Here is a 105854-nt window from a genome sequence, read left to right on the forward strand (position 1 = left end):
GTATTCACCTGTAGTGCTTCTGTGAAAGCACTACAGGTGGGCGGGGGGTGGATCCGGCGACTCAAAACGGGGGTTGGAGGTAACGGAACAAAAAAAAAATTACACTGCCTACGTAGCTTCTCTGCACGGGCGGCGCCAGAGAATTTTTAACGCATGTGCTGAGGGGGTGCTAGATCATTGACAGGGGGACCTGCGCAAAACTTTGCCACTAAATATTTAATATTCAATTATTTTAATGATCACAATTAAAGTTTTATTAAATTGAACAAGCGCAACATTCAGCATTCAGCACAATCAAATATTCTAAAAGATGTAGGCTATTATTAATAATAATGTTATATCAACATAATATCTCTTTATTTCGACATAATATGTGTGCGTGCAACAAGCAAGATGTGCATTTGTAAATCCGGTGACGCGTGCATCGATTTTTATTAATAAACTAGTGTTTTCTGACTGTCTGCTGCAAAGACAGTCAGAAACTATCGTACTACTATCGCCACCTCCGTAGTAAAGGCGCCTAGAGAGAAATGCACATAATGGATTACATAATCAGAGGGTAGCCTTTTTCTTTTTTTTTTGAATTTTGAATTATTTCGTTTAAAGACATTTCAAGCTTTGTGTATTTGATGTATTTCTCATGTCTGTGTGAGGCATAGACTGAGTTTCGTTAAGTTAGGATGAGATGCGCTCCAGTTAACGTGCAATGCAAGTGACCGCGCCGGCGCCTCCATGATTATATTGTCCGTTATATTTGCTTCTTATTCATTAAATCCAGGCAATTGGTTGATGAAAAATTTATTAAAATTAAGATACAATTTATACAAAACGAATTTCACTTTAAAGAAAGGCTTTCTACAAAACAAAATTTAATGAAGTGGTCAAAATCATGTCTGAACCACTCCATGTCTCATATTGCGCATCCTATCTTACTCGTGCTGTTCACTTTTCATAAATCAACATAAATGGAAAAAAATAACATTATAATATTTTAACAAATATTAAACTAAATGCGCTTATTTAATGGTTACAACAGTATAGTAGGCTTACAGACTCTCTATTTGTACAAATTTCTGCACATTCATTGCCTCTTGGCTTGCCATAATGGAAAGCCAAGTGGTTCAGAATTACGCTATAGATTAATCGCGTTTACAGCCAAACGCCGTCAAATACGGCGTTTTAAACCGCATTTGACGGCGCAAAATACGCCGTTGTAATTACAAACGGCAGGCTGGGCCTCCCCGTCTACATTTATAAGGTTTTATAACCTAGAGGTTCCCCCTCTGCAAGCTAAGCTGCTTTCAGTCTAAAAATCGGTATTGTCTGCCCCGAATGTGTCCGGCCCAGAATACCGAAATGGCTTGAGCAACGCTCGTTTATAGATCGCGCAGCTCTATGGGCAGTGTGTAAGACCCACTATATTCATCAGTCCAGGCCGGGGTCGCCCTGACTGAATAAAATACCATCACTATAACTGTTTCTTATAGGATGCTACATTATAGGAATGATGCTATTCTAGCCACTCTTCCGCTGGATCTTAGCATGCACGGCGTTTTACACTGTTTCCCCTAGCGTAAGACTTACGCAGCACGAGAGTACCTCTCGTAAGAGAACGTACTCGGTTACTAACATAACCTCGGTTCTCTCTAGAGAGGAAACGAGTACTGCGTATCTTGCCGTGCCTGCGCGCGCTCCGGTTCGCTCCGGCGATGAAAAACCGGTAAGCTAGCCTTTCGATGCTATATTTATAGCCCCAGGCCACGCCCGTTTCGGCGGGACGTGACGTATTGGGCGCGAAGCGCCCCCATTGGTACTGACGTCACGATAGGGCCTTATCGATAGGCTGCTGCAGTTGCCGCAGGGCAGCCAATAGGCGCGCAAGCTGTCTCGCCTATGTCTGCATGCTGCCGCAACGCGTTTTACATTATTTCAAAATTAAGGATAATTTTTGGGCTTCAGTATCTCGCGGAAAAGAGATTTTCCCCTAGCGTAAGACTTACGCAGTACTCGTTTCCTCTCTAGAGAGAACCGAGGTTACGTTAGTAACCGAGTACGTTTTAAACCGTATTGGACGCCGTAAAATACGCCGTTGTAATTACAAACGCCGTAAAAGACGCGCGAAATACGTCAAAGACGCCGTATTTGACGGCGTTTTAGTGTGCATGGAAAGCGCCGCTTTTTACGCCGATCATCTCGCCATATGACGCCGTAAAAAACGCCGTTTTGGTTGCACAGAGCGCGCGCTATTTTATGGCGTTTTGCTTATAGTAGGCTATAATGAGACACGCCCACTGATTTCCACAGCCAGTAAGTTTGAACTGTTCTCTCCCAATCAATGATGAACTGAGTCAGACCAGACGAATTCAGGACGATCATTTGTGGTAATCCAATTCTTATGCTCAGGAGTTATTAAACAAGGAAAAGAATCCAGGTCGTATTGGCTTAACTCGGCACATTTCCATCTAAGTGCTGAATAACACAAAATATTGATATAACCCATAGAATGCCCTAGGAATTTGTGTGTTTTAAATAGGCCTATTTGAAAAAAAATAAGACGAATGTAGCCTATTTTTTTGCTATTTCTAAAAAATGTGGCAGGTTTGTTGGTACAGTATGTCTATAAGCTTCTCCTTCCAGAATTAAATAGTGTTCCGATTTTTGTAGGCTAATTAAATTCGTGTTTTATTCATATTACATTGATTATATAGCCTATTCATTAAATAACATTATTACATTTCGTTATATCCAATATATTTTTGTAAAATGAAGATTCAAATATTTTGCCCTTTCGATCGTCCAGTTCATAGTGAAATAAACGACTTGAAAAAAAGTCAACCGTTTGTGGGTATAGAAGTTCAGTGAGTACAAAGCCGTTTTTAAAATACGAATTTTGAAATAATTTCCGTCATTTGAAAAGATAAAACATAAGGTGCAAGGGGAGCAAACTCAGCAAATGACAATAAATAAATAAATAAATAAATAAAAATAACATAGCCTAGTTATTTCTTTCCCACATTTGAGTCATTATTCTTAAAAAGAAATGTAAATTATGCTTGCAACACTAGCTGTAGGATAATTGGCCTGGATGAGTGTGATTGGCCTAATATATTGTCCCAGACCGGCATTAAATAATTCGTGAATATTTGTACAAATTCGTGGCTTGACAGAGTTGGAAAATTGACAGTTCTGTCGATGTTTTACCCAGGCAGGGTTAGTTAAGTAAAACTAAAACTATTAAAAAGTTTACTACTATTAGTTGAAAAACTTAAACTAAACGGAAATGAGAAATGTTTTTTTTTTTTTTTTATCAACAAACTGGATTCATTTAGTTTTTTTTTTTGCCACCTTCAACCGACGCGATCTTCCATTCATTAACCGACAAGATTATGTTAAATTAAATTAGAATGAACAAGTGACTGTGACCCATTAAAAATACCCCCAAATTTTTTTCCCAGGGGTTTGTTTTAGCCTGCATGTAAAATAGCAGCAACAGAATAGGGGGATTCATCATCGTATTCACCTGTAGTGCTTCTGTGAAAGCACTACAGGTGGGCGGGGGGTGGATCCGGCGACTCAAAACGGGGGTTGGAGGTAACGGAACAAAAAAAAATTACACTGCCTACGTAGCTTCTCTGCACGGGCGGCGCCAGAGAATTTTTAACGCATGTGCTGAGGGGGTGCTAGATCATTGACAGGGGGACCTGCGCAAAACTTTGCCACTAAATATTTAATATTCAATTATTTTAATGATCACAATTAAAGTTTTATTAAATTGAACAAGCGCAACATTCAGCATTCAGCACAATCAAATATTCTAAAAGATGTAGGCTATTATTAATAATAATGTTATATCAACATAATATCTCTTTATTTCGACATAATATGTGTGCGTGCAACAAGCAAGATGTGCATTTGTAAATCCGGTGACGCGTGCATTGATTTTTATTAATAAACTAGTGTTTTCTGACTGTCTGCTGCAAAGACAGTCAGAAACTATCGTACTACTATCGCCATCTCCGTAGTAAAGGCGCCTAGAGAGAAATGCACATAATGGATTACATAATCAGAGAGTAGCCTTTTTCTTTTTTTTTTGAATTTTGAATTATTTCGTTTAAAGACATTTCAAGCTTTGTGTATTTGATGTATTTCTCATGTCTGTGTGAGGCATACACTGAGTTTCGTTAAGTTAGGATGAGATGCGCTCCAGTTAACGTGCAATGCAAGTGACCGCGCCGGCGCCTCCATGATTATATTGTCCGTTATATTTGCTTCTTATTCATTAAATCCAGGCAATTGGTTGATGAAAAATTTATTAAAATTAAGATACAATTTATACAAAACGAATTTCACTTTAAAGAAAGGCTTTCTACAAAACAAAATTTAATGAAGTGGTCAAAATCATGTCTGAACCACTCCATGTCTCATATTGCGCATCCTATCTTACTCGTGCTGTTCACTTTTCATAAATCAACATAAATGGAAAAAAATAACATTATAATATTTTAACAAATATTAAACTAAATGCGCTTATTTAATGGTTACAACAGTATAGTAGGCTTACAGACTCTCTATTTGTACAAATTTCTGCACATTCATTGCCTCTTGGCTTGCCATAATGGAAAGCCAAGTGGTTCAGAATTACGCTATAGATTAATCGCGTTTACAGCCAAACGCCGTCAAATACGGCGTTTTAAACCGCATTTGACGGCGCAAAATACGCCGTTGTAATTACAAACGCCGTAAAAAACGAGGGAAATACGTCAATGACGCCGTATTCGAGGCGTTTTAGTGTGCATGGAAAGCGACGCTTTTTACGCCTCGCCATATGACGCCGTAAAAAACGCTGTTTTGGTTGCACAGAGCGCTTTACGGCGTTTTGCTTATAGTATAATGAGACACGCCCACTGATTTCCACAGCCAGTAAGTTTGAACTGTTCTCTCCCAATCAATGATGAACTGAGTCAGACCAGACGAATTCAGCACAGATCATTTGTGGTAATCCAATTCGTATGCTCCAAAGGAATTATTAATTTTATGGATTAAAATAATCCAAGCTAAATAATAAACTGAAATTAAAGAAAATATTAATGAACATTCAAATCAATAAAGCAAAATTTTGTTTATGCCAAGAGCAAAGAGAAAGAAATCGAAGAGAAGAGTACTTAGGCATGCGCGAACGCACGGGACACAGTCTAAGCACAAACACGTAAACGAAGAGGAGAGATTCGCGATTGCACTGAACACGTTTTAAGTGCAGGCATATTCTCTGAGCGAGCCCAGAGAAAATTCTTACAAGAGCAGCGTGTATCTGAGAGCGCGCGCCCAGTGCGCGCGAGCAGAGAGATTCGCACTCGGCACATTATATTCCGCGCGCGAGCAGAGAGATTCGCGCTCGCGCATTATATTAATGAACTTTCGCGCTACAATAATGCGCTCTCGACATTTGACAGGAAAATAAACGCCATACTGGTCAGCCATGGTGCCCGTTGTAGGCTACACTCCCCAGTCCCTTGACTCCACCCCCATGTCAATACAATGCCATAAAGTGAAACGCAAAAGGAAAACGGTATAGTGAGATCAAACTTGACTGAAATGCATTTTAAGAGGAGCATAGCAAATTAATTTATAGGTGGGCCCATGGAAAAGATCACTGTTGCTAAAAATCCGTTGCAGAGATAAAAAAAAAAAAAGGAAGAACGTACTCGGTTACTAACGTAACCTCGGTTCTCTCTAGAAGAGGGAACGAGTACTGCGTAAGATATCTTACGCTAGGGGAAAATCCTTTTTCCGCGAGATATTGAAGCCAAAAATTATCCTTAATTTTGTAATAATGCAAAACGCGTTGCGGCAGCATGCAGACATAGGCGAGGCAGCTCGCGCGCCTATTGGCTGCTCTGCGGCAACTGCAGCAGCCTATCGAGCGAGGCCTGGCGTGACGCCAGACCCAATCAGGGCACTTCGCGCCCGCTGCGTCACGTCCCGCCGAAATGGGCGTGGTCTAGGCCTATAAATACCGCTCGCAGGCAGCTATTATCTGGTTTTTCATCATCGAAGCAACCAGAGCGTGTGCATGCACGGCAAGATACGCAGTACTCGTTCCCTCTTCTAGAGAGAACCGAGGTTACGTTAGTAACCGAGTACGTTCTCTTACGAGAGGTCTCTCGTACTGCGTAAGATATCTTACGCTAGGGGACCCAATGCAAAACGCCGTGCATGCTGAGATCTGACACCAAAGACCCAAGGGCGAAAGCCCGGGGTACATATAGTGCACAATCACTCAGGGAACTCACAGGGAGTCCGGGAAGAGGGAGGGGCGAAGCCGCACTCTTCCACATATGGCAGCGTCGCTGAGACGCGAATTTCATACAGACAGGGTACGGCCTGAACTGATGGGGGAATGTGGGTCTTACACAGTCTGCCCAGGCACATCTCGTGCTGCTACTTTTTACTGTCGAACATTGAGCTGTGCTCAGTAGACGCAGCATTCTGAGCTGATAGCATCAGGTCAGATAATACTGGTAAACTTAGACCGACAGCAGCCTGGCCTGCAGGGCGGGAACCTCTAGGTTATAAAACCTTATAAATGTAGACGGGGAGGCCCAGCCTGCCGCCATACAAATATCTTGCAAGGCAATCCCACTTGACCAGGCCCACGAAGAGGCCATGCCTCTCGTGGAGTGCGCTCTGACACCCAACGGGCACTGCATGCCCTTGGAGGCGTATGCCAGCGCTATAGCATCAACTATCCATCTGGATAGGCTCTGTTTCTACGCGGCTAGTCCCTTAGAACGCCCGCTAAATGAAACAAAGAGCTGCTCCGTCTGTCTGAAAACAGACGAGCGAGACACATAAGCTCGTAATGCCCTGACTGGGCAAAGGAGGCTTGCGTCTCTTTCCTCATCAGGGACCGGTAGGGCTGACAGGGAGATAACCTGCGCCCTAAACGGTGTGTTGAGGGATTTTGGAACATAACCGTGCTTAGGTTTGAGTATAACTTTTGAGTCATTAGGCCCAAACTCCATGCACGCCGCACTCACAGAGAGCGCGTGTAGATCCCCTATGCGCTTCACTGAAGCGAGAGCCAGCAAAAACACCGTCTTGAAAGACAGGTGTTTCAAATCAATTGACTGTAAAGGCTCAAATGGCGCACCTTTCATGGCTTCCAGAACCGTAGAAAGGTCCCATACGGGGACTGAGGGAGGTCTGGGAGGATTCAGTCTCTTAGCCCCTCTAAGGAAGCGGATGACTAAATCGTTCCTTCCTATTGACTGACCAAGCGTTGTTCCTGAGAACGCTGCTATAGCCGCCACATAAACTTTGAGCGTGGAGGGGGCCCTGCCCTCATCCAACAGCTCTTGTAGGAAGGAAAACACCTCCGTCACACCACAGTCTGTGGGTGACACACCACGGGCTGTGCACCAGCCCGAAAACACTGACCATTTCGAGGAGTAGAGCCGTCTCGTAGACGGAGCTCTAGCCTGCGTGATCGTGTTTAATACTCCTTTAGGGAGTCCAACATGTACCCGTTGATGGCCCAGACATGAAGGGACCATAGTTCCGGGTGAGGATGCCAGATCGAGCCGTGGGCCTGTGAGAGGAGGTCTCTCCTCACTGGTACTGGCCACGGGGCAGTACTTGCTAACTACATCACGACTGGGAACCAAGGTTGGTTTTTCCAGAACGGTGCCACCAGCAATACTGAGCATCCTTCTTCCCTGATCCGTTCTATCACCTGAGGCAGGAGAGAGACGGGGGGAAAAGCATAGAGCGGGCGGCGGGGCCACACATGGGCCAGCGCGTTCCTGCTCTTGGAGAAAAATTCCGGACAGTGAGCGTTTTCTTGAGACGCAAACAGGTCTACTTCCGCTCTGCCGAATTTCTTCCACAGCAGTTGGACTGTCTGTGGGTCATTTCGAGGCAGTTTATGTGCAGGAGCTTTTCCCGTTCCGACCACTGGCCGAAGAACGGTCTGCCCTCGAGCAGCGCTCCCCATCCCGAGGTGGACGCGTCCGTGGACACCACTCTCACCCTCGAGGAAGTCCCCAGGCTTACACCTGATTGGTACCAGTCGTTCGCTCTCCAAGGTTTCAGAGTTCTGATTGACCCTGAGGCAAAGCGAACCGGATGCCCACGCTCTGCGTGGGACTCGCGCTTTCAGCCAAAACTGCAGTGGGCGCATGCGGAGCAGGCCCAGCTGGAGCACTGATGATGCTGAGGCCATGAGACCTAGCATCTTCTGAAATTTCTTGAGCGGGACAGACGCGCCGCAGCGAAACGAGTTCGCTGTGCGTTGAATGTCTACCGCGCGCTGTGGTGATAGTCGCGCTATCATGGACAGCGAGTCCAATTCTGTGCCCAGGAAAGATATCTTCTGACTGGGTGACAGAGAGCTCTTCGCCCAATTGACACTGAGACCCAAATCCTCGAGGTGATCGAGTAAAATGGTCGTGTGTTCTATGAGCACTGCGCGAGATTGCGCTAGAATCAGCCAATCGTCCAAATAGTTCAGTACTCGCATGCCTCTCATTCTGAGGGGTGCGAGCGTCGCATCCATGCACTTCGTAAATGTACGGGGTGCCAGGGACAAACCGAACGGCAGGACTGTGTACTGATATGCCTGGCCCCCGAAGGCGAATCTCAAATATCGCCTGTGACGTGACGCTATTTGTATTTGAAAAATACGCGTCTTTCAGATCTATTGACACAAACCAATCTCCTTGGCGAATCTGCACAAGGATTTGTCTGGTCGTGAGCATCCTGAACTGTCGCTTCACAAGCACTTTGTTCAGTTGCCTTAGATCTAGTATGGGTCTGAGACCCCTGTCTTTTTTCGGTACCAGGAAGTATCTGCTGTATAGCCCTCCTTCGCTCTGAACTTGAGAGAGAGGCTCTATGGCCCCTTTGCTCAATAGTTTCGCCACTTCGGCTCGAAGTAAATGTGCTACTTCTGTTTTTACCGTGGTCTCGACGCGCGCCACATAGCGGCGAGGGCGTCGGCGAAACTGTAGCGAATAGCCTCTTTTTATAATGTTCAGCACCCACTTCGAAACCCCGGGCAGCTTTGCCCATGCGTCCGCATGAATAGCTAGGGGTTGAATACGAAGCGCGCTCCGCTCGCTCAGCGATGGGGAGGCTTCGGAGTGCTGTAACACAAGCGTCGCGCTCGTGACATTTGAGGCATGGGGCGCGCTGATAACAGCGGGCAGATTGCCCACGCTCGACTCCTCTGCGGTGGTCAACCGCGAGGGGGAGGGCTGGGCGGTTCCCGTAGGAACTGTCATGTCTATGTGTGGATGTGGGCGCGGGACAGCGGGCACATTTACCACACTGAAAGCATCGTTCGCTTGAGTGAAGCGAATGCACGTTGGTTTCGTTTTTACAGAAACCGTGAGACATGCATAACGTGGTGTTAGTGGGCACATTCACCATGTTTGAAGCGCAATCGATCTGAGTCGATTCATGTGCGCGAGCCCTGTGTGACGGGCTGTGCTTGTGTGTAGAGATGGGCACTGGGCAGTGGGCATTCTTTCTACACATAAAGCACCATCGGCCGTGGCCGGGACACCAGAAAAATTCACACTTATGGGATTTATCTGGGTAGCCGTAAAAACGGCGTTTGTGTGCAGGCAAGCGGGTGACAGAACCGACTTGTTTACTGCAGGATACACTGGAACAGTCACATTTACTGGAACTGAACGAGCGAGAAGTTGCCATAGAAACAGAGAGCGTCAACATGCTGGCGTTTATTGCAGGCCTGCGTGCATTACAACAGGCTTGTTCACTGCAATATTGACATTTCCAGTCGCCTGAATTCCAGAGGGGAATGGGAAATGTATAGGAAAAAGGAGGTTGGTCCGTCCGCAGCGGGACCAGAAAAACTCCCTTTTTTTTCCTTACGCCAGTGACGCACGGAACACCATAGAAACGGTGTTTGGGTGCAGGCGAGCGGGTTGTACAACGCGCTCGTTGGCTGCAAAATACACATCTGCAGTCGCCTTTTCAGGGAACTGACAGAACGAGCATTGACGGCATAATTTTATCTGCCGGTAGACCCGGGGATCGAACGCGGGTCTCTCGCGTGCAAAAACCTGAGAGTCTGCCACTGGGCCACAGGGGGAGACACATTGTAACTCAGTTAGCGCGAGTATTATAAGAGAGCGTCAACGTGCTGGCGTTTGTTTGCAGGCATGCGTGTATTACAACAGGCTTGCTCACTGCAATACTGACATTTCCAGTCGCCCGAACTTCAGAGGGGAATGAGAAATGTACGAGAAAGAGGAGGTCGGTCCGTCCGCGGGGGGACCAGAAACGCTCTTTTCTCCCTTCGCCAGTGACGCACGGAAACCATAGAAACGGTGTTTGGGTGCAGGCGAGCGGGTTGTGCAACGCGCTCGTTGGCTGCAAAATGCACATCTGCAGTCGCTTTTCAGGGAACTGACAGAGCGAAGCATTGGCGGCATAATTTTAACTGCCGCTAGACCGGGATTCGAACTCCGGTCTCTCGTGAGGAAAACCAATGATTCCGCCACTGAGCCACAGGGGGGAACACAAAGGTTTTCGGATGCACGAGCATATAAGAGCGTCACATGCTTTCTTCGGCGTATGCTTGCAGGCGCGCTTGTATTAAAACAGGCTCGCCTGCTGCAATATTGATATTTCCAGTCGCATGATCAGGGAACTGGGAAATGTATGAGAAATTGAAGGTCAGTCCATCCTCGGAGGGACTAAAAACACACCTTTCTCCTTTCGCCGGTGAGTGACGCATGAATGGGGCGCAGAAGGCAGGGTAGCTTTCTTATAACGTAAAGAAAAACTAACCCCGACCATCCGCTTCCAGCCTCCCTTGTGAGCGGCGCAGTTTGCGCGGCTTGAACAGAGGGAGAGAGAAAGCTAGCCCCGTGACCGCCCGCTCCTGACATCCTCTGTGAGCGGCGCGGTGTGCGCGGCTCGAACAGAGGGAGAACAGGTGTCGTCCCCCAAGCAGGCAAGCAAGGCAAGCGGGCGAACCGGCAAGCTTTGCGGGTTGGGGGGGGGATAATAGCTGCCTGCGAGCGGTATTTATAGGCCTAGACCACGCCCATTTCGGCGGGACGTGACGCAGCGGGCGCGAAGTGCCCTGATTGGGTCTGGCGTCACGCCAGGCCTCGCTCGATAGGCTGCTGCAGTTGCCGCAGAACAGCCAATAGGCGCGCGAGCTGCCTCGCCTATGTCTGCATGCTGCCGCAACGCGTTTTGCATTATTACAAAATTAAGGATAATTTTTGGCTTCAATATCTCGCGGAAAAAGGATTTTCCCCTAGCGTAAGATATCTTACGCAGTACGAGAGACCTCTCGTAAGAGAACCAAAGTTCTTTACAGCAGTCATTGATTTTTTTTATTAATTAGCCTATATCTTTATTGTTGCGCTATTTTATTTATATTTTGTGTTTCTTTATTCTTGTTTTCAAAACTTTTTTTCTCTCAATACTTAATTTTTCTTTTGCGAAATTTTCTTTTTGCAAAAAACATTTTAACTCAATAATTTATTTTTCTCTTGCAAAACTATTTTCTTTTGCAATACTTTAATGTTTTAAACATACATGTGGAATGGAATTGACTCCATCCTGCTGCACATAAATCCTCCATTTGTCTTTTGCGGAAACCAAACTCGTGACAAACCAAATTGCATATTTTTGCTTAGTTTGGGTCTCTGAATACAATTCAGAGTGTTTTTTCCTCCTCGAGTTTTGAGCACCATATTCTCCTATATCATATTAAATGAGACATAAAAGCATCATGTATCCAAATATGATACTCAAACAAATTCAAACTTTTTAAATATTTATTTTTTATATTTTATGCAAAGGTATAATGAACTGTTTTATTTTTATCAAATTTTTTTTTTATTACATATTTCATATGCCTGGCCTTTACAGGGTGTAATAAAAAAAACATACCTTGTCAAGTTTTGACTCAAGTTCTCCATAGTCTCCCTCCACTTCCTCTATTGTGGCCCTGCAAAACATCATACCAAAAATGACTTGATAGTCAAAGTAAACATCTAACAATTTACATGCAAATTTTTAAATAATTTGAAGGAAAAATGTCAGTGAATTTATGCAGCACAAATTTAAAGCCTCCAATTGTTTGCCTTGCCCTTTTCCATCCATTTGAGCAGTGGTTTTCAGTCCCAGTCCTGGGGACTCTCAGTTCAGTTCATGGAGCTCTCTGATGATCCAAATCTGGGGCCATATTCACAAAAAATTTGATCTTACCACTTCTCCTAAATAGCAGTAAAAGTTCTTAGGTAAGAGTTTCCTCTTAAACCCTATTCACAAAGCTACTGAGATCAACTTTTACTAAGGAATGGAGAAAAGTCTTAAGCTAAGAGAAAGGGCGGGGTTTACCTCATTGCTATGGATGATGTCAATGCGCTTACTAACAATGCACACAGTGATTGGCTGATGGGACAGTGATTTAATCATAGAAATATTGTAGAACGAGGTAGCATGTTGCCATATTCAAATAAAGATTTTAAAATAAAAATGTTGCTACATAAAAACTTTAAAATGTACTCTAAGCCTCAATTATCGCCCCTCAAGAACAATTGCAGTGATTTACAACTATAGGACAGGAAGATCTAAATAAACGTATCATTGCATCTAAACCAACATGTATATTAGATCCAATACCCAATGAACTACTGAAAGAATTGTTATCTGTAACAGAAGAACCTCTTCTCAATATTATTAAAGGGGTGGTATAATGCCCTTTTCACAAGATGTAAAATAAGTCTTTGGTGACCCCAGATGTGTATGTGAAGTTTTAGCTCAAAATACCCCAAAGATATTTTTATATAGCATGTTCAAATTGTCACTTTTTGAGGGTGAGCAAAAACGCACCGTTTTGTGTCTGTTCCTTTAAATGCAAATGAGCTGCTGCTCGGCGGAGCTTGCAGCTCACACAGACATGCACTGAAAATGTCAAAAACGTTTAGCCTTTTATGTTCAAACCGGATTCAGACAATGATGGAGAGACTCAAGAAGTGACAACATGATTAGCAAATTCTGTCTTGATAATCTATAAATCGTGTTCAGGGGGCGGGGTTTATGTAAATTCTAGGGTTAGTGATGTCACTAACCCGGGAGGAAGCTTGTGTAGTCCCTACCAGCTAGGGTTGCCAACTAATTCGGGACGTCCCGATTATTGGGCCTAATTTATTTGTCCCGTTCGGGACCTACCTTGTCCCGTTTATTGAGTGCTACGCTGATATGACTGATACAACAGCAACACAACAATTGAGAATGATCACGACATTCTGATCACTACATTCATCATCCAATCACGTGCATCAGACCATACAAATAAACTATAAAATAAGAATTAATTATTCTTTTGGGACAAATAATTTGATTTGCGAACAGAATCCTCAGCTGTCTGATCGCTCCCGGTTCGATCCGGTCTCGCGCTAACGGCAAATCCCTTTCACTGTCCGGCCAGGTTTCTATTTCGGCAAATCAGTTTTGGTGAATTTAAACAACGTGATTATTGTTCATAAGTCCAACATCCAGCCACGCAAGAAAACATGTAATCTACCTGCGGGAATAATATGCTGATGTGATTTGCTGCTCAAGAAACACTGATTATTATTAATGTTTTAAAAAAAGAAGTAGTCAAGATTATTTGATGAATAGAAGGTTCAAAGGAGATTTATCCGAAATAAAAAAGCTTTTGTAACATTATAAATGTCTTTACTGTCACTTTTGATTAATTTAATGCATATTTGCTGAATTAGAGTAGAGTAGGCTATACTTTCTTTAATTTCTTTAAAGTGTATAATGTTACAAAAGCTTTCTATTTCAGATAAATGCTATTATTTTGAACTATGTTTTGTGTATAATGTGACTTTTTTGCGTGACCTTAAAATTCGTTTTAGAATTAAATTGTACATAACCAGGTTAAGCAAAACAAATATGTTTATGTCTGAGAAACTTTTAAACACATACGAGCCTGAAATGACATATACTTTGTGATACAGTACAAATATTTTGAGTGTCCCTTATTTTCCTGTAAAGGAACCACGATTGTCCCACATTTTTATTTTCGGAAGTTGGCAACTTTACTACCAGCCGTTTGTTGTAGTCCTTAAAAAGCAATTTCTTTAAAAGCAAATATCTCCCTTTGCTTTGAACTTTGAGCATTGTAACTTTGCAGATGTTGTTTATGCTCAAACAGCAACATTACACACTGACTAAAGTTTAAAAAGTGAAATCATAATCAACCACCCCTTTAACTTGTCTTTATCTCTAGGTCGTGTTCCAAGACCGTTCAAGTAGGCAGTTATTAAGCCTCTCATTAAGAAACCACAATTAGATCAAAATGAATTAGCAATTACAGACCAATTTCAAATCTTCCATTTATGTCTAAAATACTAGAAAAAGTTGTCCGCTCAATTGTGCTCTTTCTTTGCAAGAAAATTGTATAGCTTCTAACCAAGGCTGTATCTCAATACTAGTTTTACTTGATCTTAAAGGAGAACTCCGGTCAATTTTAACATTGAGCAAATTTTTTTGTAAATTTGGAGTGCTGTCAGTACAGAGAACAACGACAAAAATCGGTGTTGCCTACACCGTGTTATCCTCTTTTTAAAATTTGCACCCTGTTGACTTCAATGGGTCACGTTTTAAATCTGCTTTTAGCCTCTTAACATCCTTGATGTGTCATTACAAGTGCCCAGCCATTGTGAGTGATTCCTTCAGAGTGAACGCGGTGAATCTGACTGCAGTAGATGTGAGAGATAGGAAAAAAATACTATGGAAGTCAATGGGGTCCATCAACTGTTTGGTTACAGACATTTTTCAAAATATCTTCTTTTGTGTTCAGCAGAAAAAAGAAATTCATACAGGTTTGAAACAACTTGAGGGTAAGTAAATGATTACAGAATTTTCATTTTTGGGTGAACTATCCCTTTAATGCTGAGTTCGATACAATAGATCGTCTCGGTTACGTATGTAACCCTCGTTCCCTGAGTAGGGAACGGAGACGTTACATCGGATGACGACGAATGGGGTTTCGCTTAGAAAGCCTATCATCTTCGAGTATAGAAAACGAGCCAATGGCAATGAAATGCCATGGGTCTGCGGAATTTGCATAGCGTATCTCCGCCCCACCCTGGGGGTACATTAGGAAGTACGCTGGCAACATGCAGATATGTCTTCGCTGAGGAGCCGAGACACTGAACTCAGGCGTTCCAGCGGTACAGCGGAAGTGGCAGGGAGACGTAACGACTCCGTTCCCTACTCAGGGAACGAGGGTTACATACGTAACCGAGACGTTCCCTTTCGTAGTCACTCCGAGTTACGTCGGATTGCGACGAATGGGGTTCCCAGTGTAATCATGCCACCTCTCGACTGTCTTCCAGTGCCCTGCCTAAGTCTGAGCTCCCTGTCGTGAGACTGGCACGGACGAAGGACTCCTACTTAACACAGGAATACCAAGGTACACTGGGAAGCATATCTCAGAGGAGGGGGGGGGGGGGGGGGGGGGTCATACACATATGACCCCGGGGGGCTGCATATGGAGAATCACTGGGGTGTCCAGCCGCAGGTGGAATATTTCAACCCCAGGGGTGGCAAGGTGGCTTTCTGAGGGAAAGACACATGCTCAAGGAGGCTTACAGTGGAAATACACATGTGGGGGTCGCCCAGGGGGGGAACCATGCACATGGAGGCACCTAGCCAAGCGCGAAAACTGCTGGTGGCATAACTCTGGCATTGACGTCGTCAGTGCTGGAGGAGACTCAGGGCTCATTAGGCTCACCTGAGGAATATCGCACGTATCCCGTCCGAGGAGAGGAATGGGGAGCAAGCGAAGACACCTGAGCAGAATCTAGTACCGGCTAGTTGAAGCGAGTACATGAGAAGAAACTGGCTCCACTCGGAGATTGTAGAATCTCACGAATGTGTTAGGTGTCGCCCAGCCTGCAGCTCTGCAGATGTCTGTTAGAGAGGGGCGCCATGCGCTAGAGCCCAAGAGGATGCCACACTCCGGGTGGAGTGGGCCGTCACACCAAGGGGGCATGGTCGACCTTGCTGCTGGTAAGCCAAAGCAATGGCGTCCACTATCCAGTGAGACAACCTTTGCTTGGAGAGAGCCTTTCCCTTCAGCTTCCCACCATGACAGACAAAGAGCTGGTCTGAGCACTCTGCAGGGCAGTTAAAACCACTGAGAGGTTCCAAGAGGGAACGAGAGGAGGGCGAGGAGGATTCAGTCTCCTCGCTCCTCTCAGGAACCTGATGATCAGGTCGTGCTTTCCAACGGACTTACCTTCAACTGCGTCATGATGTGCGGCAATGGCGGCAACATACACTTTCAGGGTGGAGGGAGACAGCCTTCGCTCCAACCCTTCGTGCAGGAAGAAAAGCATGACACTGATCGGGCATTTCGTGGGTTCTTGCTGTTTTGAAGAACACCAGTTGATGAAGAGGTTCCACTTCAACGCATAGGCATGTCTCGTGGACGATGCTCTAGCGGAAGTGATGGTAGCCACCACCGCTGGTGGTAGGGTACTCAAACCTGCCTCGTCCCGTCCAGGAGCCACACGTGGAGGTTCTAAAGATCGGGACGAGGGTGCCATAGGGTGCCCCATCCCTGAGAAAGCAGGTCCTTCCTCAGAGGGATAGGCCAGGGAGGTGCTGTCGCGAGGAGTACTAGTTCTGGGAACCAGGTGCGGTTGTGCCAATACGGGGCAACCAACACGACCTGCTCCTCGTCCTCCCTGATCTTGCGCAAGGTCTGCGCAAGAAGGCTCACTGGGGGAAACGCATACTTGCGGAGGCCCCGCGGCCAGCTGTGCGCCAGTGCATCCGTGCCGAGCGTGCCCTCGGTCAAGGAATAAAACAGGTCGCAGTGGGACGAGTCGTGGGAGGCAAACAGATCTACCTGTGCGTCCCCGAACTGATCCCAAATCAGCTGAACCGACTGGGGATGGAGTCTCCATTCTTCAGGGAGAGGCCGAAGCCGAGACAGCTCGTCGGCCGCACGGTTTAGGTCTCCCGGGATATAAATGGCTCGAAGCGACCTCAGATGCTTCTGACTCCATATGAGGAGGTGGCGGGTGAGTTGTGACATACGGCGGGAGCGTAGACCACCTTGTCGGTTGATGTACGCTACTGTCGCGGTATTGTCTGATCGGACTAGTACGTGCTGGCCCCTGAGCAACGCACAGAAGCGGTGCAGGGCTAGACGTACAGCCAGCAACTCGAGGCAATTGACATGCCAAAGGCGCTGGGGTCCTGTCCAGGAGCCCGCGGCAGCATGTCCATTGCACATGGCGCCCCAGCTTGTGGTGGAGGCATCTGTTGATACAACAACATGCCTGGAAACTCGTTCTAAAGGCACTCCGGCCCGAAGAAAACTGAGGTTCGACCACGGGGTGAAGGTCTGACGGCAGGTCGGAGTCACTGGGACTCGGAGCGTGCCGTGTTGCCATGCCCACCTCGGGACTCGATCGCAAAGCCAGAGCTGAAGCGGTCTCATATGAAGCAATCCGAGCGGCGTAACTGCGGCTGCGGATGCCATATGCCCCAGGAGCCTCTGAAAAAGTTTCAGTGGAACCGCACTCTTCCCCTCGAATTGACGAAGGCAAGTCAGCAGTGACTGCGCGCTCGCTCCTGAGCTGCGCGCACATGGCGACCGAGTCGATTTCCATACCGAGAAAAGAGATCCTCTGCACGGGGCAGAGTTTGCTCTTCTCCCAGTTGACCCGCGACCCAGCGGGACAGTCTGGGAAGCTCTAACCAGGCTCCCAAAGACTGTACCAGCAGGGTCATGCGGACCACAGGCGTACCCTCGGTGGTGCAGCGAGGCGGAATGACCGGCCCAGGCGTGGGTGGCATAGCAGCCCGGTGCGGGGGCACGGTCATTAGCCGCGTCCTGCCAGAGGAGGCCAGGGGAGGACCAGCGTCCCACGGGGGCGTGCTCTGGCAGGGGTCTGGCGACAGAGGGGGACGAGAGTGGCGAGGCTCGTGAGCGGCGCGCACTGTCATCCGAGAACTCTGTGTGCTCAGAGATGGGTGAGTTAGTTCTGTCTTTAACCACATTAGGGTGCTGCCCGTCGAGGGACGAGCAGCGGGAATGGGAAAACCAAGGATTCTCCCCCGGCCCTCCACCGGGGGAAGGAGCGGCCCTGCTACCGTCTCCTGAACAGAACTGGAAGCCATCTCTGAGCAGCCCGTCTCAGGAGCGCCGCTTGGCCTGGCGTTTAGCGGGGCGCGGGGCTGGAGGGGGCTGTGACGCCTTCCTGCGGTTTCCTCCACGACGCGGCCTGGGTGAAGGCTGCTGCTGGGGCCGTGCAGGAGGGGGGGGAACCACAGGAGGGCGTCCTCGGCGGTTGGGTGGAGGCAGCAGCGGTCCGTCGGGGCAGGACATGTTTGAGAGCCTCAGTCTGCTTCTGGGCAGTCGAGAACTGCTGGGCGAAATCCTCGACTGCCCCGCCGAAGAGGCCAGCCTGGGATATGGGGGTGTCGAGGAACCGGGTTCGCTCGGCCTCCCGCATATCGGCCAGGTTAAGCCACAGGTGTCTCTCCTGGACCATGCAAGTGGACATCACCTGACCCAGGGAGCGTGTGGTCACCTTCGTCGCTTGGAGAGCAAGGTCAGTGGCGGCACGCAGCTCATCGAAGAGCCCTCCCCTCGTGCATATCACGCAACATCTGGGCCTGGTAGACCTGGAGTGTCGCCATGGCATGCAGTGAGGAGGCTGCCTTCCCCGCAGCTCTATAGGCCTTCGCCACAAGGGTGGAGGAGAACCTACAGGCCTTGGAGGGGTGCTTAGGGTCGCCGCGGGAAGAAGCACTCTGGGGACACAATTGCATGGCCACAGAGCGTTCAACCTGGGGAACCCCAGTGTACCCTTTGGCAGCCGCCTGATCGAGAGGAGGCAAGGCGGAGGAGGTCGCCGAGCGATCGCGGGAAGACAAGGGTGCCTTCCAGGACCTCGTGACCTCCTCATGCACATCTGGGAAGAAAGGCATTGGGGTCGGACGCTAACGGGGATCAGCAGCCGCACCCAAAAACCAATCGTCCAACCGCGAGCACACTGGACCGGGTGGTGGAGACCACTCGAGGCCAATGGCCGCGGCTGCCCGGGAAAGCATGGCCGTCAGCTCGGGATCAGACTCGGGCAATGCTGGGACACCCGAAGGTGGCAGCACGGCCGAATCGTCACTTCCCAAGGACTCACACCCACCTTGTGATGCAGCGATTGACATCGAATCTTCCTCTGGAGCGCCGAATGAGACCCGCGGCAAGTCAGAGGCCTGGCTCATTTGGAACACTCGCGGGTTGCGCGGTGCAAGAGGGAGGTGTGGAGCGTGGAATAGTCGGCACTTTGTTCCACACCGTAACCCTCAGGTCACCCTGGCCGCCAGCCGAAGTACCAGCTCTCGTGGAGCTCGTAGATCGGGGTGCGGGTGAGGGGACTCTCACTCGAGAGAGATCATTGAGTCTCGACCGCAACCGTGCGATGGGCATGTTCCCGCAATGGGAACAATACTCATCCACAAACGCTGCCTTAGCGTGATCAACGCCCAGACACACAAGACAGCGATTGTGCCCATCAGAGTCAGAAACGAGTCTACAGCAACCAGAAGTGCACGGGCGAGGCATCTTTAAAAAGACGTGCCACGTGCAAGCTCTTTTATGAAAGGAGAATTCTCTACAAAGTGTTGAAGCGACCAGGGAGATGAACACACAAACTCTGGCAAATCACTGCACAGATAAGCAGGGAATGTGCACTCGCTGGAACTCGCTGTCACACCAACACCTGGAGAGAGGCTCGTCTCGAAGAGAAATAGAGATGATACTCAGGAATTGGCTGTGGAGTGAAGTGATGAACTTGGCTCCGAAGCGAAAACATATCTGCATGTTGCCAGCGTACTTCCTTATATACCCTCAGGGTGGGGCGGAGATACGCTATGCAAATTCCACAGACCCATGGCATTTCATTGCCATTGGCTCGTTTTCTATACTCGAAGATGATAGGCTTTCTAAGCGAAACCCCATTCGTCGTCATCCGACGTAACTCGGAGTGACTACGAAAGGGAACATAAAATACTCTTAGATCGACTACAAAATTACACTGGTATTCTGGTTTAGACCGTACCTTTGAGACGGTTACAATTTTGTCTATTTAAAAGGGGAAAAATCAAATAAAAAGATAACGTCAGTAAATTATGGAATGCCGCAAGGATCTGTGTTAGGCCCTCTGCTATTTTCAGTATATATGCTGCCACTTGGTAATATTATTAAAAAAAAAACATGGAATTGGTTTCCTCTGTTATACTAATGAAACTCAGTTATATATTTCATCACAACCAGATGAAATCTCTAAATTATCCAAGTTGACAGATATAAAATATTGGATGACCTGTAATTTTCTTCTATTAAATTCAGATCAGATGGAGGTATTACTTATTGGACCAAAAACCTGTTCACAAAATCTCTTAGAATACAATTTGCATCTAGAAGGATGTACTGTTACTTCATACTCTACAGTTAAAGACCTGGGAGTTATTTTAGACAGCAACGTGTCTTCATATGTTACAAAAACAGCCTTCTTCCACCTCAGAAACATCGCTAAGCTATGGAACATGCAATCTGTTTCTGATGCAGAAAAGTTAGTTCATGCATTCATGACTTCTAGACTAGATAACTGTAAAATATTACTAGCTGGTTGTCCTGCATCCTCGATAAACAAGCTACAATTAGTCCAAAACTCAAACTCATGTCACTTGAGCGGCCCACAAGGGCAGATGATGGGACATTATTTTCAACTTGACCGCAATGTTTTGTAATTCTCCATCATTCAATACATTTTGCCTGTATATAAACGAAACTTTATGTTATGTCATTGCAGATTAAAATCTATAAATCAAAAATATTTAGGCCTATTGCATTTATGAAGAAAAGGCTCAGCACTCAAAGCTCTATCATCTATTGCCTCAATGGTGTACAGTGTCTTTGATTGCTGAGGCGGATTGCCAGCAACAGCATTTTAGGATTGTTTGTGATTTGATCTTAGTGACTTACAAGTCCTCTAACTTTTCACTGATTTAGGAGCTGGTTTTAGTGCTAAAAGGTTTTGTGAAATACTCTTAGAGCAAAAATGTAGGAGTCCTAAAATTAGGACTGACACGGCCATTATTTTTAAGAGTTTCTCCTAAATCTGCAAGTTAGGAGCTACTTTTAGCCTTAAGATGTTTCGTGAATACGGCCCCAGGTGTGTTAAGTAAGGAAGACATACAAAATGTGCAGAGCAGTGGGTCCCCAAGACCAGGATTGAAAACCACTCCATTTGAGCCGTTTATTGCAGTGTAAAATACAGTGTGTGCATTTATGCAATACTAAAATGAATAGTTTGCAATTATTATGATTCTTATTAATAAATAATTGTTTTAAATTCACAGAATACATTTCACAGATTTTTTTTTTGTATACAGGTAGGTGTCTTTGTTATGCTGCGTTCACACCGGACGCGAATAGCGCGTCAAATTCGCGCCTGCCGCGTCTAGTTTGACGCTTGACCACTTTGTGTTAATTCGCGCGTCAAGAGCGAAATTGACGCGCGTAAAAACAAAAGATTGAAGCAAAATTTACGCACGTCAGAGGCGAAAGTTTCGAAACCCGTTGGCGGCCATCTTTTTTAGATGTTTATCGAGCATTAGCATTAGCATTAATCGAGAGAGTCACCGCTCGTATATGCTCTGGAGAGCAGAAACAGCTGCGTAGGGGACATTGTCGCTGTACTCGGGTCCACCAGACCCTCCAGAGGGTTTCAGGAGTTTCATAATTTGCTCCAGGAGCTAGGTTTGGTGGACCTAACGGTGAGGACGCTGACGAGGACAGCGTAGGCCGTAAGGCCTCGGCCTCGAGTGGTCGCTGCCTGACGAGCCCGCGCTCTACAGCCCGGCCCGAGGTTCACCCTCGCCCGCACCCACCTAATCTGTCATTTATTTTTGTTTTGATAATAAATGGAGCCAGCCTCCAAAAGTGAAACCTGTCCTGTGATTTTTGTTTTTATACACTAAATTGTGTTTGTTGTCTTTACATTAGAATAATAATGTTTCATATAATCTAGAATAGATATGGAATAAATAGCATTCAATACAAAATGAGTATCATATATTGAAATCGAGTTTTTATGTGAAAGATTTGCTTTGTTGTGCATTTTAGTCATATTACTGTAACGACAATGACTATGACATGCGGTCACATGCTGTTCAAATTAGTAAATCCTGATCTCCAAACACATCCTTTGTTGTCTCCTTAGACAACGAGTTTGTTCATGGCGCCTCCAAGTCTGCTTGAACGGTCAAAATTGCATCTTTGTGGCTCCCCCGAGGGACATTTGAGTCACATAAGGAAACCCTGTTTTGGAGAATCCCCTCTAAAACCCCCATTTCAGCATGGACCCCCCCGTGACTTTTATAGACTCGTGACATTCCAGATACACATACACACACACACACACACACACACACACAAACATCCTTTGTGTAACTTAACATCCTTTAATGTATGTAACTCAGAGTTGTATGTGAACTTCCTGTATGCATGTGTGATTAATGTTGTTTTGATCATATAGTTCGAGTGTTTGGCTCGGAAATGTATTTCTGAAGAATGTTCTCCCAGTAGAATCGCATCCCGTAATCCGATCTCATTGGCAGGTCATAAAAGTTGACCACCAACCCACACACAAACACACTCTGGACTTTGAAACAGAAACCCCCTACAGAAAAGGACTTTTACCCATAAAGTCACTCTTAAATGTACTAAATATATACATTTGTGTGTTAAGAGGTGTGTGTAAACCATAGGAAAGCATACATGTCCTATTTGTAACATTAATAGAACTGCAAATGCCTATACAAATGCATAATAATGTATCTTTGCATTGCTACAACCCCTATATTCTATTTTTGATATCTCTGTAATCCTCTCCAGCTAACGGAGTTGAATTCCGATAGCAGAATTCAGTGATGCGCATTGTTTTATAAGTTCATATGTCTGGAGAAAATCCTCTCAAGTTAAAGTCAATCATGACTCATTCGAGTGGGCGTGTCTAACCGGACAAAGGAATCTTCCCGCTCGAAAAATCTCGACAGCTGATTCGTCCTACACGAAGGAGGGGACGGCACATGGGACACTGATAAAAGTCCAAACCTTCAGTTTCCTCTCTCTCTCAACTCTCAACTCATCCTCTCTTCGGACCTTCTTCTCCCCGGCGCAGCGCTTCTCCAAAGGAACATCTGGAGGAGGCTCTGGTCTTCTCTATCGAGCGAGCACATGTTCGAGTCGTAGCTGCGTCCCTTGCAACAAAGACTTTAAACCTCTCCCTGCCCGGGAGATGAATCTGAACTTTCTCGGTAACGTTAAATTCAAGTGAGCCTTTACATCGTCTTGCGAAACGACCCAAAAGACGAAGCTAGACGCAAACCAGCCGGACACGCGCACGCGCGCCCCCCTCTTCAGCACCACACTGAAAGAACACAGAATCTGGCAAGTAACGTAACGCTCTCTAAACGCTGATTTCAGGTGTCCAGTTCTTAGGTCTGTGAATTAAGTTACCCTCTATCTCTTCTCTCTATATCTTTCTTTCTTTCATTTCATTTCATTCTGATCACGCTATGTTTTATGTTTTGTTTCGGTTAAATGTTTGTCTGTTTGTTTGCATTTTTACGTACGTTTATATTTGTAGTTTATATAATCTCTAGTGTGTGCCATTGTATTAATAAACCCATTTATACTTTTAATTGTCTCTGTGTTTGAAAACCCACCTTATAAAGTCAATGAAACTTAAAGATCTAAGCTACAAGCTCGATATAAACTACATTTAGTGGTTCTTAATTCATAAACTCAGAAAGTTTGATATTCATGGCCAGAAGATAAAACTTTCTCGGAGTTTGTAAAGGGATACCCCCTTCTTAACTGTAATGATCTTACATTTATTCGCTGGACGAATTAAATGTTGGTCAGGCCAGTTACCGAACAAGGTAATCTCGATAATTGATAAAATAAATGTACATGCGACTTATGAATTATGACCATGAGTCATAATTATTAATATTCCCAAGATTCCCCATATTCTTGAGCTAATTCACATTTACCCCGAGTCGTTATTGTTACATTACAAAATAATTGATTGAGGCCAAACATAAAATAACATTATAAACTGTCACTTCACCACGTGACAGCAGCAAGCAGGCTCCTGATTGGTTAACGCGGCGCGAATTGACGCAGAAGTTCAGATTTTTCAACTCGGGCGGCAGACGCGAATTCGCGTCAAACGCGTGAATGCACAAATAGCACTAATAAAATCATTCGCGCGTAACGCGCTTAACGCGCCAGACGCTATTCGCGCGAACTTGACGCGCGAATGAGGCGTATTCGCGTCTACCGCGCCGCGCTCTACGCCTCATTCGCGCCGCAGGATTTTTTTACGCGCGTAACGCGTCTTTGCATTGACTTAACATTGAAATCACTCGCGCCTGACGCGCTATTCGCGTCCGGTGTGAACGCACCATTAGACTACTATATTGCTGATGTAACATCAGAAGAAGTCTATGAGATTGTAAATATGTTCAATAAGTAAAATATGGACAACTTTCTGGCTGTTGTTACATCAGAAAGAGTCTATGATCACGTATAGAAAGTTCAAGATCGATGTCTCTTTGGACAGAAATATGTTTGTCAATGGGTCAAATTTGGACTACAGTACGGCTGATGTAACATCAGAAGGAGTTTATGAGAATGTATAGAAAAAAGTTCAAGGACTCTTTGGCCAAAAATATGTTCATTGGGTCAAATTTGGACTAATATACGGTTGATTACACATCAAAAGAAGTCTATGAGAATGCATAGTAAGCAGCTAATGATAATTAATCAAGAACACATTTTAGAATATTTCAGTAAAAATACAATATCTATTTAATCATAAACTGATTAACACAGTTTATTCAACATTATCAGTGATTTGAAAATATGTATTGATAGTCCAGTAATGAACTGAATGTCTCCATTTCCACACTGTAATGGATGTATGCGATTTTGGCATGTCCAACACGCTGCTCAGCTAAATTTAGTGAGTGTAAAAAGTGGTTAAATGACATAAAATTAAAATAGGCCTACTTTTTTAATGTACTTATTGTCCTCAACACGTTATTGAATAAAACAAGTAATTTTGATTATTCATATTTTATTTTCATAATAATAGTAAGCATTTTGCAAGTGTCCCCGAAATTGCTGTCCACCCTGTCATTGTGGGGTAAACGCCCCTTTAAGAAACCAACTGATGTACTCAGTGACATCCCCTCCCCCATTTGGTCTTTCTTCAGTGGAGGTTAAAACATCTTCTGCACACACAGTAAGTATCTACACTTATATTTCCTAATTTTCATCATATTGTGTTTGTAGCTGCGTGTTGTCAAGCTTAACATGTCCACCCTGTCATTATGAAATATTAATTAATATAAAAGTGCCAGTGACACTTAACAGGTTAACCAAAAATGTCCACCCTGTCATTGTCCACCCTGTCATCAAGCCTTCCATGACAGGGTGGACATGGATCATGACAGGGAGGACATGTGCAGTTTTTGCCACATTTAGATTTTTTTTCTTCACATATTAGAACAGTTATAACACATATATATTATAACAGTAGATTCTATACATGAGTGGACGTGAACTTTTTTGGCAATATCTCTATCAGCAGGTGTTTTGATGATGATGATAATTTGATTGAAAAATACAGCCCTAACAATGTAAATGAATAAGGCAAGCCTAGTTTAGCTGGACCAATTAAAGGGAAATTTGTAAGAGAACGTTTTGAATTGTTTTGAAATATTATAATTTTTTTCCAGGAATGAGTCTAAGTGGAGGTGAGATAGCAAGGATATATATATCATGATGCTGACCCAGAGAGAAGAAGAAAGTACCTTAAGAAAGAGAGGGGAAAATGGAAAAAATGGAAAAAAGACAGTCAAAGCACATCAGTGTCACAGTATCTTCAGTGTGTTTAGTTTTCATAGACTTTCAGTTGGTTTTCATTTGTCATGTGTCTTTGTTCAGATTCCCACCACTCGATTGTCTCCTTGGTTACCGTTATCATTAGTTCATATGTGTCAGCTGTGTGTGATCAATTATCCTCGTTCGAGTTCCTTCTTAAGTTGCTCCCTCACCTGCACTCCTGGTCGGTTATTGTTTGTGCATAGCACACTGTCTCGTGTGTTGGCTGTTTGTTCTTAATATTATTTAAAATCTTGTGTTATCTCATCCTTGTCTAACATTACAGAATAACCGGCCCTAAATTGAATTATGGCTCAGAAAAGCTTTTTATTCTTGCCTGCACCTGCCCCTTCGACGACGAGACCCTGAAGTTGTTGTTCTGGATCGGGGCGAACTTTCACCATCCAGTTGACCTCCCAGACACCACCGGTCTGAACTGGAAGGAAGCCATCATCCAGTGTCTGGAGAGCGTCCGTCCCCGATCCAGGACCCAGCCAGACCCAGAGCCGAAGTTACAATCTTTGACCGCAGAGAATGCGCGAGAGCCCCCCACAGACGTTGAGGGACCACCCGCCGTGACGAGTGAGCCAGAGCCCGAGGACCAAGGAACAGAGTTCACCATCGTGCCGGAAGTAGAGCCCCCGAGCGAGTCTAACCAGGGGTGTGAGCCTGCGACATCAACGGACGAGGGAACGCGAACCGAGGACTGGCTGATAAACGTCAGTGAGGAATTGTTGACTCCCAGCCTAACCCACCCAAGCTCAGCCAGTCCTCCAGCTCCGCCGCTACTGGATATTTGCTGTCCTACTACGTCCCTGGAGATGCCTTGCAAACCCGTCAAGCCGCAGGTCGAGCAACCATCAGCAGCGCCGGTAGTTGAGGATCCTGAGGCTCTGCCTCGGACACCCTCATCTCAGCGCATCGACCTGTTGGCTCCGCCCTGGCTCCTCCCACTTTCGGTTCCTCCAGGAACCCTCGTCCATGTGACTCCACTGGGTTCCCTTGTCCCACCAGCTCCCCCTTGGTCGGTCGTCGCTTTGCCTACGTTACGGACATCCTATGTTACGGACATCCTCTGCTGCTCCCCTACGGCTGCAGCGGGCTCCTCCCTCCCTTCAGCATTGCCTCTGTACTTGGTCTCACCAGCGTCGCCCCTATCCTCGGATTCTCTGGCTCCACCTGCGATGCTCGTCACTGAGACGTCACCTGGGTCTCCTTCACCAGCGATGTCTCTCGGCTCCTGCAGTTCTCCGTTTGCGCCTGGGGATCCATCAGCCTCGTCTCCTGTGGTCGTCCCCCAGCTGTCGTCAGCCACTACACCACCTGGCTCACTGGGGAGCTCTGGGTCTGTGCCATCAGACTGCTTCCACCTTCACCACCAAGAGATCGTCGTCCACTCACCACCATGCCATCACCACCGTCTGCAACACCCTGGACTCTTCAGTTCTGTCTCCTCCCGGTCAGCCGCCTTCTGCCTGAACCTCCTCCAGCTTCCTCTGCCATCATGCCTACCCTTTGCAATCCCTTCACCATCCCTTCGCCATCTCCTGGCTCCCTGCCTGCGGCATCGCCTCTGCCACTCCCATAGCCCCCTCCATCCTTCCCTCACTTATTCTGTTACGGCGCGAGGTCACGTCTACCGGGAGGGGGCGTTCTGTCACAGTATGTTCAGTGTGTTTAGTTTTCATGGATTTTCAGTTTGTTTTCATTTGTTCATGTGTCTTTCTTGTTGTTCCTGTTGTTTCTCTAATGTTCCTGTTCTCTTCTAGTTCACCCATTTAAGCATTTGTCCACCCTGTCATGCCAAGTTCCACCCTGTCATCTTGTTGTCCACCCTGTCATCTTCAACTTTTATGAAAATAAAAAATTATTTCAACAAGTTAACAAAACCTTGTGTGTGATTTCTTAATAAACAAATGAGGGCCAGTTAGTATTGTTTTAAAGTTTGACTAACTATCTTTGTTGTTAGATTTTATTTAGAAAAGAATGTGCAACTATAGCATATTTTATTGGGCAATACATATTTAGGCAGTAACTTCATTATTATCGAAACACTATCTTTCTGCAGATCTACATTTTAGAATCACTATGCAATGAAAATGTATTTATTCTACTTTGAATTTGTCCATGACAGGGTGGACATATTTTATGGTTTGCTCGTATATTGTCAGCTTGCAGTTAATTTATAAAAAGTGCTGAAGCTTGACCAATATGCATTTCTAACATCCTAAGGTCTCCTTAATACAACACCTATGAAGTTAAATGGAAAATCTCAGATTTTTATTTTGGAAATTGTGAAGTCTCAAAGGCACTTTATGGTACACTTGGGATAACTTTGGCAAAATATGCTGTTGATCTGGCAAATTGTACATTCGTAAGGTTGCACTTTATTTTGCAGTACGTGTACTTAAAGTGTACTTACCTAAGAAAGTACTGGTAGGTAACTACATGGGATAAGGGTAGGTTCAGGGTTAGTACCTATATTTATTGTAATAACTGTAAGTACATATAATGTACATGGGCAACAGGACTGTAAAATTAAGTACTACATTAAATATGAATCGAATGCACATTTACTGCATTTTCAAACAGTAGCCTATTTATCTGTAGGGAAGAGAACTGAGCTTTGTAGGCTACTGATCTTGTTGCTGGTAAAATATCCACTTTTGGAAATGCACAGAAATAACATCCCAACCACTATATTCAGATTCAGAAACGTGTTATTAATGTCACGACTACTTTTAGAATTGTAAACCGACGTGTAGCCTATATCATAGCATTCCTTATCACACACGCAAGGTTAAACACGCCAGAATGTCATTTACAAATGGCAGAATGTAATACAATTACATAAAGCACCGAGAGAGCCGCTACAATTAGCCTAGTTTGTTTTTTTAACCTAATGAAACAGAAAAACATTTCCCCTCATTTGTTTCTCCTTTCTAAAGCATATTTTTCATTGATAATGCGGCAGGTGAGGTGAGACTCTACAGCTGTCTCGAAAGCTGGTGAGCTGACTACCTAGTCAGCATGGGCACATGCTCATAATCATATGATGACCAGCAGAACTGTCTAGGTAGGCAGCTCACTAGCTTTTGAGACGCAGCTCGTTGCATCCATAAGGAGAGAGTGATACAGAGCTTTTGTGCATCATTTACGTGGATTGATATCAGCATCAGACTCACCGGAAACGTGGCGAATCTTTCAGGCATTCCTCAAAATCCACCGTCACTTTCATTTTGATGAAATAATGATAAGCTATTAATCGCACTGATGTCTGGAGGTGATCCCAAGAGCGCACGGACAATACAAAACACAAAATGATTTACAATACTTTTGCGTTTAACGCACGAAATGCAACTCATTTACAGTGCACACGGTGGCATTTATTGCTGATATGGTCATGGTATTTATTTCTGTATGTATCCTATGATAAAGCATCCGACATACAGTTGCGGTGCGCCCCATCCGACTAGCGGAGATATCAGTCTTACTACAGTGAATGCTCCCCTCTCCCCAATACAATCTCATAGGCTACATGTTAATTAGGCAACGTGACGTTAGCCTATGGCAAGCCGTTTTAGCATTAAATGCCCCTGACTCTGTCAAATAAGAAAATTCGCTCAATTCTTAACAGAGCTCAGATTTCTTTACCTGCTTGTGTAAGTTTTGGAATAACAAATTTGATGATATAGTATGGGAAGATTTCTGGCTTCTTCAGCAAAAAAAATAAAAAATAAAAAAAATAAAAAAATAAAAAAATAATATATATATATATATATATATATATATATATATATATATATATATATATATATATATATATATAATAAAGTGGTTGAAGTCTCTATTAAAATTATTCACAATTGCTACCCAGTTATTTATAAATGTGCAAAATTTAATAAAAGTATTTCCCCCTTGTGCTCATTTTGTCATCAGTTTGATGAGACAATTATTCATTTGTTTTGGGAATGTGTGTATTGCAAAAATGTTTGGGTTGACTTTTCAAACTTTGTTAAAAGTTGTCTATCTTTAAACTTCTGTATAAGCCCAAAAACATTTTTTTTTTTTTGGTAACTCTCTGAAATTAGACCCTTATCATTTCAAATTTGTTCTTAACTGGCTACTTTTTCTTGCCAAATTTTATATTCACAAGTGTATTTTTATTTTATGTTTAAGAAAGATTTTAATATATATCTAAGTTCTTTGAGGAACTCTAAAAACTCTACTGCGTAAGACTCTGCAATGGTGTCAATCATTTAAGATAGTTTAATATTTTTTATGTTTATGTAATGTAACCCTCGGTATTGTTTATTATCGTCTTGTTTTTGTATTTGTTATTATTGCATAATAAAAGAAAAAGAAAAAAAATTAAATGCCCCTGACTCTACTAGTCATAATTTAGTTTGATTAGTCAAAATTCCAATTCCAGATATCTATTCTTCATTTTAAATCGTTGTAATTGGATTTAAGATTGGATTTTTTTTTTTTATAACTGTTGGTCCATTAAGCCTCATTAAGAATTTTCTTGGTTTTCTATTGGAGGAAAATGCTTAACGTGTTCATATTCAATTCAATTCACATATATTTGTATAGCGCGTTTCACAATAGACATCATTTCAAAACAGCTTTACAGAAAATGCATGTCTACATCACAATTTAGAGTGATCTGTTACCAGAGGAGACTGTGTCAAGTTATGTATTTCAGAAATGTACATATACAAATCACAGTTAAATGTATTAATTTAAACAATGTAATAATTTAAGGCAGAAACAATGAGCTCATTGAAGTAATGAATACTTGTTTGTTAACAAATATGACGTAGAAAATTGTAGCATTTGGTGCTTGTTGATTCAGAGTCAGCTTCATCTGAAGTCTTTGCAGGAGTCGGCACTGTCTCTTAACAGGTATTGGGCATTTAAAGTCTTGGTTTCAAACTGGAGCTGACATACTTTCTAGTTACCTCAAGATGGGCATCCCGAGATAAAACAGAGAAGCAAATGCTGTTCATAACATTAATCAAGGATACTATTGTGCATTTGATCTGATAACTCTATAAGGTTTTGAGATGCATTGTATGAATGCTAGTCTAAAGAGATGTGTCTTTAAACTGGGAGAGTGAGTCTGAGCCCCGGACATTATCAGGAAGACTATTTTGGAGTTTAGGAGCCAAATGTGAAAACGTTCTCCCTCTTTTAGTGGACTTAGATATTCTAGGTACTATCAGAAGCCCAGAGTTGTGTGACCTTAAAGAACGTGATGGATTGTAATGCGATAGAAGATCAGTTAAATACACAGGAGCTAAACCATTTAGGGCCTTATAGGTCAATACTTTGTAATTGATACAGAACTTAATAGGTAACCTGTTCCATTGGAAAATATTTTCTGATATCTAGTATTGACTAATTGTTATTATTAAAGATAATGTAATTACAGTATTAAAGATATAATTGATTTTGTACTAGGCATAATTCTAACTAGAGATATCTCAAATTACAATTTTACTAATAATAATTAAATTAGAGATATCTCTAATTGAATTACCACTAGTAACAATTATAATTCAAGATATCTCTAACTGGTGTTCGACAAGTCATAATTCAAATTTAAGATATCTTTAATTCATCTTAAAAGATATCTGAAATACATTTTTAGATATCTGAAAGTAATGTAGCCTACTTCTAGTAAAATTACAACTGTCGATATCTTGAAAATAATTTTTTACTAGGCAAAACTTAATTAGAGATATCTTGAATTGGAATTCTTCCTAGTCAAATCTCATTTAAAGATATCTGCAATTTAATTATGGATATCTCAATCTGATTTTTGACGAGGAAGATCTTTCTTTGGGGATATCTGCATTAAGCTTTGTGACTGGGAAATGGGAATAATTTAAATGTATATATCTGGAATTAACATTCGTAATAGTCAAAATTACTTTATAAATATCTAAAACATGCATGCAAATACACCTTTGCTAAGCCCCTACCTTGGAAACTGTTGTCATCATACATTTTGTATTGGGAATTATATAATGAAGGTCCTGCACCTTTGGTTATTTTTTAACTGCTTTAAACAGAAGTAATTCAAAAGTATATGAATATAAAAATGTAGACTCAAGAAGGGTTTTGTTCTATTCTAAATCCTAAAGTAGGATAATGTTGAGATGTGCATGCTGTGGATTAAATTGTGTTTGCCTTCATTCCCAAGCGAACACATATAAAGTCAGTAAGGATTTGTACTTATATCTGGTGCAACATCTGTCATATTTTTTAAAGAACTATTGACTGCAGGTGATCCACACTGAAAACAGCAGATTATCACCATCACGGATCTCTTGCTATAATACAACACTCCTAACTTGTGAGTTATTACCTTCATGACATGAGTAAACCTGCATTTATTGCAAGCCGGAATAGCTTAAAATGTTCTCAGCGTTACACGTCATAATTATGAAAACAATTATGATTAGAGAGCTCTCTAATTGAGTTCAAGGGATTTATGTGGTGAATATGTTTCCATCGTAGTTTATGCATGTCTTCTTTTCGGATAAAACATTATCCGCCTAAATACGTTTTTTTTGTGCACATTTTTTGAATTTATGCACATCTTGGCATTTCCATCTAGCTTGTGATTTCTCAAAATTCACATAAAATACTGTAGGTGGATGGCAGAATAGCTAGTTTAGAATACAATACAATTTTTTTTTGTCACTTTAAATTGTTCACTTTATTCAAAACTGATTATTAGTTGGTCATCAATAAAGTTTTTGCATAAATTAGATATGGATCTTATTTCAGCAAATTACCTCTCATTGTTAAATCTATCCCCAGCTAGTGTTACAACTCACCGCAGTGGATGGTAGGTATTTGACATTAACTCACATAACCTGTGATTGTGTACACATTCAAGTGAGTTTGATTTGTATTAGACAAATGTGGCTGCAGTGTATCTAAGTTTAAGAGATCTAGCAAAAACAACCACTGAGTTAATGATGCTTAAACAAAAAGTGTTACTTCCATCCCCGGTCTCCCCTACGAGGAAATGTCACGCGTCTTAAAGGACAAGTTCGGTATTTTACACTTAAAGCCCTGTTTACAGATCGTATCTGATGAAATAGAATGGTTAAGATTAAAATTTGGACACATGCTGCTGTCCTGAGAATTTTAGGTTTATTTCGCTCCCCCCCCCCCACCCCCACAATGGTTGTCTATATGCACTGGAAGATTCCGTCCTAAAAACACATTAAACTTTCGTTTACAAAGACGTGAAACTCACCGAGTGGTCAGGGGTGTTCACTGATATGTTCCATCAAAAATCGCTGAAAAAGATGCATTCCAACAGGTTTTATCGTTTTTGTCCAACTCCATTGACTTAATAGGACGTGCTGTGAGACCGCAGCACCTTTACGGTATTACTCCGCCGCTTCTTCTTCTGCTTCTTCTGTGTATTCAATGAAATGCCCGTGGTTTGCTTGCAATTGGCAAAGGTGCATTATCGCCACCAACTGGGCTGGAGTGTCTATTATTCAAGCTCTCAACGGAAGAATCACGGGTGTGACGCGTTTGGCAAAATAGGTCCACAAAAGCAAAATAAACCTAAAATTCTCGGGACAGGAGCATGTGTCCAAATTTTAATCTTAACCGTTCTATTTCATCAGATACGATCTGTAAACAGGGCTTTAAGTGTAAAATACCAAACTTGTCCTTTAAGGGGGTCTTGCAGTATTGATTTGGAGAAGGAGGGGGCCTTGGAGTAAATAAAAGGTTGAGAACTACTGATTTACAGGGTTTCTTTTAACAGCACAAATCGAAGCAGAAACAAACGACATTAGTTTGGAATGTTTTAGATGACATGGGGTGAGTGATGTAGATTCCTAAAAAAGTTCCACTGCTCTATACTTTTCCATTGTTTTTCAATGCAAACGCGCTAGATGGACGTCTTTAAATGTTGCGCTCGGGTCTCGCGTCTTTTGCAGCATCTCGTGCATGACACAGCGTTCTAAAAACGTGGTGCTCAAGTTAAAAGAAGTTCAACTTTAACTTCTTTATGTCACATTTCTTGAAACCATCACTCACTTTCTCAAAACCTTTAACACAAAACCAAATTTTCAAACCACATTCAGAGAACCCCTGACTCTTCTGGCAAAATCAAACAGTTGCCTCAAAACCATTATATCTGTGCTCAAAATCAAACAATGCTTTCAGATCATACACTAGACCTTGCGTTTATTTTTCATTCCATTGACCAGTGTCTCGTGTTTTTAACAGCAAAAACGTGTTCTGTGTGAACCGGCCCTAAGGATACATATTAAAAGCATCCAGTAGGTGAACTAAATAAACTTGTACATACTTATTAAAACCACAGTCCGTACGGCTTTTCTTTTTTTTTTTTTAAAGAAGAATTTACAAGTATATTGTAACAAAGTAAACATTTTGCAATTACGTAAAAAAAGTATAGTAATAACAGTAGTAAGGTGGTGAATAAATTGTATACTGTATGCACTGCAAGTATAGTATTGTACTGAATATTGAATGTCTGTATATTCAGCACTTGCATACTGTGAAAAAATAGTGGCCCAACTACAAAAGCCAAAAAGTTTGAAAAACTCTAAATGAAAAGCATGTTACAATACAATACTTTGCAACTGCAAAATCAAGGCCATTGATTAATTTTGCTTCATCATCACGTCTTCATGTTGGGTTCAGACTGAGGACTTTGTCCACATCACAGACAGTGTTATCTTGCAAAAAAAATAAAATAAAAATAAAGCCAGATCCAGCCATGACAACATTCACACCTTGCTGTTTCTCGTCCTCATCCTCTTCCTCCTTGTTCACCCCCTCTTTTACACACTCTTCCTCCTCTCCCTCTTATATTGTTTCCATCCATTGTTGGTATCAACATTCAGTGCAACATTTTGAGTCCGTTTTGGCACTCTGAACTGACTTGTATTATGTAGCCTACAGTTGGTTTGGTCACATCATTAGAAATAAGTGTGAACAATTTTGAGTCGTCGTGTGTAAACGATGACAACTGTGTTTTACTTTTGTGCGAAATGTGTTTTAGTGAGTGAGAAACTGAGAATGTGTTTAGAGTTTTGCAAAAAGAGTGTATTAGATTTGCAAATAGTGTTATAACTACCTGAGCTTGTTTAATGTTTTACAGAAAAAGGGATTTATTCGACAAATTGGTTTAGACTATTGAGAATTTGGTTCAGGGTTTAGTGTTTTTGCAATTCAGAAAAACTTCTCAAGACTTCTCCCGAACTTTGTTAATAAAACATAATTTAAAGACATGCGTTAAGTCACTTTGTGCATGCACGTTAATACATGCATGGCGTAAAAATGCATGACATTACCGCACGAGGAGTAGCCGTACTTGGAGAAGCTCTTAACACGGGTCTGACATGTATAATACACCAACCAATTGTGATTTGACGAATTGACTAATTTTATTGAGCAATGTAAAGTGGAGTGGTAACTTCCCGGTCTTTTGGAGCTCTACTGTCTGTTTTCAGTTTAGAAAAGAATAGTATTATTCTTTACAGGCTGAATGGACAGGAAGACCCATCTCTTTAACCTAGCATATAACACATGATCACATTTCTATAATTCAAATCCAGGATTGTTACACTGCATAAATTAGGTCAACTGGACCCAGGAACACTTCCTAGAACATCCAAATCCAGACCAATTGGCAGACCTGCACCTAGAGATGACCACAACGCAGCCCTGAATGTCATCGGACCCCATGACGACTAGACGAGTCCTAGAGACAGATACGAAGACCTCGTCGACCAGACAAGTCCTCTGCACAGACCCCTATGGCCAGCTTCACCTCCTCCCCTCATGCCGGCATGATGTATCCTGATCTTCAAGCAGGAGTTGGGTGAAAAATGTTGAGTGATATCAATCCACAATCAAACTTGTGATGCAGTCTGGAATCATAATCACATCATGTTCGTTGGTTTGACCAGAGGAGAACTGGACCCTGACTGATTGGATGAGTGCTGAACAATGACACTGCTGCCTTTTTAGAGCTGCTTTGCAACATTGACCATTATTTTCCCGTTTCACTGTAAAGCTGCTTTGAAACAATCTGTATTGTATAAAGCGCTATATAAATAAAGGTGATGATAAATAAATGGAGGTGGTGGAGACTTTGTGGAAGTGGTGTTTATTTTTATTTTTTTGCAGTCAGTATCACACTTAACCATATTCATTTGCCAAACACCACAGGTTTTTTCCCTATTACTCACATTGCATATATATTTTAGGACTACATTTTTAGACCAATGTTACAACAAATGTGCACTTACATCAAATTGAATCCCTACCGGAGTACATACAACACAAGTGTCCAATTAAATACCATATGCAGATTTTACAAACATTTTACACATGGATACTGGCACGTTCCAACCTTACAATGGGCAAAATGACTGCTATCTTGCTAACTGTAGAGATTCTTCAACTGAACTTAATGGTTTAAATGAAGTTGAGCCCAGATGCCTTTTTCTAGTCTTTCCGACGTGTTATATAGTCATTGTCAGTTTTAGAGTTTTATACTGGTCTCAAGGGTGGCATATCACACTATACAGTAGAGAAGACATTATTTGCAAGATCAATAGTTTGTAAATAGTAAATAGTTGATATATCTGAAACAATCACTGAAATTCCATGTGCAAAAATAAGCATATGAAAACATTAAATGAAATGCATAAGATGAGACAAATTACACTTTAAAACATTTCTTAAAGACATCAAATAGACGTTCAGTGTATGTAAAACAGTATTCAAGTGTATGGGGTACTTGGGGCAGTACCTTTACATACATAAGCAGCAAGCAGTGGAGTGATTGTAAAGTAAAATTCTCTGCCAGATGTTTTCTTCAAATGGTGGGTCCCAAAAGTTTTGATGCTTTACAACTAATTCTTGAAAATAATTAAAAAGCATCTATCAATAGTCAACAAAATATTAAAGCAAAGGTCCTATTTAAAAATCCAGTATTTGCAACAAAACAAAGCAATCACTCAGCCAAGCTAATATATAGTCCAAAAATCACTTAATAAAATGGTATGTTTGTTAAGGGCTCAATGCTTCCCATTGGGAAAACAAAATAATCATTAACATATCTGCAACTTCTAAAGTTGACAAATGCCATTCCAGAAGTGATTATCTCTCATTCAAAGGCTGCATATACTAAAAGATTTAAGGCCAAAAAAAAAGTTTTTACAAATGTTACAAAGCGCACAATGGTCGAAGTGTTAAAACACTGGCATCAAAAAGGTAACTAAAATTCACTTAGGAAACTATTCTCTGAATGAGGGTGAATTCCATGTTGTTTCAAAATAGAGATAATTAAACTTATGGCACAATCCCTGAAAACAAAACCTTCACTTAACACTTCCTGAGGCTAAAGCAAAATATGTCCAATATTTCAACTTGAACACTTAACATTCCCAAATTAAAAGAAATGTGCATTTGGCAGATTTCAGAACAAAATCCTATAAAAGTCAAATAAAATCACATAAAACTTAGTTCATGGTTTACTGGTGCAGAGGAGAAGCCTTTATCACCATTGATACTTCTGTTTGGTTAAGAATAAACCTGCGGAAATAAAAATTGAGTTGGGATAATTCATAAAAGTGCTGAGGGTCTCTTGAGCACAGCACTGTATTTCATAGGAGCTCTATCTGCCTTCAGCTGAACATTCAACAGGGTGAAGATGGAGATCTCCTGCAGAAGAAGACAACACACCATTATCCACTGCAAGAAATAACCATGGTGTTTGTTTGCTAGGATGTTCCGAGATGTAGCTAAGGTGTTGATCTGCAGTTTCTATGATATTTTGAGTGGTTTTGGCTCAGGGTCAACCCAGACTTTGTTGGTGCCCTGGGAGAGATTTTAGATTGGCATCACTGAAACACTGGCAACACTAAAATGGATTCAAATTACTTAAATTTATACAAATAACAAATTTGACAAACAACCTTTTCCAAATTACTTTTAAAATTATTATTATTTTTTTTTAAATGTACACAAGAGTTACATGAACCATTCAGTACTCAGAGATTTAAGTGGAAAATATTAGGGGACGTAAATATTATGTCTGGTGGTGGCGCAATGGATACGACACATGCCTTTGGTGTGAGAGACCCGGGTTCGAATCCACTGTGAGACACCAATGTGTCCCTGAGCAAGACACTTAACCCCTAGTTGCTCCAGAGGCGTGCGACCTCTGACATAATTAGCAATTGTAAGTCGCTTTGGATAAAAGCGTCAGCTAAATGAATAAATGTAAATGTAAATGTCTGGATATTGTTGACTACCTCACAATACAATATGTATCATGTTAGAAAGTGAAACTGTGTGACAAAGTCACCTTTCAAGTCACCTTTGTTTATACAGCACTTTATTCAATACATATTGTTTGAATGTGCTGCTTTGAACCAAAATGCTTTCATAGTGTAGACGCTCATGTAGGGCTGTGCGATTGATCACATTTCGATTCCGATTTTCCAATGATTATAAAAACAAGATAATCAAGCTAAAATAATTATTGTGCCGCTGCCGCATTCCGTCCAAGCGCACTTTTCTTTCCTTCACAGCGGTGTGCTTTCATTCACAAGTGAGTGTTGTAAAATGTAGTCTACTGTTGTTTAAACTGCGGGACATGCTTGATATTAAACAGTGTTATTAAAAGTGCATTAAGTTGCGAAAGAGATGCTGTTCCCTAGCCGGCCTCCTGTGCGGCGCGCACCGAGATGGGGAACGGGCATAAGCAAACTTTACTGTGGGCTTCAGATACGCACCTAAACGGTCAAATAGCCTACACACAAATATGTCGAAATGCCGTTTTGGTAAGTATCCTCAAACACAGTCGGTTATATCTTAAGTGAATGTAAACATTTTGAGAAAGCGTGTTTGAAATGCGTTGGATCTGTGCAGCTCTTGAAGTCATTAATGTTAATCAAACAACAAAAGACAAAGATAAAAAAATAAATAAAAAAATCACACATTGCTCTTGAATGAATAACTTTTGTAGTTACAAATGAATAACTTTTGTAGTTTTAAATAAGGATTAGTCTATATTTCATGTATACAGCAGTGTTATTTTACATTTGATTATTAAATTTCGGTTGTAGGCTATTACTCATCTGAATACTACTGTTAGTACATCTTCCTGAAAAACCTAAATCACTTCATTTAATTTGTATTTTTGTTCTGTTGTATTTTTTGTCGGTTTTGTTTGTAATTTGTTTTTTTGTTCTTATTGTATTGCTGACTGTTTACTTGTCTTCTGTAACTGTTTTGAGGACTTTTTACTTACATTAATTGACCTAGTATAAGTTTTAGCGGAAGTATCGATAGTTGTGAAATGTAATTTTTTTTATTTTAAATTACTCGTATCATGAAATAAAACTTTGATCATATCACCCAGTAATAATAGTGCTAAATAATTGTGATTTCAATATTGACCCAAATAACCGTGATTATGATTTTTGCCATAATCGAGCAGCCCTACGCTCATGTGGGCGAATGCGTTCGAACAGACCACAAAAGACCGCCTACTCTCCTAAAGAGTAAACATTATGGGAAGCACACTAGCCAGACGGGATTTAAACTGGAGACCCAAGTTTGGTTTGAAAACGAAAAACGTACCAAGCACAATGTTCTCTCACCATTCCTGATTTCTAAAACGCACGGCATGGTCGGCATGGTCTTGCGGCTGTCGGAGCAGAAATGAAAGCTGCTGCTCACCATATGTTTTTTCCGTCGTCTCTGCCATTATCTTTTTGCACCCCAGAGTACCCGTGTTGCCAATGCCACGGTCCGGCCTGGTTTTAGTTACCCATGTTAACTGGGTTTTCTGAGAACACTGCTATTTGGTTACTAGGGTGTTCTAAGCAGCTGCCAGGGCGTTGCTGGGTTCTGAATGGTTTTAAGAATGTTAATACACTATATGGAGAAAAGTATTGGGACACAACTCTTAAATTATTGAATTCAGGTGTTTGAATCAGACCCATTGCCAAAGGTGTACAAAATCAGACAAGAGTTCAGTGAATTGAACAAGTGTGGTACTGTGATAGAATGCCACCTTTGCAATAAGTCAGTTCGTGAAATTTCATCCCTGCTAGATATATCATGGTCAACTGTGAGTGGTATTATTGGAAAGTGGAAGCATTTAGGAATGGCAGCAACTCATCCACGAACCGGAAGACCTCACAGAGCGGGATCACCAAGTGCTGAGGACCATGGTACATAAACGTCACTAAAGCTCTTCTGGTTCCATAGCCGAAGAGTTCCAAACTTCCACTGCCAAGACATTCTACTGGATGAATGGGCAGAAATTCCCACAGAAACGCTCATTTTAATGTCTATTTATTTAGAATGCAATGACACTACAGTCACTGTTGGTGTAATGGTCAGGTGTCCCAATACTTTTGTCCATATAGTGTATATGCAGTTGGTGCGGTGTCCAGACAGTTTCTTGGGTGTTGCTAAGCGGTTGTTAGGACGTTCTGAGTGTTTTTATGTATTGCTATGTGGTTGCTCGATTCTAAATGTGGTTTAGAACATTGTTAAGTGGATTGCTGCATCTGTTATAAACGTAAAAGCATATCTTCATGATTAAACAGTTTTTTTAAAACATTTTGAAATTGTAAACATTGTGTTTGCAACTGCACTCATTATAAACCCACCAATACAACCGATATTGAGAAAATTAGGCTTTTAGCAAACAGAAGAAAGCTGCATCATTAGTAGCACACCTGTTGTATGGACTCCTTGCTTGGGTCACCTGTTTCCCAAAAAAGCGTCATCTCTGGTCTTTTTCCCACTTTACGGAAGTTGACCGCCTTTAGTCCCTCTAATGACTTCAAGAGAAACAAAGCATGTTATTTATTATTAATTATTTCATGCATTATTAAAAAGCAATGAATGTTTTTTTCTGTTGTGGCCATTTATAGTGTGCTGGTTTATAGCTCAGCTGGATACCACATAACATTCAATGGATTTAAAGGTGTTTTCACAGCTGGCAAAATGGGCTTTTAATTAAACTTGGCTGCCTATGTGGTAGAAAGTTGAATCATCTGAATCATCAAAATCAACAAAATCATGGGGTTGGTGGTTCATTGTTTGTTCATCGTTGATTACTCAATATATCATGGGAGTATTACATTAAGAATAACTGTCTAGCCAGTATATCTTCAGACTTTCTCAAACAACGACCTTGCTAAAAAATACTGCTGATACATTATTATTTTCAAATGTTAAATGTTAGGCCTGTAAAGAGAAATCAAAGGTTAAATATTTTGGCCTGTAAAGAAAATGTTAGTTCATGATTCATTTTTTTAAATTCCCACAACAACTTGCACAACGTTCTTGAATGAATAATTTATTAGATTCACACCGGTCTGTTATTGTAGGGACATTTTCACTTTTCATTTTCACATCCCTAAACATATCCTTTCCACCCTTTTGTTTTAATTTATACTGGACATGAAAATGTTTGTTTATTTAAAAAATATATATTTTAATTAATTAATTTAAATTCTTCCTAAATCTGTTAGACACTGTTCATTTGTTCGCTTCATTTTACTGCGGATTTGTTTTTAAACAATACACAGTTCGACGCACTTTTCAGAGAGACTGAACATAAAAGATGCAGTTCCGACTATATTGGATCCAACAGTAATGTTGCAACACAAGAGTGTACATGTACTTACTTTACTTTCACTTTACAGAAAATTATGAATATAAAAACGACAGTGCGACAAACGACGGTACATTAATTCATAATTTGTTTACACATGCGTTTCATTTAAACACTAATATAATGTAATAACTACCTCACAAATACATAAGGAATAAATATAAGTAAAAATAATTAAGCAGATTGGAGTATCTTTGATAAATGAGGTGTATGGCTGAATTTCACTGGTTTACTAGTTTACTATTTAGAAGGAAAAGCTGTGAAAACAAATAGTTGAATAAGTAATACGTACATTACAGTAGATTCGTTTCTGCACTCCATAGCGAAGCACCAGCACATCAAAGGACTGGTCCAGGACCCCCATGACCATAGCTTCTGAATCCAGAGGACCACACTCCTACCAGCAACATCACACTCATTAATAAATGGTTTGTTTACCAACAACATTTCTGCCTTTGTAGATCAATAACAACTATGCTAACATTATATCAAGAGCAAAATGTATTTGCTCAAATTTGTTCAAAGTTTTTTTTATTACTATTTACATACAGAAGACTTTTACTCTATGTGCAAACTGTGCAAATGATAAATAAAACCTGACCTCTAGAGCATCTTTGCTATGATACATACCTTCACAAAGACAGCAAAGAAAAGTTCAGAGCTCAGCTCTTGAACTCTCTTTGAAGCAGTCTTCCTGTCATTGCAGTGGGATGACTGTTTGTGTACTTCTTCTCCTGAGAGACTCAAACGTGGCCCACAGTCTGTAATGACACAGACAGAATAAATATGAGGCTCCAGATAAAACAGCACTTAACTTAAAGTCTGCATGAACCAGAGGTTTTGCATTTCGGAATGAAATGCAATATAGAAAGATTAAAAAAAAAATAGAGGGCAGGGCTCACCATACCAAAGGGGAAGCACATTTTGAGATTTTGACTAAAGATTACGAAGATAATTTTTTTTCATTCGGTGGATTAACTTGCACTGGCATTCGGTGGATTAAACGTACACTATGGAATTTTTTCTCCACTAGGGGCCGCTAACATATTTACAATAACAAAGGCGTAGTTTGATGACGCAACATTTGCTAAGAATTATGGATCTTGTCGTCAACGTCAAGCCGACCGATCTAATAATGTTTATGGATGACTGAATACATCGACGCTTTTATCATGACTGTGATATGAAGCAGTTCGGGGTTGCTAAGAGACAGCTATCAGCTCCACACGCGACCTCTAATAATGTTTATGGATGACTGAATACATCGACGCTTTTATCATGACTGTGATATGAAGCAGTTCGGGGTTGCTAAGAGACAGCTATCAGCTCCACACGCGACGCGACTCCCGCGGATATAAAAGGAATATGGACATTTCATTCTACCGAACTACACGAGTGCAGAATTACAACTCACAGGTCAGTTTATTAGACAAATTAAACTTGTGAGGTAACGCAGCGCTGTTTCACTTGGTCTACCATTACACTATCACACTAAACTGCTTTTGAATGTGTTGAAATGTATGTGTTAGTTTGTCTGTATGAGACTAGCAGTAAGCTAGATCAACATTAGAATAACATACAGATCATATTCTGACATTTTATCATTGTTGAACTATATAACATTGATTAGTTTTATGTAAATATGCTCACCTGTTTAATAAAGTACATGTAGAAGCGGTCGAAGTCTCGGACGTGGATACTGTCTATGGGAGCTCTAGGCATCTCGAAAACACCGCGCTGATATTGATTCTCAGTTTAGTTCTCCTTTTTTATCCAAAGTCTGCTTGCCATGGTCCATAATGTTTGAACGAAATAACAACAGCGTGCAGATAGACATTGCGAACTACAGTGGTCCACGTCTGTCGTCTTGGTTACTATCAGAGGGCTCTGGTTCATAGCTCTGGTTACCATGGCAGTACAAGCGGAAACCAGGGACAACGCGGATATGACGCCATTGACTGCGACAAAACGGAAATAAAGAAACGTGCCGTGTCTTCGAATTAAATAAAAATTTCTCCTGGTTTGAAAGTTGTTGGAAACAGTCGGGATAATGTAAGTACACAACTAAAAAATATATATAACATAGATATAGTGATTTTTGCTATTTTTAAAGCAAAAAAATTACATATTGTGCCTTTAAGGATAATTTTACACTTTCAAATGTGTTCTAGTAAATGTTGACTAGAACTTGGCATGTTCATGTAACTCATGTAACCTAATTTGTGACTCAATTACAGTGGGATTTATTAGCATCTTCTTGGTCGACTTTACAAAGGATGTGTTTGGATATCTTACCAATCGGTTACCAATCGGGAGAAGGATATACAAAAGTATTTTGAAAACATTAGATGTGCCATGGAATACTGTGAAGGCCATCATCAACAAGGGGAGACAACAGGGCACCATAGTGACATTCCAAATGAAAGGGCACCTGTCCAAAATTGATGGATGCTAGGACTTACAGTAGCATTAATTGAGCTGGAGGGATATCTGGCAAGTATTGGTCACATGCTGCATGTGACAACAACATCCTGTATTCTTCATATGTCTGGGCTATTGTGTAGGGTGGTCATATGGAAGCAATTACTCACAAAAATAAAAAAGAAGAAAAAACATGTGGTCCAAAATGCAGCACCTAGAGTTCTTCCTAGAACCAGAAGTATTAGCCCAGTTCTGTCAACACTGCATTTGCTCCCTATTAAACATTGTATACATTTTAAAATCTTGCTGATTACTTACAAAGCACTAAATAGTTTAGCTCCCCAGTACTTGAGCGAGCTCTTAACGCATTATAGTCCTTCACGTCTATTGCGATATCAAAATTATTCAAATCAGTTAAATGATTGTTAGGCTGCATAAATTAGGTCAGCCAGAACCGGGAACACTTCCTATAAAATCCGATGTACTCTTATATCATAAGAAGAATGGAATCTATGCTTATATTAGTCTCTCTGGTTATCCCGAGTTTTACTGAAGTCAGCCGGATCCGGGCTGTATCCAGATCAGATGGTGGTGGACCTGCGTCTAGACACGACCACAACGCATCCCTGAAGTGTCAGCAGAGATTGTGTCAACTAGACTCTCCCCTGTGAAGGCCTCATCGACACGACAGCCATCGGCACTGATCCTCAACAAACCCGTCTACATACCGGCGTGATGACTCGATCTTCAACCAGATGGAACTGGAAAAATATTCTGAATGTTCTGATCCAATCTGACTTCTGACCTGTAATGCTGCCTGAATCAAAATCAATTGTTTTTCCCCCCTCTATCCTGTCACCTGATGGAATTTTGGTTCCTTGCCACTGTCGCCTTTGGCTTGCTTAGTTGGGGACACTTAATATTCAACAATATTATTGATCTGTTATCACTGTAAAGCTGCTTTAAAACAATCTGTTTTGTAAAAAGAGCTATATAAATAAAGGTGACTTGACTTAAAATAATTATGGTTTAATGAAACCAAATTGGTTTGAACTTTTGGGCCATGATTTTAAAAGGTACGTTTGGCTCAAAAACAATACCGCTCATCACCCAAATAACACCATACCCAGAAGCTAGGTGGTGCAAGCATCATGCTATAGGGCTCCTTGTCCTCAGCTGGGACTGGGGCAGTGAACCACTCCAGTTCTTGTTAAAACACACTAGACATGCTTATTCTGTGCATTTTGATCACTTTTTGTGGGAAATCATATTTGTTTTGTCCATCAAAAGTGTGCTTTCACTTTATTTGAGCGTGAGTAGTGCAGCAAAAATAGACTCTGTGCCGAAACCCCTGATTCACTGCTGCTCTATTAAATGTTGCATTGCATGGTGGAGCATTTCCCTCACTAGTGAGCAGGCAGCAGGATGTTGAGAACCTCTAGTGGAGCTGGAGCACATTACAGAAAGCCTTCAGTCAAGCAATAGTCACATGCACCATGACTCTTGAACACGAGTAACTCACCAATGGAGGCGGCCAGTAGACGGTGCACTATGACATCAGCATAGCGTCGTATAGGTGAAGTGAAGTGTGTGTAAAGAGGCACATTCAGAGCATAATGACAGAAGAGCTTCTGATCCTTCAGAGCTCCAGAACAGAAATACACCGCCATCTAAACAGGAAAACGATATCAAATAATTCTGATTAGATCACAAGACGTTCAACAGTCACCATTGCTTCAGTTCTAATAATCTGACACATTAGCGCTGTTACAATTCAGAGTAAGCTGCGCAACCAGGATGGAATTGCCGCTTCTTATACACACACACAGGCTGTTCCAAACAGCAGGTAGAAAATTATGCTGCTTTGTAAGAAAAATATATTATTAAGTGTTCCCAAAATGGTGGACTACAGGAACGGCTTAGTTACGAATAGAGTTATTAATACTGGATAAAATACATATTAGTACTGAATAAAATGCAATGATATAATATTCAGTAATATTATCGATTTTACTGCACTGACACTATTGTATGAGAACAAAACTTGAAAAGAATTGAGCCGGATGACACCAATGTAATGCTGCATTATAGCCAATTCGACTTGGTTTCATACAGTCATTGATTCATTTTGCAACATCAACAATGTTATTGAACTTAATTCTCAAAGTGGATAACCTGCTTTACCGCAGAATTCTGACATATCATTGATCATTATTTTCCTGGTTATTATTGCACAGCTGCTTTGAAACAATCTGTATTGTATAAAGCACTTTTTAAATAAAGGCGACTAGACTTTAATTAAAAAGGAACGATAATGCCCTTTTATTTAAGTGTTCAATGTATTTTTATGCTAAGAGTATCAAGCTAGAATCAATCTTTAGGATAGGTAGCTGCCAATAGGTATGTTTCCATCCAAAGTTGCGCATTTAATTTAAGCACAAAATTGGAATATCGCATAAAACATTTGTGAATAATGAAGAGTTTGAACAGAGCCGAAGAGAACAAAATTGTCACTTCCTGATAAACTGGGGCTAAATATCATAAGAAAAATGGAAGTTGCTGCAGTAGGAGAAGCCACTGTATAAAATAACTTCACATAAAATAAATAACTTGCTCATGATTTGCGAATTTATGCGCATTTTGGCGTTTCCATCCAGCGTTATTTAAAGCGAATTATGAAAATGCGCATAAAAATAGATGGATGGAAACATAGCTAATGTAAACAGTGAAGCAGCTGAATAGGGTGTGAAAGAGACAACATCCTCTTCCCACTCAACATGGTGTGGACATATACATCAGAATGGATGAACAGAAAGTGGATTTAAACTGTTAATAACTGGAGCACATCTTCACCTGCATTGGCCTGGAGCACATGTGAGTGAGAACTTCTTTCCTGGCAGCTGTATACTCGTCATCCCCAAAGCTTTCATTCAGACTCCTCTGTCATAACAACAGACACAGATTAGAATGCGCACACAATTGTGCAAAAACACAAACACACACACACACGTTGGGTTTTTGTGTTTCATGAACACTCCATTGACAATTATAATGATATAATGAATTTTTTATATATATATATATATATTTATATATATTTTTTTTAACTTCTGGGTTACACATAGTATAAGCCCTAGTCCTTGAGTAGGAAACAAAACAATGTGTCAGTAGCTGATGCTAGGGGAACACCTTTGGGTTGTGCCAACTGTCTAAAGACCATATAGAATCACGCCAAGCTATGGGAACGGTTCACAAATGGAAGGGGGAAAATCTCCTCAACCACCACCAATGTGCAGCATCCACCTGGATGATGAGACGGCAGCCATATTGCGTGAGAATGGCCACGACATATCATCATATTGTGGAGAGGAGACAAAGTGATGAAGCCAATCAGTATATATGTGTGTATATATATATATATATATATATATATATATATATATATATATATATATATATATATATATATATATATATATATATATTAGTGCTGTCAATAGATAAAAAAAAAAAAAAAGAATTAAATCACAAATTTTTCTTTGATTAAATCGCAATTAAAAACACGTTTTTATAAGTTTTTCATATATTTTATAATGTAATAATTTCACAGTTAATCTCTGAATTAATGTAGAAACAACAAAGATATATTATGATACAGTTTATTTTAAATACTTGTTTAATGGCATCTTTTCATGAATGAAGGACAGTATCACTGATACCAATACAGCTACGCATGCTTTGATGAAAATGACTGGCACGTGCACATGGCACTGGCGCAAGTCTTTCTGTGAGTCACTGACAGGACATTCACAGACCACAGAGAGTCAGGACCTCAGTTTAATGTCTAATCTGAAGGACGGTGCTTTTTTTTGACAGAATAGTGTTCCCATCACTATACTGGGGCATTAGGACACACACAGGTTGAGCACCTCCTATTGGCCTCACTAACACCTCTTCCAGCAGCAACACCGTTTTCCCAGGAGGTCTCCCATGCAGGTACTGACCAGGCTCAACCCTGCTTAGCCTCAGTGGGCAACCAGGCTACAGGGTGATAGCTGCTGGCTTAACAGATTATATTTAAGCCACTGGCAAGTGTGGTCAGTAGTCTAGATAGATCAAGACACAGATGTTACTGAGTCTCAAGGGTGCCAGACCAGCACCCATACACTTTGAGAAAGTTTGAGGTGCTAAAGCCAGACTGAAAGGAAGAACCCGATATCAGTATGCTTTGCCCCTGAATATATAAACATCCTTCAGGTCGACCTTGACAAACCAGTCTCCTGGTTGAATCTGACCCTAAAAAGGACAGAGCGCTTTTTTCTAGTCATAGCCGTGATGTTGTCATTACAGTTCGGTACAGGCATCAGAACCGTGTCTCCTCGCAGCAGATCTTCATGCGTGTGTGACGAAGGGATTCCTGATGTTGTTTTGACTCCTTTACACATTTTATAAGCTCTTCACAAGTTCTCAGCTGGTCAAAATACCATCATATGCAGTCTACGCACACACAACGAGCGCATTTATCCCAGCAAACACCATTGTTTTGGATGTTCAGTAAGTTCCGTCTAAAAATGGGCAACATGTCATAAAAGCCCACCAGTCAGGTTGTGGAGATATCCCTATGCCTTTAGGTTCTGGGATAAAAAAAATAAAAAAACACTAAGCGGACCAGGACTAAGGACTTTTTTGGGGGTCTGGACCAAGCGAACCAAGCAAATCAGACTACAAGTGTGAACACACCCTCAGAGTCCTGTTCAGTTGCTGTTTGGTAAACCCGCACGCGTCTCGAGCTGATGGGTCTTGCTCATCAAAGACAGCGAGACATGAACGCAGCACTTTCATCTTAAAGTTGTCGCCACGCTTACAGGGTGAAGTGCCTTGCAGCACAGTTTGAGCATGTGGCACTTTACGTACCATGAGTGTCGTTGCTAAAAATATATAAACAGCGGCACACACTTGCGTTAACTCTCCAAAGTACTTTCACTGCGAGGAGAAAATAGTCCACTCGATTTTGTTGCTGAAGAACACTGAATAAGCAACACACTGAGCTGGCATGATTATATAAAGACTGTCAGCACCACCCAAAGGTCTTCCAGGCTTGTCGGAATGCAACAATATGGTTATGGAAGTAAAAATCCCAATATTTCTAATAACAATTTAACAACTGGCCATCCACTTTTATGTAGGATTTTTTATTGTGAAGTGGCAATTGAATGTCAAGGTTTCCTTTAACAGTACTTTAACGTCTGTCTCAATGTTCCTGGTTTGGATCTGGAAGTCAGTTTGCCAATTTCGGTTTTTAATGCTGTTAACATAGTTTGAGATACCCACATGGAGTGCCCCAGATGAGGAGAAGTCAACGTCAAGGCCCATTTGGTCACAAAATTCCTGCAGGTCGTTGACCATCTTGCTCTGGGGTGGCGGGTGTCTCCGCAGTAGGGCTAATTCTGGGTATGTGCGGTAGATCTGATGGGCGACCGCCATGTTTGCCAGCAACATGAACTCCTCCACAAGTCTGTATGACACAGGGCATGCAATTCATTGTTCAGAAGCTCAATATGAAGGTGTTCAGGGCCACATGTTGTGCAATACCAGAACAGGAGGTGACCAGTTCAATTTCACTAAGAAATTACAACTAGCAAAAGGACAGAACCGAACAAAGCTGGCTTTAGATGACAAAGCATGCATGCCCACTTACACCGCTTAGTGATGAGCATTTTATCACACAAACCACAGTCAGAATCATATCAACAGTTTTTGTGTGCATTCTTACTTGTTGCTGTCCCGATACTGATAGATGTAACAGCCCTGAGGCATGCTGGACTCCTTATCGAGGGTGAAAGATAGCTTAAGCTGTAACCAGAAAATGTCAACAAATGAATTACATTACTGCAACTGTCATTAAAAAAAAGATCATCAAAACATTCAGTTGCAAATTACTCCCTGTAGGCCTTTCCTATCATTTAGAGTATACATTACTTAGCACTAATCCAAGGGTATGTTATACGAAACTTGCACACAATTATTAGTGAATGAGGTTCAATAAGAGTCCAATTCCAGATTTTCTATGTTTTCTTATAGATATTTGAACAGCCTTCTAATACAGTAGGTATTAAATAGTACATGAATCCCTCATCTAGACACTCATGTTTTCTCAAACTGACAAAATTAAACTTTAATTTTTCAAATTAAAAACAAGAAAAACAGAGTGGGCTTAAAAAAAGTACATGTGTCTCAACCTTATAAGGTCACCTATCTTCCAAATAAGCCCAATTTGTGTTTTTTAATGTCATCTGACCTTAGTTCTAAACATCTTTTTAAAAACCGAAAAGAGTTAAAACCACCAAAAGCCCCTAAAAATATGCTTCAGAGATATTAGACTCTTATCCAATAGCAAAAACGTGTAGTCTGTCTGGATTCTGGAGTGGCCTATTTGACAGTGCTTATTTAATAAAAAAATAAAAAAATAAAAATAAAATAAAATAAAAAGATTCGCAGGACTATATTATCTACACCCAATTTCGTAAGGTTCATTTGTGCTACACTGATTGGCATTCAGCTTGCCATTTGTAAAGATAAAAGCCCAGATAAGAATTTATAGTTTAAAAATTTTTCAGCAAAATTTCAATAATAACCAGACAAAACAATTCTCAAACATTCTCTTCTTGTGGATGGCTCTTGGCCAAAATTACTAGTAAAGCTGATCAATAAGTGAGATGGATGATCAATGAGGAAGATATATTTTGGATGAAACTCAAAGCTTTGCCTCTAGTAATGGTGATCGCTCATGAACACATGAACTACATGATTGGGGCAAATAAAAACAGCATGTGAACAGCTTTGTGCTGGAAGTGCCATGCCAAATTATCCCTGAATAACTTGAATGAATTCTACACCCTGAGGGAATCACCACCCAAAGAGATCCATCAACCAAAAGTACTCATATCTTTTTGAAACTTCCTCATAATAACAACAACAGGGATTATGTAAGGGGAAATATTTTTGGTGAGCCTAATGAAAAACATCTATGATACAACACATTACAAGTGTGTTCATGAAGTCTGCAAGTGAGTATGTGATGTTGAAAGACACTCCTATGTTACATAAACTAATTGCTTGTTACTGTAAACCGATCTATGTGTATCCAATAGTCATCTGTCTACCCAACTTTCATCCATCTATCTGAACCAAAACATTTTTTAGGTCACATTTACCCTAAAATCCACAGAAAAATAATCCTTCTATCCATGCTTGTGTCTTTCCCACTAAGCATCCATCCACTATGGGGTTAGAATCGTTCCTTTATTCCAAATAAACAGATTATGATCCACAAATAAATGTAAAGTGATTTACAAACATTTTATAAAAAAATAAATGCACCTGGTTTCCCCCCCAAAAAAACACACACACTCATAAATATGTTTTTATGTCAAACAGAACTCTGTCGGCATTCATTTGTGAATCACATCCTCTGTATTAATGGATGGCTTGCTACTTGCTATGGATGGCTTCCATTATTTTCACATTTGCATAGTTGATGATTGCATCATTTAACTAGATTTGTAATGTGACTCGTTTGTAAACTTGTTTTTTCGCCAAACTGAATATGGATTGGAGCTCTTAATTTTGAACTCTCGATGTGCACCAGATTGATGAATTTAACTTTAAAGTGCCCCTATTATGCTATTTTGAAGGTTTCTAATTTTGTTTTGGATGTCTCCTACAGCAGGTTTACATGCATTAAAAAAGTTAAAAAACACATTTTCATTGATTCTCAAACTAATGGATGAATCAGTCTCTCTAAATTCCTCCTTTCCGAGAACCTGCTCTGCTCTGATTGGCCAGATGGCCCAGTTGTTTGTGATTGGTCTACACTGGATGCAGTGAGACACGACGAGTCACCGGCAGTAAACGGATGATCCTTTCTACATCTGAAGTACTTCACGCTTGTGTTACATACACAAATATAGGACATAATACCATATATAATACCAAATAACCATCAGTGATGTAACAGCACGAGTTTCAGCATCACTGCAGCGTGTACTGGGGTTTTGTGAGTGGATAATGAATCCACTTGAGTCATCACCAACATTTTTTTACATATTTCTCCTGTTTTACAAAATTTGCATTGGCTCCCAGTTAAATTGTGTAAATTTCAAAATTTTACTTTTAACTTACAAAGCACTTAACAACTTGGCTCCTTCATATACATACTCCTTCCCGCATTTTAAGATCGGCTTCTGCACTTACACTTGTTCTTCCACGCACTCTGACAACTTCTATCGGGTCACAAACTTTTGGTTATGCGGCTCCCCATTTATGGAACTCGCTTCCTGTAGAAGTTCGCAACAGTTCTAGTCTTTCGGTCTTTAAATCTCGTATTAAAACGTATCTGTTTAGGCAGGCTTTTATGTGATTTAATGTTTGTTTCTGCACTGGTTTTGTTGTTTAATGTCATTGCTTTTATTGGTTTTTGTAAGGTGTCCTTGAGTGCCATGAAAGGCACCTTTAAATAAAATGTATTATTATTATTATTATAATGCAAATAAAAACTTTGCAATGCTGAAAAATACATCTTTGCATTTATTTTTGATGTTGTAAGTAAACATTTACAATCAAAAACTATTAAGTCTGATTCATGTGAAATATTACTTGTGTGTATCAAGTGTTTTAACCAATAAACAAACAAACAAACCAACAAACAAACAAACATCGCTTTGTCTGCTGAGCATTTTACTGTTAAATGAATAATGTCTTTGAAATTCAACAATCCGTAACAAGCATATATCTTCTGTATATCTTCTCTACAAACAATGGGACTCATTTTGTAATACATTTAAATAATGTTTAAAAATAATACTTATAATGTTTAATAGATCGTTAGATCCACGGAGCTGCTCATCCCAACCAACTTTAAAATGCCTGATTGAAGAACTGGGAAACGCTGTTGGCTGTTGTGTGACAGTAATTTCATCTATTACATGATCTCGCATGTTTATCACGAGGTTGAATCCAGTTATTTATTAGTCAGCTACTTATTGAGGCTTTCTGTTCTATCTTGAATAAAGTGATGCTTCCAAAATGTGTCTGTATCCAGTAGAGTGTTGTTGTTCCCATAGCAGAGAGTGCTGTTTCTCTGGCATTTTCAAAGGCACATTAAAAATAAAATTGTGGCTTGGCTTGATATTCAGATATTGTCTAAAGAAATCCAAATTTTAAACATCTTTTACTGCACCAATTTTTATGACCATATTACTTCCCATTTGAGCAATGCAGATCAATGTTAATTTAGTCAGCACATGTTGATTTAGTTTTAGTCAGTCTTGATTAAAATGCCATTTAGTTTTAGACATATTTTAGTCATCTGAATTGTTTTAGTTTTAGTCAGGGTGTCTACAGATATAAACAAGTTAAATTTAAGACTTTTTAAGACCTTTTTAAGGCCACTTTGAATGAAATTTAAGACCAAACCTGTGATGGAAATACACATTATATTACATGCGTATATGTAATATTTAACGGAACTATACGGTTATCTGGACCACACGCGTGTCTTTTAGTCCTGTATAGTCCGTATAGTCATCCCTGATTGGTCTTAACCCCAGTGACGGGTAGGTTTAGGGGCGGGGTTAGGGGTAGGCCATCGTATGATTGGTCTTAACCCCAGTGACGGGTAGGTTTAGGGGCGGGTTAGGGGTAGGCCATTGTGTGGTCCGGATAACCGTATAGTACCTATTTAACCTAAGTAATTGAAATAATTTAATATTCACTCAGGGCCTGAATTTCCTTTTGGAAAATGGGGGGGGAATCCCCACTTAAAGCTGCCGTCGGCAACATTTTTTTGATCATATTCAGTGTAATCGACACTATAATCCGACAGAACAACATAAATAAGGTGGTTTTAGAAAAAAACCCGAGCTTCTAACTCCACCTGGAGCGTGTTATTTGTTTTGCAAAAATCCAGCACTCCCGCTTCATCAGGTCCAATCAGCGCAGGGGGGTGTGAGATCTGACTGTCAATCACAGGTCGTGCACACGCCACAGATCCCCCCTCACTCGCGCACGTTAATATCACATGCACACGCCACGCCTGAAGTTCGCCTGGAGATTGCATGAAGCGTGATGGCGGAGAGAAAATCTACTAACAAGCTTCCAATTCCTCGGTTATTGCTATCTATGGATAGATGAGCCAGGGCAGCCTACCTCCGAGTCCATGGTGTTGATAGATGCTGAAGAGACAGACGCGTTCACAGAAAATCAGGTACACACGCACAGTGACGTACTGACGAGCACGACCTCGATGGGAGGGTGATCGCTGGTAGTGGGGAGGGGCATGAGAGTTGTAAACATTCAAAATTTTGGCTAATCAACCCAATCTGCCAGACTTGCCGACGGCAGCTTTAAGTGATTCTTATGGGGGGGGGGGGATTTTTAATTTGAGTTTAGACTTTTTTTTTTTATTACATGTATCTCGCCTAAATGTATGCTCACTCATTGCATTTTTACAATGGGGTAATTTTGTTCTTAAGAATTTACACAACACAAGGAAGCTTGATTTCAATCTTTGAATTAAATTGAAAAAAGTAGCACAAATAAATACAATAGAATAAAGATACCAATAAATAGAAATAAAGAGAAAAGTTTTTGCTTAGGTCTAACACTAGTATTCAGAAATACTACAGAGACTGAATAAAGTAATCAAATGTAAAATAACACTGGGTAGTATTTTAGTCCTGACTAAATAAAATACATAGGCTATTGATCCTGATTCCTTAAAATGAAAGCTATGTTTTGTTTTTTTGACAACCAAATTAATGACAGACACATATGGCTGCTGTCCCTTTAAGAGCTAGTGCACGGATCCTGTGTTCATTATACGGTCACGTGCGATTTATGCTCATTTAAGACATAACCGACTGTGTTTAGAGGATACTCACCACCAAGACTGAAATTGACATCATTTTCGCATGTTTTTGACTGTTAAAGCGATAAAATCCACGAAAAATAACTTTTGTTACCTGTGTGTGAGGCGGCTTTACTCTATGTATGTGTGCAGAGAGAAAAAAACATCTCTCAGACAGCGCGCAAGTAGCCTACTGAATCGTTTCAAATCGCCTGAATGTTTAAACTGGTAAAACTTTAAAAGACGTGCAAATGGTAAACTTTAGTTACTCATGATGCAATGCTGGCCCGATTATGCAAGTGACAATTCCGTCTATCCCGACCCTATGATCCCGACTCCCGAAACGCAAGAGTGTTATCGCCGCCTGCAGCTCTTAACGAGCTGATAGAAGACGCAGCACCGCTGAATCACTCACGCTGTTTGTGAAATTGCGTCTCGCAGACAGTTTTAAAATGACTGATTTGATTTTATAATCTGTGTGGATTAATTTACCAATACAACCTACAGGCTAAAGTGATTCAATGTTTGCGGGAATTTCCCGCATTATAAGTGGGAGACCTGCGGGAATGATTAAAATTATGCGCAATACCGCGCCGAAATTCGAGCCCTGTCACTACATGTTTATTGAACTAAAATCAATGTAACATTTGCAATCGTGAGAATATTCAGCAAAATAGCTCCCGTCATGTTATGTTACTTAACTATATCACATGTTATAAATAAAAAACTCAACATTTTGAATTTTTACCTCAGTATGTTTCTTCTGGGAGTTTTTTTATGTTTGCCGTTATGCTCATTTGTTTTGATTTCTTCCTATAAAATCTATCACAGAGACAAGCAGCGCGAGCCTCAACAGCATTACCAGAAAAAGCCTACATTATCATTATCAATAGCTGTTTATGTAATAAAATCTGAATCATTCTCGCGATTCGATGCTTCACTGGTTATTTGACGGACATTAGGTCCAGTGTTGCCAACTATTTTCAAAGGAAAGTAGCTAACGCCTCCCCTAAAAGTCGCTAAATGTAGCTAGATGACGTCATACGTCAATTAGCATATTCATGACGTCTTCGCGGCATACTTAAGTTCTGCCTGCCTAATGTTTTTTGAAAAAAAAAATCATGCTCACATACTGTATTTTAATATAACACACTATAATATAATATAATATAATATAATATAATATAATATAATATAGCCGAATGTCCAATAAAGCTGTTCTCATTTACCATATTTTTTTTGTCAGACAATAGAACGAGTAATGTTAGTTGTTGAATGACTATTTTTTATATGTGTAAAATTATCTGAATTGAGAGAGTTCAGGAACTGGGTGAGCTAAAGCACTGTGATAGTGAGTATCACATGTGATAAGCAGAAGTAATAAAATAAAATGGTCAAACTAGATTCTTTAAAAATAAAATAAAAGATAAGTGATAAGTCCGTGGAAACAACACTGCTCATTCACGTCTGCCGTGCTGCTGCTCCTCTCTCAGCCATTCACTGAACAGGGTAGACGCAGAGAGAGGTGTGTGACGGAAAGGAGAACGCAAACCTCGCGCTCACAGGGCTGTCCTGGCAACATTTGGAGGTTACTGAGGTTTGTCCAAAAAGTAGCTAGATTTGTCGCTAGTCGCTTTTTTGAAAAAAATGTCGCTAAAGGGGTCTGAAAAGTCGCTAGAAATAGCGACAAAGGCGCTAAGTTGGCAACACTGATTAGGTCCGTCAGACTGGAGAAATTTTAGCGGTAACGTGACCAGAAATATTTAAGACCTATCCAATCTGAATTTAAGACATTTTAAGACTTTTTAAGGCCTTTTATTAGGAAAACTTTAAGACATTTTAAGACTTTTTAAGGACCCGCGGCCACCCTGTTAGTCGACTAAATATAATACGATTTAAGTCGACTAAATCTACAGTAGAAAATATTTATTTGTATAAATTAAATATTATAAATAATTATCAAAGCTATTAAAGAGCAGTGAACGACCGTTTCTGTTTTGAAGTCCATAAAAGTGCATGTATCCATGATAAAAGTGCTCCACACGGCTCCGGGGGGTTAATAAAGGCCTTCTGAAGCGAAGAGATGAGTTTGTGTAAGATAAATATTCATATTTAAGTCTACTTACGCCTAAAGCGCAACAGCTTAGAAGAGCCAGGACATTTTTTAATATAACTCCGATTTTATTTGTCTGAAAGAAGAATGTCATATACACCTAGGATGGCTTGAGGGTGAGTAAATCATGGGCTAATTTTCATTTTTGGGTGAACTATCTCTTTAAGGGCACAGACGGCATTAGGTTTATTACACTGCTGTCACTTTAAGATAGAAAGCGCATATTCAATGCAATGATGCACATCCGATATTCTCACAACTGTTTACGTTCTCTTAAAGGAGAACTTGGTAACTTTTTTAACTTAATAAAACTGTCTAGAAATCATTTGGATGGTTAAACAACCTGTTCTGGTGATATTGGTGACTTTCCCCGCTCCCCCCAGCGTTCCCAGGCGGAAAACCAACCTTGCAACTTGCGCACTGCCGTCCCGGCAAAGTGAAATTGGAAGTCTCGTGAGAAGCGAGAACTAGAACGAGAACGAGCGCGAAACACAAATTGCTTTACGGCAATTCGACATAAACACACACGCATGTATGATGTATTACCAGATTACCCACCTCGGTAGACATAGCTCCACGCGATACAGTTGGCTTGCTCCGATCAAAACAAACGCACATGAGCAGCGGTAGAGAGGGGGAGGAGGCCGCCGCAAGTGAGTTTTTTACGACTGTGTTGTGAAATATACGCCCCCCCACAGCTGTAGGGGGAGCTCGTGGGGAAAACATGCGACAACAAAAGGGAAAATCAGCGAAGAAGTGACTAGAGTTCGCTAGAGTTACAGAGTTCTCCTTTAAGACATAACTGACTGCGTTTGCGTAAATGCTCTCCAAAACTGACATTTTGACAATGTTGTGTGTATTTGCCCATTCAGATGTGAAAGAGAGCGCGATTCGGTACTTTAGTAAGAGGTAGCTTTCTGTATGTACGGCTGAGCGCTTCGGGTGTGCGCGCACAGACGATTTACCAAATAGAGTTCTCTTTCACATTGTCACGCTTGTTCAGATCTATCCATATGTCTGCTCTTCTCTTTCTCCCAGACGTTAACATTTTTTAACGTTCTATGAGACATGCATCAAGTGCATGCCAACTCATATGCCTCCGGATAGATCGGCACAATACAATTCAAATGTGTGCATCTACCACACACGCAGGACATCAGTTTTGACTGGAATTTTTCCCAAATTGTCCCTCTCTAACATTATCGTCTAGTTTTTATTCATTGAAGAAAATGTCAATAGATTTTTGTTATAGTTTTTGTCATTCAAAATTAGTTTTCATCTGTTAAAAAAAATGTTGTTGTGATTAAAATGATTAGTAAAAGAAATTAACACTGATGAAGATGAATGAGCAAAGCTATTTCAGGGCAAGACCACCCTGATTGTAAATCAAAACGTGATTGGTTGTAGCGAGAACATGCTGCAATTGGTCAGCGCAATGTGGCTGTTATCTGATTGGCTTGAGTAGATGATGGGTCCTATTTGTGGATTTGTGTGCACGTCCACAAACACATGTGGTGATCGACAAATGCACATAACACAGCAAGCGATTCACAAATGAATGTAAGGCAAAGTTGTGTTTGTAACATAAAAACATATTTGTGAATATGTTTTTTATTTGGCAAATCTCATTTGATTTATTTGTGTATTTAATTCATTTTTGTGAAACTCCTAATATATATATATATATATATATATATATCCCATTCTATTAATTTGTGAATATGTTGAATTTTTGTGAATCTCTTTACATTTATTTGTGGATCATATAATCTATTTACAAAAAAAAAAAAAAAAAAAAATGCATCTACTTGAAATTGACTAGCACAATATATTTTCAAAATTGCTAAATAAAGTTTATTGAACTAAAGTGGCACTTTAGTATGACGAGAGAATGGTAAGTGTGACCACAGGGATGAGCCAGAGTTTTTAGTATTAGAGTATTAGTATTTCACTAAAATGAAAAACAGTAAATGTCCAGACTGAAGTCTGGTCTGCCTGACCTGGTCAAGCCGGAGAGCTCCACACTCAAAGCGCTGGGCTCGGAGTTGTTTGGCAATGTTGTGCAAGTTGAGGACGGCTTCTTGTATCTCTTGGATGCTGTGGTCTGGGGAGCAGGTTGGCAGTTCGTCAGCACTAAAGTGCTTGTCAGGAGCTTCAATCATACTCTGAGCATGATCATAACTCAACTTAATGCAGGAACAGATGACAGTTCGCCCAAACCACTCACTCAGGATCTACAGAGCACAGAGAAAACAGTACTATAGAAAAAAGAAGGCACTGTGACAATGGGGGGGCCCTCTAAGAAAAGAGAGGTAACACCCACAAAAAAGGTTTGTTTGGAGATTTGTTCTCAATGAGAGTATAAGAGGTCATATAACAAAGTACCTTTCCCTCTGGAGAAAGCTTCCAAATGACAGAGAATGTCAGTCTATCGGTCAGAGGATTCAAGCTGCATAGCTCTTCACACAGAAGACGAGGCAACATGGGGATCACCTGCAAAAAAAAAAAAAGCTCAGTTCAGTTCTCATACAATGGCTACATTTACATGCAACCAAATAACCCGTTAGTAATCGGATTGACGTCTCAATCGGACTGAAAGGTCTTCACGTAAACACCTTAGTCGATCTGACTGAGCTTGATCCGAATTAAATTTCGATCGGATTGAAAGGGGTGGTTTATTCCTTTTCTAAACCGATTGAGAGAACATGTAAACACTTGATCGTATTGAAAACCGAAACTGAAAGAACTGCGCATGTGCAATGACGTTGAAATGGCGTAATATAGCTGTTCTTCCTGTTGAATAAAGTGTCATACAAATGAGTGTCCCGTCATTCTAAAATTCTCCTTTCACAGGACAGCAGGAAAACATCCCACCAGTCCTTGTTTCAGATTCTCATCCACAGGCGGCATTTTTACTGCATTATAAATATAAGCAGCACGGCACAACAGTTCATCTGCTCATTGTCTCCAAATTATGATCAGAAATGGATAAATATTAACTCTGCTGTTTAAAACAAATAAAGAATCAATGTAGGAGAATGGCTATTATGCACAAACAGCAGGAAACTGTATATTTGTGCAGTGTGCGCATGTCAAAAAATATATTCCGATTTGAAGCTTGTAACATATAAACTGCACATTAACCCAATCACGTTTAACGTTCATGTAAACACTACATTCGGATTCATCAATCGGAATGAATTCAGTCTGACTGAAACACAAGTTGTGCATGTAAACGTAGCCAATGGTGTCAGTGAAGTCAGATCAATAATACAGTTAAATAATAAGTGTCCCCAACATTTAATTTAACTACTTAAAAAAAAAACTAAAAAAAAAAACTATATAACTATACAAATTTCATCTAATGATATCCAGTATGTGCATTTATCAATGTTTATATATTTTTGGCATAAAAGCACCTGGAATTCTTTCGACAATCATATTAATTTCTTTATAATTTAATATTTAATAATTTTAATCAAATTTATCTTAGGAATGGGGTGCTTGGATGATTTGTACATATAAATAACCTAGTCCAACTGCATCACATTACAGGTCAAATCATTTTGTTGTATACTTTTATATACTTGTGTTGAAATATATATAAAATATCTTCCGGTTTAAGACAGAACCATTTCTTTTCTATTACGCTATTATGCCAGTTGGTGGTGACCAGAGATTGTTGAAATGTATTTGAACACTGAATCATTCATTCAAGAGATTCATTCAAAAACACAGGATGAACCAAATATTCATTCATTAATTTCAAACGATTAAAATTTTTACATAATGAATTCATTTAAATAAATAAATGTTTTTTTATAGACTCATTTATAACATTTTAGACATTTCTAAATAGACTGATTTAAAACATTAAATATAAACTTTTGTCATAACCTCAAATAACTTGCATGTTGTTTTGTTTAGTTGTTTAAAATGCCCCTATTATGGATTTTTGAAAATGACCTTTCATGTAGTGTGTACTGTAAGTGAAAGTTCAAAAACCAGTCAGTATCTGATGTGACCACCATTTGCCTTACGCAGTGCAACACATCTCTTTCGCAGAGTTGATCAGGTTGTTGATTGTGGCCTGTGGAACGTTGGTCCACTCCTCTTCAATGGCTGTGTGAAGTTGCTGGATATTGGCAGGACCTGGAATACGCGGTTGTATACGCCGATCCAGAGCATCCCAAACATGCTCAATGGGTGACATGTCCGGTGAGTATGCTGGCCATGCAAGAACTGGGATGTTTTCAGCTTGCAGGAATTGTGTACAGATCCTTGCAACATGGGACCGTGCATTATCATGCTGCAACAAGAGGTGATGGTCGTGGATGAATGGCACAACAATGGGCTTCAGGATCTCGTCACGGTATCTCTGGGCATTCAAAATGCCATCAATAAAATGCACCTGTGCTCGTTGTCCATAACATACTGCCCATACCATAATCCCACCGCCACCATGGGCCACTCGATCCACAACGTTGACATCAGTAAACTGCTCACCCAGATGACGCCATACACACTGTCTGCCATCTGCCCTGTACAGTGGAAACCAGGATTCATCCGTGAAGAGAACACCTCTCCAAAGTGCCAGACACCATCGAATGTGAGCATTTGCCCACTCAAGTTGGTTACGATGACGAACTAAAGTCAGGTCGAGACCCCGATGAGGACGACGAGCATGCAGATGAGCTTCCCTTAGACGGTTTCTGACAGTTTGTGCAGAAATTCTTTGGTTTATGCAAACCGATTGTTGCAGCAGCTGTCCGGGTGGCTGGTCTCAGACGATCTTGGAGGTGAAGATGCTGGATGTGCAGGTCCTGGGCTGGTATGGTTACACGTGGTCTGCGGTTGTGAGGCCAGTTGGATGTACTGCCAGATTCTCTGAAACTCCTTTGGAGACGGCTTATGGTAGAGAAATGAACATTCAATTCATGGGCAACAGCTCTGGTGGACATTCCTGCAGTCAGCATGCCAATTGCATGCTCCCTCAAAACTTGCGACATCTGTGGCATTGCGCTTTGTGATAAAACTGCACATTTTAGAGTGGGCTTTTATTGTGGCCAGCCTAAGGCACATCTGTGCAATAATCATGCTGTTGAATCAGCATCTTGATATGCCACACCTATGAGGTGGATAGATTATCTCGGCAAAGGAGAAGTGCTCACTAACACAGATTTAGATAGATTTGTGAACAATATTTGAGAGAAATAGGCCTTTTGTATACATAGAAAAAGTCTTAGATTTTAAGTTCAGCTCATGAAAAATGGGGACAAAAACAAAAGTGTTGCGCTTATAATTTTATTCAGTGTAAATAAGTACAAGTAAAATAATCGGTTTGTTGATGGCCATGCACTTGTTAATGCTGATGGTGAGGAATTACAGTTGAATAATGTACCTCATACTGAGTAGTGTATCACTGAGAAACGTCCTGCTCGAGTCATCCTTGCGATGGAGGTTCAGGTTGAATAACTAGTTCTTCCAGTGTTTCATCATCGGACTCGCGCTCGCATTGATATGGTAAAATCGATGTCATTGTTCGTTACTGTGTTTAGTTTATGTTGTAGGAAGCATTAGGACAAGCAGAGCTGACGTTGTTATGGCAATGGGCTTTTTTGTTTTCGACACGCGTGCGCTGTACGCGGTAGACCAATCACAACAGACTGAGCTGTCTGGCCAATCAGAGGAGAGCTCGCGGAAAGGAGGGATTTAGAGAGATTGATTCATCTTACGAGTCGTTTGAGAATAATCAAAAATGTGGTAATGTGCAAATGTGTATTATGAGAAAATGAAACAGATTTTTGACCTTTGATGCATGTAAACCTGTTGAAGGAGACACCAAAATAACATTAGGAAACTTTAAAATAGCATAATCGGGTTAATGTTTTGTTTTCAGAATTGTGGGAGACTGATTTCTAAAAAACAACAAAAATAAAAACAACAACAACAACAACAACATTATCCAGAATCATAAATTAAGCTTAAAAGAATATATAATATAGGGTATCTGGCATCTAACTTACAGGCTACCATTAGCATTGCTTCTAATATTAAAATGTACAATCTTGCAGACTAGGATGAAGCCTTTATGTACATTAACAAGGTTTTGGGACAATTATAATGAATTTTAATGCAGGATTCTGAAATATTTTCTTATTTTAAAGACGCTTCGCATCCATTGTGCAAAGTTGTGCAAACCACTTTAGGTATAGGCTTTACCCCATCCGCAGGCCTCCTTTCTTTTGGTCCATGATATTAGGCTGTGTTGTTTTTAGATAAATTGTTAAGAGGGGTTTGACAATGTGATGCACTTAAACTAGCTTATTTATATAAAAATCATCCAAGCGCCCCATTCCAAGCCAGTATCATTTCTAAGATACTTTTGATAAATATGATTAAATATTATTTAATTGTAAAGAAATTAAAGATCCATCTATGATTGTCAAAAGAACTCCAGGTGCAGTCCACTCTCAGCCATTAAGATTTCATGTAGCATTTTCATTCACAGTTGGAAATTGCCCTAAGCTTCATTTTCGGTGTGGAATCACCTTTGTGAACTTCTAATATTTAACTTGTCTGAAGAATTATTGCAGCCATTATCTCATTCAGGAATCCCTTAATTTTGTAAACAAAGCAAGCTCAAAATAGTCTACAATAAATCAAAGTGTAGCCGTCATTAGTAGACTGGGGGAAAAATTATGTGCTCCCGGAGATGAGCAGACCTATGAGGTTGCAAAACACAAGGTGGAATGTGTTTACATACACTATATTGCCAAAAGTTTTGGGACGTCTGCCTTTACATGCACATGAACTTTAATGACATCCCATTCTTAATCCATAGGGTTTAAGATGGAGTTGGCCCACCCTTTGCAGCTATAACAGCTCTTCTGGGAAGGCTTTCCATAAGGTTTAGGAGTGTGTTTATGGGAATTTTTGACCATTCTTCTAGAAGCTCATTTGTGAGGTCAGGCACTGATGTTGGACGAGAAGGCCTGGCTCGCAGTCTCTGCTAATTCATCCCAAAAGGTGTTCTATCGGGTTGAGGTCAGGACTCTGTGCAGGCCAGTCAAGTTCCTCCACACCAAACTCACTCAATCCATGTCTTTATGGACCTTGCTTTGTGCACTGGTGCGCAGTCATGTTGGAACAGGAAGGGGCCATCCCCAAAATATTCCCACAAAGTTGGGAGCATGAAATTGTCCAAAATGTCTTGGTATGCTGAAGCATTAAGAGTTTCTCTCACTGGAACTAAGTGGCCAAGCCCAAGCCCTGAAAAACAACCCCACACCATAATCCCCCCCTCCACCAAACTTTACACTTGGCACAATGCAGTCAGGCAAGTACCGTTCTCCTGGCAACCGCCAAACCCAGACTCGTCCATCGGATTGCCAGACAGAGAAGCGTGATTCATCACTCCAGAGAACACGTCTCCACTGCTCTAGTCCAGTGGCGGTGTGCTTTACAACTACTGCATTCAAACGCTTTGCATTGCACTTGGTGATGTAAGCAGGGGTGTAGCAGCCTTTATAAAAGTGGGGGGGACAAAAGCTGTATGGTGATGATACCCCCTATGTTGGGTGGACCTCTGTCCTTCTAGGGGGGTTCGGGGGCATGCTCCCCCGGAAGATTTTTTTTTTTTTGCATTTTAAGGTTAAATGCATCAATCTGCTGCACTTTGAGAGCTCAAAATTAAGAGCTTTAACCGGATTCAACCCATGAACTATGCACATTGAACAAAGAAAAAGCATTGACTTGTACCTAAAGAGGGCTCAAACATCTTTTTAGTTATGATAGCCTATAGACTATCAGTCTACATTACATTATCACTGGTGTTTTAGAATGCCAAACAGTTATTAGAAATAATTATACAAATCATTATTATATTATTATATGACGTAAAATCATAGCCTATAAATGTCTATACTTTATAAATGAAAATGAATATTTCAAAAGTATATTTTATATTACACTATAGTATAGGGAAATTACAATACTTTTGTCCTAATTTCTTCACTTGCAAGAAATAAACCCTTGAGTGGTTTTTAACGCCAGATCACCAGCTGATCGGTGAGCAAAGTGCGCACTTTTCTTTATATCACGCAGCACAAACAGACTGGCTAATTAGTTAAAGTCTTGTTCTGTTTTAGAAAGGAACAAACAACAAAGCCATATCACGGTTTCAATTTTAGTTTGTTGGCAAAATATAACGCTAGAGACCTTTATGTTAGATAAATTTGACATCTCATATGTGTTGGGAAAATGGAGAAGAGCGAGTTCGGCAAAAGGCGGATTCGAACTCGGGTCGAACGCGTCAAAAGCTGCTTTCAAGCACCTCACGATCTCATTGTCATCATCAGACAGCCAAAAAACTGATCATGATGCTTTTTTTGTGTGCAAATAAATTATTGTTAACATAATGTGTTTGTGTGTTTGTAAAAAGGATGTAATCGTCCTCTGCTTTTTTTCTGGGGTGCATTTTACTCCAGACGGCCAAACAGCAAAGAGACTAAACGAACGAAAATTCGCAAGAGCAACAAGAGATTTGAAGCTCATGCAGACACACCCACCAAGAGATGATTCGCGCTGTGATTGGCTGAATGTTAGTTCACTCAAGTCTAAGTAACAAATCAGAGAACACGGGCGGAAATATTGACGCTGGGTCAAAATAATTGCGGGGGACAGAATCCCGTGTTTCTAAAAGTGCGGGGGACGTGTCCCCCCCGTCCCCCCCGGTTGCTACGCCCCTGGATGTAAGGCTTGGATACAGCTGCTCGGCCACGGAAACCCATTCCATGAAGCTCTCTATGCTCACTATTTGAGCTAATCTGAAGGCCACACAAAGTTTGGATGTCTGTAGCTATGCACTCTGCAGAAAGTTGGCAACTTCTGCGCACTGTGCACTTCAAGCATGCGCTGACCTCGCTCTGTGATTTTACGTGGCCTACCACTTCGTGGCTAAGTTGCTGTTGTTCCCAAATGCTTCAACTTTGTTATAATACCACTAACTGTTGACCGTGGAATATTTAGTAGTGAGGAAATTTCACGAACGTGCACAGGTGGCAACCTATCACGTTACCACACTTGAATTCACTGAGCTCCTGAGAGCGACCCAGTCTTTCACAAATGTTTGTAGAAGAAGTCTGCATGCCTAGGTGCTTGACTTTATACAACTGTGGCCATGGAAGTGATTGTAACACCTGAATTCAATGATTTGGAGGGGTGTCCCATACTCTTGGCAATATAATGTATCAAGAAGCAGAAAGAAGGAACCCAATTATGAACCAACATTTATATGCAGAGACAAAAATTTAATCGAATATTGAGAACAATATATCAAGCAGACAGATCAAAAATGTCGAAGTGCTGTGGTCTAGTGGTAAAAGATTGTGGATTTGAGCCCCGCAAGATGAATCGTCACTGAATTCCTGAGCAAGATGTAGCCTCAGGTTGTTAATTCTATGACGCTTCGAATAAATGCATCTAAGAAAATCTCAGGAAACCTATTAGTGCATCTGCGTGGATGTTTCACCCCAAATTCTAACGAATAAAATGATAAAATTGATTAATACAGTTGACAGGCACTTACGACTCAACATAAAGAAGGACAAAAGGTTTAAAAAATAAATGGAATTATGGATGAATGAATAAAATCAGACTATTCTCATAGCAAGTGTTATACATCATAGCACTAACAGTATTAATATTTTGTTGTATGTTTTGTATCATGTTGTATCATGGTGGTGACTTCACACATATTTGGGTAGACAGCAAATCGATTCACAATTCATAGGTTTTTTATTAAATTGAAGAACTTTTTTTGTGTGCAAATAATGAGATTCGATGTGATTCGATTAACGATTCGATTTTGCATTTTTAAGTGCATTCATAGGATTATTTAAATTATTTCCCTAATGTGTCTTATTTAGTAAGACACTTACATTCCACAATTGGGAATTGCACCCCAACTTTCATGGGGTCAGAGAGCAGGGGCAAAAAAGCTTTTGTTTCACACCCAAGCCCTTTAATACTGAGAGCGACGCAATAAAGCTAAGCTAATCGCCAAAAAACTGAGCTTTCACACTTAACGCAAACCGATTGATTGGCTTTAGTTAATTCACACCTGCACAATAGGTGGGCACTAACCAAGAATTATTTTTTTTTTCTCATGTATGCATTTCGTAGGTTTTCCCATTTGACTTTAATCTCGTCCGCTGCACAACATACTAGTAAATTAAAATAAATTAAGTTTGGTACTAAATAGAAACCATCATGGAATGTGTGTAATAACTTCCGATTGTAATCTAAAGTGGATTTTGATTGAATAATGGGCATACGTGCATTATTTGTAGTGTTTAATAATAAACTGAACGCTACACCTGCTTAGCATTTTTCATTATTTTTATAAAAATACCCCACTTTTTCAATGGTTTGACTCGAGGCTATAGCGCTATTGTGAGAGAGCTATCATCTGCTCATGTGATAGCAGTGGCCATGCTGAGGAGAGATCAAACATAGGCTGCTCAAAAACGGTGTCAATGAGAGCTACGGATGAAGCACAATCCAGTGAAAGGTGGTAAAGAGTGCAGCACGTATCTGTGAGGGAGAGCTGTGAGGGTGTGAACAACACCACACAACGTCTCCATAAATATGTGCATGTAATAATTTAAGGCTTACATATTTTAAAGCATTGTGAATCGCTATCGAAACAAGATTTTTTTAAATTCTTAGCATTTAAAATCGAATCGAGTGAATCGTTACACACTGAAAAATTTACAATTTTCTGCACTGCAACATTGCAGCAAGAAATCTAAAACACTTCAAATTGTTTGGAAAAATCTAACTCATACCTTTTGGACAAGATAAACACTCGTGGCTCTTTGGCCAGCGATTTGATCCAAGGCATTTCCTTCCTCCACAAAGTAACTCACATCAGCTATATGAACACCAATTTCAAAATTGCCTACATGAGGAGAGAAAAGAAAACCATGTTTTTAAATCATAAATAAAAAATAAATAAAAAATTGTATAAGTGTAATGAACTTTATAAAAGAGCTTTAATATCAAAGGCAGCACACATACCATCTGAGAGTTGTTTGCAGGACAGTGCATCATCCAGATCTCTGGCTGTAGCTGGGTCGATGGTAAATATGCATTCGTTTCTTAAAAATAAATTAAAATCCGAAAATCAGAACCAAATAATCAACATTTTAATTAAAATTACATTTCAAATGGACTTTACATACAAATAATGGATGATACGTGAAAAATGTATAGATCAGGGACAGGGTAGAAGGTTACCTGAGATCTCTTCTTTTAGAGAGCACATGATCAGGGATGCTCCAGGGCAGATTTTGGGGAAGACAATTCAAGACCTCCTTGGAAAACTCTGAGAAGTCCACATCATATTCAGTCAGGATGCCTTCTGTTTCCGGCTCAATTTCACCTGCTTGCCCTAAAGTTTTTGCAAGCCGCCTTAAAACAGAAAAACAACATTGAGAAAAGCCGTTATTAATCACAACTGCCAATGTAAAGCTCATAATTTGGAGGAAATACAGGTTACCCAGATCTCACCCTTCAGCAAAGATGTTGTCTGCTGACCACTGTGTTATTCGGCAGATGAAGAGTGTGTTTTCATAGTCTCCAGGTCTGGAGATAAAGTCTGCAGGGCAATCTGCCAGAGGCACATTAACTCTCGGGACCCGATGGTCCACAGGAGAGAACATAGCAAAATTCTTGTTGGGAAGAAATTTGAGGAAGCCTGATGCTGCTCTTGAGTGCTTCTTCTCAACAATGAATACAACCTAAAATGACAACATTCATGGATAATTATACACAAAAGAATAAAAAAAGGCATGCTAATTTTGGAAGATCTTCAAACTTAGAAGTATTATCGACAACATGATGTACATTTTTTTTCCCATTTCCTTTCTTAAAGGGGTCCTTGATTATGATTTCACTTTTTTAACTTTAGTTAGTGTGTAATGTTGCTATTTGAGCAAAAACAACATCTGCAAAGTTTTGACACTCAATGTTCAATGCAAAGGGAGATATTTTATTTCACAGAAATCACTTTTTAAAGGGGTCATATAATGGTACATGCACTTTTACAAGTTGATTGTACTGAAATGTGTGTTGGCAGTGCCTGTACACAACCATCATAAAATGATAAAAATCCATCCAGTGTTTTTTTTTTTTTAAATCTCCTTATATGTTTGACCCTCTCTGAAATCAAGCCGTTCGATTTTGTGACGTCACAATATCGACGCCCCTCCCATGATGGTTGATTGACAGCAGCGTTTCAAACACAGACCCGCCCTCTCTCATGAGCAGCTGTCTGTCATCATAGTGCATTGATATGCTGGAGAAGAATGGCGTCGTCTTTAAGCGATTGTGGTGTTCTGTTCTTGGCTGTAATAAGGAACACAGCAGTCATTTTGATGTTCCTAAATCCGAACTGCTGAAGACACAGTGGCTGAGTTTTGTTTTGAAGGGAATATACCCAAATTTCCCCACGATCAACGTCCATGCTTTCATGTTTGCGAATCATTTCACACACCAGACTGCTTTACAAATGAGGGTCAGTAAAGCTAGTTTTGCTAAGAAGCTGCTCCTGAAAAAATAAATCGGTACCAACGTGTTCCTGCTGAACCTCCAGAAGAAGTAAGTGTAACGTTTTATTAACCTTTATTAATATATTAATCTTTGCAAATCGCTTGCACGCTTCAAGATGAATGCATCTAAGGTTTACACTCAGGGTACATTACGGCATGTTTTCTATGTACTACGTTCTCAATATAATTCATAATCCCACGTTTATGATGAACAACGCGTTATGGTTATTGTGTTACAAACGGTGTATGCACAGAGCAGAGGGGCGGGGTGAGCAAAGCTCATTATCATTTAAAGACACATGCACTGAAACGGCGTGCTGAAAACGGAGCTGTTTTTGACCAGGTTAAATTAGTGTTTTCTTACAATACTAATGAGAATTTTTAATTAAAGTATATTACAAACTTTTAATTTAGACCCTAAATAATCATATTAGCTTGTACAAAAATGGCATTATATGACCCCTTTAATGGTGCGTTCACACCGGACGCGAATAGCGCGTCAGGCGCGAGTGATTTCAATGTTAAGTCAATGCAAAGACACTCGATTTCAATATATGAGAGATACTCATTTTGTATTGAATGCTATTTATTCCATATCTATTCTAGATTATATGAAACATTATTATTCTAATGTAAAGACAACAAACACAATTTAGTGTATAAAAACAAAAATCACAGGACAGGTTTCACTTTTGGAGGCTGGCTCCATTTATTATCAAAACAAAAATAAATGACAGATTAGGTGGGTGCGGGCGAGGGTGAACCTCGCGCCGGGCTGTAGAGCGCGGGCTCGTCAGGCAGCGACCACTCGAGGCCGAGGCCTTACGGCCTACGCTGTCCTCGTCAGCGTCCTCACCGTTAGGTCCACCAAACCTAGCTCCTGGAGCAAATTGTGAAACTCCTGAAACCCTCTGGAGGGTCTGGTGGACCCGAGTACAGCGACGATGTCCCCTACGCAGCTGTTTCTGCTCTCCAGAGCATATACGAGCGGTGACTCTCTCGATTAATGCTAATGCTAATGCTCGATAAACATCTAAAAAAGATGGCCGCCAACGGGTTTCGAAACTTTCGCCTCTGACGCGCGTAAATTTTGCTTCAAACTTTTGTTTTTTCGCGTCAATTTCGCTCTTGACACGCGAATTAACACAAAGTGGTCAAGCGTCAAACTAGACGCGGCAGGCGCGAATTTGACGCGCTATTCGCGTCCGGTGTGAACGCAACATAAGGACTACAACAAACCTCTGGTATGGACTACAACGAGCTTCTTCCAGAGTTGGTGACATCACAATCCCTAAAATGTACATAAACCCAGCACGCAATAAAGCGGGTGAGGCCATGTTGGGCTGCTTTAGAGAAGAGGAAGAGTTGTTGTCGCAGTTTGTCATAAGGCTGACGAATTTAGAGAGGTTAAAATTTATTTTTAACACTGTTCCTGAATATTGTAACCTCAAAGTTTGTCTGTGCGCTGCACATTTTATAGAGAACAGCTTCCAGAAGTGAGTACAATGCAGGCTATACGCAAAAAAGCTTCTCCTGAAAGTCGTAGCCATTCCCATTTTGTCGGGACAATCTGTTGTTTATGGATCACAACTTGTAAGTATGTCTTATTATTTGTAGTTGTGTTTTCTATTAACAGTTAGAGGACTACATAATTAGCATAATCACTAACTAACATTACAATATTGATGTAGTGTTTACTTTAGCTTTTGTAAGCTCTTGCTTTTGTAAGACTGTTCAATGCCCCTTAGGAAAATTATTTTGTGATCAATTACTGTTTGTATTACCATAGTTTTCTGACAAAAAATTATTAAATGGTGGATAACATCGTATCTAAAAAAACAAAAAAACAACAACACTTTCTTCACTCTGAAATGTCCAGGGAAATTCGTGTTTGCAAAGTCCGTGCTTGATATCGTTCAGCACAATACCTTGTTCGTTAACATTTTCAGGGTCTGAATTGGGGTCGTATTGGTTTGAAATTGACGCCATTGTTAATATTTACATCTGAGTAAAGCTCACGGTTACGAATGGGCGTGACATTTCCCGAACACACACTAAGCGCTGCCAATCACAACACACCGGGCCAGCTAACCAATCACAGCACAAACGACACGTTCAACCAGACTGGTGAGAGAGGAGCTGTAATAATGTAAAATATATGAAAAATAATGCGCTTTCAAGCATGAAAACATCATGTTTTTATAGTACACCATAAAAACAAAATCAAGACTTTGTAACAGGGGATAATAGGACCCCATTAATAAATGTTCCTGATGTTTTTGTGCATGATTCATCAGTGATGCACATTATTCCAAAAAGGAAACAAATACAGAGTGCAACATTGTTTTAATCTATTTCAAAAGCCAACTTTTTAAATGAAAATACTTGTCATCTTAGAAAATTGTCTGAATTTCTAAATCTTGTCTAAATGCATTTTATTTATAACTGTCATGAATAATAATTATTTAAGTCAAATGCATATCCTTTCAAACAAATGGCTTACCTTTCCAGTCCTTTGCATAGCTCTCTCTGAACTTGATCCAGAAGTGAAGCATGCATTAGCATGTTTGACAGAATGTGCTGTGATAGGGGCTAAATCAGAAAAAAAGTTATAGCAAGATAAATTTGATTGCAAATTTCTCTTTTATTTTCTGACACTTGTATGTATAATCAATGTAATTTGTTGATTTTTTGTCATCCATCTTCAAAGTAAACAAAGCCAAGCTTATTGTTACCCCAAGCCAGCAAAGCAAATCAACATTTTAGGTGGCTACCAGTGGCTGTATGTATCAGGTTAAAGGAATAATTTGTTTGCACCATTCCTCATGTGCTAAATCAATGAATTTATTTATTACAAATAAAGCCTTGGAATGATAATGCAAAATTTAAAAACTTTGACATCAATTGTAAGCAAAATTCAATTGTTCCACAGCAACACAAGGGTAATTTAAGGACTTAACAATGAGTCATGAAGATCTTGGTTTTTGGAAAGAGGTGAATAGCTCATTCATTCTGCAAACACAATCATGTCTTTCATTGCCCGTTCACCTCAGTCACCACATGCCCTGTATCAAACTTGACACTCTGGAATCTGTTGCCATGTTTTGAGCTACAGATGCTTAATGATTTAATATGTAGACGTCTTGGGGAGGCATGTGCAAACAAAGATATCTGGGCTTGATAAAGATAAAAAAAGATCACAGCTCTTGGCTGTTCAATCATCAATGGGTGACTCAACTTTTTTCTGCACTATAAGAGAAAGCACATGTATCAAGATATATATATATATATATATATATATATATATATATATATATATATATATATATATATATATATATATATATATATATATATATATTAAAGATTCCCTGCATCGGATAATCCTTTACATTTATAAAGAAGCAATTCCTGGGGCAATGTGTGGTGTGAGATGTGGCGTGTGGTGTGAATGTGGTGGTGTGAGATGTATCTAAAAGCATGAGATGCAACTAAAAGAAAATTGGCACAGGACTGACCAAACCAATTAAATGCTAACAAGGTAAATTTTTATTATCTAGTTACAAATTTGTGAAAAATGTCCATTACAAAATGTAACATAATATTTTTTTTCAAATAAATAATAATTTATTAATTTAAACTTAAATTATGGTGAAGACTTAAGCTTATTGTAAATAGCTTGGAGTAAAAATAATAAATACAACTAAATTAGTGCTTATCAGCAAAACCTTGAGTAAGAGGCGAACAGAACACTGTGCCTGCAGGAAAAGCTCATTACCTTTATCATGGAGACTGACATTCTTTATTTTACTGATCACCTCATCATCTTCATTGTAATGGGCCTCCACTATGACATCAGGAGCCTTTGGTGCATTCTGACTGGATGGAGTTCTCTCATTTATATCTCCATTGACTGCCTGTGTACAAAATGTGACACATTATGCATTGAAATGCATGATGTTAGACAGTCACTTTTCATTTTGATTATACACAATTACATACTATACAAAACTACAAGTAATACATTCAACATGCATTCATTTCATATACATCTATTTTAATACAAAAAGTTTTACACTACTTGTATTTGAAAGTAATGAAGTACTGTATGTCTTAATAGTATGAAAACATGACTGATCGATAGGCTCGATTGTGCACTCTTTTCCACATTTTGTAGTACTAATTGTGGGGGGAAATTCGTGTAATTTTGCTTCTTGGACTTAAAGATGCAAAAAAATGTGAAATGGAGATGAGAATACTAAACTACTGGAAGCAGAAAACATTGGTTCATTTACTAAAAATAATTAAACACAAAAAGGGCAGGGGATCTACGGAATTGAATTACTCTGCGGAAATCTGTGGAGGATTTCTGCAAGTTCAGATTTCTTGCATGTATGATTGCCAACTTCAGAAAAAGAAAATGAGGGACATTCTAGCAGAGATCTTCAATCTTGCTCCTGGGAACCCACTGTCCTGCAAATTTTATTTCCAACCTGCTTCAGCAAACCTGCATGTCATTTCAAGCCATCCCGAAGAGCTTGATTAGCTGGTTCAGATGTGTGTTCAATTAAGGTTGGAGATAAATTCTGTAGGACAGTGGGTCCCCAAGAGCAGGGTTTGAGACCTCTGCTGTAGACGAAAGTAAAGGGCATTATAAGAGATATGTGGACTTTTTTTGCCCCACATAATATGTCAGTGTTTATGTACGATATAGATATGTACCTCATGTTTAAAAAAAAAAAAAAAAAAAAAAAAAACTCTTGGTTTTGATCCCTTCTCTTATTTGGATTTCAGATGATAGTGATAACCTTACATGACTGCAAATCTAAGAAGAAATATGTGCCTTTAGGGTGTAATAGCTACATTTTCTCATGTTTAATTGCTTTCCTATGCTGCTGATTATTTACAAAGCTGATTATTTTCATCTTGACAAAAATTGCCTAGCAGCAGTTTAGATTTCCTGACACACAACTGCCCACACATGCACACATCTACCATCATTAAAGCTTTAGCTTTGTTGCCAATTCTTATATACAGAATGTTTATATAGCTAAAGAATTCAAAAACCTAAAATCTATTTGCTCTGCTGTACTAAAAACAAGTCATAGAGCATAGACATATAAATAACAAGCATACAGAAGTTGCCATGCAGCATGACATGCATTATGCCACCTAATACCTTTTTAAAAATTCTTTGCTACATCTTTTATATTTATCATGCATGCAGCTTATTGAACCTCACATTAACTGAGATATTTGTAATATTCTAGAACGTAATATGTCCTCTAAAACTTTAAGCATACTGTTCTGACCCTGAACTAATGCTTAGTTGAAGAACCCTTTGATTTTATTGCAGCACTATCAGCTTGACACATCTTGACCTAGGAGTATTTTCCCACTCTTCTTGGCAAAAATGTTCCAGATCTGGTGTGTTGTTTTTGCGCCAAATATATTGTTTTTGCGCCTTGATAATTTCACTGTTGTGCCATACTTTCTATTCTCTTGTTGATGACTGTCTTCACTGCGTCCCATAGTATATCTAATGCCTTGGAAATTTTCTATAGCCCTCACAATAGCTTATCAACAATGAGCAATACTGTAGCTATCAACGATGAGATCTTATTGATGCTCCGCAAGCTATTTTTGACCCATGGCTCATGTAGTAGAATGCAACCATGAAGATGTCAGAATTTTTTTTCAAGAACAGCTCAGATTTATTTGGAATTTATCAGAGTCACTTCAGGTGAAAACAGGTGTGTACTATTTCAAGAGCTTGATGATTTGTTAATTCTGAACACATCCACATCCTATTATAAAAGGGTGTGCAGTGCACACTCATGCAGTAAGGTTATTTTAAGTTTTTATTTTTCTCTTTTTTTCTGAAATATGTCACTTTGGTTTTCTGTGGCATTGCATGGGTTATAATTTTTAGATTAAAAGTTTTAAAAAAATTTAATTTACCTTTATTTTTTACATCACAAAAACAGCTGTTTTAACAGGGGTGTGAAGACTTTTATATCCACTGTATACACACATACTGTGTGTGTGTGTGTGTGTGTATGTGTGTGTGTTACAGCTAACATAATTTCACTAATCATATCATCAGCACATGGGTAAGTGTAAACAAGTCCTAGGTGAAATCACTCTATCATTCCGATTAGGCCGCTGTCGGTAGCCTAAAAGAGGCCTAGAAATAGGGTTTCGTTCCGACAAACGGGGCACTAATTTTTCTTTTGCTCAATATGTTCAACGTTAATAAAAGGTATCCAAGCAAAAAGTTCTCCACACACAACCTTGCAGTTTTTGATAAAAATTATGCTAAAGGTGCCCATTTAAAAAAAAAGGGAAAACATAGGGAATTTTGCACTTTCAAACCTGTTTATCATATAAACCCAAAAATGCCGAATTACCACTTGAAGTACAAAATAAACCAGTTTGAAATGTGTGATACCTGAATTTGCTATCTAGGGACAGTAAACATGATAAGATTATCAAGAAAACTTCTACTGTAGCATTAACATCCCAATTACTTCTCATGTTCCAATTCAAAGGTAATATTTGAGGTAAAATCTGAATAACAAATAGAACTAGAATGTACATTTCCTGAAGAAAATGTGAAGTGGTGCTTGCAGTGGCAAAATTCGCCACTGGGCAGATGCTAACACAATTAACATGTTGTGATACCATGATATACCACGTTTTAGCATCATTTACCACGATTTACCATGTTTCTAAGATGATTTATACGATTTACCACATTCCAGCCTGATTTACTATGATTAACATGTTGTTAGAATGATGTTACCATGATTAGCATGTTTCTAACATGCTTTTAACAAAATGCTAGCATGATTAGCATTTTGCTAGCATGTTTTTAGCTAGATGCTAACATGATTAGCATGTTGCTAGCATTATGTTAGCTTGATTAGCATGTTGTTAGCATGATGCTAGCATGATTAACATTTTGCTAGCATGATGCTAGCTTAATTAGCATATTGGTAGCATGATGCTAGCATGATTAACATGTTGCTAGCATGATGCTAGCTTGATTAGCATGATGTTAGCATGATGCTAGCTTGATTAGCATGTTGGTAGCTTGATGCTAGCATGATTAGCATGTTACTAGCATGTTTTTAACTAGATGTTAACATGATTAGCATGTTGTTATCATTATGGTAGCTTGATTAGCATGTTGCTAGCATGATGTTAGCTTGATTAGCATGTTGCTAGCATTATGCTAGCTTGATTAGTATGTTGCTAGCATTATGCTAGCTTGATTAGCATAATGCTAGCATTATTAGCATTATGCTAGCTTGATTAGCATGTTGTTAGCATGATGCTAGCCTGATTAGCATGATGCTAGCATGATGTTTTTATCAAGATGCTGTTGCCAGGTGGTTGCTAGGCGGTTGCTAAGGTATTATTGGTGGTTGCTAGGGCTTTGCTAGGTGGTTGCTAGGGTGTTCTGGGTGGTTGCTATGGTGTTGCTAGGCAGTTGCTAGGGTGTTCTGGGTGGTTGCTAGGCCTTTTTATAGAGTTCTTAAAATCTTTAATAACGGGGCCGTATAGACACAAGCATGGAGCAATATCGCAAGGCTACGAGTGTGATATTGCTTTAAAAATAAAAACAATAAAAATAAATGTTTTTTATTGGTTTAGGATGGTTGCTAGGGAGCTCTTAGTGGTTGCTAGGGTGCTGTAACTGGTTGCTAGGGTGTGGCTATGAAGATTTTAGGCCATTTCTTATTGGTTGCTAGATAATATAAATCCTCTGAGGGAGAGAGAGAGGGAGAGACGCAGGGGTGTCAGGCCCTTTTGGAGTCTGTGTGTGTGAAAACGTCGGTTTGGATTTGAATATTTTTAGAATGCCCAATGTTAAGTCAATGGGACTTTTTTGGCCGCTTTTTCGTCTGCTGTGCGAACATCGTACACCCGATCGCTTAGAAAAGTCATAGCACACCTCTCCTCAATGAGCCGGTCGATTTGACACCTCACTCAGGGGTCTGTGACAAACGGTGCGGGGCAAGTTACGCACCAAACTAGTGGCGGAATAAAAAGAATAATAAGTATGAGCGACAATCACAATAGTGTTGCTTTGAAAAGCACCACTAATTAAGTCAAAATATAATAACAGAGCTGCCAACTCTCACGCATTCACCGTGAGACTCGCGCAATTGACACTTTTCACACGCTCTCACGCCACACATCCATTTTCTCACGCACAGAAAAATCGTGAAGCAAAGAGGACACGAGACCGACAGACTAGACAGAGCAGGTTAGTTATGATATGAAAAAAATCTCAGCTCTCAGATTCTGTCAATTTTATTACGAAATTCAAACAATAAATACCGTTTTGGTGTTTGTAATTGATCCCTAGCGGCACGTGACCTGATCATCTCTACTAGCTAATAGTAAATAAACACGAATGAACAATGTTGAAAGAAACAGTACAGCTTACCGAAATGTATATTCTTCATACCAGTGGTGTAGTGGTAAAAAAAGAGGTGGGTAAACTATAAATTCTGGTGGACCACGACGTGGTCACCCGGTAAGGTGGGCCACTGCCTACCGGTATATGTGTATCCTGATGACATCGCTATAGGCTATCATTTGATGGTACTACCAAGGTGTTGTAGTATAACCACCAGGACGTCGGTGATGTGTAAACTGAATTTGGCAACAATACAGTGAATTACAGTGCAGTTATTTCATATTTAAAAAAATTTTTTTTATACATTTACAATTGTATATACAATGTAAAATATTTTTTTCCCAAAATAAGTGTTGTAGTATAACTATCAGGGCATCAGTGATGTGTAAACTGAATTTGGCAACAATACAGTGAATTTCAGTGAAGTTATTGAATATTTTTCATAATAAAAATCATCAACATGATACATTTACAATTGTATATAAAATTAAAAATATATTTTTTTCCAAAATAAGTGTTGTAGTATAACCATCAGGACAGCAGTGATGTGCGAACTGAATTTGGCAACAATACAGTGAATTACAGTGCAGTTATTAAATATTTTTCATAAATAATAATCATAAAAATTATGCAAAAAGATATTTATACAAAATAAGTGTTGTAGTATAACCATCAGGACAGCAGTGATGTGTGAACTTATTTTGATGACACTATAGTGTGTGACAGTGAAGTTATTGACTGTTTTCGGGTTTTGCACTTTGCAGACGGTCCCTTCGGATCTGCCGCCTGCGCATAGAGATCAATGTATTTTGTCCACTGTGAGGGAAAGCTCGTTTTGAGAAAAAAATAGGTTGTAGCTGCTTGTCTACATTACTACGATTAAAAAGAGGTGTTATTTGTGTAGTAACAACATTTAGCTCACGAGTTATTGACTCGGGAAGTTCGAATCTGTGAATGTATTGCCAACTTTACTCAACTCGGCGCGCTGCGCTCTCTGCTCCGTGTTTGCGCACTGCGCGTTCTGCTCTGTAGTTAACGGCCCAAATGCTCAAATCATGTGCCGCTCTGCGATCACGCACTGGAAAAGCAAAGTCCGCTCAAATAACGTGAAATTTAGAGGTGGATAAACGCACTTTGGAGGTGGGCAAACGCTATTTCCAAATTTTGGGAGGTGCGTAAACGGCGTTTACGTGCGTTTAGCCTCCACTACATCCCTGCTTCATACATAATATCGATCAATCAATCAAACAAAGGGATCAATAAAACAGCTGGAGAACAATTATGTCACATAACATTTACCTCAGGAAAGCCATTTAATGACCATAATATAGGCACGTTAGTTGGCTAGAAAAAGTATTTTGCTAAATATGTGTACTATATTACATATTTATTATATTTGTACTTATATCATTAAATAAAGTTGTTATTATAATAAAAAATGCATTATATTTAATCTGAGTTATTTTTTACCTTAAATAATACTACCAGCTGATAGGGCTCTCTGTATGTAGCCTATGTATTTTTTTTTTTTTCTTGATAAAAATGAACGCCTATCTTGTGTACCTAATATTTATTCAAATGAGTCAATATTAAATCAAATCACAAGAATTGAATTCGTGAAATTTGTTTCAAGAAATTTGTAATAAAAAACCCCCCAAAAAAACCTAGCTTACCAGAAATTGTACCATATAAACATTGTAACATGTTGTCACTAAACCTAATACAATTCAGTTTAGTTACTAAAATGTTTTGACAATCACAATACACTTATTGTGATGCAAGTTTTTTTTGCATTTGCATTTCCATTCCTATGCTTGATTTTTTCCCATCGGACTTCAGTAAAGGGCTGCGGACCTTTCCCACCATCTTTTCCGACATGAAGAAGACACTTTACGGGTGTTAATCGAGCCTGATCGCCGCTATCAGATGAAGATGCGCTGCTTACGTCCTCCTCCATGTTTACATGTGCGTAGTGATATTGGCTTGATTCCGGCTGTGACCTACTTACATTTTCGATGCTGATTGGTTGAAAATCTAGCTCAACAGTTTTACATGTCTCAATACGCAGTCAATATAGTGCGCCAATAAATTACAATTTCTCATTAACTGCAGGATAATGCGTGGAGAACTTTTTGCTTGGATACCTTTTATTAACGTTGAACATATTGAGCAAAAGAAAAATTAGTGCCCCGTTTGTCGGAACGAAACTGAACGATACAGCTCACGTACAGCGGCCTAGATTGGATTATAAGAGAAAAAGGATTGCTATAAAAAGAAGGGAAGAGGTGCTTCCAATCATTGTGTTCAAGTGGAAAGACATTTACAGGATCATCAATAACTTCAATGACAGAGGTTCAACAACTGCAGTGAAGAAGGCTTCAGGACACCCCAGAGTGTCCAGCAAGAAGCCACATCTCTCCAAGAAAAAGATCAAGAACAGACTGAAATTCTGTAGGAAGTACAAGGATTGGATAGCAGAAGACTGGTGCAAAGTTATTTTCTCTGATGAAGCACCCTTCTGACTGTTTGGGACATATGGAAAATCGATTGTCTGGAGAAGAAAAGGTGAACGCTACCATGAGTCTTGTGTCGTGCCAACAGCGAATCATCATGAGACCATCCATGTGTGGGGTTGCTTTTCATCCAAGGGAGTGGGCTCTCTCTCAATTCTGCCCCAAAACACTAACATGAATAAAGAATGGTATCAAAACTTCCTACAAGAGCAACTTGTCCCAGCGATCCAGGAGCAATCCTGGTGATGATCTGTGCATTTTCAGCATGATGGAGCACCATGTCACAAGGCAAAAGTGATAATGAAGTGGCTCGGAGAATGTACTCGGTTACTAACGTAACCTCGGTTCTCTCTAGAGAGGGAACGAGTACTTGCGTAATATCTTACGCTAGGGGAAAACCTCTTTTCCTCGAGATATTGAAGCCAAAAATTATCCTTAATTTTGCAATAATGTAAAACGCATTGCAGCAGCATGCAGACATGGGCGAGACAGCTTGCGCGCCCATTGGCTGCTCTGCGGCAACTGCACCAGCCTATCGATAGAGGCCCCTCATGACATCAGAACCAATGACGTCACTACGTCATGTCCCGCCGAAAGCGGGTGGGGCTGGGGCTATAAATACGGCCCCGAGAGGCTGGTTTGGTCAGTTTTTTCATCGCTGAAGCGAATCAGAACATGACGTATGCACGGCAAGATACCCAAGTACTCGTTCCCTCTCTAGAGAGAACCGAGGTTACGTTAGTAACCGAGTACGTTCTCTTACGAGAGGTTCTCTCGTACTTGCGTAATATCTTACGCTAGGGGAACACAGTGTAAAACGCTGTGCGTGCCTGAGATATAACACTAAAGTCCCAAGGGCAGGTGCCCGGGGCTCATACAGTGCCTAATCACAAGGGACTCGCAGAGAATCCGGGAAGAGGGGCTAGAATAGCATCATTCCTGTAATATAGAGCTCTAATAAGAGCAGATTATATCAAGTGTTCCACACAGCCAGGGCGAACTCGGCCTGGACTGATAAATATGGGGGACTTACGCACTGCCCACAGAAGTATACAGACGATCAGTGATCGACGCTCTAGCAGTTTCAGCATCCTGAGCCGATAGCATCGGGCAGGCAATACTGAAAAATGAGACTGAGAGCAACTTAGCTTGTAAAGCGGGAAACTCGAGGTTATAAAACCTTATAAATGTAAACGGGGAGGCCCAGCCCGCCACCATACAGATATCTTGCAAGGCAATCCCACTAGACCAAGCCCACGACGAGGCCATGCCTCTCGTTGAGTGCGCTTTGACACCTAACGGGCATTGCAGGCCCTTGGATGTGTAAGCTAGCGCTATAGCATCAACTATCCGTCTGGATAAACTCTGTTTTGACGCAGCTAGTCCCTTAGAACGTCCGCTGAACAAAACAAAGAGCTGCTCTGTCTGTCTGAAAACAGATGAGCGAGACACATAAGCTCTTAACGCCCTTACCGGGCAAAGGAAGCCTGCGTCTCCTTCCTCTTCAGATACCGGCAGGGCCGACAGGGAGATCACCTGTGCCCTAAACGGTGTATTGAGGGATTTAGGAACATATCCGTGCTTTGGTTTGAGTATGACTCTCAGGTCATGAGGCCCAAACTCCATACACGTCGCGCTCACTGAGAGCGCTTGCAAGTCCCCTATGCGCTTCACTGAAGCGAGAGCCAGAAGAAACACTGTTTTGAGAGACAAGAGTTTCAGGTCTATTGACTGTATTGGCTCGAATGGGGCACCTTTCATGGCTTCCAGAACCTTGGAAAGGTCCCAAACGGGAACCGAGGGAGGTCTGGGAGGATTCAGCCTCTTAGCTCCTCTAAGGAAGCGAATGACCAGATTGTTCCTTCCTAATGACTGGCCAAGCGGTGGTTCAGCGAACGCTGCTATGGCCGCCACATAAACTTTGAGCGTGGATGGGGCTCTGCCCTTATCCAGAAGCTCTTGTAAAAAGGAAAGAACCTCCGGCACCCCACAGTGTGAGGGTGAAGTGCCACGCGCTGTACACCAGCTAGTGAACACAGACAATTTTGAGGAATAGAGCCACCTCGTAGATGGAGCTCTAGCCTGCGTGATTGTGTTTAACACTCCCGCTGGGAGGTTAACGGGTACCCGTTGATGGCCCACACATGTAGGGACCAAAGCTCCGGGCAAGGATGCCAGATCGAGCCGTTTCCCTTCGAGAGGAGATCCCTCCTCACCGGTATCGGCCACGGGGCGGTACTCGTCAGCTGCATAAGGACTGGAAACCAGGCTTGGTTCGTCCATAATGGGGCGACGAGTAGCACTGGGCATCCGTTTTTCCTGATTTGCTCTAACACCTGGGGTAGGAGCATGACAGGGGGAAACGCATAGAGCGGGCAGCGGGGCCAGACGTGGGCCAGCGCATCCCTGCTCTTGGGGAAAAATTCCCGACAGTGAGCGTTCTCTTGAGACGCAAATACCGGTAGGTCTATTTCACTCTGCCAAATGTCCTCCATAGCAGTTTGACTGTCTGTGGGTGTAAAGACCATTCTCCTACCGGAAGATTGTTTCTGGACAGTCTGTCTGGTCCCACATTCAGGTGGCCGGGCACATGCGCTGCTCCGAGCGAGCGTAGATTGTGCTGAGCCCAGACCAGGAGGCGTTCCGTCAGCCTGTGAAGGGTTCTGGATCTGATACCTCCTTGGTGATTTATATAAGCCACCACTGACATGTTGTCCGAACGGACCAGGACGTGGTGTCCTCTTATTTGGGGACAAAAACGCGTCAGCGCGTTATCTACTGCCAACATTTCGAGGCAGTTTATGTGCAGAAGCTTCTCCCGTTCTGACCATTGGCCGAAGAACGGTCTGCCCTCGGAGCAGCGCTCCCCATCCCGAGGTGGATGCGTCTGTAGACACCACCCTCACACTCGGGGAAGTCCCCAGGCTTACACCTGATCGGTACCAGTCGTTTGCTTTCCAAGGTTTCAGAGCTACGATGCATTTCTGATTGACCTTGAGACGAAGCAGACCGGAAGCCCAAGCTCGGCGCGGCACTCGCGCTTTCAGCCAGAACTGTAGCGGGCGCATGCGAAGCAAGCCCAGCTGAAGTACTGATGATGCTGAGGCCATGAGACCTAGCATCCTCTGAAATTTCTTGAGCGGGACAGATGCGCCGCAGCGGAAAGAGCTCGCTGCGCGCTGAACGTCTAGTACGCGCTGTGGTGACAGTCGCGCTATCATAGACAGCGAGTCCAGTTCTGTGCCCAGAAAAGATATTATCTGCCTGGGGGACAGAGAACTCTTCACCCAATTGACTCTGAGACCCAGATTCTCGAGGTGATCAAGTAAAATGGTCCTATGCTCTATGAGCACCGAGTGAGATTGAGCTAGAATCAGCCGATCGTCCAAGTAGTTCAATACTCGCATGCCCTGTAGTCTGAGGGGTGCGAGCGCTGCGTCCATGCACATCGTAAATGTACGGGGTGCTAGGGACAAGCCAAACGGTAGGACTGTGTACTGATATGCCTGGCCCTCGAAGGCGAATCTCAAATATCGCCTGTGACGTGACGCTATTTGTATTTGAAAATATGCGTCTTTCAGATCTATTGACACAAACCAATCTCCTCGGCGAATCGGCGCGAGGATTTTTCTGGTCGTGAGCATTCTGAACTGTCGCTTCGCAAGCACTCTGTTCAGTTGCCTTAGATCTAGTATGGGTCTGAGACCCCCGTCTTTTTTCGGTACCAGGGAGTATCTGCTGTATAGCCCTCCTTCGCTCTGAGCTTGAGATAAGGGCTCTATGGCCCCTTTGCTCAACAGTTTCAAAATTTCGGCTTGAAGTAGGTGTGCTACTTCTGTTTTTACCGTGGTTTTGACGCGCGTCGCATAGCGACGAGGGCGTCGGCGAAAACTGTAGCGAATAGCCTCTTTCTATAATGTCTAGCACCCACTTCGAAACCCCGGGTAGCCTTGCCCATGCGTTTGCACGAATGGCTAGGGGTTGAATGCGAAGCACGCTCTGGTCGCTCAGCGACAGAGGGGCTTCAGTGTGCTGCAACATAAGCGTCGCGCATATGACATTTGAGGCAGGGGGCGCGCTGATAAAAGCGGGCAGATTGCCCGCGCTCGACTCCTCTGCAGTGGTCAACCGAGAGGGGGAGGGCTGGGCGAGTCCCGTAAGACCTGTCATGTCTATGTGTGAATGTGGGCGCGGGATAGCGGGCACATTTACAACACTGAGAGCATTGTCCGCCTGAGCAGAGCGAATGCATGTTGGTTTCGTTTTACGGAAACCTTGAGACATGCAGAACGTAGTGTTTGTGGGCACTGGGCACATTTACCACATTTAGTGCGCAATCGATCTGGGTCGATTTCATGTGCGCGAGCCCTGTGCGACGGGCTGTGTTTCTGTGTAGGAATGAGCACTGGGCGGTGGGCATTTTGTCTACACTCATAACACCATCGCCCGTGGCCAGAACACCAGAAAATACACTCTTATGGGATTTATCTGGGTAGCTGTAAAAGCGGCGTTTGTGTGCAGGCAAGCGGGCTGTGTCGCCGACTTGTTTACTGCAGAATACACTGGAACAGTCGCATTTACTGGAACTGAAGTTGAGAAGAGCGAGAAGTTGCCATAGAAACAGAGCGTCAACATGCTGGCGTTTGTTTGTAGGCGCGCGTGTATTACAACAGGCTCGTCCACTGCAATATTGACATTTCCAGAGAAATGTGTGAGAATGGAGGTCGGTCTAGCCGCAGCTGGACTAGGAACACTCTCTTTTCTCCTTTCGCCAGTGACGCACGGAAACCATAGAAACGGTGCTTGGGTGCAGGCAAGCGGGTTGTACAACGCGCTCGTTGGCTGCAAAATACACATCTGCAGTCGCCTTTTCAGGGAACTGACAGAGCGAGCATTGACGGCATAATTTTATCTGCCGGTAGACCCGGGATCGAACACGGGTCTCTCGCGCAAAAGCCTGAGAATCTGCCACTGGGCCACAGGGGAAGACACAAAGGCATTTAGTTAGCGCGAGTATTATCAGAGAGCGTCAACATGCTGGCGTTTGTTTGCAGGCGTGCGTGCATTACAACAGGCTCGCTCACTGCAGTATTGACATTTCCAGTCGCCTGAACTTCAGAGGGGAATGAGAAATGTGTGAGAAATGGAATTCGGCACGGCCGCAGCGGGACATAAACACTCTTTTCTCCTTTCGCCAGTGACGCACGGGAACCATAGAAACGGTGTTTGGGTGCAGGCGAGCGGGTTGTACAACGCGCTTGTTGGCTGCAAAATGCACATCTGCAGTCGCCTTTCAGGGAACTGACAGAGCGAAGCATTGGAGGCATAATTTATCTGTCGTTAGACCGGGATTCGAACACCGGTCTCTCGTGCGAAAAACCAAAGATTCCGCCACTGAGCCACAGGGGGGGAACACAAAGGGTTCCACAACACGGAGGAGCAGTCTCGGAGAAGGATGCCAGGTGAGTCCGCAGAGTCACCATAGGCAGTAACTAGCTCGCAGTGAGGGCAGTCGCCGTCAGCGAGCGCGAGAGCTGCGTGTCCTCAGGAAAGGACGCCTTTTTTCAAGACGCCCGGCTCTTTTAGTGCAATGAGAGTGTGTGTCGCGGCGGCGAACACACACATACACAAAACACAGTAGCAGAGAAAAGGATATGTACGCCAGAAAGCGTGAGCAGGAACGGCGACTGAAGGCGGCGAGTTGTCGACCAGCAGCTTCAGATGCAGCACTAATCCCGCTGAGTGCTTCTATCAGACGGCGCGGCTTCTTCCTCTCGGGATCCAGCGATGCGTTATCTCTTCGCTGAAGAGATAAAAAACTGACCAAACCAGCCTCTCTGGGCCGTATTTATAACCCCAGCCCCACCCGCTTTCGGCGGGACATGACGTAGTGGGCGCGAAGCACCCTCATTGGTTCTGACGTCATGAGGGGCCTCTATCGATAGGCTGGTGCAGTTGCCGCAGAGCAGCCAATGGGCGCGCGAGCTGTCTCGCCCATGTCTGCATGCTGCTGCAATGCGTTTTACATTATTGCAAAATTAAGGATAATTTTTGGCTTCAATATCTCGAGGAAAAGAGGTTTTCCCCTAGCGTAAGATATTACGCAAGTACGAGAGAACCTCTCGTAAGAGAACATTGCATTGAAATTTTCGATCGGTGGCCAGGCAACTCCCCGGATCTTCAATCCTCAAAATGCGAGAAGGACAAGCAGAAGCCCACAAATTGTGATTAACTCCAAGCACTAATAAGGCAAGAATAGATCGCCATCTGTCAGGATTTGGCCTAGAAGCTGATATCCAGCATGCCATAGTGAATTGCAGAGGTTTTGAAGAAGAAGGGTCAATGCTGTAAATATTGGCTTTGACTCTTTGAATATATTGAATGTTTTTGCCAATAAAAGCCTTTAAAACTTATAAAAATGCTTATTGTTTTCAGTATACCATAGAAACATGTGAAAAAATAATCTACAAATAATGAGGCAGCAAACTTTGCAAAACACAAAATTGATCTCACTACCAATACAGCGCTGTATTTATGATATGTAAATTTTGATAAAGTACCTTCCACTGTTCAGGGGGGAGAACTTTCACCACAACAACATCTCCATTGAGAGCCCTGTTACGAGCTGCAATTCCATCCAGAAATATATCGGCTGACCCGTCCTGCAGAAAAAAATTCAACTTTACAATTGCAACTTACATCACAGAAGAGAGTTACACGTTATCAGAATTAGGACAATGACAAAGCAACAACTACTACTATTCAATAAGATTTGGTCAGTTACTTTTGAATGAGAATCATGTTTATTCCAGCAACCATTCAATAGTATGCTCAACTTCAGGTTATACTGTAAATGTAGTATGTGTAAAGGTGAAAAAAATACTCACAGGAGATGGGACAAAAGCTTCCTTGTACTTCTTAGGGTTTATCCTCAGTGCTCCCTTAAAGAGAATGACATTTAAATATTTTAAATATGATGAATGTTTAAATAGTTTTCCATTTTGAGATTTCACTCTATAAGAATACGTAATAAACCCATGTACAATAAGTCCACTTGTTATTTTAACACTTAATTATTTAAAAGACGTAAAACACGAAAGCTCTCCAAATATTACATTTATTATTTTCCTCTTCCAGACCCCCAGGGCATCAGCTCCCTGCCCAAATGCAGTGAACTGTCTCTCAAAATTATTCAGCCGTGGAAAGCCATCCACGGAGTGTCAAAATGGGTGCTGGACACGGTGACAGGAGATGGCCGTTCAATATGCTAAACTTGAAACAACTCCTATCGCAAATACGCCCAGGGGATTGTTTTTTCTTAGTGGAAAGATACATACTTTCATATCCAAATAGCCCCCCATCACAGACTGTTTTTGAGATTCGCATTTGAAGGGGTGGCCTACCAGTATACAGTCCTACCATCCGTACCGTCTCAGGCACCATGCACTTTTACAACTAGTGCTCAGCCCGGAGCCAAGGCCCTACTTCATGTGAAGTACTGCTGGTTCTTTCCTTTCAACAAGAGCTGCTGCACCCCCTCCACGCTTAAAAACTATGTGGGGGCCATAGCAGCATTCCACGCTCCTGTGGCCAGCCAATCGCTCTCTACTCCGTTCAGAGCACAAGTAATTTCTGCACGAGCAACAACTACACGTGCTCTGCCCTGTACGAGTATATACACAGAGCGCTCCGCCCAGTTTAGGCAGTAGGAGCAGCTCTTCGTATGCTTCGGTGGCCACACCAAAGGGCTCCCGGTCACGAAGCAAAGATTGTCCCGCTGGATAGTGGACGCCATTTCTTTGGCCTACGCTTCAGCGTCAGAGCACACTCCAGATTTGCCAGATTTTACAACTTGGAAGTCCCTGCAATGCAGGCACAAATCCTCTCTGTTTAGTTAGAGTTGACCTCTGAACAAGCTCGACCCACCATTACCTCTCTGGAGGTTCCGACCACAGTCTGAACCCCTTCTCATCGGGCGCAATTCTGCCCTCTCTTAGTCCTACTGCCCTTATCCAAGTGTCCTAGGCTAGGGCCGTAGAACACTGCTAGAACATAGCACGTGTTTTGGACTGGACTGGATTGGACTGGTGCCCCATAGCATCTAGCAACGCAATGCAAGTGAACGTTTTGAAAGGGAACGTCTCGGTTACTAATGTAACCTCGTTTCCCGGAGATAACAGGAACAAGTATTGCGTAGACAGCCGTGCTATGACGCACACGACTTGGCGTTAGTCGCTTCAGTCGAATTAACCTGAAATCCTATGGCAAAATGAGCTGGTTATATAGGCAGATGCGCTCGATTCGGCGGGATGCGCCCTGATTGGCTCGCGCAGATGCGCTGCTTTGCCATAGGTTCGTGCAGTTCCCACTGCTCAGCCAATAAGCACGCGTTCAGATCTCTGCACTGTTATGGCTGTGCAGTAGCACTGCGTTATTGAATAAAAGGCTTTAATAAATCGGAGAAAAAGGAGTTTTCCCCATAACGTCCGGCGATGCAATATTCGTTCCCGTTATCTCAGGGAATCGCGGTTACATTAGTAACAGAGGCGTGTTTTTCCTCTGCACAGAATGATTCCAGTTCACATGCATCCGTGGAAACGACTAAAAACGTTGGCATTATGCATGCCAGACAGGAAATTGGCAATGTCACTTTGTAAAAATAAACTACACGACTGCATGCCATCATCGTTTTCACAGATTCATGTTTTTTAAGTTTACAAGGAGATGATAACGGTATCGCTTTCAGAACCCATTTTCAAAAACTTGCACTTTGAAACCTACTTCAAAGTCTGCGTTCTCAGGCCAACAAAACTCTGTTGTCATGTAAATAAACAGTCAGAACGCATTAAAAGTTTAGTTGAAAACGGTGTTGTGTAAGCAGCCCCTAAGTTAATAACTAATGATTTTTACAACGGAAATGAATCAATTACAAATTTACATAAGGGTCAAACTTCCAATGACTTTCTTCTAGATCTGCTGTACAGCCAAAACACTCTTTGTTGCATTAATTTCCTATTATCACTGTAAAGCTGCTTTGAAACAATCTGTATTGTAAAAAGCAATATATAAATGAAGGTGACTTGACTTGACTATAGGGCCTAAAAATAAAGAAAACCTATTGTAATACTCATTCATTTAAGAAAAATAGCAGGCGTCGGTATACAGTATGTGCATAATGCACAGTATTCAGTAAGTAGTAAAGGTTGGTTGACAAACAATAACTTTTTTGAAGATTTTTTGAAGATTGTAAAAAAGTACAAATATTCCACATATTCCAATTAGGGTTAGTAAGTAATTCAATACAATAAATTATATTATAATATACATTTTCATATTATACAATTTATGTATAAAATAAAAAAGCTTAAAAATATATATATTTTACATTAAGTTAGGCATGTCACACTGCAGGCTGTTGTCACTGCTTGGCTTGAACTACACAGAAGTATAAGTTTGCATGTATTAAATTCACCTGAAGGAGTTCTCCTCTCTTTAGGCCTGCAGACACATCCTCTGTGAACATGTACTCCTCGAACAGTAGCTTCCGGGAGCCTCTACAATCTTTAGTGTTTTTATCTTTGTCCTTTTGATGTAAACTTTCTTTTGGTGCTGTGAAAAGAAAGATGAAATTGTAGCTCACGTGCAAAAAAAAAAAAATGACTATGATGTTTATTTAGATTTGGAATGAAACTAAATCTGGTCATGTAGGTCACATGATGTTTTTTTAAGACGCCATGGATTTTTTTGACTTGTTCCACATCTATTAGATTTGAAGCCATGTGTTCATGTGTAGCTTCAAAAGATGTAATTTTGAAATGCGTATCCTATTTAGTAAACTAATCTGTATAGTAAAATAGATTTTTTTTTTACTTTACAGATATAGGATACACATTTGAAAATGTGTCTCTTTTTTTCTGGGAAAACAGATAAAAAAATACGGCTGAATAACACACAAGAGAAAGCAGAGGAAGAACAGTCTGTTTGTTAAATCTATGTTTTACATTTGTTTAAAGCTACACATGAACGCAAACTTTTTACAACAAATTCAGAAAAGATGAAGGCACCCTCACACACATTGACTGGGTAGAGTTACTCCACGATTTGCAACTCAAATTCAGTCTATTACAAAAGTTTATGATCACATGCGCAGTGATCTTGCATGACAGTGAATCAGAGAGAAATGTCAGACACGGCAGTTTAATTTGACAGATCTTCAACAAAAGAGGGCCACAGCTGGGTATGATAGATCTGACCAAAAAAGTTTTTAGTCAAGTTTTAATGGCGCCTTAAAGCCTTTTGGCCATTAAACCCTTTGGTATGTCGCACCCCAACCACTTATTTCAACATTTACACTAAAGTCAAGTGATTTCAAGTGTCTTTAAAAGCCAAAAATGTCATTTCTGTTATTTACTAATGCTGATGTTGTTCCAAACCTGTATGCATTTCTTTTTTTCAACACAACACAAAAGACGACATTTTGGAAAATGTCGGTTTGGACAATGGTGACCACTGACTTCCATTGTATGGACAAAAAAAAACAAGACATTTCTCAGAATATCTCCTATTATGTTTCATAGAAGGGAAAAAAAGAAGAACAGTTTTGGAACAACATGAAGGTGAGTAAAAACAGAATTATCATTTTTGGATTAACTATCCCTTTAATCCAAATAAAAAAAAAATATTCTTTGATTTTGGACAAACTATAAAGTCAACATGAAACGGCATTGACAGTGGCACACTAAGTCAAATCAATTAAATGCATTTATGGCTTTAAATAAGGCTTGGTTTTGAGAGACTGGCTCTTCACTTCACTAAATACCTTGAGGAGCTTTGACGTTTTTATTTGGTGATTTCCCAGCAACAATGGCATCAACTTCAGGACCACATGATGCCCCCATGTCTTTTTTCTCCAAATTTCTTTTTGATCTCCTCTTCTTTGATTTTTTCTTTGCTTTTTCCTCCCCACATGAACCGCTCAACTGTTGAGCGTCACATTCCTCAGATCCCACTAGACTTGTGCTCCCTTTGATGTCTTTTTCACATCTCTCCAGTTGCTGTTTTGAGGGTACCTTTCTGGGTGCAGCAGCCTTATGTGACTCGGTTGTGGCGTGCTTTTCCAGCATGCCAGGCTTCATGTCCTGGTCATCAGCGCACGCTGCCTGATGGATTTTTTTGTCTGTGTGCAAATAGTTGGAAGTGTCAGCTATCTGTCTACTCTGCTGAGAGGACAAGCTATCACCAGAATAAGATGATTCCGAATTGCCCTTTTTTCTCCTGTTTACATCATTCACAGATCTGCTAACTGGTGTCCTCATGTTCTCCTCCACCTGCTGCTTTGCAAACTCTTGCAAGTAAGAACGAAACTTGCCATTCTGATGCTGATTCAGAAGTCTGGCATACGCATCCTTCTGAGATCTGGGGAGATTTTGTGCACCTCTGGGTTTAGTGGGTCTCTTTACTTTAGGAGAAGACGCCATAATCTCTGCAAAGAATTAACATGTCGGTGGTTACATCAGGTTAACAGAACAGCTTTTGTCTTTACATATCAATAATTACCAAATATAATCAACACTTAACTTACTACGTCTTATATATTAAAAAAATGAATGACCGATGTGATGTTTCAGAAAAAGAAAAAAAACATTTTATATGAATTTCTACAACTATGGGCACTTTTGGCCCTGTGGACTTAATTTGATGCAGTCCCTTAAAACTTTTAATTACTGGAACCAATCAGTTTTTCTTAATGATAACATGCTGTGATGCAAATGACATATAAATTAATTTTAGCAATTTTCCATAGGCAAAAGTGGGTAACACTTTATTTTACAGTGTCCTTGTTACAAATGTATAGTAATAACTATAAATTATGCATTTATAAGTACATGCAACTAATCCTAAGCCAAACCTAAACCTACAGTAAGTACATGTAGTTAATTAATATTACTATGTACTTAAATGGAAAACTACACTGTAATCAGGACACCTTAAAATAAAGTGTAATTGGTCTAAAATGGCGACAAATTGGAATCAAAGTGTTTGATAATGAAGGCCTTGAAGTTGGACAAAACAAATGTTTTTAAAGAACTGTTTATAGTTTGAAACTTAACTGCTGTATAAAATGTATAAGATACATTCTTTTTTTGGGGGAATGAAATGGAACTAACTATAGGAACATTTTGCATTATGTATCCTAAATTCACACAATTATATTATTTTATATTTTAATATTTTCAGAAAATTACAGCTTGAAAATTTGTTTGTGTCTCATATTTTATCTCAATAATGCTCTTTACTGAGACTGTTGTCTACTGAGTAAACAGGTTCAAAACATCCTGAAAAACAAACAATAAAAAAAATAAAAATTAAATAAATTGTACAATGGACATAAATAACATTTAGCTTCCACAATATTCTAATTGTTTTTGTGATTTTCTTTAAATTTGTTATTTCACTATTTGTTTAGATCATCACAGCTTTAAAAACGTAGATTAATAATTACAATTTACGATTTTAACTTTAGGCCTGACTGGCATAATTGTATTCAAATCTGTACATAAAAGATTTGAAAAGCAGATACCGGGCATAAAATGAGTAGTTGAAGAAACCCCCTTACATAGCTCATATTTCTCATGTCTTGACAGAACGTTCTGCGTTGACCATATTTATGATATTATAATTTTAGTAACTTTCACAGGCTGTTTGCACATGCTTATAACGTTAAGCCTGAATCATGCCATTAACTTAATAGTAATGTCATTCACTTAAAAGCTTCCCTTGAAAAAAAAGATCCAGAAAAATGTACTCATAACTTATTGCGTTTTAAATAATAAAATAGTTTAGTTTAAAACGGTTTATTAAAGAAGGGATTTACTCATATCACAGTATGTGAGGCACACTATTCCTTTACAACAAGCTAAGCTACTTGATCCTCATATACTCTCAGTATCTTTCAATAAAATACACCTGTGTCCCAATGGACAACTACATAACTAAACATAAACATACATAAATAACAACTCACCGTCAATATCTGCTCTGTCTATATCGGTTGCTAAATATCACTGGACAGCTTCGAACAACAACACCAACTGCGCATCTCTTCCGGGTAATATAAATAAAGGGCTGCCGTTGCATCATGGGAACTGGAGTTTTGGTGCGCACTCAGGCTCGAAGTGTCCAATTTAGTCGTAAATCAGAATCATTAAGTGTGAATATTGATGCAAATGTAATTTAACTCGTTTTTATGTAAGTAATTATATAAAATAAGTAGCCTAATATTTTTATTTTTATTCAATAATACAACTTAAAAAAAATTAAAATTATGTGAAAAGTTAGCTTAGAAAACAAGTTCAATAAAAGATTAAATAAATATGAAATCCCTTACACTCCTAAAACTTCCTCCGGCTTATACGGGTCAAGTGACCGAAACATCGCCAATAAATATTTATTGTGACGGTGCAAGTTTGAGTAGAATGCGGGATTTATATTTTTTCTAATCATTAACCCTAAACAAATGTTTTATTAGTATTATTATTTATGGGTTTGTTTGCTTATATATGCATTTGTTAGTTCGATGATAAAGTTTCTAAATAATAATAATAATCATAAAATAAAATAAAATAAAATAAAACAACAACATTTAAGTTAAAGATAGAAAAGGAGCTAATGGCATTAAAGCATTAAGGAAATGACACTATTATTTAAATCACCATGACATCATAGCTGGATTATAAAACACAGTGTGACCCGGACCGTTTGCATTAGCCTACTGCGATTTGTCGCTGGGATGGATATGATTTACACACTCATCTGCGGACTGTTCATAGTCAGTCTGTCACTTTACGCAGAACCACTCACCACAGTCCAGAACAAGGTTTGTGGATTTTAATGCACGTTATGTTGGTAAAGAAAGTTGCTGCAAATTATGTTATTTTCCTTCTTTGTATTATACGCGATATAAAGAGCTATAGCCTAAACATTTCCTTTTTTTATTTTTATTTTTTGTTCTTTTTTATTTATTGCATAGGATGACAGCAGGTTACATTTAAAGCAAACGAATACCAGCTGTTTCTTTGGTTAAAAGTGTTATTTTTCACGGAATCTTTCATTTATTTTTAAATTGCAGTCCACAAAAGCTGTCCCGGTAGAGAACAGGAGCACGCGACCAGTGAGGAATGGAACCGAGGACGCGCGAGCTCTGAACAAGTCTCGCGCAGCGAAAGAGCCGCAAGATCTGGACACGAGCGCCAAAGGCGCGAGACAGCTGCCGTCATCAGGAGATCAGTCTAATTCACGCAAAAAACAACCCCCCAAAAATAGAGAAAAACGGAAAAACTGCTTCGGTTTCAAGATGGATAGAATAAGTGATGTAAGTGGAATGGGTTGTAAAAGTGACTGAGGGGCACACGAGCACTAATGGTGCAGAAATTAACAAAATGCAGAATACAGAATGAACACGAATCAACGAATGAGTTGCTGAGTCAGTTATGATATGTATTGCAACAATGGGGATGTTGTATCATTCCTGAAGAATTAGTCTTACTGGTTAACTGTAATATATTAATATGTAATATTGCGTAAATGTTCCAATCATATTGCATTTGGAATTCCAGAAAACAACCATACACGACATTTTGTGTCTCATCACTGTGGAGTAAACTGGAATAAGTGATTTCTGCCCTGTTGAATTTTGTGTTGTTTAGAGACATGTATAAGGCTTAAAGTTTGTCTAATGGCCTTTTTAGCTTTGAAGACTACTCCAAAAATTTTACATTGAGAATAAACGAGTTAATGTTTGAAAAACCGAGACTATAAGAAAATAATATTTGAATACACAGTATTTTTAGTGTCTTTTCTTATTTAACTCATAATGATTTTTATTAATGAATACTTTCTTTTTTTCTCAGAAAAACTGCTGACAGTTTTTACAAAATCATGATTTCAGTCATATTTGTTGAAAAATAAACTATATTTCTCTCCACTTTGCTGTAGAGAATACTATGAGGTCTGTGATGGAGATGATCCTTTTTATTAAGATATGGAATTGATTATGAGGGAAATATAAAGGACGGGTTATACCCAACATCACTGAAAAAAAAGATTTTTGCTGCTTGTTCAAACTGCTTAATTAAAATTAGCTTAAGCAACACAATTGTTTTGTCCTAACTTAATTTGATTGTGTTCGGTCTGCTAAAATATATGTAAAATTTAAGTTTACTTAATCCGTTTGTGTTGGATTACATGAATGATTTGTGTTGCATTAACTGAAACTGGGCGGTGCTTGTTAGTTCCCAGCATGCTTCGCATATGGTTGAATTAAGACAGAATAAATGTTAAAATTAAGTGTTATTTTATGTTTTTTTGAGAAAATGGGAATACTTGATAGTGTGTAATTGTGTTTAATGTTCAATTACATTGGAATTATTAGAACCATTTAAATTAGTGGGTTGCATTGTGGAGAAGAGTGGAGCATTTTCTTTAAGATGCTACTATGTGCTACTGTTAGTAATTAACAAGCTAACGGTCTAATTGACGGTCTATCAATTCAACCGTATGTCACTGGAATAGATGGGATCTTAATGGATGGATGAATGAACATATAAATGTAAGAATCTGAATCATGTCAGGAGGAAGCCTTTAAAAATTTACTTTGAGACTACTTAAGTGAGTAGCTTAAAATGACTTCATTCCATGAAGTTGAAGTTACATGAACAAATTATGTTTGTTTAACGTAACCCAGTTATGTGGAACCTGTTGACATAAAAAAGTTAATTAAAGCCAACATATAATTTTTTTGAGTGATGAGAATGTGAATTCATTTAAAAAACATGAACACTTTACACTTTACAATCAAATTATGTGTAACATCTAATTAATTTAACTTACACGGGAAAGTTTCCTAGACATTTCCTGAACATGATGAATGCTGGGATACGCTTAACATCAAATACCACTTGGTATATTAGAGATAGGCCTTGTCCAAATACCCACACTTGCGGTCTTTGCACTTGACAACTTGTCTACTTGCATGACGTATTTCCTCTATTTGGCCTAAGTGTTCAACTAGGCGTAAAGACTTCAAGTGTGTGTAGATCTTTTGATTACTCGATGGGACACACTTATAGTCTTGCAAAAAATGCAAGTGTTTACAGAGCTTTTATTTATTATATATTCAATACTTTGCATTTTGAAATAAACTTCTACATGTCTGTTCAGTCACTATGTAATTAACAGAAGACACAAATTTAAAACAGTTGCAAATATTGTACAAAATAGGCCATAACATACTCATCTTTACACCAATAAAATATGCAACACTTTATGTTTTTACCAAATTATATGTATCCAATTCATTTAAATTACAGTGTAATGTTTTCCTCGACATCTCGCGATTTCGGGGCACATGAGTTCCCGAACATGATGCATGATGGGATACGCTTACCCTCGAATACCGCTCCGAAGCTGTATTCGAGACTGTGTGGGTTTAGTGTGCATTAAGGGCACTGCACTTTGGCATTTTTAAGACATGGGACAGTCTTGCACACTTACTTCCTGTCGCGTGCACGCACTCTCAAGTGGCCAAGACAGCAAGTGTGGGTAATTTTGTCAGACCCCAAAGTTTTGCTCCAACCCTAATTGATCTTTGGAAGGCAGCATATCTGAGGGATGCACTTAGTGTATCCCTTGCGTCCTTCAATCACTCATTTCATCCAAAATGAAGTTTTATTAATATTTCCATGCTGTGACCGTGGGGACAGGAGCATGTGTGACGCAGCCACTCGCACCGTCTCATAGCATTCAATGCCGAGGAGGAGTCTAGCCAGAGGCCTCAGAAGGACTGAAGGACACAGCCTATGGCAGGCCGTTTTAGCATTTAATGCCCCTGGCTGTACTAGTCGTAACTTCGTTTTAACTAGTCAAATTTCAACTTCCACTTGACTTGTCTTAACTGGATTTAAGACAACGTGATTATGTCTGGTCATAATTGTCATAATTCAGGGGCGGAAGCAATATGCAAGTAAAACTCTTTTATTGTTGGTCAGAAGACACAGCAAAAACACACGGGTGGGCTGGTGGCGCAGGGACTTGATGGTCAGCGTGGAGGTGAAGACAGGTGACGGTGAATCCAGTGAAGTGAACATCCAACACGACGAACACCACGAAAACACCGAACAGGACACGATCTGGAACTGGAACAGGAACTGGAACAGCAGACGACGACAACACACTGAGGACACCAAAACCAACGATCTGACAGGGAAAGGAGAGTGCGATGAGTTTATATAGCAGAGATGATTGATGGTAGCTGATGAGGGGAATGAGATCAGGTGGAGTGCTGATCAACTGAACGAGCAGCCACGCCCACTCACACACACCCACACACACAAAACAACAAATACACGAGACACGAAGAAACCAGTGAATTCATGAACCGTGACAGTACCCCCTCTCCTAGGAACGCCTCCTGGCGTCCCCAGACTCCCTTACCTGTCGATTGTAATCATCGATAAGAGAGTGATCCAGGATGTCTCTGGCAGGAACCCAACTCCTCCGGACCGTAACCCTCCCAGTCCACCAAGTACTGGAATCCGCGTCCCCTCCGCCTTGAGTCCAGAATGCGATTAACCGAATACGTAGGTTCCCCTTCTACGAGACGCGGCGGGGGGGGAACCGGGACGGGCGGATTAAACTGAGAACGAAACACGGGCTTGATTTTGGAAACATGGAAGACGGAATGAATCCTCCTGTACACTGGAGGGAGTTTGAGGCGGACTGCCACCGGGCTAATGATCTTGGTGACAGTGAATGGGCCAATAAATTTGGGAGCTAGCTTATTAGAGACGGAGCGGAGAGGAATGTTCTTAGTAGAAAGCCACACTTTTTGACCAACGACGTATACGGGAGGCTTAGACCGGTGGCGATCGGCTTTAGCCTTGGTGCGCGCTCCCGCTTGGAGTAGAGTCTCGCGGGCTCTAGTCCAAGTGTGGCGACACCTCTGGACAAAGGCGTGAGCGGAGGGGACCGCGACTTCGGATTCCAGACTAGGAAAAATTGGTGGCTGGTAACCTAGACTACACTTAAACGGCGATAGGCCCGTAGATGATACTGGTAACGAATTGTGGGCGTACTCCACCATTGACAGTCGTTGGCTCCATGAGGAAGGATTCTTGGAGACCAAACATCGCAACGTTCTCTCCAAATCCTGGTTGGCTCTCTCAGTTTGGCCATTGCTCTGGGGATGAAACCCTGAGGACAGACTAACAGTCGCACCCAGTAATCTACAAAATTCTTGCCAAAATTTGGACACAAATTGGGGTCCTCTGTCGGAGACCACGTCTGTCGGGAGGCCATGTAGCCGAAAGACGTGGTCAACGACTGTTACCGCTGTCTCCTTGGCTGAGGGTAATTTGGGCAAGGGAATGAAATGGACCGCCTTCGAGAATCGGTCCACCACGGTCAAAACTACCGTGTTACCCTGAGAGGGTGGGAGGGCGGTGATAAAATCTAGAGCGATGTGGGACCAGGGTCTCGAAGGGATCGGCAGCGGTTGAAGGAGCCCATCTGGGGGTCGATTGGAAGTCTTACCAGTGGCACAAACTGAGCAAGCCAAAACAAAACTGTGAACGTCACGAGCCATACGTGGCCACCAAAATCGTTGCTTAACTAAAGACGTGGTACGACTGACTCCTGGATGACAAGCCATATTGGAACAATGACCCCACTGAATGACGTTGGACCGTAATTGCTCTGGCACAAATAACCGGTTCGGTGGACAACCGGGCGGAGGCGTTACCCCTTCTAAGGCCGTTCTGACCTTCGATTCGACCTCCCATGAGAGTGTGGAGACAATTAGGGACTCCGGAAAAATGCACTCGGGAGTAGACGGGCGATCGGAATGGTCAAAAATACGTGACAAAGAATCGGGCTTGATGTTTTTGGAGCCCGGGCGGTACGAGAGAGTAAAGTCAAAACGTCCGAAAAAAAGTGCCCACCGAGCCTGCCTAGAGTTCAATCTTTTAGCGGTTCTAATGTATTCCAGATTTTTATGATCAGTCCATACGATAAAAGGTACCCCCGACCCTTCTAACCAGTGACGCCACTCTTCCAATGCTAACTTGACTGCCAACAACTCTCTGTTACCAATATCATAATTACGTTCGGCAGGGGACAAACGATGAGACAAAAACGCGCACGGATGCATTCTGTCGTCTGTAGGAGAACGTTGGGATAACACTGCACCTACCCCCACCTCTGACGCGTCGACCTCCACCATGAACTGACGTGATGGATCAGGGGTAACTAGGATGGGGGCTGAAACAAAGCGGCCTTTCAGTTTGGCAAACGCAGCCTCGGCTGCGTCTGACCACCTGAACGTAGTTCTGGGGGAGGTCAAGGCGGTCAGAGGTGAGGCTAGTTGGCTGAAATTGCGAATGAACCGCCGGTAAAAATTGGCGAACCCCAGAAACCTCTGTAGGGCCTTACGGGAATCCGGACTTGGCCAATCCACCACAGCCTTAACCTTCTCAGGATCCATACGCATCCCCTCAGACGACACAATGTACCCTAAGAAAGGAACAGACTGTGCATGAAAAGCGCATTTCTCCACCTTGACAAAAAGACCATTCTCTAACAACCTCTGAAGCACTCGTCTGACGTGCTGAACATGTTCCTGGAGAGACGAAGAAAAAATCAATATGTCATCCAGGTAGACATAAATGAACTGATCGACCATGTCTCTGAGCACGTCATTGACGAGTGCCTGGAAGACTGCTGGACTATTGGACAGCCCAAAAGGCATAACCAAATATTCAAAGTGCCCCCTGGGGGTGTTAAACGCAGTCTTCCATTCATCCCCCTTCCTGATGCGGACCAAATGATAAGCGTTACGTAAGTCCAGTTTTGTGAAGACCGACGCTCCCTGCAACCTCTCGAAGGCTGAAGACATCAACGGCAAAGGATAAGTATTCTTTACCGTGATGTTATTCAGCCCTCGGTAATCAATGCAAGGTCGCAGAGAACCGTCCTTCTTCCCCACAAAAAAGAACCCCGCCCCCGCAGGAGAAGAGGAAGGTCGGATGAATTTGGATGCCAGAGAATCAGAAATATATTTCTCCATGGCCTCCCTCTCGGGAATAGATAGAGAGTAAAGCTTGCCTTTAGGCGGAGACGTACCTGGCAGTAGATCTATTGCACAGTCATAGGGACGATGCGGAGGGAGAGAAGCAGCCCGAGACTTACTGAACACTTCCTTCAGGTCCAGATACTCCGCGGGCACGTTTGATAAATCCACTGCCTCCTCCTGAAAAGCAGAAACAACAACAGACGGACAGGCAGACACAAGACAGGACTCATGACAAAAACTGCTCCACTCCAACACTGATCTCTGCTGCCAGTCAATCTTGGGGTTATGCTTGATTAGCCAGGGATGACCGAGAACGACAGGTGCAAGGGGGGAGTCCAGGATGTAAAATGAGGTAGTCTCTGTGTGATTGCCGGATACAGTGAGTGTAATGGGTCCAGTGGTGAATGCGATGGTGGGAAGGGCTTGACCATTGAGGGTGTGCACAGCAATGGAATGGGTGAGTGGTAACAGGGGAACGTGAATCTTGTGAGCGAATGTGTAGTCCATGAAGTTACCTTCTGCCCCGGAATCCAAAAGTGCAAGACAGTCGTGAGTGTTGGCTGACCATCTAAGTCTTACCGGAAGGAGAGTTGATGTTGATGAGGTCTTCTCAGCGGAGATCCCACCCGACAGTAGCCTCAGATTTACTGCCGGGCTTGCCCTTTTACCGGGCAGTTGTAAGCGAAGTGACCAGCAGTCCCACAGTACAGGCAAAGGCCCTGGGATCTCCGCCTTTCCTTCTCCTCCCGGGAAAGCCGAGCTCGCCCGACCTGCATGGGCTCGTGATCGTGGACGGGGCTGACCGCGTCCCCGCCGCTGGCTTGCGTGGTCTCCACGGTGGTTGAAGCCCGAACCGGTAACCTCATCCGTTCAACACGAGAGAGACGAGAATCCACGCGAAGCGCCAGGTCGATGAGTCCGTTGAGTGTAGCGGGTAAATCCAACGCGTAGATTTCTCTCAGGACGCGGTCAGCCAGCCCATGCAGGAACATGTCCCACTGCGCTTCCTCGTTCCATTGACACTCAGCCGCCAAGGTCCGGAACTCAATGGCATAATCTGATACGGATCTGCTTCCTTGCTTGAGATCCGCCAGGGTTCGTGCTGCTTCTCTTCCCGCGACCGCGCGGTCAAACACCATCTTCATCTCGGCGGCGAGTGTCTGGAACGAGGAACAACACGGATCTTGATTCTCCCACACCGCCGTCCCCCACAGAGCTGCCCTCCCAGTCAGCAGTGTGAGTACGAATGCCACTTTGCTTTGTTCTGTGGCAAATGTTCTGGGTTGCAGAGAGAAATGCATAGTACAGCGTGTTAGAAAAGCTCTGCAAAAATTTGGCTCACCACTGTAGGGTTCAGGGACCGGTAGACGGGGTTCTGACTGGGAGGCGCTTGATGGTGGAACTGGGGGAGCGGCCGGTGTGGGTGGTGGCGCAGTGGGAGCTTGTAGATGTTGAAGCTGCTGGGTGAGCTCGGACACCTGCGCCACGAGAGCTTGAATGGCCCAACCCGACTCCGTAGATGTCCTCTCTTGAGCCTCTATCCGAGAAATGGTTACTCTGATGAAGTCTTCAAGCGAAGAGGATCCACTTGCTGCTCCCATCGTCTGGTCAGATCGTTCTGTCATAATTCAGGGGCGGAAGCAATATGCAAGTAAAACTCTTTTATTGTTGGTCAGAAGACACAGCAAAAACACACGGGTGGGCTGGTGGCGCAGGGACTTGATGGTCAGCGTGGAGGTGAAGACAGGTGACGGTGAATCCAGTGAAGTGAACATCCAACACGACGAACACCACGAAAACACCGAACAGGACACGATCTGGAACTGGAACAGGAACTGGAACCGGAAGAGCAGACGACGACGACAACACACTGAGGACACCAAAAACCAACGATCTGACAGGGAAAGGAGAGTGCGATGAGTTTATATAGCAGAGATGATTGATGGTAGCTGATGAGGGGAATGAGATCAGGTGGAGTGCTGATCAACTGAACGAGCAGCCACGCCCACTCACACACACCCACACACACAAAACAACAAATACACGAGACACGAAGAAACCAGTGAATTCATGAACCGTGACAATAATATGCATTGAAGATATCTACAATATGCTATTTTGACTAGTCATATTCTTCCATTGACTTCCATTGGAAAATAATTTCTGAAATCTACAAATGAGATTTGACTAGTAGAAACTGTAATTAAAGATATCTCTAACTGATTTTGTACTTGGCATAATTATAACTAGGCCTATCTCAAATTACAATTTTATTAGTGATAATTCAATTAGAGATATCCTCAACTGAATTACCACTAGTAAAAATTATAATTTGAGATATTGTTCACTGGGGTTTGATTAGTCATAATTCTCTCTCTCTCTCTCTCTCTCTCTCTCTCTCTCTCTCTATATATATATATATATATATATATAAACGTAGTTAATTAATGAATGAAATAGTGAATCACTTGGTTGGTCCGTTTTGCTACATGATTCAATTAAAGTCACAGCACTACATACATGGCATGCTGGATAACTTTTCCATAAATTAATGCATCCAGATATTATTTAATAATTCCTGAAGTAATTCATCCAGTAGCTTTTCTCTAGAGCTGCGTTTAACTCCACTTTTAGACATACACTTCCCAAAGCACTTTCCCTCTGGGGAATCCCCACCGCCATTTTAAAGTGTGTTCAACTTCGTCAAGTGGACGAAGGAAGTTTTGGATAGACTCTCGACCCCTTGATTTTGACCGTGAGAATGAGTCTACACAACATGTACAATTCAGACAGATCCATAGACAATAATGCAACATGATTGTTAAGTCATAGTAGATCGTGGCTAATTTACCCCCTCCCCACACAGCTCTAGTGTATGATATTGGCATTATTTTGACATTTAACCATATTTAATACTTGCAGCTACCCTAATCTTACTGTTTTTTTAACACAGTTATAGTATATTGTATTGTTATCGTTTTAGTTTGGGTGTTTTTTTATATTGAATAATATAAATATAATATTTTGTAAATATTGTATTCATAATTAATATTTGTTTATATTTAATGTTTTAACAGCCCAAGCAGGCCTATAGAATGGTGTGTAAAACAAATTCATAAGAAAGAAAACTGTAATATAGCTGCAAGCTGCACGACAGGCAATATGCATTTAAACTGGGTGAATGTAAAAGGATTATTTCAAGATATGAGACTCTTCCTGTTACCCCTGTTGTCATAACTTTAATCGCTCGCCATGGCAACAGCGTTTGAGATATCCAATATCCCTTCACAATTTAGCATCTTCATTGTCTTGGTATCATGTTGAAAAAGTTTGGTGTGAATCATATTAACCCGCTAGGAGTAGTAGTTAAAAATTCAGAGCCTGATTTAAAAAAAACACAAAAAAAAACCCACACACATTCAAACCAAAATAGCCGATTCCTGTTGATCAGAGCTAATGACTGTAAATCAGAAAGTTGTCCGGCTTGATGAGAAAAATATACGTAGACTACTGAGGTTTCTGTCATTTTAAGTAGTTTTTATCAAACTGAGTTCAAGTGTTCGTTTTTAAAATAAGTTTGGTTTTTGTTAGTTATTTGATGCTATAAAAACGACAGAGGTGTAAAGTCCAGGTTCAGAAAGTAAAAGTCCTCCTCAGTATTTTGTTCCAATCACCTGGATTTGCTAATTAGCACAGTTTTTCAGTCAGGAGATAGAATTACACTGAAAAAAAAAATTTATTTGTTGAATTTAATAAAAAATGTTATCGTAAGTGGTTGCACACAATTGATTTTAGCTACATTTAAACAAATGCATTAAGTTGAACTTAATACATTTTAGTTCAACTTAATGCATTTGTTTAAATATAGCTAAAATCAATTGTGTGCAACCACTTACGATACATTTTTTTATTAAATTCAACGAATCATTTTTTTCAGCTTCATAGTAGCGAAGTTCAGCAAAGTAGTCACTGAGGTCACTGGGACTTTTTCCAGGATCTTCAGGAGGAGATTGAAGCTTTAACTTTAATTTCTACATTATATAATTGTTTATTTCACACTGGCATAATTAGTTGTTGTTCTGCAGTTAAACTATACTAACCGATTCTGTGGGAGTGTGGGCAGGGCCTTGATACCACGGCTTCACTTCATGTTCACCTCTGCGAGCTCAGAGCCTGCATAATCAGCGCAAGATGTCAGGGCCATATTGGGACATTGACGTCTTCACTTCTCTACAATGGAAGAGAGTGAAGGTGCTGTCCATCTTTACAGTCTATTGATTTGACTAATTCGAGGTATCTCAGATTTAATTTCTTACTAATGCAGTTATAATTGGAGATATCTCTAATTATCAATCTGACAAGTCAAATGATAATTATGACTTGTTGAAATACAATTGTAACTATATCTAAAATATATTTATAGTCAAACATAGTTTTATATGCCAATTCCTCCTGCCATACACAGCCTCACTTTGCAGCCGTACGAAAAAAAACAACAACAAAAAAAACAGAAAAACAATTGAATTCTAATGGTCAACTTTTGAGTATTGATGAACTATGAAATTTAAGAACATTGTATTGTCATGAATACTATCAAAATACTATCTCTGTTCAGAAACCAGGGCACTTGGTGTAACTGGAAGTAAGGCCTCCAAACATTTGTTTTTAGATACATTTTCATGATAACCAATCAATTAGATCCCAGATAACAAGGTGACATTGATACAATGTTGAGTTTTTGATCCAAACCATTATTTTTGGTTGAGATAGACATTTCAGTGTTTAAAGTAGGATTCAGTTGGATCCGCATGGAAGCTGACAGCTGTTAAATAAACATAACAGCTTCAAAATATGCGTTTTCGATTTGGGATTTAAATTATTGCCTATTAATAGTTATGATTTACAGTCTGTGAATAATAATTATTTACATATATTAATATTTATTAGGGCCTAGTTTTTGGTTTTG

General features: G+C 40.9%; 2 protein-coding genes and 1 long non-coding RNA gene across 4 annotated transcripts in view; 1 reads left to right on the plus strand and 2 right to left on the minus strand.

Moving 5' to 3' along the window:
- acap2a (ArfGAP with coiled-coil, ankyrin repeat and PH domains 2a) overlaps positions 1-29526 on the minus strand; it is a 116515-nt gene extending 86989 nt beyond the window's left edge. The window contains exons 1-2 of the mRNA XM_082174149.1: positions 29230-29526; positions 11938-11995 (exon numbers count right to left, since the gene is read on the minus strand). Coding sequence (XP_082030275.1) covers positions 11938-11995; positions 29230-29282 — 111 coding nt within the window. The 5' untranslated portion in view covers positions 29283-29526. The remainder of the gene's footprint in view (positions 1-11937; positions 11996-29229) is intronic.
- A 6679-nt stretch (positions 29527-36205) lies between these two features.
- dis3l2 (DIS3 like 3'-5' exoribonuclease 2) lies at positions 36206-93872 on the minus strand. Of its 2 annotated transcripts, none has more exons than XM_082173950.1 (21): positions 93788-93872; positions 92132-92245; positions 90236-90372; positions 87651-87704; positions 87324-87425; positions 73598-73736; positions 72323-72411; positions 68780-69009; positions 68507-68680; positions 68288-68367; positions 68056-68168; positions 59591-59698; positions 59206-59439; positions 49960-50039; positions 49518-49701; positions 47040-47126; positions 45709-45856; positions 42396-42526; positions 42058-42162; positions 40822-40926; positions 36206-37786 (listed from the first exon to the last, which is right to left on the minus strand). In XM_082173950.1, exons 2-21 carry the CDS (start codon positions 92238-92240, stop codon positions 37688-37690), a joined length of 2508 nt encoding a protein of 835 aa, XP_082030076.1. In that variant the 5' UTR covers positions 92241-92245; positions 93788-93872; the 3' UTR covers positions 36206-37687. The 2 variants fall into 2 exon arrangements, with proteins under 2 accessions (XP_082030076.1, XP_082030075.1); XM_082173949.1 differs by having other exon boundaries at positions 91583-92245.
- LOC309501861 lies at positions 71042-71672 on the plus strand. Its single transcript, XR_014207006.1, has 2 exons — positions 71042-71146; positions 71273-71672. It is a non-coding gene; the product is annotated as an uncharacterized lncRNA (long non-coding RNA).
- Positions 93873-105854: the final 11982 nt, after the last annotated feature.

Source organism: Leuciscus leuciscus (assembly GCF_965113295.1).
Source record: "Leuciscus leuciscus genome assembly, chromosome: 6".
Taxonomy (NCBI): Eukaryota; Metazoa; Chordata; class Actinopteri; order Cypriniformes; family Leuciscidae; genus Leuciscus; species Leuciscus leuciscus.

Coding starts and splice junctions, on each gene's coding strand:
- dis3l2 (XM_082173949.1), bottom strand. CDS start 92,240: ATGGCGTCTTCTCCTAAAGTAAAGAGACCCACTAAACCCAGAGGTGCA. Junction 68,681..68,779: donor GACAACATCTTTGCTGAAGG/GTGAGATCTGGG, acceptor TTCTGTTTTAAG/GCGGCTTGCAAAAACTTTAG. Junction 42,527..45,708: donor TCTACTGGCCGCCTCCATTG/GTGAGTTACTCG, acceptor GTGTCATTACAG/ACTGTGGGCCACGTTTGAGT.